A 121,896-nucleotide genomic window follows, 5' to 3' on the forward strand; every position below is an offset into this window, starting at 1 on the left:
AAGGGGCTCAGGCTTGCAACTGGAAAAATGTATTGACACTGAAGTATTATAAAGTTTTACAGCTCTCAAAGATTAAAAGAAGAATAACAAACTGACCTCTTAAATGAGAACATTTAAAGAGTCTATGATAATGTTCGTATGGTATTGGTATCCAGTGAATGTTAATCTAATTTTATATTGTTGCTCATCTAGAATGGAATTTTTATAGTCAAACCTAATAATTAGAGGTGATAGGAAGTCACACACAGTAAAGCTTGGGAAAACTTTTCATCTCATGAAACTTCCTGGTTTAAAAAAAAAAAAAGTATTGATCTATGTGGCCAAAAGCAGTACTTAGATTCATTGAGCTCTAGGAAAAAACAAAACTAAAGTATTTCTACTAAATTCAAGTATCTTTAGGTTTTTGTGAAATTTTGTTTTCGAGAGAGTATGTGTGTACTTGTGTGTGCTTATTTGTAAAGAACAGTGTATCTTGTGAGTTTGTTCATCAAATTTTAAAATAAACAAATTTTTTCCCATTTGCATATATAGGACCTTAGGAATCCATGAAGCATCACTGCTTCCTCCCTTGCATACTCATATCCACGTTATCCATCACAGAGAGGCAAGACTGCCAATAAACCCTCCATGGAAGCAGGCCAGATCACACCATAACAGCTCAATGACACCCTCTAGTGGCTATTCTCCATGCTATAACTTAGAGGAGCTGGGAAAAAGTATTTATTTTTAGTTTTTATTTTACCTTCAATTGTAATATATGGGATTTTGAAATTTTGCACATTTCATGAGAAAAAGAAAACGTTTTTTAAGGGCAAATATATTCTCAGTTGAAGGCTGAACATAAAACAAATTGAGTGTCTAGGATGGACTTCGAATTATATATAATATATAAAAGAGCAAACTGACTTCAGAATGGCTGGGGAATCTCTCCTCAGGCGTAATGACCCAATCAGAGCCTCCAGAGGTAGCTTTGGCAACACAGTCAGACTATGGTAACCAGAAATAGCCTTCCTGTAGAGACAGGGTCAAAGTCACAGCCAGAAAAAGTCTATTGTAAGCACAACTAAGTCAAAAAGGCTCTGTGAGAAAGAGAAAGAAGAGAGGAAAGGAATGTATTTTTGTATACCAATATGTCTTTGCCAGGGCAAAAATCCCAGGTGAACTTTGTTTTGTTAGGGAATAAAAGAATTCACAGACAAGATGAGAAGAGAAGAGGGTCTGTAAATCATTCTGTCTTGGGTAGAGGGTAGAAGGGCATTTGTGAACATAGACTTACACAATTTAGGACATGATGGAAAATAAGTTCATTATTGTGGGAGTCAATTGATGGAAACCAAGGACTTAATTCTCTGTTATTGGGTCCATTGCCAAAGTCAATACTAAGACTAAGTAAAATGATCTGAAGCAATGCAGTCCATGCTGCCAAGGGAGAACATCACTGGGGCTCAATGTAGAGGTTCCCACAGGACCAGCTGCAGACAAATCTCAGCCATGAGTAAAACATTACCAACAATGCCTTCGTGAGTAAAAACTAAATATTGATGTCAAACCCACTGCGTGTTTGTTCATTTTATATGTCTGTGGATTGTTTCTACTTCTCCTTAGTGAATGTAGGTTCAAGCACTCAAAAAAGATCCTTTTATCAAATGTTCAAGTTGATATGTATAGATGTCTGAATCACATAGACTTGGTCTGACTCTTCAGAGTCGAGCTTCTGTTCTCCAAGTAAGAAACCATTTCTGCATCCCTTTTACTGAGTGTTATTTAAGTCTGGATGTGTTTCATAACTCATTTTATATTCTAGATTGGTGGACAGAAGGTCATCTCAATGCAGTATAGCATAAGAGAGGCAACTCGTTAATACTCAAGTCAGATGTGGATTGGAAGGTTGGAGCCTGATCCTGCAAATGACAAGCTGTGTGGCCTCCACCAAGTCATTAAACAGCCCTGATGCTGTTTTTCTTGGCTGAAAAAATAGGGGAAATTGTCCATGATCTTTGTATCCCGTGAGGTTTACTGAAGGAGTAACAAGATCACATATGCAAATGCATCTAGTATATAATACGCAGTTAGTGTTTAGTTTTCTAAATGATTTTTGAGACTTTCTCTTTTTTAATAGTTATTTTGAGTTTTATTTGTACTTTTATCCCCATTTCCTTTTTTAACTGAATTTCCTTGGGTTACATCTAATCTAATAATAGACAAATATGCAAATTGACCACACCTTCGCTACACCTAAGCCACGCCCACCAGCCAAGCCACGCCCACCAACCAATCAGGACGAGTATGCAAATTACCCCAACAAAGATGGCGGCTAATTTGCATATCAAGACAGCATCCAAAGAAGCCGAGAGCTGCAGAAGGGAGTAAAGCTTCGAAGAAGCAAGCAAGCCGGGGCGGGGGGGGGGGGGAGGAGAAGGGCGGGGCGGAGGCGGGGCCGGGGGCGAAGGGAAACGCGGGCGAGCTGAAGGAGAAGGCAGGGCGGGCGACAAGGGCGGAGCGGAGGCGGGGCCGGGGCCGAAGGGAAACGCGGGCGGGTTGGAGGAGAAGGCGGGGCGGGGGACAAGGGCGGGGTGGAGGCGGGGTCAGGGGCGAAGCGAAACGCGGGCGGGCTGGAGGAGAAGGCGGGGCGGGGGACAAGGGCGGGGCGGAGGAGAAGGTGAGGCGGGGGACAAGGGAGGAACGGAGGCGGGGTAGAGTGCAGCAGGAAATCATATTGCAGGATTTTTCCTGCAATGGGAAAGCTAGTAGGTTAATAAAATTATATAGGTTTCAGGTGTACAATTCCATAATACATCATCTATATATTGTATTGTGTGTTCACCTAGTCATTAACCCGGTATATCCTTCTCTGTTTTTTGTTGTGTGTGTTTTTTTTTTTTTAACTGGCCACTAGGTGTGTTCGTTCTGGGCCCTTTGGGGAGATTCCCTCGTACAGGCCAATGTTAGACACTGCCTGTGACTGGCCTTGGGCAACCTGTTTGGAGCTACAAAGCCATCCACAGTCTGTGGCTGCCTCTGCCAGGAAGGACCAAGCTGCACACCAGGCCTACTTTTACCAGCACTGGGCCCAGGGGCAGGTCAGCAAAAGTTCCAAATCACCCCATATTCTGCCTCTGCCTGCCTCCATCAGTCACTGAAAGAGCCTCAGGTGGTACTCGAGTTGCATTAGGTAGGTTCTCAGTGAGTCACCAGGTAGGGAAAGTGGTGTTCACCAGGTCAATACAGGTTCAAACTCAATGCTAGGGTCTGAGGTCAGCTAATGTCCCACGTATACCAAGTCTAGCTGCCATGGGCTGCGTGCTCACACACCTTTGTGGATGGGTGAGGTCTCAGGGAGTTGTCAGGGTGAGGCCAGCAGTTTATCAAGCCCAAACAGACCAAGATTTGGCTCAGGGGAAAGTGGGGGGAGTGGCCCCTGCTTCAGAGCCACACAACTCAGTCTGTCCCAGATTCTGCCCAGACTTCATCAGGGCAGAGCTACTAGGAGTCAGGAGGGTTGGGCCATCAGGAGCCCAGAGGGGGAGCCTAGTGGACCTCCCATGAGGGGAGGCACCAGTCAAATTCAGGGAAAAGTGGAGGGAATGGCCCCTGCCTTAGAGACACAGTTCAGTCACTGACACTCCCTGAGTCTGCCCAGACTTCTACACCCCAGCCCAGGCAGCTGACTAATCAGCAGGGTGCAAGCTCAGCAGGATGTACTGGGAGTCCAGAGGTTCAGGGCTATTGCATTCCTCCAGGCTGATGCCATATGGAGAGGAGTGCTCCACCCAAGAAAGGTGGCATCTGCGGTGTCGGAGAGTGACAGCACTGGGATCCTGGTGCCTGTCCCTTCAGCTCTCTCCCCAGAGTTACAAACTCTAATATTTCTTCATGGGACTATAGACTAGTCCACTCCACCCTCCCTCCACCAGGCTGAGGGGCTGAGAAGATTTTGTGCATTGGCCCTTTAATAGGGTGCCTGTGTCTTTAGCAGAATCTTCATTCTCTCTGTCAGGCAGAGTCCCTGCTGATTTTCACAGCCAGATGTTATGTGGGCACCTCTTCCCAGCCCTGATGTTTTGGGTTCTGGAGCCCAGTATGGAGCTGAGACTCCATGCTTCTCAGGGGAAGCTTAGCATCTGAGATATCACTACAGAATCTCAGCCACCTCCCAAGGGAGTAGGGCCAGCCCTATTTTAGTCTCTGCCCTTCCTATCAGTCTTGATGTGGCTTCTTCTGTAAATCCTTGGTTATAAGAATTCTCTTTAGCTAGTCTTCAGTTGGTTATTCAGGTTGCTTGCTCTATATTTTAGTTATAATTCTAGTTTTGTCCTGGGAGGAGGTGAATGTACCTTCCACCTATTCCACTGCCATCTTGGAGCCCTCTCTGTACTTGTTTTTTGTTCCACAAAAAGCTATTAAAGTGAAGAATATTTTTCCCAGTTAAAAATGGCAAAATATGAGCAAAGTGGGTTAAATGCAGGCACTCAAGCTTTTCAAAATTAATGTATCTCTTTTCTGGTGTGTGCCCACCATCTCTTTTGCAACACATTACTGTTTCCTCAGAAATAGAACCACACATTGGTTCATAACATATGTTACATTCTATTGTATAGATGTTATTTGATGCCCAAAAACCTACAGAAATTGTTTGAGTCCTTTTATCTTGAACCAGGAAATCTTTCTTTGCCTTCCCTAAATAAAAATATAGTGTATATAAAAATATAGTGTATTGGAGAGTGGTAATTATAGTCAATAGCACTCTATTGAATATTTGAAATTTGATAAAAGACAAAAATCTTAAAATTTCTCATCACAGAAAAAAAATGTAATTAAAAACTGTATTCCAGATGGACTCAGAATTATGAAGTTATACATGCCTTTATACTTGGAAATGTTTTGTCTTCAAAAGAAATTAAGGAGTTTATTCATATCACCTTGTTGTTCTTTATTAGGATTCTACCAATATCCATATGATAATATTGGAAACTGGAAAGAGAAAATAGCCATTAGAGGTGAAAGATGCACTTTTTGCTGTTGATATTTTACAAATGTATTTGTTTCCAATGGTTTCAGAAAAAAAGTACCACAAATTGGATAACATAAAATAACAGAAATTTATTGTCTCACAGTTCTGGGCTGGAAGTCTCAAATCAAGATCAATGGAACAGAATAGAAAGACAAGATATAAGCCCACACCTTTATGGTCAATTAATATTTGACAAAGAAGGCAAGAACATACCATGGGGTAGTCTATTCAATAAATGGTGTTTGGAATATTGGACATATACGTGCAAAAATAAATGAAACTAGACCACCTTCTTATACCATAAACAAGAATAAACTTGAATAGATTAAAGACTTAAATGTAAGACTCAAGACCATAAAAATCCTAGAAGAAAACATAGGCAGTAAAATCTTGAACATTTCACATAGCCTTATTTTTATCCTATATATCTCCTCAGGCAAGGGGAACAAACAAAATAAGCAAATGGGACTACATCAAACTAAAAAGGTTTTTTGTGCAGCAAAGAAAAACCATCAACAAACAGAAAAGACAACCCACTGAATGAGAGAACATGTTTGCCAATGATACATCTGATAAAGGTTTAATATCCAAATTTTATCAAGAATTTATACAACTCAACATAAAAAAAGACAAATAAACCAATTAAAAATGGGTAAAGGACCTGAATAGACACTTCTCCAAAGAGGACATACAGATAGCCAATAGACATACGAAAAGATGCTCAATGTCACTAATCATCAGAGAGATGCAAATTTAAGCCACAATAAGATATCACTTCACACCTGTTAGATGGCTATCATCAATAAGTCAACAATCAACAAGTATTGGCAAGGATGTGGGAAAAAGGGAACCCTAGTGAACTTTTGGTGGGAATGCAGATTGGTACAGCCACTATGGAAAGCAGTATGGAGTTACTTCAAAAAGTTAAAAATGGAACTGCCTTATGTCCCAGCAATTCCACTTCTGGGAACATATCCCAAGAAACCCAAAACACTAATTCAAAAGAATATATGCAACTGTTTGTTTATTGCAGCACTATTTACAACAGTCAAGATTTGGAAGCAGCCCAAGTGCCCATCAGTAGATGAGTAGATATAAAAGATGTGGAACATTTTTATACAATGGAATACTACTTGGCCATACAAAAGGAAATCTTACCTTTTTGCAACAGCATGGATGGATCTGGAGAGTATCATGCTAAGTAAAATAAGCCAGTCAGAGAAAGACCAGTACTATACAGTTTCACTTATATGTGGAATCTAATGAACAAAATAAACTAACAAAATAGAAACAGACTCATAGATACAAAGAACAGACTGACAGCTCTCAGAGGGGAGGGGGTTGGCGAGCTGGGTAAAAAATATGAAGGGATTAAGCAAAAAGCAAACAAAACAAAACAAGGCAAACTTATAAACACAGACAATAGTATGGTGATTACCAGAGGGAAAGGAGGGTGGGGGAGTTATGAGAGAGTAAAGGGGGGATAAATGGTCATGGAAGGAGATTTGAATATAATACAATATGCAGATGATGTATTTATAGAATTGCATACCTAAAACCTATATAATTTTATTAGCCAATGTCACCCAATAAATTCAATTTTAAAAAGAAAGAAATATTCTGTAATTATATATGTTGATGGATGTTAACTAAACTTATTGTGATTACTTTGCAATATATTCAAATATTGATTCATTATGTTGAACACTTGAAACTAATACAATACTATATGCCAATTATTCTTCTTTTTTTTTTAAAAAAAAAGATGACTTTTCCTTCCCTTGTTCAGTAGTTGGATATGCCATCAACTAGGAAAAAACTGAATGTGTAACAGCCAGCCTAGATTTTGAAATCTTGGATTGTTCTTCTCTAAGAAATCTCACCACTTGTATAGATGAGGTTCAAGAGAAATCTGATCAGTCTTAACAATGCTGAGGTTTGAATTTGGAGGCTCTGAACTGAACAGAAGGAAAATCCATCTACCTTCCAGTTATCTCACTATATTAAGCTTTGTGAAGGACAAATACTTTTAGAGAGAAAGACCACTGCTTCTGCCTTGTGAAAAATAGTAATCACTGAACTAAGAACAATACAATAATTCAATTGTATTTCCAGGAACCTCTGAGGTAATTCGTATTTTATTTGCAATGATCTTTTAGGCTGGAAGAATGTCTTCTTCCTACCCCCTCCCCCCCAAAAAAAACGAACAAGGTGTCAACATGTGTGGGTGCCACTGTTGGCTCTCAGGGTGTTATCTGTTCCATGCTTCTCTCCTAGATTCTGGTAGTTGCTAGTAATCCTTAGTGTTTCTTGGCTTGTGGACATATCATGCTAATCTCTTCCTCTATCCTCACATGGCATTCTCCCATGTGTGTCTCTTTGAGTCTGTGTCCAAATTTCCCTTTTCTTATAGGGACAACAGTCATTGATTGGGACCCACCATAATCCAGTGTGGCCTCATCTTAATTTATTCCATGTGCAATAACCCTGTTTCCGAATAAAGTGACATTCACAGGCCCTGGGATTTATGACATTAACATATTTTGGGGTGTTCAGTTCCACCCACAACAAGATGTGACTCAAATATACTAAATAGACCCCAAATTAAAACTCTTCCAGAATTTTTTTCAGAAAATAATTTTCCATAAAATTTCAGAAGTTAATAGTAAATTGAAACAGCAGCTCATCTAAAAAGAGAAAATTCTTTTTAAAAAACGCAGTGTAGTGAACTAACACATTGTAATGCTTTAAAATGTTTAATATACCTAGCAATATTTGTAGCTAATAAAATAGTGTCAGTCACACTTTATGAGAACCTAAGGAAGAATAAAAAACCCCTTTTCTTTAGCCTGTTGACTTTAAATGCTTGGGTTTTACATAGTGTCTCCTGCTTTCAAGTCACAATTCTCTATACCAGAGTTTTTTTAAATAAAAATTATAATTATTAATCACACTTCTAATTTTAGGCATTTGTTTCAATGTCCTCATCAGCAAAACTTTTTACAAAAGCTATACTAAGTAAGAAGATGGATAAATTTTATATTCTCCCTTCTTTCATTTTCCCTGGGGTAGGTAGCTAACAAGAATCTGGGAGAATGTCAAAGAACTGAGAAACTCAAGCTCTATCAGGCGTCCTCAAACTACGGCCCGCGGGCCACATGCGGGTGTTTTTGCCATTTTTTTTTTTTTTGTTTGTTTACTTCAAAATAAGATATGTGCAGTGTGCATAGGAATTTGTTCATAGTTGTTTTTTTAAACTATAGTCCGGCCCTCCAACGGTCTGAGGGACAGTGAACTGGCCCCCTGTTTAAAAAGTTTGAGGACCCCTGCGTCTACATAATCAAGCATAGGGAAAACTCAAGCATATTTGAGTAATGGGGAAAGGATGGGCTTCCACAGAGAGCCGAGTGCAAATCTCTGCTCATCCTTGTATTAGCTATGTAGCCTCAGGCAAGTTATTTAATCAACTTTCATTTCTACATCATGGTATTGCTGTGGAGAGATTAAAGAAAGAGCAAGCAAATACAAAGCAATGGACACAAATTGGGTGCCTAGTTGGTACCTTCTACTGATTTTCAAGTGCTAATTATTTCAAGCTTGTTTGCACTTGCTTCAGTTAATGAGAATCTTAGTGTCTATCAGTGCAAGCCTTAAAAATATTGCCTATAAAGCAAAAGAATACACAGTGCAATTGAGCTAGCAAAATAACACCTTCTTTTTTTACCTAATCAGCATAGTTTTAAAATGCGTTTTATTGCAAAAAAATACAGTAATAAATTAACTTTGTGCAAAAATAGGGAGCAAGTGATAATACATGGCATAACCTGGGTAGTGAGAATCACAGAATTAATCTATAAACTCCATATAGCAAAATGAACAAGATTTTCAGAAAAGAGTGTGCTAACATCTATAATAATAAAAGCATAAAATGCTAATTAGACCAGACATCCTTCCTTCCAGACAAAGTTGCAGCAGGTGGGGGTGAGGCAGAGGTGACAGAGGCCCCCAGCTGTGGCAGCAGTGGGCGGGGCCAAGGCCCTTGCACGAATTTCGTGCATCGGGCCTCTAGTACATATATATTATCTCAGGCAGGTCTTTTCCTCACTTGAATTAGAACCAAGGTGTGTAGATACTTCAGCTGAGTTCTTGCTACTTCACTTTTCCCTCCTTTATAGCTCCTTCCCCTAAACAATCCAGAGGAATGCCATGCAGGTAACTCCCCCTTCCTCAACTACCATTTGGACCTGATCACTGCAATAATTTCATCTATCAAATTACAAGTAAGGCTCACAGAGTTTATTCCACCAACCAAACTGCCCCAATTCTAACCCAACTCAGGACCTAGCCTAAATAGCCAATCTTCTTAGAAGTTGCGCTTTCTTTTTTCATCTTTGGGATAGTTATATGCCATGCTCTGTAACTATCAGCATAGTTTAGGAACTGGATGTTATTGTTTTAAAAAATAAAAATTTATAATAACACAGTGCAAAACTAGCGTGCCAAACTGATAATGCATAGGCAGCAAAAGAAACCTGCCCCCAATAAAAAAAAAAAAAAAAAACAGAAAATAACATCTCTTCCTCCTTTCAAGCTCTGCTCACAACACCCTTCCACAGAGATTTTTTAGACACTCTCCTGCTGGCTTCATTCCCAGACATGCTCCCCTTTCTACAGTAGCCTCCCACCACCACTGCGATACTGAGGACTTACACTGGCTCCATGTGTGGCTGGCAGATTGTGGGCTTACAAGTGTTCATCACTTGCAGGTGCTTTTCTGTATTATCCCCCATAAAATAGGAAAAACTAAAAATATAAATTATATATAACTTTATATATTATATATAATTTTATATATAATATAACTATATATATATATATATGTACACATATACATATACTAGAAGCCCAGTGCATGGATTTGTGCACTGGTGGGGTCCCTTGGCCTGGCCTGCACCCTTTCACAATCTGGAACCCCTTGGGGGATATTGGACTGCCGGTTTCAGCCCAATCCCTGCAGGCCAAGCTGAGGGACCCCACTGGTGCACGAATCTGTGCGTGCAACGGGCCACTAGTATGCATATAAGATCTTTGGTTAATCTCTTCCCACCCACCCCCTCCCCTCTTCCCTCTGAGATTCATCAGTCTGTTCCATGTTTCCATGCCTGTGCATTGAGCGTCTGCCCCGTGGTGGTCAGTGCGCATTATAGCTACTGGTTGAATGGTTGAACAGTTGAACGGTCGCTAAGGCTTTTATATATATAGATAAATAACTAGAGGCCCAATGCATGGATTTGTGCACTGGTGGTGTCCCTTGGCCTGGCCTGCGGTGATCAATGGACCTTTGCACTGCTGCAGCCCAGCCTTACCTGCCAGCTTGTCGGGGGGTAGAGGTGCACAGGGGGAGTATCCACCAGAGAGGTTTGCACCACCACAGGAGTGCTTGCCAGCAGTGAGCCAGGCATCTGGTGCCCGTCAGTCAGCTGAGCAGCACTCCTGCTGTGGGAATGCACTGACCATCAGGGGGCAGCTCCTGCGTTGAGTGTCTGCCCCCTCGTGGTCAGTGCACGCCATAGCTACCAGCCGGTCATCCGGTCTCTTAGGGTTTTATATATATTAATATGGAGGTAGATATAGATACAAATATAGAGATAGAGATAGATAGATATAGAGATAGAGATAGAGATAGAGATAGAGATAGAGAGAGAGATAGAGATAGAGAGCAGTCGCCAAACTTTCAGACCTCATGGACCACCAGTTGTCCGCGGACCACCAGTTGGCAACCGCTCCTCCAAAGGTTTCCTTAAACCATCAGTCACCAACCTTTCAGACATCACAGACCACCAGTGGTCTATGGACCACCGGTTGGTGACTGCTGGATATAGATAGCTATAGATATAGATATGGGTATGGGTATGGATATGGATATGGATATGGATATGGATATGGATATGGGTAGATATAAGAGATAGAGACTATAGAGAAAGAGAAGGAGATAGAGATAGAGAGAGAGAGAGAGATACAGATAGATGATATAGATATAGAGAAAGAGAAAGAGATAGAGATAGAGAGAGAGAGAGAGATAATATAGATGATATCTCTTGCCTCTTGTCATTTTCCTAATCCTATATCCTATATAATAAAAGGGTAATATGCAAATTGGCCCTAATGGCAGAACAACCACTGGACCAGTCACTATGAGGCGCACTGACCACCTCTTTGTCCCTTCCCCCCCGCTGTCAGGAACCTATCACCCAATGGCAAACAGGGAACCGTGGGGTAGGGGTGGGGGTGGCGGTAGGGGGCGAGGCCAGCTGCAGGCAGCTGGGGAAGATGGCCCTGATTGCAGACCAGGCCTAGGGACTGTACCTGTGCACAAATTTTGTGCACAGGGCCTCTAGTACATAATAATAGATTCCTAGGGAAGCTATGGATCAAGTATGCATTTCCTATATTGGTTGTTGATGTGCCCAAATAAATATTGGATGCCTTCCCTAAAAGAGGTTATAATCTAACGTGGTCAAAAGTATTTTACATAATAGGTAGATGTAGCAAAGTCATTATATTTCAATTATAAGTAGCATGTTTCCTTGATCTGAACTAAAACTCTAGAAAGCAACCTCTGTACGTGAAAGAACAAAGGAACATAATATTTCCCTGTTTTGTCATTTCAGAAGCTGTGCACCATCTTTCTTTCTGAATTACCACCCCATCCTGTTTGAGAAGAGTTGGCTGCTTTGTGCTTAGCTCCATTCATTTCCCTGACATCCTTTGATTCTGGCCTGGCTCCCCAGCCACCATCCTTCCTTGTCGCGGAGGTCCTGCCAGTGCAGCTCATTCAGTAGCCATCACCACAGTGAACTATATCCCAGCAGCTCCAGATGGAAGACGGGGGTAAACAGCTCCCCTAAGATGCTCTCCAATGCGGTGCCATCAATCAACCTGCAGCTGGGACCAAACCACACAGTGACTGAGCCAGCGACTTCCTGCCAAAAGCCTAGCACGTTTCTCAGTGCCCAGCCTCCTTCAAGAGGGAGATGTCACAATTATATTCTTAGCAGTCCTCGATACCTAATATTTATAACCTACTTTCTATAACTCTGACCATTAATATTCTTCACCTAGGTTTTTTTAAATTATAATAGTTACCTCTACTACTAACTCTATTCACTTTATTTCCCTCTGGAAAGGCAGAGTCTCTTGTTTGCTTGCTTCTTCAATAAATCACAATGTAGAAAATCAAAAAGGTTATTTTACGTTAAGCAATGGTAAGCAGTTCTTTTTTTCCTGCAAGCAGCAGATGAGGGGTGGTCCTTCCTGAAGCCAAGACCAAGATTGAGCGTGAACAGCTGGAACTCTGCGGCCCGGGAGCCTTGGCACTCACTCTGCAGGCTAAGCATCCTGTGACGGCTGCCGGGAAGCTTCCCGCCCACCACACTGTGAGCGGAGGGTGGTGCTGTACGACATCACCATGGACTCCATGAGCAGAAAACGACCATCAGTGAGAAATAATAAACTCTGTCTACAATCATGTATATTCCATTACAGAAATGTTCAACTGAAAGTTATGGCACTTGCATCTGTTAGTGACATTATTTAGGTGAAGCTAATAAAAGTCATTTTCTTGTTGTTGGCATCACATATTTTGAAGAAGAATATCTCCTGCCCAAGTTGTAGATAGGTTCCTTGCACATTCTCTGCAACTATCATCTCCAAGATGCTGTGGGTCTCCCAAGTCTCAACAGCCTAACTTGAAGAGGGTTGGAAAGTTCTCCAGAGCTCTGCAAATTATCCTTTGCTGGTGCAATAAACTGATTTCCTTTTCTTCAGGTAAATAAAAACCATCAGTCCACCTACAGACCATGAGTGCTATTTTTAGAAACATTTTTCCATTTGTATATGCACACACACACACAAACACACATGCATCCTGCTTCCACCTGATTTCTACTTTGGAAGTGTAAGGAAATCCTAGGGAAATTAGATACAGGTAGAGTGAGAATATCATTAATTCCACATGATTGTGTGTGCATGCTGATGTACATGAGAGATTCCAGGTAGGAGTAACAACATACAAAGCAGTCATCTGGCATTGAGTTGTGTGATGATAAAGACAAAGGGATCACTTTATGGAAACTTGGGAATTTCTTATATCAGCATCTTCACTTTACAGGTGAGGACACTGACACCCACAGTCATGAACTCACTTGCCTCATGAATTCACACTGAGCAGGCCCAGGAGCTGGGACTGTTTATGTTATGTCACAGTAAATAGCTAAAAGGAAAATACTATGAAAATCACTTAGAAAAATCAGTCTTCAGGACAGTACATAGTACAGTTAGTTATTCATTCCTTCCATGGGTACTTATTGAGCAACTACTATGTTCAAGTAATTATGAGGTTTATGAAAACATGATTGAGTCTCTTGCATCAAAGGAGAGATAAGCCCAGAAATGACCATAATATAAACAGACTATAAGCAAACACAAGATATATGTAAGTTAGATCTGCACTATTTACCACCACTACATCAAAGTAATAACACATTTGGTAAAGAAGAAAATAGAATGTAAGAAATAAAGCTGGGAAATCTCTGACACTGTCATATACAAACCATTTAGATTCAGATCAATTAAATAAACTATAAGATAATCAAGTATATACAGTGGTTCCATTATAGTTAGTGCCACCTATAAAAAATAATCAATATGTAAAGGAAAATTTCAAATATCCATTTTCAACATGGAAAATATGCTCCTGTTGGTAAATGCTAGATTTTTGTTTTATAAACCCCAAGGCTTTAAATTATGCACAGAAGTGAATCTGCCCCAGAAAGTTATACCTAAAGAAAAGTGTAGCCCTGGCCGGTTTTGCTTAGTGGTTAGAGCATCAGCCCAAGGACCAGAGGGTCAAGGATTCAATTCCTGGTCAAGGGCATGTACCTCGGTTGCAGGTTTGATCCCCAGCCCCAGTCAGGGCACAAATGGGAGGCAACCAATCGAAGTATCTCTCTCACATCGATGTTTTTTCTCTCTCTCTCTCTCTCTCCCCCTCTTCCCTACCTTCCACTCTGTCTAAAAATCATGGGGGGGGGGGGGCAGGGAATAAAGTAAAATAAAAAGTATATGCTTTTTTATTTAAAAAAATATTTACTGAAAGATCTATAAGTTTAAGGTTCTTCAAAAAACAATGATATGCTTTTTACTGCCTCAGAATGAGAAAGTTTAGAAAGTTTAGAAAAAGATGACAAGGCCTCGGTGTAGGACAGCCTTTGGTTTTCTCTTACATTATCCTTTTCACACTTTCTGACACAAGATTGCACCAAACTGCACCTTCCCTGCTTGAGTGCCCTTGCTTGGGAGGTGTGTTAGCACTCTCAGAGTCACGGGGTTGAGTTGCTTCTAAACAAGGCACTGCCATGTAGACTTCTGCTGACTCAGAGCACGAAGGCCTGGAAGGTTGGTGCGGAGGCCAAAACGTGTGAGAGCTTGAGAGTCATTTACAGTCTGCGAGGATCTGGTAAAGAGCTTCTATTTATGAAACATTTACACACTGCATCTCCTTTTATCCTCACACAGATCCTGTGATGTCAGACAAGTATTAGAATTTTTGCCTTGTAGATGAAGAATGAAATCCTTGACTATCATTTCAAAAATGGTCAGGGGCAAATTTGAAATGCAATTTGAGGCCTCTGGGCTTCCAACCCTTCCTTCTTTCCACCCCATCACATTTAAACAAAGGCAAATTTTGTTCATGATGATATTTAAAAAATTAAATATTTGAGTCTTTAACGTGCAGATTTTACATCATTATAGTAAACTGACAGAGAAGAAGTATGCACTCTCTTGTCAGCCAGAACATTTTTATCAAGGTGAAGAAACAAGATATTTATGAGTGGGATCCTTAATAAACAAGTTAATATAAAATAAGTTGCTAATTATAAATAAGGTCAATAAATCTGATAGGCAAAAACAAGTGTGAAAGTTGAACCATGAAATGAACTTGAAACCTAGCCTCGGTGTGGGGGGGACTGATGGTTCCCACTAGCACTGGAAAATGGAACTTGTTTGACTTCTTCATGTATGGAGGAAAATGCAGGATGAGAAGTGGACAAAGCTCTAGAGACTGCTATGCTGCCGGAAGCCCTATTGCTGTGTGGGTTTTCACTGCTGAAACGCTACAGACTCCAGCAGAAGTAGAGCGGAAATGCATCGTGAATTAGTAAAGTGGTACCGCCATTCCTGAAGTAGCTGGGATGGTCTGACCATAAAACATTAACATGACTTTTCTGCGTTTTGCCAGATCATTCCGAAGAGAAAGGGTAAAAATACACAAGCCCTTTGGTGGGAATGGAGATAAAAAAAAAAAAACAAAGAAAAAACTGTTCAGATAAAAAATAAAAAAATAAAATAAAAAAAAACACAAGCACTATGGCTGGTCTGCACACCAGCTCTCACTGAAAAACAGAAGAAAACATGAAAAGGTAAAGCCCCGGAGCTGAAATGAATTCAACTTGACTGTTCGCTAGAATAGGAACAAGCAGGATTAGAAGCATCTGGTGCTTTTTTTTCCCTTTACTTTCTCAAGAAAGATGCCCTGTCACCTAACCTATGCTCAGTATGTAATGTATGCCTCTAGTCAACAGTTGAGGTGCATGTCCTTTGCACACAGTGTTTTAACATGTTTGCCCATCATGAGTAGAGGGGAATAAAGGACAAAAAGTATTTGTTTCCTTTTCCTAATAAGGATTCTTTCTAGTACTGGCTTATGGGCAGGGGCAGCCTTGCTGGCATGGGAGCCATCATGAAGGATACTGGCAAAGGACCACCTGCCAGAGAACCTATCTTCCACCAAATGATCACGCCTAGAAACCAGAATCACGTCTTGGACGTAGGCACTGAGGTTCTAAAAAGTCCCCCTCTTTAATGATAGCATATGGGTTGTGGTAAACATACCACAATGCTCTGAGTGCGAATTCAGGGGTCCCTGGGCCATTTTCATATAACTGTATACAAACCCGACCATGTTATACTTTCTTAAAGAAAGGTTTTACTAATGCTAAAACAACTTCCTCTAGAATAATGCCTATAACATGCAAAATGGGGGCATTTGTTGAAAAAGAAAAACAAAACTTCAAGACATGCTGAAATAATTTTGCGGACAAATATTTTGTCACAACAGCATAAAAATGAGCAACAAGGCACAATGCGATTCTTCAAAATTTTCATGTACAAATACGAAAGGTAAGCCAAAGGAGGAAGCAAATTACAAATAAGTGGATTAGTAACAGATATGATACTAAATGCTAACATTCTAAAGAGAACATTTTAATTTTCTTTTTTGAAGTTTTTTACAAACTCATTTAGTTAAAAAAAAAAACAAATAAAATTGATCAACTCAATTAGATTCATGGCTCCTGCATTTTAGTACACTTTTCTGAGAGTGACATCAAGATAGATTCATGGGAGATATGATTGTTACTTAGAAATCAACTTCAAAAACGTCACTGATATTGACTTCAAATATCTTTGCCTTCCTTAAATTACTTATTAAGAATCCAAAATTATTTAACTTATTTAGACTTGATGTGGACTTATTTTTCATGTTTTCTCTAGAAATGTTCACAAATTACAGATACAAATAGACCATGGTTTTCATTCAGGATTGTTTTCTATGTCATTTCTAGCTACAAGGAGGACATTCTGGAGGACTGAATGAAATTTTCTTGTCACATCCCACTTCATTTAGGAGGTGGGTTGTTTGACCTCTCGGCTTCTCCTGACCTTATCATTTCTTCTAGAGGAGCAGGAGGAGCCAACTCTGAGAGAAACGGTGCTTCCAGCTGCACAGCAGCCACCAGAGGGATATTCCCAAGAAGCAAAAGAAATCGGTCAAGGACCAGCCCCTTCTGATGCTCATCTACTCCCACCTCCACTAGATTCTTTCATTCCTCTTCTCCTCCTGTTTTAAATCGCTGTACAGCAAGCATGTCAAACTCAAAGGCTAACAGGGACCAAATAAACAAGGTATGCGGCCTGCGGGCCACGAGTTTGACATGCTTGCTGTACAGGAAGCAGTCATAAATAGGGAGGAAAGTGGCCTTATATGGGTTCCTAATAAGGAAGCTAGATTTGCCCCCTCGGAGAAACAAGATAACACAATGATTAAAGCCATAGACTAAGAATCTGGGGCCAGCTGAGAGTCCCCTCTACACCTGCCAACGAGCAAGTCACTCAACCTCCCTGAGGAAAGATTTTAGCTCTAAAGTAGGACAACTTATTTCAATGAGCAAGTAACTTGTGTTAAAAATTCTTTTAGCAAAATAGAAAGTCATAGCATTTTGACAAATAGCAATAATGAAATGATAAGTCAAATAGCGGCTTTTGAATATGTTATGTCTCAGCATTTGTATAAGGTCTTTGAGGTTAGTAATACAACAGAAGATAAAACAGAATATTACCATAATTATAATCTTAGAAAAACTAAAGTAAGTGCTCTTGAAAAGTAATCTGTTTCTCTTAAGTTTCCTGTGTAGAAGGAAGATAGATAACAGAAGATTGTAGCTTGTGAAGCAAAACCAACTTTGTGTGTTTTATATTTGTTTTTCCTTCTTTGTATGAGAAGTCCAAGAAATGATGGCTACAGTGTTACTGCAGACTTTATAAGCATGATCCCGTAGGTAAAATGTGGAGTAAATAACATAACATAATAGGAAAACAGCCAAAATTGGTTAAATTCTATTTTTGGCGGCTCATTAGTACCCTGTGTGCAGAGTGTTAGAGCTTCTCTTGTAATGTAAAAAAAGCATTCCCCTTGAGTGTTTGACTCTCCTGACACACCTTAGAATGCCAGGGATCAGAATAAACACTTTTGCCAAAGAATGAAACATACATAAGCAAGACTGTGCTTATGGTATTTACAATTCTTCACATCAGAGGAGTGAGTGCCCGGGTGAGCCCAGCTGAGCAGTGTGAGAGACAGCATCCCGCTGTGAGCTGACAGTAGTTTGGAACCTTCTTTTTTAGGGCTGGTGTGCCCCAGTTGGTATCAGAAGGGATCCTCATTGTGTGGCTTGTTCCTGCCTCCAGGACAGCCACTTCCACACCCCCCACTGCGGGGCTCTCCGTCCTGCAAGGAGCCATCTGGAGAGGAAAGGCCGGCCCCAACTCCCTCCGGAAGTTGTTAGCTCTGTCCCACAGTTGGCATCCAGGGGTTTGGAGGAGTTGACCTCTTCACAGTCTTTCTTTTCATGTCAAGAAGTTGATTGTACCCTTTTCACTACCCGTTCAGCTTCTACCGGGTCTCCAAATTATAGAACAACTCTCTGCAGCAGACCTGGGATTCCCATGGGAAATGCAGCCTGCTACCCTAAGGTTCCTTCTTAACAAGCACAAGGACCTTGGGGCTTAATTTAAAGGGGGAAAACCTACCTTGTTTCCTCTGTGTAGCTTTTAAAAATAATTTTAAAACTAAAATAGGTAGAAAGAGAATGAATACTAGAACAAGCCAAATAAATCTCTCGGTACAGTAGTCCATGATCATGAGCTAGTGAGTTAGAAAGGCTTGTGTGTTGCGTTATTAACTAGCTATGTGTTCTTGGGGAAGTTATTTACTGAATCTCACTGCTCCTCAGCTTTGCGTCTATAAAAGGTGTGTGTGTGTGTGTGTGTGTGTGTGTGTGTGTGTGTGTCTATTAAAGATTCATAGAAGCTAGTTAACAGATAAAAATATCATTTATTAGTATAAATATAAAAGACTATTGGTAATCCTCTGCCTCATTTGTTCACAAAAAGAACTTAATTAATGTCCCTACTAGGTAGCAAGCACCTGTATGAAGTCCTGGAGAGAAAAGGCAAGCAAAAAAACCTTCCTTCCTTTCAGGGATTCTTTCTATAGGGGTGATATGAGGCTAGAACAGTCCTAAGTCAGGTTTTAACATGTTACTGAACTCAAGATTGTAAAGATCACACATGACTGTGAGCTTAACCCCTTACAATTACACTATGTTTAGATTCCTTCTCTTTACTTTCTTACCTTACAATTACACTATGTTTAGATTCCTTCTCTTTACTTTCTTACCTTACAATTACACTATGTTTAGATTCCTTCTCTTTACTTTCTTACCTTACAATTACACTATGCTTAGATTCTTTCTCTTTACTTTCTTACCTTACAATTACACTATGCTTAGATTCCTTCTCTTTACTTTCTTACTGAAGCAAATAAAAGTTCCCCCTCCCGTAAGAAGACAGCTCTATATAACTGTCCTTTGAGAAAGTCCAAGCTCCACCATAATGATAGTTGCTTACTGATTGCAAGGCCCTTTTTAAATGTATGTGATCACACCCTTGGCATATGGCCTTTTGCAAGTTTCTGCACTTCAAGTCCACCTTCCCTACACTTAGTATCCTGAGTTCTCTCCTTTTCCTGAGTGATGGCACCTCCCTGCACTGCTGACCAGCAGGCAATGGGAAGTGATCTTAAGCCATGCTTGTATAAAAGAAAACCTACAGTTTTGATGAGCCAGGGAACTCGGATGCAATGGTCTCCACCCTCCGTTTTCCCTGGAATGTGGTTCTTTTAAAAGACTAAGTTCTACAGTAGTCCCCCTCCTCCCCACTTCTCCACAGGGGATTTGTTCCAAGACTCCTGGCAGCTGTCTGAAACCTCAGAGAGTAACAAACACATTACACACTATGCTTTTTCCTATACCATACATACCTATGATAAAGTTTAATTTATAACTTAGGCACAGTAAGAGATTAACAACAATGACTAATAATAAAATGAAACAATTACAATAATATACTGATCGTATGATACTGTACTCACCCTTAGTCCTGTGATGCTGTGAGATGAAACACCTATGTGAAGAGGTCAATGACATAGTAGTATTAGGCTACTATGGACTTTATGACACATAAAAAGCACTTCACTGCTTCTCTTTGGCAAATTTGAACTGCCAGCATCACTACTCTTGCACTTTGGGGCCATTATCAACTAAAATAAGGGTGACTTGCACACAAGCACTAAGAGACCATGACAGTACAGTAGATCTGATAACCAAGCTGGAAATGAATGGCCAGGGACTTTTACAGTGTGGATACACTGACTCAAGTCCTAGGTTGGGCCAGGGAAATCCAGAGGCCACGAGATTTTATCACACTACTCAGAATGGCACATAATTTAGAACCTATGAATTGTTTATTTCTGGCAGTTTCTATTTAATATTTTCAGTCTTTGGTTGATTGTGGGTAACAGAAACAATGGAAAATGAAATTGCAAATGGGCAAGGGAGGGAGTATGGTATTTTAAATTAAATGTGTTTTCCTTATGTATCTAGACTCTAAGTATGCCTTCCCTTTTATTACGCACAGCACTGTGCGGTCGTCATGCAGCCAGCCTGGGCTGAAATGTGAAAGCTTCCCTTACAGCCCATCCCCTCTTCAGATCAGGCAGCCTGCTGGAAACATCTGAGACTGAGCTCAGGGTTGCAGTGCTGCTCTGACCTCGATGCTGCCACCTAGAGGATACGCTTGATGTTCCTCACAACTACTTCTCTTGCCTGAGTCTCTGCTCAGCTCTTGCCCTCCCTCACTCTGGATTAGTTCTTCTTTCCCTCCTTCCTTTCCCTTCTTTATTTTCAAATTGAGCTCAGATATGCCATTCTCCGGGAAAAAGCTATGACCACTCGAACCTACACATACACCTTCATCCCAGGTTTGTTCAGCACTCTCCAGACTTCCTATTTTGGTCTCTAGTCTTGTGACCATTTCATTATATTATGATTATCTCTATACCTGACACCCTGATTCAAAACTGTGAACCTATTGAAAATTTAAGCCTTGTCTAATTCCACTTGATAATCCCAGTACCTGCTACAAAATAATATTTTGAAAATACTTGTTGAAAGAACTAACTTTTTTCCCCTTCTTGCATCTGTCATTCATTCATTCATTCTACTTTGATCACAGAGAACTGAAACAGGACTAATTCCTTGTGACTTACAAGTCATTAGTACATTTGATGATATATAAGTTCATGTCATATCATTCGTATATTCATTAATTTGTTCATTTGAAAAGCAAATATTCAATCAATAGTATTCCATGTGACAATTATTGAAGATACTATGGAAATAACACATAAATGAAATGCAAACTCTATTGTTAAGAAGAACATAATTATGATAGTGTCCCTGTATCTTATCTTCTCTGCTTAAATTTCAACCACCCATCTCACCAGTCTTGTTTCTAAAAAATACATTTTTAATTTAGTAATACATGCACATGGTCAAATAAATTTTAAGAAACTTTATTCCTATCCTGTCCTGATCTATTCCATCTCCACTCTGCCTGATATAAATACTCACATCTTTTCATTCTTTTTTATTATTTTGGAATTTGGCTGTGCAAATAAAAATAAATATGATTACATATTTATTATTTCCTTGTTTCTTCCATTTCATAAATAAAAGGTAGCATGCTATATATAGTATGTGTACCTTCATTTTTTTGCTTAACAATACAGGGGTGTCCCAAAAAATGCATATGTAGTTTAACAGCTGATAGTTTAATGTTCAAAATAAAATGTATTTTAATAAACACTGCATTTATAACTATTCAAAGTGTGTTTATACATTTTGGGGACATCCTATGTCTCCTGAAAATCTTTCCCAATTAGTACACAGGGTATTCCATTTTGAGAATGTATCATAGTTTAATTAATGCTCCAATTATGGACTAGTCTCTCTGCCCCAATTTTAGAGATTTTATATGTCCTGGCATCATTAATACATAAGATTTTTACCAAGTGAGAGATACTAATCTTTTCCACATGAAATGGTATTAAGTCATTTTTCTTCCATCTGTACTTTAAATGATTTATCTTAGTATAAAAGAAAAATTTTGTATTCATCACCACTGAACTTCATTCTGTTTGTTTCAATTCATCATTCCCACATTCCAATATGACTTCTAGAATCTTCATTCTATTATCAATCATATTAGCTACTCCTCCCAGATTGGTAGTATGCACGAATTTGATGAGTGTTTTCTATTTTTATCCAAATAATTGATCTCACTTTATTGCAATAAATCTTTCCCAAAGGATAAGATTCCCTTCCTCATTCCTACAACTTTTCCTTCTTCCTGGTTTCCTGGTTCCATGTTACTCAGTCCTGCTTTCTCCACATCTTCTCTGTTCCCTCTCCATTCAGGTTACTCATATCCTAACTTCAGAATTATCTCCTTCCCCCTCATATCCACCTTAAAGACAATACCCTGGATCTTGCTAACATCCTAATTTATTTTCTTCCTTTCACAGGTAAACTTCTGCAATTCACAATTTGCATTCTCTATTGATGTTGCATTATCAGCAATTTGTCCACATGGGACTCAAAAGCTTTCCTGACAACATCTTGCTGTTGCTGAATAGCAGCTGCCTGCTCTTGACAGAGCTTCATTCTTACTCTCACCACAGTTCCTGTTGTCTTACTCCCAACCTATGCCATTCAATGAATTTGTGACCCTTCTTTGAAGTTAACAAGGCATTTCTAAACAAAGACACCAAAACCACTCCACGTGAGCCCTTCAGAATAGTCATTGTTTCATGATATGCATTTGTTCCAATGACATGGCCATTGCCTAAATATTTTAGTAATCTATTCTGTTTAATTTTAGTCATAGCAAATCTTTCTTTCTTGAATGGAATATTTAAATTCATATTTTAAACCAAAGTTATTTGAAAAGGTGGATATTTTAATTTGCTAATCATGCTTCCAGTAATAGAAAAAAAGAAAAGAGAAAGTAACTAATTTACATTGTAAAAAATTATCTTGCAAAATTGTTTTAGAGAGCAATTCTAATAAAAATATTATTTGAGTAGCATAGTTTTCTTTTTTAAAGAAACTAGCTTAAAGATCAACAACCCTTTTAATGTATATTGTTTGGTTTGTTTAAAAATAAAGTCTCTTTATTTACTTAACTAGAATCATAAAACTACCACCGCCAGCTTCCCAATGACACCTATTAAGGGAGCTGAGGAGAAAAAGGCCTCTGGTCTAAAAATGTACCAGTCCCAATAGGCCTTGGCATGGTTTTATGAAGCTAAGGGAGCAATCCCTGGGAAATGTATGGCCTGGTAACTGAGTGGTTCATATTGCCAGAGGCCCTAGAATGATCACTAAAGGGGAGGCAGGATAAAAAAAGGGCACTGACACTGCTCTACATTTTAATATGAAAAATAATATTTTTATTGTGAAATACAATGAACTTTAAAAAGTATGAAGCAGCTAGGAAAACGTTTTATCTGTTCTCTTATGGATATTTAATGTAAAGTATGAAATGATAAAACTGACCTTTAGGCATGTCATGAAGGATCTCTCTCTCTCTCTCTCTCTCTCTCTCTCTCTCTCTCTCTCTCTCTCTCTCTCTGTCTCTCTATCTCTTTCTATATATATAGAAAGAAGAGAGAGAGAGGAGAAAAGAATTGGATGTTCACACAATAATGAAGACAATGAAGACCCAAGAGAGCCCATGGTATAGTTTCAGTACCAGTTTAAAGGCCTGGAAAGCAGAATAGCCCGGTGCAGGTTTCAGTCTGAGAGCCAACAGGCTTGAGACCCAAGAAAAGCCTATTTTTTAGTTCAAATCCAAAGGCTTGAAAAAATAAATGTCTCAGCTCAACAAGTCAGGCAAAAAGAATTCCTCTTACTCAGTATTTTTGTTCCATTCAGGTCATCAACTGATTGAATGGGGCCCACCCACATTAAGGAGGGCAATCTTCCTTACTCAGTCTACTGCTTCTAATGTTTGTCTCCTTCAAAAATACTCTCACAAACACACAATGCTTAACCACTCGTCTGGGCACCCCACAACCCAGTGAAGTTGACACATAAAATTAACAACCACAATACTTAAAGTTTATTTATTTTATTTTTTGAATATGGATTTCTGACTTTTCTTGGCATCACTTACATTGTATGGCAACACTGGAAGCTCCTTCCCATGGAGTAACAAAAAGATGGAGATAAGTTGAGGTTGTCACAGTCCCCAGCATTCACTTGATTTCCCTGACTTGCCTCAGCACACATTTGCATTTGAGACCCATTAGTTTAAGCTGTATTGCCTATGAAAGCTCATGTTGGTCTTTGGGAATGGTGTGTGTGTGTGTGTGTGTGTGTGTGTGTGTGTGTGTGTGTGTGTGTGTGTATTCCAATAGTGATTATTTTAGACAATGAGAAAAACTAAGAGGCATATACATACGTTAAATTAATGGAAAGACCTCAAAGGAGAACTAAAACCAACGTGCACATGGCCACCCCAATTAGTTCTAAAGGATTTGAAATACCAAGATCTTTCTCCCGTCCTCTGACTATCCTGAGGTGCAGAGAGTAACAAAAGCCACCCCAGACTGTCTTCCTGGAACTCCTGAGGTATTACTCTAGACTAAGTAATGCAGCCACAGAACATGTTATGTTGGGAAAAAGGAAATAGATCTTGAGAAAGGATAATAAATCCTATTTTGCATTGATTGAAATAGAAGTGATTCTGAAAGCAAATAAATACCCTAAGAGATTGGTTAATATGCACATTTTTAAAACATTGATTTCTCAATCCTTAATTTCAGATAAATATTGGCTGTTTCTTAATGCTAAGAGGCATAAGTAAAGATTAAGCACTGAACCAGAGAGCAGCTTTGGGCTAACGGGAAAGAAATTCAAACTCCATTTCAAAGTGTTGAATCCAAGTACTGAATCAAATCATCAATGGTTTCTACCTATCTGGGCACCTGGGTTTCTCTAACACCTCCTCCCATTATTCACCAGTAACCTTCCAGATGAACTTTGATATGCTTCATTTTGACTCTGGTAGATTCTAAGTTGCTTTAGGGGGGAAAGCATATCATATTATTCTATTCCACATAGCTCTTAAGACAGGATTTTCACATAATAATGGCTCAATTAACATATATTACATGAATGGATTTAATTCTATTAGATATATATTCTTCACAGTTAAACACAGCATTCAAGTTAGCAAAAGGGCTGCTGACTAGAGAAAATAAAATCATGATAGATAATCACACACACACACACATACACACACATACACATACAACACCCTTTCTTGTTGTAATCAACATTGTGGGTACAGGAAGAGCGAGTCAATTCTCATATTTATAAATGTGTTCTCAGTCACATGTGCATAATCAGTTTGTAAAATATAATAATTAAATTTTCTAAATATTAACAGATTTCTAAATTAACAATGTTTCCCCCCACAACTAATAAGTTCACCTAAGTTATAGTTGATACACATGAAATTTCTGAATGCTCCATGTGCATAAAATAATAGAGAAATCAGAAAATCAAGTACTGAAGACCCAAGTTGAAAAAAAAAACAAAAACAAAAACAGGAGGTTAAGGATAAAGAGAACAGAGCCAGGTTGCAAAGCACTCTAATTGTGTCCTCTGGGTCAGAATCGTGAGGGCTTTAATGGTTTTATAAAAGGGAAGTAACACAATGACTTGGTTTTCTAAAAATAAATAACCCGGCAGCTTCTTTAGACTTTTACCTTCTGAGGCAGGGAGGACAGTAACCCAGTGATCCAGGTCAGAGAAAGTGGGCTTGCACTAGGATTTCAATAAACAGACAGTGACACATATGAGATGTGTTGAAGGGACAATTGGCAAGAATCCATGCCTAATAAAGGGGAGATTTTAAAAACCAAGTGCAATATCAAAGTTCCTATGCTGTGTGACTGAGACAGTGAAAATCCCATTGGTGTAATAAAGCTGATAGAATTAGACATAATACAATTAGTCCTGGGATGCCAAGTCTGCGATGACGATAGGACACTGGTTCTCTGTGCCAGTCTCCTCCCCTATAAAGTGGAGAAAATAGCGTCTTTTTTTAAAGATTTTAATGGAGAGTAAATGAGATCTTGTAAAACATTTACAACAGTGTCTGGTACGTGGCAAGCATGATCTAACTCTTTGTTCAATAAATAAATATTTATCTATGAAAAGTTTCAGATGTAAGAAGAGAATTTAAATATGAGGTCTTTTCAGATATAGATTGAAGTATCACCAACCTCTTTCCTGCCTCAGGCCCTTTGTATTTACTGATTTTTTTTCTCTACTGTCCTTCAAATGTCTAGCTTATTTATAATCATTGATGTCTTACCTCTTCTGTTACCCCCACAGGAACATATATCCATGTCTAAATTAGCTCACCCTCCAATCCTCACATCTGCCTGACCTTTCTAACCCCTACTGCTACCATAAATCTCACCACAAATGGTAATTGTTGTTCTTCCTTTTAGTTTACTAGTTTATTGACCATACGCACACACTAGGACTAAAACATTATCTGTTTTGTTCACCAATGGATCTCTAACACTTAACATGGCTCCTGGTACTCAGTGAGAAGTTGCCTCTGTCTGGATCCAGAGTGTAGGCAGGATTAAGGGACTCAAAAGGAATAGAGAGTCACACAAACCAGCAACAGAAGGAAGCTGCAGATACAAAGAAGCAGGAGGAAGAAGTGATGTTACCAGAACCTAGTGAAAGCTATGGTGGTAGAGAAGGAGTAGGCCAACAGGAGCTGAAGCCAGAATCTTGGTTCAGCCGTGAGAGGGAAGAGAAATCATTACCCCAACTCACTTTCCTCCCACCCTCCCATTGTTTAACCGGAGGCCAAAGCAACGAGCCAGGGTGATGCAGCCTCCCACGGCACAAAGCTGGGCAGAGAGAACCTGATGGCAAGCAGAGACTAACCAGTGAAGTATCTGGTAGACACTCCTGGTTATTGAATCAGATATGGATGATATTTCAAGCCAAAATCCTGCACCAGAACTTTAGCAGAAGTGTATTCCGAGATGAACAGAAAATCCAAACCGAAAATCCAGGAGCAAATCTTAAGAAATAACCATTTTTATGGAATAAAAAAAGAAAAAGAGGTTTAATAGAAGGAACATGACATTTGCTGAGTGCCACCCCATTTTTATTACCATTTTTACCTGCCGATTCCATAATTTTACTAGTGAATATTTTCAATAGCCAACTTTCCTAGCCCACATTTCACTTGAAAAAAATATATCATCCATTTTGAGGATTAAGCTGTTCATTTGACTTTATTAGGAGGTAGAGATCTGCCTTTGAGTCCACTGGTAAAATAAAAAAGATAAATATAATAAAAAGGGGGAAGAGCATTTGATTGCAATTACTTATGGGTAAGCAAATTAGTCTCACTAGTTTTAAAGGCAAACTTGGGAAAGGGTGAATTAAACAAATATCTAAATATCCTGCTTTATCAGAGAAGTCAGAAAAGTAGAGGAATGAAAAACATAACAGACAAAAGAAGGATGTCAATTTTAAGCCTGAAGACTTTAAAGAGACATATCTCTACTTGGAGATGGAGTGGGCTGTACACTGAGTTATTCTAGGAGAGTCACACATACCTATGCAGCACAACTGCTATCTAGAGTACAAGCCCATATGGGGGATGTCCTCAAAGTGTTGGAGATTCACAATCCAAGATAGGCTCTAAATTGTTTGGCAGCAAAAAGTTTCATAAGGCCCTTCTCAGCTTAGGTCTACTGATTAGTTGTTTAAAAGATCACAGAGGTTTGTTGTGGTGGTGGTGGTTAGAAACCACGCAAACATTGCAATTGAAAAAAACTCAGCTAGATCCATCCTCTCAGTAGAACTGAGTGAAATGCTTGTCCAGACATCAACGGGATTGGTATTTTCAGTTTCTCTTTTATAAGACCTATAAATTGCCAACAGTGCCCTATAGTAGTTCCCTTAATATAAACTATGATAACCTAAGCTTTGAAGCATTACATTTTTTTGCAAAAAATAATAAACATGAGCACTTAGATCATTTCATAAATGTATCTAGAATTTTTTTAGGATGAAAAAAAAATCTGGTAATCTTTATTTAACCAGATAGGGATGTTGAGACTAACTTGAAACAATCAAGCCCTTGGAATTTGGTTTGATAAAAAAAAAACTCAACCACGCAGCAGTGTGAGTAGACATTTAGAGTCTTTTGGAACTTAGAAGATTACATAATTACAAACATTTTAGCTCCATTTCACCTTTACATGCCCATGGTATTGCCCTTTTGGTTGTAGAAAGTGCAGGATTCAGGCAGGAATACTGGGTCAGAGTAAGATTAAGGGATGAATCACCCTTAGAATATGGTGCAGGAACTTGGTCTGTTTTGTTTGCCCCATTATCCTCAAAGCTTAGAAAATACCTGTCATATAATAAGCACTCAATACATAGATCTTGATTGAAAAATAAATGAGTTATCACTTAACTTTCTCTAAAACATCCATCTCTGAAATGGGGAAGAATTAATAGTGAATCATCCTCAGACCTTGAGTGAAAACTTAGCCTGAGGGTAACTGAATTAGATTATAATAATAAATATGTTTGACCTGAATATTTCTTTTATGGTTCAGGAAGGTCTGCTCATAGAAGCAGCTCATAGTGTGGAAACTTCTCAGTTTAACATTCGACAGACCATTTCCTATCCTGACATCAATAGCAAGTTTCGTGTGTACTTAATTTTATTCTTAGCATGAATGAAATTTGAGACAACAAAAATTCTTCTTTTGTCTAGCTTATGTGAGATGATCCATCTTCACACTAAATTCTGTCTCTATTGATTCCAACCACAGGTAACTTCTTTGATTTCACATTAAGAGCAGGGAATGGAAATAAAGATTCCTCAAAATATTCAGTCCTGAAGGAAAATGAATTTAATCCATATGTTTTTATTTACCCCCAGAAGCAGGTATGCTAAAGGATGAGTCAGTAACTCTATCCTGTCCTTCCCTGTAGAAAGCTTTCAAGGGAAGATTCAATACCATCTGATTTTTTTTTTGCAGAAATGGAGTTGTGAGTAGATGACTAATGGAGATTGTCTTTTGATTTGGCTTTCAGGCTACATTCTTCACATTTACTCTGATACGGACATGATGTCTTAACTGGAGACAGAAAGTTACACCAGCTGATCTGGGTATAGGCAAATTACAGTGTCTTCGGTATTCCCTTCGGGAAATGTTTAACTCACCATTTGCTGAGAAGCCAAAAGCTGTAATTTTAGTTGTGGAGATTTGTCTCACTCTTTCATTTATTCAAGCAGGTAATATGTATTGATTGCCTACTATGTGCCCACACTATGCTAAAAGTTGGTCATCCACAATGTGAGGTTAGCTCAATCTAGGACAAGGAAACCATCGCAAACTGCAAGGGTGCTCTGTTCATGAGCATGAACTAGATTCAACTTAACATCGTTCAGAACTTTCTGTGTGTCAACCACTTCCATATTTGCTCTTCCATGTGATACTCCTATTTTAGAAAATTTTAAAAATCTGATAGAGTGATTAGTCAGCTCAAGATAATGGAGTTAGGAAACTCCTCCAGTTACTGAGTCCTCTCTACCAAGCCCCTTCTGCTGCATTTACTACCCTAGAACTGGCTCTCCTAAATCAGCACTTTCTCTTCCACATTATGTGCCAGATTTGAAGGGGAAAAATGAGGTAAGTAAACATATTTTATGAGGGCCAAGAAATTCTAAGATTCTCTAAAGAAATAGATTAAATTTTAAAAGAGCAACCAAATTCAGAAAGCATAATAATTTGAGAAATATAGCTAATAAAGGTAGATAAAAATATATTAAACATAAAACTAATTTTTAAATTTTTATGAGATAAAGGGATCTCTATGAACTACACCAAATCTTTGATAGTCTAAAAAGGTTAAAAGCTAAAATTGTGAAACTAAGTTCTTTCATGTCTTAAGAGAGGGGTCATGGGTTGAAAACCCTAATTAGAATTTCTTGCTCATATATCTCTTGAGCCTGAAATTCAGACTAGAAGCCAATACATTGTATGCAATATTTTTCAGGCTAGAATAGAGGGTCCTTGGTTTAGCATGCAGTTTTCCTTCAAAACCTGGTGTTGACATCCTCTTCCTACTGTCTGGTTTCAGTGTGTGTCCTGAGCCATAAGAGCCTATGTATGTCAGGGTAAAAATACTTGCTACATATGCTAAAGTCATTAGTTACTTTTCAATATTCCCCATAGATGTCTGACTCTCTTAGAGGACAAAGACTGGATCCTCATAGTTAATATGTATTGCATGTATATAGCCATATGCCAGGTACTGTTTAAATTTTTTAAATTGTTTTTCTCACTTGATTCTAAAAACAAGTCTGTAGTCTCTTATTTTTCACATAAGTAAACAGGTAACAAGTAAGAAATTAAGTAATATGCTCAATGCTGACAACCAGTAACTCAAATCTAGAATTCAGATCCAGTGAGTCTAGATCCAAAGCCTTATCGTGTAACCACACAGGGCCTTCTCCATTATTCATATTCTTATTCCCAAGCTCTAACCTGGTCTCTACAAGGAACAGATGCTAAATAAGTGTTGGACTGATAATTGAATGAAAGCTCAAAGCAGTTCCTTCTTTACCACTCCCCTACCACCTTATATCTCAACCTTCATAGCAGGAGATTGATTGCCAACTTAAAATTAAATTAGATTGCTTTCCTTAACTACACCCTGACTAACTTGTGAAGGGAGACAGCTCAGAAATATATGATGTGGCAAGGGGATAGCAGTCCAGAACTAAGTTCTCCACACATACCCCATTGAGTGCTATTTGAGAGTCGGCTGTCTTTGCTAACACGTACTTAGATCCAAATATCTCAAGATCTTCATGAAATATTCATGGCTTTATGTTTATGAAACCCTCATTGCAATTCATAAATACTAACAATAATATTTTACCAAGAGCAAAATAAAGGCTTATAGAATTAAGTGATTTAACTTGGCAAAGATCTATCAGTAAATCTCTAGCTAAGACTGAAATAGAGGCTATAAATCTGACCATGTAATCTCAAGAGGAAAGAACTCATTTTCTCAGACCAGCTCACCATCTTGCTGCTTACCTACATTTTTCTTCTTTCTAGTTCTCTTTTTATATTTTTCCTTTGCTCTCATTCCCACCCTCTGCCACACATAGGGACCATGAAGTAGGAAAAATAGGACAATGCCTGTAGGATGCATAAAAAAGAAAAATCCTAAATCCCTCAGAGAACATCCACCCTTTTCCTGAAACTACTTAGTACTTGTAATCATGTTTCTTAAAGCTTACTCTGTAGGTAAATCAAGTGCTCTCTTAAATGGGCCCAAAGGCAAAAATTTTCTTAGCACAGCAGTCTGTCAGAACTATCTCAGGATTCTAACATTCTATATTTTTCCATTCATCTTACTCCCAAAACAGTAAGACCAACAAGATGTAAAGTCAACATTCCATTGATATTTTTCCAATATTAACCAAGTAATGCTTTCCTTTATTAAAACCTTCTCACTATGTAAGAGACAGTCAGAATATAACCAAGTGATGTCAAAAATGAAAAAGAAAATATAGTTGTATCATTAAATAAATCTTTCTAAGTCTTCTCCACACTATTAGAAACCTAATTATCATAATAGAATAAACCTGAAAGATATAATTCTTCTTTAGTCAACAAATTAACTTTAAATCATAATATTGAACAGATAATAATGTACAGATCAACTGGTTTTCAGATCCACCAAAAAGTATCATGTGATTTTGATAGCCTTAAAATGTTAACAGAAAATCAATATTTGACATATTAATATATGTAAAGTTTATGCTGAAAATGCATTAAAAACTTAGTAAGAGAAAATAAAATTATTCTAAGGTTCCAAATTAAGTAGAATTAATGCCAAAAACAACATAACAGTTTCAATGAACTAAAAATTCTAAAGCACAGTGGGAAAAAAATTGCACAACTTTTCACTGGCATAATAATAACTTAACTATCCTATGATTGAAAAAATGTACTATTATTAGTTGTCAGTTTTGTGAGTTAGTATTGAAAATGTTTTACTTTTTCTATTAATAACAATCTAAATGCCTATAATTTTAATAAATTAATTATACAGACATCTATTTATACTTCTTTGTTAAAAGAGTGAATAATCAAAGAAAGCAAGCAAAGATATATAAAAAGTTTTTCAGTGCTTTTGAAATATAATTGGGTATATGGGAAGATATTCAGTGTGCATTATAAAAATACATATATATCCATATATCAAAAAAAGGACATTCATGAGAGCTATGTGCCCTTAGCTCTACTTTGGTAAGGAGCACTCAAAATTACATAGATAATTAGGATTCAGTGAGAGGTGAACTATTCAATTTTGTATTTCTCTAAAATTGGAGTATTGTATTGTAATCTATAATCAATGTCTTCATTGCAGGCATTCCTATTTGCACAGCATTGCACATCTTGCATGCTTTAAAATATTTTTAATGTGCAGCCACAAAATCAAGTCTTGAATTTTGTCTTTGTCATCCTCTAAATTAAGTGCCATAAGTTTCTCTAAAATACAAGGAAAAGACAGTAAACTTGAGGCAATCTTATTTATGCCAAGCCTTTTCTTGAAGTTTTGCAAATAGTTCTGCAAGGATTTAAAGAGTCTAACAAGCAGTTTTATTTGAAAAGAAAATCTCTCAAGAAACTAGAAACACCAATCAGAAAGGATATATGCACCCCTATGTTCATAGCAGCACAATTTACCATAGTTAAGATTTGGAAACAGCCTAAGGGCCCATCAGCAGATGAGTGGATTAAAAAACTCTGCATAATGGAATACTATGCTGTGGTAAAAAAGAAGGAATTCTTACCATTCACAATAGCCTGGATGGAACTGGAGAGCATTATGCTAAGTGAAATAAGCCAGTCAGAAAAAGATAAATATCAAATGATCTCACTCATTTGTGGAATATAAAGAACAACATAAACTGATGAACAAAAACAGACACAGAGAAGCATCGATCAGATGCTCAAACCTCAGAGGGAAGGTAGGGGAGGGTGGGGGTAAAGGGGAGAGATCAACCAAAGGACTTGTATGCATGCATTTAAGCCTAACCAATGGACACAGACACCAGGGGGGTGAGGGCATGAGCAGGGTGGGTAATGGGAGGATAAGGACACATATGTAATACCTTAATAAAGAAAATCTCTCAAATGACTAAATATCTCTTGCTTTTTATTATTTTTGCTTCTGAATTTTGTTCCAAAAGAAGGGGAGGAATTCCTGAGAGACTGACTATATCCGTGGTCGGCAAACTGCGGCTCGCGAGCCACATTCGGCTCTTTGGCCCCTTGAGTGTGGCTCTTCCACAAAATACCACATCCTCGGTGAGTCTATTTTGAAGAAGTGGCGTTAGAAGAAGTTTAAGTTTAAAAAATTTGGTTTTCAAAAGAAATTTCAATTTTTGTACTATTTATATTTGGCTCTGTTGACTAATGAGTTTGCCAACCACTGGACTATATGATCTCCAAGGTTCCTACCAGCTCTATGAAAATAGATTGATGAAGATAATGCCCAAGAAAGATTTTATTGCAAAATCACTTCAGTCTGACTCAGATCTTACAACTTAAGGTTTGAACTAAGGATATTTTAAAGTCAAATAAGAATGTTTCTGCATTATGCATAAATTGATTAACCAGATTCCTTTATCTCCTAAAAACATTTCTCCTAAGACTTTGAAGTTATATTTTCTTAAAATAGAATTGCCTTTTTTGTTTCATTTTCCTTCCCCCTTTTTATTTTTTCTTATAATTATATTCTTCATGGTGGTTCAAATGTATTCCTCCTGAAATATTAAAACTTCAGCTTATCACCTCCTTGGCACTATTTTAGCATGCTCTTAAATGAGTTTCATCATTCATCTGCAATGAGCCATATTGTTTCATTTTAAACAATTAGACCTGACATCCATATTCAAGGAAAATGAATTGATATTTTACTCAGAATTACTTGAATTTTTCCTTTTTATCCCTGTTTCTATAATTCAGATAAGACTTCATTTTTTAAGAAAATATGTTTTTATTGATTTTTAGCAACAGAAGGAAAAGAGAGAAACATTGATTGCTGCCTCCTGCATGCCCCTGGAGATCAATGCCTGGGATGCTGCTCAATCAACTGAGCCACACCTGCCAGGCAACACATTTCTAAAGAAAAGCTACCAATCTACACACAGAATAGTAGCAAACAAGATCAACCTTGGGAAAACAGGTAAGACAGTAAACCATAAACAAAGTAAATGGTCCTGCAATAAGAGATGTATTCGTCCAAAATAAGTTTTTGCTACATTCCTGGCTTTAATCCCAAAACAGTGATATTTCGTTTAACAACTAAATATCCATATTATAAAATCCATACACACTCAATAAGCAAAACAGCAGTTATTCTTTCAGTATGTGAGTCGCAAAATATTCCTACACTATGTTCTCTGCTCCTGCTGAAGTAACTTCCAACAACCATACTAACAGCTTTCAAACAACATGTAGTCTCTCTGATTTTTAGGAACACACACACTCCGCTCAGAATCTCACAGTCACTATTAGTTGCTGCCTGTCTCCTCTTATATTCACAACCACATGTGGGAAAAGCCACCAGGGCCATAGATGCTGCACCCACTCACCTTCGGCTTGTGCCTCAGTCCACCTCAGTTTTCCTTTTGATCCCATTTCTCCAGTGGAAGTGCACGTCCAAAGGACTGCCATGTTGCCAAAAGCTAGTGGAAAGTTTTAGCTCTCCTGATTTCCCACCCACTTCTCTGGCTTCATTTTCTGCGCCTAACTTTTAATGCCTCTTCTCTTCAGAGGCTAATGTTTCTCATTCTCCACTCTCTCCCTCAGTGGTCTCCTTTCCTTACGTGGTTTTCTTACGCAACTCCTCCTTACCTTACGGTTGGCTTCGTACTTCATTTCTGAGCTCCAGGTACGAATATACAACTCCTTAATTAACATCTCCAGTTGGATGTTTCATAATAACTAACCAGCTAACTAGCTCCTAGGATCGCCATCCCCCTTACCTGCTTTTTTGTCCTTCCATATTTTGTTGCTCCTAGAGGACATGTGAAGTCATCCTTGATACCTAACTATTCCATACCCACAGAGCCAAAGAGTTATCAGGTGCTGCTCATTCCACCTCCACAAGTCTCCCACGTGTTTATTGTTTTCTCTGTCTTCTGCCCTCCACTCACCTGACCATCATCTCTCCCCCTGGCAATCGGTCCTTCTAAATTGTCTCCTCATATCCATTCTCCATACATTGGTGAAAATAATACTTCAAAATTTCAAATTAGGTCATGCTACCAATTTAAAAGCCTTCTATGTCTGCCCATTAGGATTTAGAATATTACTAACCCGGACTACACAATCCCCATGATTGAGACAGGGCTTGCCCGGCCAGCCCTAACTTGTACTTTCCTCCTCGCTCCATACCCTCCAGAAACACTCATTTCCTTTCCATTCTCCAGTGGTGCCATGCTCTTGTCAATGCAGAGTCTTGTCTTTGCTGTGCCTATCTTCTCCCAGGAGCTAGTGGACACTCTCTTCCTTCAGACCACAGTTAAACGTCTCTTCCCGCATTTCTCTCAACTCCCTGGGCCTGGTTATGGGTACTCGTTATAGCACTCCCATAGCATCCCATAGTTCTCCTTTATACTAGTAACAACACAAACACAGTTAAGTAATTATTTGGGTAATGTTTGTGTAATTTCCATGTGTGACTGGATATTTTAAGATATTCGTTGATTTCCCCCCACCCCAGATATTTTGTTATGCTTTGGTTCCCCCACATCAGGTTACCAGACCATGAGGCATCTATTACCTAAAGGGGTGATGATTACAGTAAAAAACAGACAAACAACAGTCAAATTCTTGTCTCTTGAGTTTTAAAATCGAAAGCTTTAATATGCAGTCATCAGCCGTGCATTTCATCCCACCCAACATACCACCCTGGAAGACTAACCATTCCAAGACGGGTGAAGAACAGAGCCAATGGGATGCATTAGAGGTTGGTAGAGCCCTATTCTGAGATGTGAGGAGACAAACGGGAGGACTTATAGATGGTTTGGGGAATCCGAGAGTAGTCTGAGATAACTAGCATAATGAACAAATTCCATGTGAGTAAAGATAGAACTCTCAGGGTAAAATGTATTTTCGTGAAAAGTCCTTTTCTGAGTATTTAAAAGAACCCAGAAATAGAAAACATTTTGAAAATTAAATAGTTGCATTTGAGCCATGGTAAGTAATAGCATTATAACAAGTGTCACAATTAAAAGAGGGTTTTTTATCCTTTTTTGCTACATATAATTAATCATATGTAATATATTTTCACATGTAATTATACAATTATTGCATACTGTAATACAATAAATAATACTAAAGGGTGCAATATAGAAATACATATTTTAGAGACAAAAATCTCACTGTGTAACTTCAAAGTATACTAATCTAGCTAATTGGCTTTGTTTCTCACTTTCTGAGTTTATAATTAAATGTATATTTAAAAAAGATTTTAAAATAGATTTTTTTAAAGCTATAATATATTTTACTCTGAAAAACATGTGGACCATAAACTTTAAACATAATTTGGTTAATAAGCTACTTTATGTTTCACAAATAGTACAATCAAAGCCCCCATTTTTAAATTTCAGGAAGTTATTACTAGAAAATGTTTAACATCTTCCAAACTGATCAATTTTAGTTGCTTTTAACCATTTTTCCCTATTATTTTGTGGTTATTATGTTATATGAAAGCCCTGCACAACAATATACATATGAGATACCTCAGGCATGTTTGATGTTTGCTACCCTTTTCTGAAAGTGGATTATTTTTCATGAGGATGAAAAATACATTACATGAAGTCTGTTTCTTTAGATGACCAATGGATAAACCCAGGCAAGAAGAGTAAATGGAAATAATTGGATGTCTCGTTCCTTATGACTTAATTTTGGAAGTCCTATGTAAATAGTACCATCTGAGTACAGATTGAAGCTAAGCTGGTTAACGATTCTGAAGTTTAGAGTTTGCATACCTTTTTTATTCTCCAGTTTATTTCTTAATATTTCTTAATGTATTCAATAATTTAAAAGATTTGCTATCACTCCCTTAATATAAAAAAGGAAAAGTCTAAAGGAGTATAACGGCGCAATATAGGCAGTGAAAGAATAACTATGAAAATTAAAATAATGTTGGGGTCATGGATTTAAAAGATGTGTAAATATTCTCTGCCAAACTTCCCAGCTTTCTTTATTTTCCTACAACACTGAATTTTTTAATCATGTTGAAGATTTTATTTATTTTTTATTTTAATCATGTTGAAGATTTTAGACCAAAACTTCTCTGTAATGATGCTGGGAAATATAAGAACTAAGCATTTCCAGATGAGCCCACAGGCAATTCTAATACCCATGTATACAAACCTCATCTACTCTTTTTAAGAGTAGCTTTCCTCAATGGATGAATACAATGACACAATTTAAGTAAGTGTCCAAATTACCACCACTCTGGTTCACATAATATATCTTTTCAAAAAATCCTGAAAAGTTACTACCAGTCTGTCAGGTCTAGAAACCATATGTTCAACTAGACCATAGAAAAACATTACTACAGGTAGAGCATATGCTTGGCAAAGCCATGGATCACCATCTGGGCCCTGCTTCTTCCAGGAAGCTCCAGCTGGGTGATAGAATGGCATCTTTCCAATGGCAATGGTTCCCTTTGGGCCATCAGAGAATCAAAAGAGTATGGGTCCCTTATGGCTCAGTCAGACCATGCGATCACCATGCAGACACATGTTGTAGGTAGACATTGTGAATGGGCCAAGCCCGATATTTCCTCCTTGGTGTGTTCTTTGGTGTCCTTCAAGTATCCCCATTCTTCAACCCAGTTTGGAGATTGCTGGTCACTTTGACTTTACCTTTGTTTTTTAATGACACAATATTAAGGTTCCACAACTATTAGGAGTCCACTCTGTGCCTCTTTTGACCTTAGGTAAGGTAAATCTATTTCCTTCCTTACCTTCTTAAAAGAGGCTTAATGGAATTTGGAATTTTTCCTATTGCAAAAATTCTTAGGTTTTTGTCAAAAGATATTTGAAATACCTTATTGAAATTATGTACTCACATCCCTCACCACCAGCTCCAAGTAACTGAATCACATAAATAAAACATCACATAGAAAGTGCTTTGCTACAATTTATGGGTGATAAATTTAACAAGAGCTGGCTTCATTGTAGGAAAATTCAACTTATCTTTTCCTGATCCTTTTATTCTATACAGAAAAAGAAATTTATGTCTGTTTTTTTAAAAAAAATCTTTTAAAAGAATCTATTACTGCTTCTCATAATGGAATCCACTATTTTTCTCCACAATCAATCAGGTAAAAACAAGAATAATAGATTGCTTGGACAGAGGCGTGAACATAAACATCTCCAAGAATCAAACATAGAAAGTTAAATGGTTTTCAGGTGGTATTAAAACAAGAAAGGATCATCTTTATACGTTTAAAAAATCAAATCTTACTAAAAAAAAAGTATTCTTATTATTAGCTGCTACAAAAAGATAAGTTATATAGTATTTGATTTTTCACAATTAGTCAGGATGACTTTGAATAATTGAACTTGTCCTATACATAGTCAACTGATTAAAAATATCAGTGGTTATCTTATTTTACAAATATTTTCTGTTCATAAGAGCATAAAGGGGATCTATAACTGTTAGCTCCACATGACCCACTTTAGTTTCTGAAAAATCTGAGTGAATGTACACACACCTACTTACTATATATATATAGAACAGCTACATAAAATTCTCAGGGAATTTTCTCTTTAATTAATGATATCCAGCATCTAATACTTTCTAATTTTATTCAGATAAGCTAACCTCCCAAGTTGTCTCCAGGAAAATGACCACATTTCCAACTTCAGTTAAAAAACGTGTTCAAAGACAACTGGCACTTAACATTTACATTAAGACTATCATTGGTCCAGGGCTGGGCATAGGACCCCAATTTGTCTGGACAGAAAAAGAATGATTCTTATGCAAGATGAAAATGCAGAGACCGAAGTACCCCATTTTCTCTTACTCAATGAGAAGAGAACAGGGAGCTTCAGCGGCTACTGGCAGCCACCAGTGACCGTGAGAATTCGGACAGTGCTGGAGGCAGAGGGAAGAGTGAGAAAGGACTTGGATTTTAGCTAAGATCATTGAACTGCAGCTAATGGCATTCTGCCTAGAGTTGTCCCTACCTCCTCTGTTCCAGTTAGAAAATTTACAAGTTTACTGATGGTTTAATCCACTTTGAATTCGGGTTTCTGTAACTGTTTGATATGTTCTTCTTCCCCTTTAAAAAAAAAGTGACAGAATATACTTCTGTTTTCTCCTGGCTTGTTTTGTTCATATATATTTCCATCAGAAAAATCTTTGAATATGCATTTGATTTTGCAACTACCTTTGAGAACTGTCCCAAACCACCTAATGAGGCACAAAATTTGATACACCCATTGCTTAAGAAGATAGTAATATTCTTACCAAAGTTAATGCACATATAAGATGACTAAAAAACCCCTGTCTTACCAGACAAAAAATGTAGTTCCATAACCAAGGTCTGACATTATTCCTAGCATCAAGATCTGAAACAGAGCTTGACCTGTTTTGTAGTCAATTTTAAACTCTGGTCTATAGGCCAAAGGTAAGTTTTTTGTTTTTTTTTTAATTCTTCAGAAATTGTAGGCCATGGCAATCCTACCACTCTCCTCTTGTTTTCCTAAACTATTTTGATACCTACTTCTCAGATATTCAGGCTATTAGATGTTTCTTGCATATTTCCACAGATAATAACTCATCAGCTTTGCAATCTGATTCTTAACATTAAGAGATTAAAACTAATGTAGATGATTCTCAGATGACACATATTGAGGTATAGAAAATTCCATCATTTCCTTCTACAAAATGAGATAAATTTTAATTCTTTTTCTCAACAGCTGCTTCATTTTTTATGCACAGGAAAAAATATGGGCAATTACTCCAAGTACAATCAAGTCATTTAACATGGCTTTACCATCATTGTAGTTGCAGGATATTTAAAAAGAGAAAAAAATATCTCAAAGCACGGGTCCTGCTGTGCAGCAAAGCAATCAAATTCCTTCATAATAACAGTCTGATGGGATTCAGCAATCTGACAAGTAATGAATAACCACTTTTAATCAGTAAACAGGAAAATGCTACTACAGTCACTGAGTAAAAATTGACTATCATTTGTTGATCCTGTTGATCGACTTTTCAAACAACAGAAATGTAAGTATCTTTTAAAAAGAAGAATAACTTTGTTTAGTGTGTTTGATTTTTTCCAGGCAGTGAGAAAATGATATGCCATCTTAGACTGTCCTGTAGTGTTGTCCAGTCAATAAAATGTGAAAGTAATTTTTTTTATAATACATGGCCGAATTGACCTTTCACTTGAGTATGTGAGGATAAACTCATTTTGCAGCTGGTTAATAAGGTTGTATTTCTGGACTGATTATTGAACTTCATTTCTACTTCATTATTTGATTTTCTTCTTTACTGTTCATCTTACAATGCCATTTGCATCTGCATATGAATAGTCTGTTTCAAAATAGTCCTCAAGTTTCCAATACAGTTCCTCAAATTTTGGCCGTTCCTTAGGCTCTGCATTCCAGCACTCCAACATGATGTTGTAGAATGGCAGTGGACAGTTAGGTGGTTGAGGGAGTCGATAGTCTTGAAGCAACATCTGGATTACCTGAGCACCTGCCATTCCTAAAAAATATATAATAAAATCAACAACAACAAGTTAAAGATAAGATTATTAAATTCATGGACACTTGTACTGTCTAGGTTACAAAGCAAATTGATTTCCTTGGCTGCGAAGATATGAGGTCTACCATCCCCTTCCCAGACTGCAGAGGTTAAACTAATTCCTGTGGCAAGTAATGTCTATAAGACTGCAATTCAAGAGCAAAGGAGAAGGAGGCAATAAACCACCTCATAAATGCAAATCATCATCATCACATTTTACCTCTTATGCTCCCAAAGACAGGTGGTATGGTCATCCTCACCACTCTGCCCTCTAAGTCTGGGTGAAGCTGTTAAAGTCGCAACTAAGTAAGTGACCTGCAGCAGAAAGGCTTACTTCAGAATGAATTACTCACCACTATAAGGTACTTGGCCATAAGTAATGATTTCAAAAAGAAGGATTCCAAATGACCACACATCAGACTTAATGCTGAACTTATTAGCACGAATGGCTTCAGGTGCAGTCCACTTCACTGGCAGCTTTATATCGTGTTTAGCTTCATAAATGTCTTCATTACCTACCTGTTAACACATTAAGAAATCAAGCTAAGTTAAAGTGATGTATATATATTTTTTGCCACCCTCATTCATCTATGACCTGATTCACATTAAAATTTAGAGGTTAAAGATTCAAAATGAGCATAGTAGCAAATTCCAAAGCTGAGATCCAAGTCTAAAAAAAAATCTGTGAGAAGTTATTAATAAAATATTACTTGAAAGCCTACTGTGTGCTAAAAATAGCACTGAAAGCATTCTACTGCATATGGGAGAATTTGTGTGTGATAATACTGGCTTTACATCTTGTCTTTAGCAAATCCTTTTTTTTAAATTAAAGCAAAGGCTGTCTGTTTATTATTTACTGCTGGCATTAAAGAGCAATTGACTTTTATAATTACCATGTAACCACATTCTAACATTGAAAAGTAGAATCCAAATGAATTAAATTAATATATCAACTCACTGGGGTTCTAATTAATTTACAAAGAGAAATGATGAATTCATGAAGATCAAAAGAGAATCATTTATTATGTTTCATGCCCTACACCCATAATTTTAGGGTACAATGTAGAAATCAAAAGTTAAATTTAGAGAAAAACACCTAACCTGGCTGGCATAGTTCAATGGTTGAGCATCGATCTATGAACCAGTAGGTCATGGTTCGATTCCCAGTCGAGGCACATGCCCGGATTGCGGGCTCAATCCCCAGTGGGGGGCATGCAAGAGGCAGCTGATCTCTCTCATCGTTGATGTTTCTACCTCTCTCTCCCTCGCCCTTCCTGTCTGAAATCAATAAAAAACATTATTAAAAAAAGAAGGCGAAAAACACCTAATAGTATATAGTCTATTATCAGTGGTCAGCAAACTCATTAGTCAACAGAGAGGCAAACCATGGCTCGCAAGCCGCATGTGGCTCGCGAGCCGCAGTTTGCCGACCACTGGATCAATCTTTTGGACCAGGAATTAAAAAGCCCATGATTGCTGGCAGCATGAATATTACTCTGGCTTCAAGTGAGAAAAAGTGGGTCAGGTAACTGTACCAAGTGTGCTGCTCTTAATAAGGGAAATAGAGGCAGACAAACAAAGGCTACTGGTACTGAAAAATAGATCATTAATTCAACTACAAACTTAATTATATCCTCTCCCATCTGGTTAATCATTATTTCCTCTATTTCTTTCTCCTTGGTGAAGAATTGGAAACAGGAAGTAGTTTGTCTGTAAGGCCCTACGCTATTAAAGTGTTCTATGGACCACAGAAAAACTTGGAGAAACATTGTCTTAAAGAATAACATCCCTGGCTGGTTGCTCAGTGGTTAGAGCATTGGCCCACAGACCAAAGGGACAAATGGTCGAGTTCCAGTCCTCAGTTGCAGGTTCAATCCCTGACCCAGATTCAGCATAAGCAGGAACCAACCAATCAATGTCTCTCTCTCTCTCTCTCTCTCTCTCTCTCTCTCTCTCTCTCTTCTCTCCCCCCACCCCCCACCACCACCTCCCTTCCACTCTCTCTAAAAATCAATGGAAAAAATATCCTCACTCCTCAGGTGAGGATTTTTTTTAAAAAAGAATAACAGTATATCTATTAGTCTACTGGTCTGTTAGGATTTTGACCCATTACAAAAAAAAAACTAATTAAAACAAAAGCAAATTCACCTTAAAAACTCTTGCAAGTCCAAAATCTGCCACTTTGTAGATATTATGTTCACCCACAAGGACATTTCTGGCAGCCAGGTCTCTATGGATGTAGTTCTGAGACTCCAGATAGGCCATTCCAGAGGCAACTTGTGCTGCCATGTCGACCTGTTGAGTCAGATTGATTTTTGATCCACCATCATCTAGGCAATAAGAGAAAAGGTTTACTTTGGGAAACATTTAAATTATTGAAGTGAATTCTGAGAATCTTGATGAAATGAGCTCTCCATGGGATTAAGTACCATAGCACTGATCTGTTGAGCAAAAATATATATAACCACATAAAAGTTTTTATTTCCTGTAATGGGTTAATAAGGCAATAATTTCAGAATCCAAACACAATCCAAGGCTGCAGTCTGCTCTTCCCTGAATGAGTGTTAGACAGAGAAAGAAACAATAGTGTCACATGATCCAAGCAGCTATAAATATCCGAAAGAGTCCAAGTTTTGCCATTTTCCATACCTCACATCACTGTCTCATCTCTTCATGGAAATTGTTACTTGGTCACCTCAGGATGTCTTTCAAACATTGCATAGTTTGTTTTAGTCTTTGAACCTGTAAAACGATGCTAATTTGAATGGCTAGGCTGATGAAAAGCTCTCATTCTTCTGTCACACTGTACTCAAGAACTAGCTCACTAACAGAAATGAACGGTCTACCAGTAGTTATAAAATGTGTACATTACACCTGCACTCCATTCCGTTTGATACATTTTTTAATTTCTCTTTTTTAGCATGTCATTGGGCATCCCTTTAATAGACCTAGTTTCTCCTACTGCTCAAGGTCAATACCACTAAATAGTAGTAGGGTCCATTTGATCACTAATAGAGAAGTTAGTGTTATTTTGTGATGACCTTGTGAAAAGGAACCAGCCATCCCTGAATAGTATTTAGCTGCCACACTCTTAGTAGATGTGTCCAGCTTTCTGAATAATTTACAAACTGTCATGTAAATCGAAACCATCATTATCCCTGACTGAATAAGCCAAATATTGTGAAAAATGTGTGGGATTCATGGTCCAGTGTCTTAGGCACAACTTCTGACTTAAGAGGCAATTATAGTGCAGGGGTTAAAAAGACTGGTGTGAAGCCAGAGTCAGAATTTGGAGTAAGCTGCTTCACACTCCTATGCCTCATCGAGTTAGTACATGTAAAGCACTTAAAACCATGCCTGGCACCTAGAAAGAACTCAGTAAACCCCACCTATTCTCATCATCATTGCTTCTGCCTAATCAGAATGAAAGAGTTTAGCATTTGTTAAGCTAGAGATGGATTATCCAGATTGAAACGCCTAAAAGAAAACAAGCATATCAGTTTAGAGTTCTGGGGAGAGCAGGAGATAACAATTTAACAGTCACAGTTTATGAGTGGGAGTTAAACATTAAAAGTGGACCAAATTGCTAGAAAGCAACATGAGAAACAGCAAAATTTAGGGTGTGAAAAAGAGTCATCACCATTGTCAAATTCTACAAATAAGTCCAGCAAGATAGGAACTAAACATCCTTTGCTAATACAGTAACTAGGGGAGTCATTGGTGCCTTTTTGGCAGGAAAAGCTGTTTCACTGGAGATGGAGTATAAGGGGTTGAGGGCTGGATGGGAGCTGAGGACATGGTGACCTCCCTCCTGAGCACCCTAAAGTCAGGGACTCCAGAGAAACTTGCATTCACACAAACAGCAACAAGCTATATAGTTGTATTCAGTTAAAGGATATCCCAGTGAAAACATTCCGGTCTCCTTCAGTATACTTAAATGAACTGTCAATGAAATGATGAGCAACGTGCTAAGATTTGATTTATTTTTTTTAAAGAAAATATCCTAACATATGTCAGATCTATAAGTATTTATTGGAAAGAAAACAAGCCAAACTAAACTAGGAAATAATGCAGATATTTATCCTCTTCAAAATTTCAGGAAGAAATACCTGCATCAATTATCCTCAATGCTGAAGTCTTTTGACAAGCCTCTCCCATTTTGGAGAAATTTATTGCAAAAAATATTCAGCCAAGCTTAGGGATTATAAAGATGGTTCTACAGAAAAATGCGTATGTTATTTCAACCATCAAATACAACATCTAATCCTATTACAGTGGACATAAAAAGGTTTTCACTGACAGGCACAATAGAAAAGAAAATTGAGTAATAACAAATTTCCTACCCTGAAAAAGTGTAGTGGCCTAGGAACTGCCTAACTCAACCTCAGAACACACTTCAAATAAAATGGCCAGATGTCAAAACTGATATAAATGTTCACAGACATGTGACAATTTACATTTGTAGCAGGAAAATATTTTCAATTATGTTCCTTCGCTCAAGAGTATCCCATCTTAATATTTATCATTATAGGCTATTTAAGAGAAGAAAATTCATTATAAGATCACTTGTTGAATTTAAGTCCTCTTGATTGGGAAGGGATTGTCTATAATAAGCATATCTTCACTACTCCTCCTTGCTGTTAACTACCCTGGTGAATTGAAGCCTTGGTAAACTTGACCTCATGTCCCAACCCAGATGATTACAGGGTTCATGCTTAGCCCCAAGTAAAACACATTAACAAGCCATAGAAATTCTCAATGCCAAGGGAGTCTGCAGGGTAATAAGTGGGTATTTTCAAGCTGATACTAAGAGCCTCAAAACAAGCTTGACCCCACGTCAATCTTATTAGGTTCAGAATAGCCCCAACATAATCTATCCGTTAATTTATCCATTCAGGCAGTCTGTACATAATTAGTGCACACCATTTATATGCAGACACTGTTCTAGCACTAAAACAAAGAAAAGTCTCTGCTCCCATGAAGTTGTACTTTAGAAGATACTAAAAATAAGCTACATAAATGCTATGCAGTATAGTTAACAGCTAAAAGAAAGAAAAAAAGCGGGAAAGCGGAATAAAAGGAGTCAATAGAGGGAGATTAAATTTTAGAATTTACAGGGTGATTAGTGAAGGACTCACCATAATGTGGATATCTGAAGATCTTTCAGGAAGATTTTCAGGAAGTAAGGAAGTGAACTATGTGGATAGGTAATGGGAAACAATTTCAGATCTAAAAGTACAGCAAATGAGAAGCGCCTGAAAGAAAGCACATCTGGAAGATTGGAAGATTAGCAGAGAAGGGCAGTGGAGCTGACACAGAGTGAACAAAGGGCAAGTTGTGGGAGATGTGGGCAGAGAGGTTATGGAGAACCAGGTTACTCAGTACTTTATGGGTTAGAGAGTAGAACCAATAGGAGTCACTGAAAATTTTGAGCTGAGGAGGAGTATGTTCTGATTTACATTTTAAAAGGATTTCTCCAGCTATTATATTGAGAAGAGAATGAAGGGTTCAAGAACCAAAAGAGGGAGTCCAGTGAGGAAGCTACTGCAAAACCCAGGAGAGAGCTGATGCCGACTTGGACCAGAGTTGGAGTATTGAGTAGTAGTAATATTCTGGATAGATTTAGAAAGCAAGACAATAGAATTTGCTGGTTGGTTAGACATGGGATGTGAGAACAAGAAATGAGTCCAAGATATTAGGCCCAATTGTTGACATTGTCAAATAAAGAAAAAACCACAAGAGTAGCAGATTACTGGGAATAATACAAGAAGATCAGTTTGGGACATGTTTAAAAATGTTTAATAGACATAGGTAGTAGGGCTGTTCACATGCATTTATTTTTGTATCCAGTCAAACACTTTAGAGAATCAGACTCCCCTACTCTATTTGACTTGATTAGGCCAAATGAAGAGGACACGAAAAGTCACCTCTGTCACTCAGGGTCAGAAACTTTAAGAGGCAGAATGAGATTAGTCCTATCCCCTGCCCTGGCAAAGTGATCAAAAGAGCTGAGGCACCAGTCAATCTATTTTGTACATGGATCATAGGCAGAATAAACACTTGTTAAGTCGCTGGGACTTGAAGGGTGCTCCTTACTTCATCATACCTACATTATTCAGACTGACACCGCATTTAAGTAGAGAAGTTAAGAAGGCAGTTGGATATATGATTCTGAAGTAATGGAGAGAGATATATTGGGGAATTGCTTATACATAAATGTTAACAAATAATGTAACTGGCTGAGAGTAGCAAGGGATTATGGCAAAAGAGTTGTGAAACGTTCTAAGATTTTGAGAGGTCTAAGACATGAGAGAGATCATATAAATTGAGAAGAACTAGCAAGAAGCATAGGAGGAAAAGCCATCGAGTGAAGTGTCCTGAAGGAAGTGCTTCCAGAAGGAGACAGTATCCATCAAATAAAGTACTGATAATTAGTCTGAGGATTAGAAATTGACTGTTAGATTTAGCACTGTGAATGTTATAAGTGACCTTGACAAAGCATTTTTGTTAACGATGAATCAAAATGGCTCCTGTACGTTTGTCTGGGAATAAGGACAAAGGTTCATTGGTTAAAATTAGTCTTTCCATAGTGCACAACATATTCTGATGCTGTTAAACTTTATATATTTATGCAAGGGAGCTAGCATGTTTTTGCTTGTAAATGGCATTTAACAGGCCTTATGTTCTTGGTCCTTCTAATCTAGTTTTGCAATTTAATATTACCAGCTTCACAAGAATACTTGTATCTTTCTGATATCATCATTATATTATTCTCATCTCCCTTTACTTTTTATACATTATATCAATCCCACTATGATATTTCAAGAAGCATAGAAAAATCTCTACTTTAAGTATGAATTACAGTCGACCCTTGAACAACATGGATTTGAACTGCACAGGTCCCTGGGTTTTTGTTGGTGTGTGTTTTCCCAGTAAATAGCTGTACTGTTTTTGATCTGTATTAAATTCAGAATAGCCCCAACATAATCTAGCTGTATAGATGCAGAGGATCGACTGGATGCATTGATCTATGCCATTTTATGTGGGGGACTTGAGCATCCATGAATTCTGATGTCTGCATGGGGTCCTAAAACCAAGCTCCTATGGCTACTGAGGGACAATTGTAATAATTAACTTTGAGGGGGTCAGAAGTTATACACAGATTTTTAATTGTGTGGGGGTCAGCATCATAACCACATGTTGTTCAAGAGTCAACTGTATTCTCTCAGTTCTTGATCTCAACTACTTTGAACATCTCATTTTAAGGCTTACTATATTGATGCTTATGAAATTTTTCATTAATAAACATCCAAGTTTTACAATGCCCCTAAGTCTTCTCTGACTATAGGAAGCAGATGTAAAAATAAAGCAATAGCATATTTCTGCTTTTTAGTACAAAAATTATAATATTGCCTAACAGTGAAAGTATTTTAAACACCAACAACTACAACTTAGTCAAACACTGGCAAAGAAAAAAATGAGGCTACTTCCTCTCTTTCTCCGAAAATATTTTATATCCCCTAATTCTGAGCCATAGAAAATCTTGGTCCGTGACTGATAATGTTCAATTAGTTATTATAGGAAACAAAGCATCATGCAAAACATCTATTCTTCAATTTTCCACATTACATTTAAGTACTTCGATGTGTCTATTGTGAACACTTTGTTCTCCCACTACATAAATATTTTCCTTCCTTTGAGTACACAGTATGTATCCTATTAAAGAATAGTTGAGCAATTCAATGTGAAGACATTCATTCTCACCAATATACACATAGTAAATATCCTTTGGGTTATAGAAAGCTTGCTAAATTGACATTTATAGGACTTGCTAAACTAAATCATGCTCTTTTTTTCCTTTTATTAAGTCTTTAGCTTACTTTGGAGATATTCTAGCAGACTTCCATGTCTCATCAACTCTGTAATAATATAAATTGGATCTTCTAAAGTGCAAACAGCATAAAGCTGGATAAGCTTTGGATGTCTTAGGTTCTTCATTATCTGAGCCTCCCTCAGGAAGTCATTTGGATCCATTGAACCTGAAACAAGAAGAGGGGGAAATCACTTTAAGTTATTGAAGCTTCCCTATCCTCACAGCAGCCTGGTAGGAATCACCAAGATTACTTTCTGCCTCTCAGTAAAGTAGGAGCATTGGTGTCACAAATCTTCAGATTTATCAAAGAAGAGAATCAGTTCAACCAGAGCAACCTAATACTGGATGTATTGGTGCATCAGGGTGTGCAGTTTATGTGTTATGACCTGTAGCTGAAGAAAGGTTGATTCAGGTCCATGTGAAAAATAAAGAAAAAAGGAGAGACTGACAGTCTAATTGATAAAACAAGGCAGGCATCTTCAGAACACAAAGAGAAGACATTCTGTGAACATGAATACTGGAGAACACTGAATATTTTTGGCCCAGGATCCAGGGAAGACAGATAGCTTTCCTGTCCTTGGTACCCATTATAGGAACAGGTGGATAGCAATTCTAAAACAATGGCATTTGGCTATATTTATGTCTTTATTTCTGTAGGAACACATGGTATAGAGCCAGTGGTCGGCAAACTCATTAGTCAGCAGAGCCAAATATCAACAGTACAATGATTGAAATTTCTTTTGAGAGCCAAATTTTTTAAACTTAAACTTCTTCTAATGCCACTACTCACCCAGGCCATGGTATTTTGTGGAAGAGCCACACTCAAGGGGCCAAAGATCCGCATGTGGCTCACGAGCCGCAGTTTGCCGACCACGGGTATAGACCAAGTAGAAAATGTTCAAAGGCCACTCCCAAAACTTAGCATTTTTTCCATCAGTTATTTATGTCTAGGTTGAAACTGATATTCAACATTTTCTACTATATTGATATTTCCACAGTTAGAGTCTTAATAGCTTGATCATATGACAAGGGATACAGTATTGGGGCCTATTCTGAAGACTCATCTATAATTAAATTGCATTTAAATGGCTCACCTCTGACTCTCCATGCAAAGTACCAAGTAGTTACCATCAAATAAAATCTGAGAGGAGGAGGATACCTGGAGTTTACATTTCATCAGTAATTTTTAAATATTTAACTTCTTGTGGGATGTGATGTTTCAGAGGGATTACTGTAAGTGAATAAATACTATAATTTCACACCTCAGTATTCACTATGGATAGTGCAAATATTTCCACTGATGCTCAAAGAGACGGTTCCACTCATCATCGTCTCATGCTGAAGATTTCACAACTGATATTTGAACTGAGGCATGCAGATAAGCTCTGACATTCTAAGGTAATAAATACTCTGACCTGTTTACTAATGTGAAGTTAAGAAGAGTTACATGAGACCTGCAGATCATTTCACATAAAGCATTTAGGTCGTCTATCCTTTGATATGCCCTTTGAGAGTCCCGAAGTTCAGAATCCAGGCTCAACTAAACTCAGTTCTGAACAAATCCTGGCTCACTGTGTGATCTCTCGTAAGTTACCAAACATCTCTGAACTTCAGTTTCTCCATCTGTAAAATGTGACTAATAATCTCACTGACATCATAAAATGATTATCAGGATAATAACAAATGCCTGACACATATGTATTCAATGACTCTTGACCATTATTTGTATGATTAGAAATAGCATACACTGGGGTAAACTAACCAAATCAACTGTATGTATTTGTTCACAGGCTGAGGAGGGGAAAGGGTAAGGACTTAAAGAAGAAAGATAGGGGAAATGGCCTATTCTCTTTTCCATCACATTTTGCTGAGTTTCCTCAATTTCATCCACACCATTTGCTTGCCCTCTATAATCAAATGCTATTAAAATCTTGAATCATAGTGGCAAAATGAAGCCGAATAGGAAAGAGGCACTCAAACCATAATAAAGGACTTTGTTCTTGGTTGTTACCACTAGATTGGCCTATGATCAGATATGGATATAGTGGGATACTCCCCACCCCCCCAAAATTAATCTGATTTATGGAGTTTCCAGTGGTAGCAGAAATTATGATCACCATTCAGACAACTTAGATATACAATATATTTCTATGCTGATGCTTTGGGTGGGCATCAGATTCAGGGAATACAGGACACCCAAATCAGTGCCAAATCAGACTGTCCACAATAGCTGAAAGCACTGTATGTCAGGAGCCTCTGCAGGTGAGGGCTGGCTGCACTGGTTATAGCTGACCAGCTGCACAGCAAAAAAGACCCGATCTCAACTCCGCTTGTAATGCAACATTAAATATTAATTTCTGCCTGTCAAAGCTACTGTGGGAGTTGATTTCAGGCTCGTCTTTATTGCATGGTAGTCTGCTAAGCAATAAATAGCTGCTGGGATTGATTAATGGCCCCAGTGAAGTGAAGACATTTAACCAATCACCAAAGCTGTTTGCTGCTATTACACTGTAAATCAATAATAATTATTCCTGTTGGAGAGAAAACTATTGCGGCACATTTTTTGATATAAGAAACCTGATTTTTTTTGTTCTTTTTTGACCTCCAGAAGGTCTTCCTTGGAGAGCAATGTTAGGATGGATAGCTAGCTGCTTCTTTTTGGAAAAGCATTAGAGTGGACATTAAAGTTTACTGTCAATTGCCAACAAAATTAGGATTCAAAATCATCAACACACAGTGACTGTGAAAAATCTCAGGTGCTGGAACAGGTCGCCCTTCCTCACCTGGAGTACTCACATGGCATTTGGCCACTTAAAAGTGCTTCTGCATTGTTCTCTGTTGGCAGGGGTAAATGGCAAGGCTGGGCCCCTGCACTGGCGAATTTGTACATCAGTGGACATCTGTCTGCAGCTGAGTGAAGCTAACATTTATTAAGAACTCACTGCACACATTTGATGTAAATTTACTCAGTTTGTCCTTATAATATCCTATGAAGTAAGAACTGACATAATTTCCACTTCAGATGAGGAGGTTCAAAAGTTTAATAAATTATCCAAAGTCATAGAGGGCAGAGCCCTGTTAAGACTCAGGTGTGTCCTACACCAAACTTTATGCTCTTAACTGTTACACCAGAGGGTCTCACACTTACTCAGTTCATGGCACACTCACTGTCTCAGTAACTTTTTCACAATGCTCCTAAGCCAAAATGAACACCTAACAGTCCTATTAATTACTTGGTTAAATGCAAACAACTTAAGATGGACTTGTATCCTAACAAAAATAATTTTTAAAATTTTATTCTTAACTATAGTTAATTTCTAAAGGAATGCATGCATCTACTGGGAAGTGCACAATTTCTCAGGTCTTGGAAGCAGATAGAACACTGCTACCTACATTTCCTATTCCACATTGATTTTTGTGTGGATCTTGCATTTGATCACAGCAAACACCAAAAACCTGGTTTGATGTCAGCAAAAGGAATATAACATGATCTAATGCTGAAGCTGCAAATTATCTTATGGTGTAGCAGTCTGTGCAGTATTTGAGATGTTCACCTCAAAACTTTTAAATCCAGTCCTTGGTCAGTTTGGAACAATAGTGTTTACAAGACTGCTAGCCAGCAGCACCCAGGTGCTCAAGTGCTGCCACCTGGTGGCTTGCTAGACGTCTGAGAATTCTGGACTAGGTAAATAATGGCGGTCCCCCAGAGAATTCAATTCTAGCTTTTGGTCACTATTCTTTCCCGTTATTAGAAGTAGGTATGCAGCTACTACAGCAACATTTCACTTTCATAGAATGTCACTTCCTTGGGGTGTGATGCAATAGGAGTAGATGTGAATTCAAATTCTAGCTCTGCCTTTTACTGATTTTGTTATTATTATAGTTTTATTATTCTTATAGTTTGTTGGTCAAACCAGACATTATGTAAAGCATTTCCACTAATGACCTAATTTAATCTTCAGAGCAACCCTGCTAGGTTGGCCTTAACTCTATTAACTCTATTTTGCAAATGATAAAACTAAGGCATGGAGTAGTTTTAAAATTTCCTCAATAATTGTATGACAAGTAAGTCTTAAGAAAGTTATTTAGTCTCTCTCAGTTCTCCTACCTCATCTTTAAAGTAGATAAAATAATGTCTGGCTGAATAAATACTGATTTTAGTATACTTTCAATTTTCACTGCAGGGAAAAAGAAGATAGAAGAAAAAATAGTTCCTACATGTTCAAATACAAGGTCTTTAGATGGGCCATTTTGTCTTTTGACCATACACAATTAGTGTATAAGAAAATAATCATTCCCTGAAATAACTCCAAATTTCCACTGATTGAAGTATATTCAGTAAAGGAGTGTTTTTAACTACACCTAGGAGTATATTCAGTAAAGGAGTGTTTTTAACTACACCTAGGAGAAAATGGGAGGAGGAACACAGGAGGGTTGGAGCCTAGCCCTAGAGAAAAGATGCCTATTGAAATCTTACACGGGGGACATATTAAGACTTAGCTGATCCAGGGAGCATCCTCTTGCTCTTACAGTCTAGGCCTTGGCCCCGGGTTACGGTCACCGGGGCCAGAGAGTGATTACAACACTTGCTTGATGTCCTGTGACCTCTTGGACATGGACAGCGGCAAGTTGAACTTACAAAAATCAACATATGCCATTGAATCTCTGACGCTCTCATTTTCGTACCTGGTTTTAACGTTTTTACTGCTACTGGAGTAGTATTGTTCCAGAGGCCTTCCCACACTTCGCCAAACTGACCGGATCCTAATCGCTTCAGAAGCTGTACAGAGTTGCGGTCTATCTCCCACTGGTCCACAGTTTTATATGATAAATCAAAAGGAGTTGGCACTTGTATCTGTGTCATGGAATAATAAGAATACTTGTAAGAAAAAAGATTTAACGATGTTTTGAATGAAAATCATAGTCCATGTACTTTTTTAAAAAGACCACTTCAAAAAACAAAATATGATAAATTGTATATTAATTGCTTTAAAATAAAAAGCAGTTGTGGCAGAATCTATATAATTACTTCTTTAAGCTGATATCCCCCCATATCCTGTTAACTCAGGCACCTGCTGTCCATCTGTCCCTCCCACCCCCAATCCCTCACATGGGTCTGGCATGATTTCTCTCTGCCTGTTTGCCTAACTAAATCCTCCCAATCCAATTTTAAGACCAAACTGAAGCTTCCACCTCATTCACAATTACTTCCCAAACTCTTTGGCCTATAGCATTTACTATATGTATCACATATGTTTGCATAATTAAAACTTTCATATTTTTTGAAATTCATTTATTTGTTCATTCATCCATTTACTTATCCATTTAATAAGTAAATATTTTCAACGAGGTTCCATTCTGTAACCAAAAAGGCCAGGCCACTGCACTCCTAGAGTCCATAGTCTAGTTTACCATCTACCATCTTCATAAACCCTTTTCCCCTCTAGATTTAACAATATTAGTTAAATGGAGTATTTTGTAAGCTATATCTTTGTATATAAGCTATATTTTGAGTATTTGAGTATTGGATATTCTATATCTTTGTATGTTTTGTATATAAGCTATATCTTTGGAAGCTTTTCTTAGCATGAGCTTACATACTATTTTGAGGTCATTCCTATACTATCTAAGATATACATACTTGCACCAAAATTGCATATTAACTTGACAGAATTTAACTCAATATATCCTATACATACTATATCAAATTCTTCAGCTTCTACTGTCCATAAAATCCTGACCAGGTGTCACCATGCTTTCATCAATCATCCAGGTATAAACCACGGTGCTGGGTATCCCACTGATAGTACATGAGACCTGGACTCTGAGGAGAAGCTGAGGGCTTGCCCCACCGCGGCACATGACCACTGCGTAACTTTGAATGCATTTAGGTAAAACAAGCAAACAACTAAATAATGATGGATGTAGACACAGTCTATAAATGTTATCTCCTCCCACCAAAGAGCTGAGGTCAAACAATCAGACTGCTAGAACAATTAGTTAAATGATATCTATATGCAGACAACTCATCCAGATAATGAATCTGGTAATTTCATATTAATATTCTTGAATGCAGATCTAAGTAGGAATTGTATTCTGACACTTTTTTTCTCTCCAGCCATAGCATTAAGTGCTTCAATGGCAGGATACCATATTAATTTCTTAGTGCAAAGGATGAATATTTTCTGTCTTCAGTGATTGCTTTAGGTCAAGGGTTAGCAAACTTTTTCTGAAAATAATAAGATAGTTAAAAATTTAGGCTTTGTGGGTCATGTAGTCTCTATTGCAATTACTAAACTCTGTTATTACAGTAAAAAAGGAAAGAGAATTTGTAAATAAGTGAGCATGTCTATGTTCCCATAAAACTCACTAACAAAGTAAGTGTGAGATGGTATTGGCACATGGCCATAGTTTACCTATCCATGCCTTAGGTAGCCAAATGACCTTTTTTTTTTTTTTCTGAACTGATGAATCACATGAAAAATATTCAGTATCTTAAGGGGAAAAGTTAACTTCAAAAATAAGTGAACACAGCGTGAAAGCATTTCACCTTTAAGCATGGTTTCCCCAGCTTGACACACAGGCCATCGCTTGTCCTGGTGTAGTGGCTCACGAATTCATTCAGCGTTGTAAAGGTTCTTCTCCGAGTAAGGAAAAAGCCCCCTTCATCCAGTCTTCTGATTTTGTAGTGTTTCACGACCCTTTCAACTAAAACTGGAACCCAAAATAAGTCCCGTTAATAACTTCTTGCCAAAGCCAAGCAGATTTACTTATTTTGTGGTGATATTTTCAATGTATGAAATAAAATTTTCACAAATTCTACTTATTTGTCAACTTTGTTTCAGAAAAGATTTCAGAATATTTACAACTGACATACAGCAGAATTTTTTAAAAAAGAGTTGTGAAATAATAATTTAAAGGAAATACAAGATAAAAATAACAGAGTGAGGCTAGCCCTAGAAAACTATGCACCACGGCATAATATATTTGACTAAAACAAGCCATACAATTGACTCTATCATCCTAGCAATGCGAAGAGGAAACATTATCAGTTTCAGAAATTGCAGCATTTATAAGATAAAATCATAAAAGGTGTTTAAATATAGTTCAACTCTTCTTGATACAAAGACCAGGAAGAATTTTCTCCTGTGAAATCCTGTAACATGGACACTGAAATAGACTTAATTAGTGTCCTCAGTATTATCAGACAATTATATACAAAATTTTGCAGGGCGATTCATTCTCTGTCTCCCAATACAGGCCGATATGTCCTAGCACATTTCAATAAAAGCAATTCCATGGGGCCTAACGTGACACAGCCTATGTATACAATGTTCCAGCCATTTTGTTTATCCCAGGGATAAGTCCTATAGCATTGAGGAATAGACCACTTGCCCTTTTTCAAGTCACCTGACTTGCAGTGGCTATTCTGTTACTTTTGCTTTCCACTAACCATTGTCCTCTCTTCTAGTAATGGCACCCCAATATTCCTTGAAGAATCAATGCTCCTCTAAGAGCATGTGGTCCAAAGGGACCTGGTGCCAACCCTGAGCCAAGGAAGGTAGTCAGAGCCAAGAAGACTGAATTCCAGGACTTGTATTAGAGAGCTCTAGTAATACAGGAAGAAATTTGTTATCATTGTTGTCTTGTTTCTGTTTCTGTTTAACTGCTGGGAGTTTGGAACTACCAGAAAAATTCTTCCCCCACCCCCCACCCCCCAACTCCTCCCCACTCCGCCAGGGAAAGAGGTGAGTTGCCTAAGAAGATAAGCTGTTCAAGTGGAAAAACAGAGTCTTGATAGGAAATGTAAAGATTAACCTCTGGAGCCAGCCAAGCCTGGCTTGTCAGCTATAATAGTCAATTAATTACATAATTTTTGTTTTAAATTAGTTTGAGCCCTGACCAGTTTGGCTCAGTGGATAGAGCATCGGCCTGCAGACTGAAGGGTCTCAGGTTCGATTCCCGTCAAGGGCATGTAGCTTGGTTGCTGGCACATCCCCAGTGGTGGGTGTGCAGGAGGCAGCTGATCGATGTTTCTCTCTCATAGATGTTTCTAACTCTCTATTCCTCTCCCTTCCTCTCTGTAAAAAATCAATAAAATATATTTTTTTAAAATTAGTTTGAATCTGGTTTTCCGCACTTGCATTAAAAATATTTACTGAAGCTCTTCATAGCTACCCATTCACTTAGCAAAGTTATTGATAAGTATTGAGCAGCATTTACCAGGAATAGAGATATTCTGCAATCCTTTCTAAATATAGAAACTTATGCTTTATTAATCAGTTAAGTTGGAGCAATGCATGAATGGAAAGAAGACTGAGAAGACATCTCAATCCAAGCACAGAGGTTTACTGAGGGCATGTCAAAGGCTAGGACAATATTTTCCTGGAAAAGCAATTGTTGTACACCAGAAGAGCTATGGATTTAAAAAAAAAAAAAAAGACAATGTCAAGTGTTGACAAGGACATGAATAACTAGAATTATGTCTCTCCACACAGTGGATAAAACTGTAATTTTTACAACCACTTTGGAAAACTATTTGTCATGATCTACTAAAGTTGAACATAACAAGACCTATAATGTAGTAATTCCACTCTTAAGTATATAGTAAATAAAAATACACAATATATTCATCAAAATGCATATATAAGAATGTGTTTAGTGGCATTTTTGTCAGAACCTAAAGCTGGAAACAATCTAAATGTCCATCAAATAGATAATGGACTAATATAAATTGCTTATATTTTTCCAGTGGAATACTATAAAGATATGTAAATAAACAGATAACAATAACATAGCAACATGAATGAATCTCACAAACACAAAATTATGGTTCCATTACTTAAAGATGTAAAAAGAAGCAAAACTGTTGATATTAAGAGTCAGACTTGGGTTTTGGTGACATTCTATTTCTTGACTGGGTGCTTGATACATTAGTATATTCATTTTGTGAATGTAAACAGACTAAACTTTTTTTAAAAAATATAGAGGGCAAGAGTATAGTTAGCTCCTCCAAAAGCAATATAAACTTCTTAATTACAATATTTAGGTATCTAGAACACTTGCTTGTACTCTCTGTGTCAAGTTACCATTCCCACTGATTATAACTTTGGGCAATGTTAATTGGCCTGTAAAATCATCATCAAATAAAAAGGTTTTATTAAGATACAGAGTTAAGTACGTAGCAGATTCCTATGTATGGATTAAAAGGTTAACAATATATCAAAGAGAGCTGTAAACAATTAGCCCAAATTTATTTCTCCACAAAGTAATAAAAATATTAGCAGTAGAAAGGTAGCTAAATATAAAATATATCTGCAGTTTATATAAGTTATTGCCCTCAATATTCTATCTTTGCTATCCATCAAAAAGAAAAGTGCACAGATTATAGCTGAGATGTCTAGTTAGCCAGTAGGTCTATAATTAGAAATGATGAAAAGCAATGAAAAAAAATCCCCATATTTAAACAAGATGAACAATATCTGGCTCCAAACTGACTACATAGAAGTTAAGCATAAACTTAGGAATTCCTTTTGAGTGCACCACTGAAGACCTGATGATTTCTAAGCTAGAGACTGAAGTCAATAGATGACTGGCGAGTCAAAATACTCCTTGTGATTTTCTTAAAAAGGGATGCAAATCATAATGATTGATATTGATTATAAAGAAAGCCTAATAAATGTTTGCCAACTATTTGCAGATAAAGATTTAAACCCTCAATTGTAAAATCCAATTCTGGGTAATGCATCCAGAGTTGTCAAGAACAATAAAATTGTGTTTAACCGAAAAGATGGGGAGATGGGAGACTCATATTACAATTTAACTTTATATGACCAAAACATGTCAATCTCGCTGGGCCTCAGCTTCTTCATCAAGAGCAAGCTTTAAGAAATCTTCACATTTCCAAATGTTTCCACATTTCTTAGTGTTCCAACATTTCTTTTAATTTATCTTTATTGTTGAAAGCATTACAGATGCGCCCTTTGTTTGTGTTTTTTATTTTTTCCCATGGACCCCCTCCATACCGTACTAAGAGCTGTTGCTTCTTCTGTCTAAATTCCTATTTCTTTTTTTTCTTTTTTGTTCCCCTTTCACAATACTTAGTTCTCACCTTGGAGCCTTGAACACCACTTGAAAGCTTTTCCTATGCATCTTCCCATAAGATTTCAATTTAAATCCCCAGAACCAGCCTTCCCCACCCACCTTATGGAATATACCCCTTCCCAGCTCCTGTTTAATTATATATATGTATATATATATATATATATATATATATATATATATAATAACATGTTATGGTATTCATCTCAGTAGAGGTGGTTCCATGAAGGGCAGAGACTCTGCTGTCTTAATCCAGAGCTTGGCACAGAGTAACAACTAACATAAACATCTGCCAGATGAATGAATAATATCACTGACTCTTGGATTTGAAGTGAAATATAAGCTTTTGAAATGTCAGCTGCAAAATTAAATTGGTAATTATACAAATACTTTCAGGACAAGATTTCCTTGGAATTTTATTTTTAATGGAAGGAAAACAAACTTAGCTCCAGGATATAAAGACTATTAGAGTACAGTCATTCATGGTTATAGCCAATTTCTTAATTTTTTGCAACATAACACAAAAATAACTGCTTCATCTATTACTGACATCAAGGGTATTTCTATGTGGTTCATTCAAGTTTTCAGTCTAAATAAAATTGAAAGATTTATGTAATTTAAAAATTAAACCACAGAAGCTATATCAAGGAAATCAATACATTGTAGTCGGGATGAAGGCACTTTTAATATTGTATTCCTGAGTAATCAAATCCAAATTATATGATTGTTTTTTAAAAGTGGTTTTAATTTGTTAGTAGTGAATCCACACATTTGTATTGACATTCCAAATAAAGATTAAATTCAGTGGGTCTCAGAACTAGGGAGAAATAAATTTTCTATTCCTTTTTTGGTTCACTGTAATCTTTATCATTGAACCAACCCACTCCACATTCTATAGACCAGAAGTAAATAATAATACTTGTGTCATTCTTATTGTGAATTACTATGGGTTCAAATTAGTTAAGCATTTTAGTAGCTCAACTGCAAAAAATATAAGGCTAACTATAAAATATAATGGAATCATCCATCAAAAACTCAGTAGAATCATGATTGAATGAACTGAGCTAAAAGGTCAAGCATCCTGAGTTTGCTTCTTGTCTCTCGTTTATGCTGTTTGACCTAGGGGGAAAGTGTTTCACCTGTCAACTGATTAATCTACCTGAACATGTCCAAGAAGAGTAGAATAAAGATTTGTTGAATGTTTAAAGAAATCAACTATTTCTGCTCATTAACTTCTATAAGGACCCTGACCCAAGCAAGTTATCTGATTATTTGGGCACCTTCACATCCAAAGTAACTGCTTCTAGGGGAATTCATGTGATATCAATAGAGTGTTGAGATTTCAGTCCTATTTGCACGTGCAAATGCTTTTTCAAGTAGTCCAAGGTTGACATAGAAGCCCAGCTTTCTCCTAGTGGCACGATCTTACGTTACATTTTCTCTCATGGTAGAAATGGGTTTGTCTACCACTGCACAAAGGAGTGCTGTGAGATTTCATCAAATAGAAATTTCAAAGTCCTGTCCCCATTCTACCACACCACTAACATATTATTCAGAACATATTAAATCATTATGAAATCCAAGATATTCCAAAGTTAGATTTTTTTTTTAAGACAGAACTTCCAGAAATTAAATTTTGACTACAATATGTGTAGAGGCTGTGTCTGAAACACTCAAAGACAACCTAGTACACTCAATGAAAAATATCAATATAACAAGGAGTTTGGCATTTTATAGATAAACAAATGGTTGATTGAGCTAGTTTTAATTTTCTGACTAGTCCTCTGGCATCATTTGGGCATAGCTGTATTCCTACTACCTGATAATAACCTGGTCCTATACTGAGTAAAACAATATGACTTAGATGATTGAGCAAAGTATTGAAAATCAAGAATTTACTGCCCTAATCTTGTCTGCCAGCGATTTGTTCTTTGACCTTAGGCAAGAAATTTCATTTCAGTTTCCTTATCTAAAGAATGAGACCAATGATCTTATCTACATATCCCCACAGGGATAGTTTGAATGTCATCATTCACAAAGGATGATAGATATATCTAAATGTCCAATGTGTGAGTGCTACATTAGAATATCAGCATTATCAAAGAACACTGTCAGCAAAAGAGAGCCACTGCCAAAGGAAAATTCTCCACTCTGATGAACAATAATGGCTATATAACATAGTAGCCACCAAACATGTGAAGTGAAGAAATTACTATTAATTCTGTGTAAGAGAACTTCTGCACTTAACTCCTGTTAATTTGATTTCTCTCTGGAAGGTTTATTTGTACTTTCTTTTTTTTATTGATTTCAGAGAGGAAGGGAGAGGAAAAGAGAGATAGAACATCAATAATGAGAGAGAATCATTGATTGGCTGCTGGGGAAATTAGCCTGCAACCCAGGAATGTGCCCTGACAGGGAATCACACTATGACCTCCTGGTTCACAGATCAACGCTCAACCATTGAGCCACACTGGTTTGTTTGTACTTTTTAAAACTATTACAAAAATAATCATGATAACTCCTACCATATCACTGCTTCAGAAACCATGTTAGGGTGGGTCTATGCCAATAAGTAAATAACATTTAATTGAGTTTTTATATTGCATCTCCCCTTAAAACAGAATTCAAGGCACACACGTGTCACTGCATTTCATTCTATAGCAAATAGAGCAGGATGCTAGTCTGAGCAGTTTTGAAAGAAGAAAGTACATCTGTCTTAAAATATTGAAGTATATCAGGTTGAAGAGTTGTTCTCTCCTTTTCTGGGAAAAAAAGAAGTTCACTAAAACCAAAGGGAAAAAACAGAACTAACTTTTTTTATGCATACAACTCAGTTAGTGGGTCCCCTAGGGCTCCTGCCTAGATATATTAAGTGTGCTGTGGGCATCAGTCAGTAAGCTTGACTGTTAAACTAGTAGGTTGAATTATATGAAGACTATTAAGAGAATGTCCATGTTAGGTGAGTCAAAAAACTTATTAAAAAAGCTCTTTGAGGAAACATCTGATAGCGCTCATGACCTGAGGTCTTCCAGGATTATTACTGATCTAGGAGACCTTCACAGTCAAAGATGACATAACCAAACTCTTCTACACAAAAATAGACTATATCTTCTAGATATTATACAGCATAGACATCATGAGTTTTAACCATATATCTATGCAAATAGTAATGATATTTTTGAGAAAAATGCTGCTGGTCTTACCCTCAAGACCCCTATGGTCTAAAAAAATCATTATTAAAATAGAAAAAAAAAACATATGAAAGCTTGTTCTTAAATATTCAGAATCAAATTTCAACTGTATTGTTTATACATGACATCTTAAGAAGGTGGATATCTCTTTAGCAATACATAATTGTACATCAGTATTTTGTCAGACAATTTAATGGAAAAGTGTCTCCCGCAGAATCACAGGAAAACTGCCTTTGCAGCATCTGCTGTTGCAGAGAAAGTCCCTGAGAAACCATTTGATTCTTTATTCCTCTCAGGATTCTAACTTCTCACTCAATATCAGATCTGCAGTAAACCACCAGGGATTTACACACCTGGATCGTGTTATATATTAGCGGAGTTTCCTGCAGAAAATCTCTCACTGGGTCAAGATTTAATGCAACATGAGAGCCAGTGCTTCTACTTTTCAAAACTTACCCTAAGGGAATATTCCAAATATATAAATAAATATGCATTTATTTAGCTATTTCCCTGCTTTGTTCCAACGAGATCCAGAGACTTGCATAAATTATCAATTTTTTTAAAAAAATTTAAATAAGTGGATGAAGGAACTAGGACAAAAGGGAAGGAGAGCAGGATGACTCCAGGAATACAACTGGTGTGCTTCAGGTGAGGTATTCTTTAAATTCCAATCATGTTTGCTAGATGTGGGCCAGAGATTTGGCTCTCTGCGTTTCTGGAGCTCATAGCCATGAGGGAAACACATTCAGTTCCCTGATTCCCTGAAGAAAAATATTAACAAACTGTTACTCAAAAAAAAAAAAAAAAAAAGGCAGCATCTTCCTGGTATTGAAATGAGAAAAAAATTTATCATGTAGGTCCTCATAAAGAAAACAGAAAATGCACTGAGAAATGCCATCATTGACATTCTTAGTAGTAACTATACCAACACACTGCAAAGGGCTGGTCCTTATAATGTCCATTAATGTGGCTCATTTCCGAAAAAAAAAAATTCAATGAAAGCATATGTATGGGAAACTAAACAGAGTTAATCATCCAAAATAGGAAAAGCTATATGCATAAAGATATTCACTGCAGTGTTTTTATAGCTTTAAATGACTGTTAAATTATATTAAATCTGAAAATTGGGAGTTAGAAATCTATGTATATAAAAAGCCAGCGACCTTAACACCATAACGACTGGTGGCTACGATGCCCACTGCGGCCAGTGAACCTGCCCAATCAAGGGGTGGGGCCAGCAGCCAACCTCCCGCAGCCCCTCCTCCCCTCCGCCCCTGGCCCCACCCCAGGTTGGCCCCCCCACTTTGATCAGAGGCAGGGCCAGCTGGCCCACCACCCACAGCCCCTCCCCATGGTCTGCCGCTGATCAGCCCCCACCACCCTGATTGGCCTGCAGCCCCTCCCCCCAGCCAGCTCTACCCCCAATTACTCCCCCGCACACACCAATTGGGGATGGGGCTGGCCAGCCAACTTCCCATTGCCCCTCCCCCTGCCATTGACCCCCAATTGGCCCACCACCCACAGCCCCTTTCCATGGCCAACCCCACCCCCAATCACCCCCCCCCCAATTGGGGGCGAGGCCCGCTGGCCAACCACCTGCGGCCCCTCTCCACAGCTGACCCAGCCCACCTCTAGCCATCTCCTCCTACCAACAGGACTGGCCCCGATCTGCCCTGACCACCCCCCCCCCCCCCCCATGCACGAATTCGTGCACTGGGTCTATAGTACCAGGTGTAGCGGTTAATAATGTGGATTTTGTAATCAAAGAAAACACAATAATCTCAAGAGAAACATCAAAAATGCTTTATTCAAAGTAATGTCCATCACTAGCTACACATTTCCCCATCTTTCAGGTAATTTGTGGATACTGTCCCAATAGAACTTTTCTTGTTTTGAGGCCCACCATTCAGAGACCCAATTTTCCACTTCTTCTGTATGTTTTGAAGTGCTGCTCAGAAAGTGCGTGTGCCATCAATCAGAACAAGAGGTAACCTAAACGAGCAAGGTCAGGTGAATACAGCGGGTGGGTTAATACTTCCCAGGCAAGATCTTTTAACGTGTCTTTAACTGGTTTTGAAGTGTGTGATGGTGCATCATCATGAAGCAAAATTACTTTGCCATGTCTTCTGGCCCATTCTGGTCATTTTATGATCAAAGCATGGCTCAAATTGATTATTTGTTGTCGGTAGAAATCAGTACTAATGGTTTCACCTGGTTTTAGAAGCTAAATACACCACATAATACACCACACCTTCCTGATCCCACCAAATGTAGAGCATTGTCTTCTTTCGGAAGCAATTTGGTCTTGCAGTTGATGTTGATGGTTGACCTGGGTCAACCCAAGATTTTGTGCATTGGGGATTCTCAAAATAAATCCACTTTTCATCGCCAGTCACAATTCAATGCAAAAAGACTTTTGTGCCATTGAAGCAACATTTTACTGATGACTTTTCAATTTTCCATTTGTCTTTCATTCAATTGATGTGGCACCCATTTTTCTTCCTTTAAAATTTTTCTATTGCTTGTAAATGATCAGAAATTGTTTGCTGAGCAATGTTTAATCTTTCTACAAGTTGTTTTTGAGTTTGGCATGCATCTTCATCCAATAATGCTTGTAACTGTTGGTCTTCAAACTTTTTCGGTTGACGTGGATGTTCTTTGTCTTTCACATCGAAATCATCACTTTTAAAGTGATTAAACCAGCGTTCACAAGTATCTTGAGATGGAGCATGTTCACCATAAGCTTTCTGAAGTATATGATACCTTTCAGTAGCACTTTTCTTCAACATAAAGTAATGAATTAAAACTTTCCACAAATGCTTTTTTTGGCACAAAATTCAACATTTTTAAGCGTAAAAATACGTATGATGATGCCCTAGCTAGTTTGGCTCAGTGGATAGAGCATCTGACTGGGGACTGAAGGGTCCCAGGTTTGATTCCAGTCAGGGCACATGCCCGGGTTGTGGGCTCGATCCCCAGTTGGGGGTGTGCAGGAGGCAGCAGATCAATGATTCTCTCTCATCATTGATGTTTCTATCTCTCTCTCCCTCTCCCTTCCTCTCTGAAATTAATTTTAAAAAATACCTATGATGTTAACACCTTCAGAAATTTTGACATATGAAGTTTTGAAGCTTGTTTTCAATACAACAAAATAGCATACATATCAAATCACATATATATCAACATATGTATAACTCCATCTATTGAAAAAATCTGCATTATTAACTAGTACACCTAGTATAATCATAAAATTATGGAATAACAAGAAAAAAACATATAATGTGTTAAGTGAAATAAGTGAGATACATAATCTATACTAATAAAAGGGTAATATGTTAATTAGACCGGGAGTCCTTCCAGGAGACCTTCCGGACAAAGCCATGGTGGCGGGGCCAAGGCAGAGGCAGTTAGGGCTGATCAGGCCAGGAGGGGAGAGCAGTTGGGGGCGATCAGGCCGGCTGGCAGGGGAGGGGCAGTTGAGGGTGAGCAAGCTGGCAGGGGGGCAGTTAGGGATGAGAAGGCTGGCAGGGGGGCAGTTGGGGGGCAAGCAGGCAGACAGGCAGGTGAGTGGTTAGGAGCCAGTAGTCCAGATTTCGAGGGGGATGTCCGACTGCCAGTTTAGGCCCAATCCCACAGGGAGTCAGACATCCCCCAAGGGGTCCCAGATTGGAGAGGGTGCAGGCCAGGCTGAGGGACACCCCCCTCCCCATGCACAAATTTCATGCACTAGTTAAGAGAATAATAGAATTGCAAACAGGAGGATACATCTGGCAGCTCACATGTCTTCCGCACACACACACTGAGATTGCTTGTAAAACTCATAATTGCAAAAGGGCAAAGATGATTAAATTTGCCAACATGAAAGTAGCTGTGTTAGATTGGCGGATTTGTGAGTATTTTACTCTGTGTTTTCCAAAACAACTGTGATAAAAGTATAGTGACTTTAAAATAAGAACACATGCATAATGCTTCTAGCTTTGTTTAGAGAGGAAACATAAGAATTAACCTAAGACAATGTCCACACTATTATGATACTTGACAGTCCTTATGGAAAGCCCCCATGAACTCATTTCTCTTTGAAATCACGATGCATCTCTTCTTACATTAGCCCATAAGACAGAGTGTTTCCCTTTTCGCCTTGTCTGGCAGAGAACCCCAGCTAACCTGACTTCTAAACTGTGATAATTACCTTCTATTACAGGCTCAGCAAGATCAATTTCTCTGTTCTTTTCCATCGGTTTTGTCTCTGTTTTTTTTGTTTTTTTTTTTATGTTTAGCTTTATTTTATACTCTTTCGGCAATGTAAGCCAACCTAAACCTAAAATCTTTTGTAGAATAAATGAACACATGCACAAATGAAATAAGTAATCAAGTGAAATGACACATTCACTAAACATGAAAAGAATTTCTAATGAAATGAACCCAACAGCAGCATAGCCTCTGGGGTTTCTGTTTGCGGGAGGTTTGACACTCCTCTCAAGAGCTTCAAATTTTAAAAAAGTCCTCAGAAAGAGCAATCGTAGACTAAACAGTCTTTGCAGATTCTACTATTTTGTCAAGAATATGCTATGTGAACGACCAGGAAGTTTAAAGATAATTTAATCTAAATCCTTTTACTGATGAGAAAAACAAAGCATAGGGGTCTGAACTAACCTGCTGGTTGCTTGCAGGCCTGGAATCCCCATCCAGCCATCTAGGGTGTCATATGAATGACAGTAGGAACAGTAGAAACATTTAACCGCTTATTCCCTCTTTTCTGTTTTTTAAAGAAATTTACTAATTTCTTGGTAGATGTCTGAATGCCATCTTCCTCTCCCTCTAAAATTTCTTCCCCTAACTCTCAGAAAGGCTCCCCTGAATTCCTCTGCATCTCCCCACCCAGTTTTAGTAATTAGTAGACTTGTTAAACAGAGTGAACATGGACGTCATTGAGAAATGTCATGTATTATAATTAAAATACCTTGAAATCAATCTTTATCTTCCTATGAAAATACAAAGGACTTTTGGTGTATTAGATAGTTTATATTCCTAGCAGAATATAGTCTACTTCCATGTTTTTCATCGTCTCTTACATATGCAAGACAACTATTGGTAATTTGCTCATTATTCATTTGTATTTCCAAAAGCAGATAGCTCTTATACTTTGAAATTTCTTCATACTGAAGGAGAACCCATGATATGAGACATGTTCCTGCTTTTTATTTCAGACAAATATTAGATGAAGGTTATACAGGGCAACCTCTGTCTGTTTAGAATAAGTTTCGTTATCACTCAGTGAAAACATAGTCCAGGTCATGTTCAAGTAAACACTTTACATAAAGACAAACCATCTCTTAGGCCCAGCCTATGCTTCAAAGGCTGGCCAACCATCTTCCTAATGACTCTTATTAGTTCAGGGGTGAATCGGGTGAACAACTGTGAATACTCAGCATGATCCATCACTTACTCCCAGAAAAACAGTTCAAAGCACATGTTCCAGTGCAAGATGGGCCAACACCTCTAACTGTCTGTGCAAAAGGTAAGCATTCTTTATGAAATAATATAAAAGCAATTGGATTTTTATTGAGCCCTTGCCTTAAGCAAGCCCTGTGCTAAGTGCTTTTTTATGTGATATTTTCTTTAATCCTCATAATAACCCTATGGGATATGGATATTATTTTCATCATCTTACAGAGGAGAAACTAAAATGTGTAGCGAGATTAAGTCATTTGTCCCTGGATACAAAGCAGGTGAATATTAGTGCTATGATTCAAAACCGGGCAATGAGACTCGGAATCCCACACTCTCAATCCTTCCACCCAGTGGCTCCCTCTATTGCCAAACAGCAAGTAGTTTTAGGCAGCTCTCACAAGGCACTCTGATCACAGCTCTGGAAGCAAGTCAACTTATTGCTACTGTTTCGTAATAAAGTGATGATTAATAGCAGACAAAGCTGTTCCTGCAACTGACACCTTTTAAAGGGAAACAGAGGTTGAACACTTCCTCCTGGAAACATTTGACTCCATCTAATACCATTATTCTACTTTTCTCCTTACTACTTCTCAGGCTTCTCTGCCTCCATCTGCTCCTTCTGTAATGGTTCTGACCTGGGAAATCATAATCTCTCACAACTGGCTGTATTGCACACATGCAGTTTCTGATGACTGTTATGAATGGGAGATGACTCCCAGCCTCTGTCTGCAATGCAGCCCTCACTCTTGCCTTCTACTAGTACATCCCTGCAGGCACCTATCTCAAAGGGACCACGTCAAAGTTCTGTGTGTTTTTTAATCCTCACCTAAGGATATTTTTTTTCATTGATTTTTAGAGAAAATGGAAGAGAGAGGGAAAGATAGAGAGAAATATCGATGTGAGAGAAACACATAGATTGGTTGCTTCCTGCATGAGCCCCAAGGGCCCAGGCCAGGGAGAAGCCTGAAATCGAGGTATGTGCCCTTGACTGGAATCAAACCCAGGGCCCTTTGGTCTGCAGGCCTGTGCTCTATCCACTGAGCCAAATCAACTAGGGCCCAATTCAACATTTTAATTCACATTATCTTATTCCCTGAGTTTCCTCCCAGCTTAAATACTATGTCTCAGTGAGTGACACTGCCATCCTGAAATCCAGACAGTAAAGTGAGACAATTGAGGGCACCCCTCTATTCCTCTCTCTTCTTTATATCTCATCTCTGACTAAGCACTGTATCCTACCATATGTACTACTCCCTGCCCCCACCTTGTGGAAGGCCCCCTCCATTTCTCTCTCCTGGACTTCTGCACTAAGCTCATATGCTGCTTTCCCGTTTCTAGCACCACATGCATCTTCCACGGTCATCAGAATAGGCTTTTAAGATGTACATCTGAACTTGTTCTTTGTTTTAAAGCTGTTCCATTGCCTAGAGTGCAGTGTAGTTTCTTGACTGTACCATGCTCTTTCCTGTTTCTGTGATTGTCACAAACTGTTAATTCCAACTGGAAATGTATTCCGTTCACATATTAATTGCAAGTTCAATTTTCAAGGCCCAGCTCAAGCATCTCCTCCTCTATGCCTCCTGGTTTGAGCAAGCAGAGCAGCTCCCTTGGTCCTTCAATCCCATTCTACAACTTCTGCTCCTGAATTCATGCCACAGTATTGCTCCTATATATTTACACTGTACCTACTGGATTTTGAGCCATTTGATTGCATTTATTTATATGAGACATTAAGTCAATAAACCATTTTCTCATGGCCTTGGCCATGGCTGCCAATAGGCAGAACATCCTTCCCCATCCCACTGACTTGGGATGTGGATATGTGACTTGCTTTGAAGTGGGGGCAAACATAACATATGACACAACGTATTCTATAACTTCCCCGGCCTCCAGGCTTCTGCCTCTACCATGAGAGTGCCATACCCAAGACAGAAGCTGCTCCTGTGGCCTGAGTCCTGGAATGAAAGATTCATGGAGATGAACTGAGGCCTGATACCCCAGACAGCACCCAGCCAACCAGCACCAACAGCTCTCATGCAACAAGAGTAAACCACTGAGATTTAGGGGCAAAAACTGACTTACAGAGGACATTTTAAAGAAAGCAGCATGACTCCTAAATAATATTTAAAAGATGTCAAAAGATTCCATTTTGAAACTATATTTACTCATACTAGTTGTGTTACCTTGGATGAGTAACTTACCCTCTCTGGCCTCCAATTATAAAATTAGTGTTTTTGACTAGATGATATGAAAGTCCCTTCTGGTTCAAATTCTCTAATTCTACTACTCTAGTAAGGAGCTTTATAGAAATATAGTCAAATGTGGTAGAGAAAAGTTATGATTTCTACTTTCTAAAAGGGAAAACTAAGACATGAACTTAAACATTTAATGAAACCTATTAGTGCTTTTCTACATTTGTTGAAACCTGAAATTTCTGGAGACTCATGATTGTGACAAAGACACATCCCTGGAAACAAGGTGGGTTATACATAGAGCAATGTGCTTGACACTTGGAATTCTGTTCTGTTCACTGAGCATTCCTCCCACTCCAATAGCAGTTCCATTAGCATGCCTAACTCTCATTTTTGCAACCTAAATACTCAAAAAAAAATGCTGAAGCTACACCACAAATTTCAAAGAGAAAAGGTCAAAGCCAGTGTCTTCTTCCACCCATTGCACAAAGCAATGACCATAGTTTCAGTCTCTTCGTTATTCCATGACACCAAGCTAGGGTCATGGAACCAGTTTCCTACAGTTCATTATTGCTCAGTTTGAATGTTAATCACAACAGCAAATATTTATATTGCTTGCTTTGTTCCTGGCAATGTTCTAAGTGCTTTTCTACTTTTCCTATCTAAACCAAACAATACCATTAAGAAGTAGATACTATTTTCATCTCCATTTTGCAGAAGAGAAAACTGAGACACAGAGTGGCTGAATGATTTTTCCCAAAGCCACAACACTAGTAAGAGGAAGAACCCAAACCCAAGCAAGCAGGCTGCAGTTTATTATCAACTGTAAACTGCAATGTCATTAATGGGAAACTCCAATTGAAGCTCGGGTTGGCTCATCTTTCCAACCTAGATAATCTATATATATAAAAGCCTATGTGACTGTTGCAACCAAAACAACCGAACGGACAACCAAACAGGCTGTGTGGGGTGACCAGGCCAGCAAAGAGGGGCAGTGAGGGGCAACCAGGCCGGGGGGGGGGCAGTTGGGGGCAACCAGGCTGGCGGGGGGGGGCAGTTGGGGGTGACCAGACCATCTTGGGGGGGGGGGAAGTTAAGGTGATCAGGCAGGCAGGCAGGTGAGCAGTTAGGAGCCGGTGGTCCCGGATTGTGAGGGGGTCCCAGATTGGAGAGGGTACAGGTTAGGCTGAGGGGACCCCTCCCCCGTGCATGAATTTCATGCACCAGGCCTCTAGTAGGAAAATAAATTTAGTCCTTGCCACTCACAGGCTTTTAAGACAACAAACAACAAAATACTTTCTTGGATTGCAGTTCTTGTGCCAAAGTGTCTAGTAACAATGCAAAACACATTTCTAAAGTTCATTAGAAGTAACTTCATGATTGATATGATGCTAATAGTTATAAAGTAGCTAATATGCATATATCATTTTAAATACATAGTTTAAAATTAGAGCCACTAACTTATTAAATTGAACTGTATTCATTTCATTCACTTTTTACATAATGAACACATTTTGTGTAACTATCACCACATAGAAACTCTATACCTAAATCATTAAGAAAATTTAAACCTTGGTCAAGCTTTTGACATTAATCAAGTAAAATTACTGCCAGTCAGGTATGTTTTCATTTGTAGGACAAGTTGCTAGAGATATTTTAAAATTATAAATTTGTTTTCAACTAAAAGCAGATATTCTTCTCCTTTCTATATATTCATGGGACATGAAAACTGAAAACAAAGATTTACTGTGCTTATTCGATAATGGCATGTTATTTCCTGATGTGTCACAAGAGAAAACACATGTTTGATTGAAAGCCCTCCAGTGGCCAGAAGTTATAAAGGGTGGGGAGCAGAAAGTTGAAGCCAACAGGTGTTTTGGTTATAGAATAAATGCACACATATAGTATTCAGGTTATAGACAATGTCCCTGTTTGTACAAACACTATATGAAATATGCTGGTTAGGATTAATTTTACAGTACTTTCTCAGTAACCTATTTTTCCACTTAGAGTAACAAAAAGAACTTGCTTAGATAATTTATTTAAGAATGAGGCAGCCTTGAGAAGAAAACCCTTAGTTAGTTGTTATTTCCCTGAAGTATACACTGGACGAAACTGTGCAAGGCCAGTGCAAAGGAGGAGGAACTGGAAGGCCTGTAAGTCACCAATTTTCATTCCTGGGGCCAACATGTTTTAATTTCCTGTTCAGTCTAAAATGCAGCCCCAAAACTTCCCAAATGTTCTTCTTTCTTCACTTTGCCTCCCCCTATCTTCCACTGCTCAACTCTTCTTTTAATCATTTCCTTTTTTTCCTAGTTGGAAATTATTAAATTTATATGTTATCAGGGTCCAAAGTCCAGAGAAAACTGAGTTCAAATCTCAGTTTTGTCACTATCTTGCTATTCAAAAATAAACCCCATATTGAATCTATCATGATCACATTTATAGTATTTACAATCTTGTACCTTGTAAGCTATTCAAGCACATTAGTGGTAATGGAGGAACATCTTACAGATCTCCATTTTACTTGTTAAAGGGTTCAAGAGCTCATCACAGAAAATAATTCCTCATCTTTCATCTAAGGAGCATCATCTACTCTTTTGAAGTAAAAAGAGGTTCTTAAGAAAGGCATTATCTGAACAGAAAAGTACATTTCATGCACACTATATTTCATTTACTTTTTTACTCACTATTAGGTGTAGAGTTGACTTGTCGCATTTGCCTGTAATGCCTTCCCTTATTAATCTCTTACAGAAAATAATTGTTATCTTTTCTGGGTTCTTAAAATACTTTGCAAGATAGATCCAGAGACAAATGGCAGGGGAGGGGGGCGGGTTAGAGATCAACCAAAGGACTTGTATGCATGCATATTAACATGACCAATGGACACAGACACTGGGGTGGTGGGGGCTTGCCCTTGGGGGTGGGAGTGGTGGGGGGATGGGGGGAAGGAGACATATGTAATATTTTAAACAATAAAAAAAAGAAAAGTGAAAAAAATAACTTTGCATATAAGTGCTCTGTCTGCATGATAAATGCTTGTTATAGCATGAACTAGTTAGTTGTTTACACAATTTTACCACATAGCAAACACAAATGAAAGTTCTATGATGAATGGGCAAATGAATGAATCAATGAACAAATGAATGGTTAAAAAATTGTTCAAAATATTCCTCCCAATATTTCTGAAAATTTCTTTTCTATATAGACAGTGAAACAAGGAAAAAATCAATAGCAAACTATTAAAACAATTTAACCTTCCGTAAACAAACATTGATCCCAAATTTTTTTCTACATGTAAGACACTGCTAAATCCTGAGTACCTTGCTCAAAGAAAATAAAAACAACAGTTACAAGAAGGAGAATTCAAGGCATGATCATGTAATAGCTGGTGTTCATCTTTCAGGAAGCATAGTTTGACTTAAGGGAGAATGAATATTAGGCTGGAAAACTAGTTTCAGCAAAACTATGAAGAGCTGGAATGTTGAAATAGGTAAGGATTTATGTGGTTTGCAAAGGAAAGTTATTAAAGGCTTTTGACTTCTCTAGATAAAAGAGACTAATGAGATGCAATAACCAAAAGCAATGCATAATCCTTTATTGCATAAAAAAAACAAATAAATAAAGAGGTAGCAAGGCCATTTGGAGAGATTTGAGTATGTACCGTACAGCAGACAATATTATTGTATCAGTGTGGAAGATCTGGGTGTGATAATAATAGTATTGTGGTAATGTAGAGATAGTGTCCCTATCCTGGGACCTACATACTAATACAAAGTTTTTAAAGGTGAAGTGATATCATATCTGCAACTAACATACATGTATATCTATAGAGAGAGACATATACTGGCATATATATGATGGAGAGAGAAAGTAAATGGCACAGAGTGTTAACAGTTGGTGAATTAGGTGAAGGTATATAGTTAACGTTTTAACTTTTATCAATAAATTTAGGGGAGAAAAGAAAAAAATTCTAAATGTTTATATTGAGTTTTGATATTTAATGGTGTGGATAAAAATTCTGAGACCAACTCAATTCTTATGCTTGTGTTATTATTTTTTCCTGGATGCTCACAGAATTTTTCACTTATTCTTGATATTCAAATATTTTTAAAAGATGGCTTAGGTAAGCATTTTTTCACTTATTTTGCTTGGAACAACTTTGAGTCCTTTTAATTATAAGCACGGGTTTTTTTTGTTTGTTTTTTTTTCTCAGGAAAGTTTCCTTCTATTACATATTTAACTGTTGGTTGCATGTAATTATTCTAATAAATTTCAAAGAAATGCCTCCTGTTTGTGCATTATCGAGCCTCATAAATTTTCACCTATTTTTCTTTCCAGAAAGCCTCTCAAGTTTGCTCTTTACATCTCTGAAGTAACAATTTTCTTGTTTGATATCTCCCATATGTTGCCTTTTCAGGTTGTTTTTATGCCTAATTTCACAGAATTAGTGTTTTCTTATATTTAAATTAAATGCTTTCAAATTTTTCTTCTGTTTCTTTTAGTGAATATGACTCAAAAGTATAAATCTTCTCTGAAGATTATTGTTTATCATCCCTTATACTTTTATTTTTCCAAAACCATGTTTTATTAGTGGGGAGGGGTCATTCTGTGATCAAGTAGTTTAGGAAACTCTGGGTTGAAAAATTAAATTTTTTAATTTAAAACTTCTGAGACTTTAATGTGCTTTGTCAAGTCAAGGTAGAGAGGATGTAATATGAGGTGTTCTTCAAATGCATTTAACTCCTGAAACCTCTGTTCTATGAAACACTTTGTCTTATCAAAGAATTTATGTTATAGAACATAAGTGGGGAAATGTTATTGAGTATCCAGAATTTCATAATTTATCTTTCTTTCTTTTTTCATTATACTCATCATTAAATGAAAAGAAACTTGGTATTTAGGGGAAAAAACTATGCACCGTCCTCCTGTCCATCCATTTAGTTGGGTGTACGTTTCCCCCTCTTAGCACATGCACAGCAGGGCTGTGAGTGCACGCACCCTCTAACCATACTGCCAATGTCCAGCAAATGTTCAGCCCCCATGGCTTTGCTAGAGGATGGGCGAATCTTCTCATCTGCTAGCATGTCTGCTCACAGTAAGAAACAATTCTTACTACTGTGAACTGAATGTTTGTTTCCCCCCACAAATTCATTTGTTGAAGCTCTGATCCCCAATGTGATGATAATAGTAAGTGGGCTTTGGGGAGGTAATTAGGTTTAGGGGGTCATAATGAGATTAGTGCTCTTATAAGAAGAGACCAGACGGAAAGTGTGTGCTCTATCTATCTATCTATCTATCTATCTATCTATCTATCTATCATCTATCTATCTATCTATCTCTATCTCTATTTCCATCTCTTTCTCTGTCTATCTCAGATCAAGAAGACAGTCATCTACAAACCAGGAAGAGAGTCCTAACCTCTCCTGGTACCTTGTTCTTGGACTTCCCAGCCTTCAGAATGGCAAGAAATAAATGTTTGCCGTTTTAAGCTACCCAGTCTCTCACATCATGTTAGAGCATTGTAAACTGACAAAGACAGTAACTCTGAGTTGTTTCTTTAACTAGAAGAGTGTGTGAAAACACATCACTAGAGAGCAGAGTTCTTGTTTCCTTCTTTCTACAAGGTTAACTTCACCCAGTTTGCAATACACTATCATCACAGGTCACCTTCCACCCCGAACACATTTACTGTGCCGCAAGCTGCTGTTCCACTTGGATGTAGAAAAGGAGGAGGCTGCAGATGGATGCCTAGGGAAGGCTCAAATCACTGAGTCGGTTCCGCACAGGAGGGCAGTGGCTGCCTGGGTGCCTGGGAGCTGCATGCCCTGCCTCTTTAAGACAGAGGGACACTCTGGTCACGGGTCCAAGCATCCTCCCACCTTCATGAATATCCCTGATCTGATGCAAAAGTCAAAGCCTGCTCAGCCACTTGTTCAGTTGACCTACATTTGCCCTGAAGTTAGAAGAGTATTTACCCAGAGTCTAAGAAATTATTGATTGATAGACTCAGTTTAAAGGGCTCCTTTGCTTCTGTATCTCTTATGTATATTCTAGAATAGAAAGTAGGGGGATGCTAACTCACATGATTATTATCTTCATGCAGAAGTATAACATGGGGCAAAAAGCAAGTAAAGTATTAATTTAAATTGGCAACTAATAAAGTAGAAAAAATAACAATAGAATATGTCATGAATTACAAAAAGGTAGCAATTTCACCGACCTCCATATGATTTATCAGCATCCCACTTATTTATTTTATATCTGGAATTGCTTATCATACAATTACATTCAAAGGGCAGTAATATGTATCTTTTCTTTGCTGTGCTTCCTTCCAAGTAGCTCAAAAGACTCATGCAGAAAAAAAAAAGAAGTTTTTAAATAAGCAAAACCATGTAAGCAAAGCCAAAAGAGAAGTCAATTTATAGTGTTCACAGACAAGTAGAAGAAGAAAAAAATCAGAATACAACCAACTTAAAAATACTCTGGCCTCTAGAAATGCTAGTCATGGATTTCCTTTTTTTTTTAACCAAAATCTTTTATAGGGGAGTAGTTGTTCTTTTTTAAAAATATATTTTTATTTATTTTAGAGAGGAAGGGAGAGGGAGAGAGAGATAGAAGCATCAATGATGACAGAGTATCATTGATCAGCCTGCCTCCTGCATGACCCTCATTGGGGATCGAGCCCACAACGTGGGCATCTGCCCTGACTAGGAATCAAACTGTGACTTCCTACTTCATAGGTTGATGCTCAACCACTGGATTTTCAATAAGATAGATGATTTCTTCATGATCCAGTGCCCTAGAGTGAAAGATTCTTTGTCTCTGCATCTATGTTTATGCAGAAACACACACAAATATATGTACTATATAATAAAATGTTAATTTAACTTTATAGAGTATTTAAATTATAAATTATATCAGTAGCAACGTTAAGAAAAGATGGGATATACCATAACTCATGAAAAAAGCCACTTGCTATTATAGGCAATGATATTTGCAATTAAGCTGAACACAACTAAATTATGACTTTAATTAAAAGGCATTTTGTAAGATGGCACCAACATGTTTAAAATTTAATACATTTTATATGAGATACTAGAGTTATTAACATAAAAAGTTCTTTGCAGCATGTGCACTTTTTAAAAGGCAAAACATTTTTAACCAAAAATGAAAATGCTCCCAGAATCCATAGAAGTTTCACTGCATTATAAATTCAAGGAGCAATTTTTTCCAGCCATTTAATATTTGCCCCTACTTAGTATACACAATTGTATTTATATTCACAGTTAATAGTAATAGAGTTACTGGAACACTCTCATGGCCACTATGTCCACATTAAGTTTAATGGAAGAATGAATGAATTGCTCAGGGCACTGAGAATGAAACAAACAGCTTTTTGCCATTGGGCCACTATCACATTAGCATAAGTCAACAGATCTCCAAAAGTTAGGGGGCATAATGGCATGGCACTGGTTGGTGGAAAGTGAGTTTGGGTCTGAACCCTGTGCCAGGCAGACACAGAGAGCCACACTGCAACTGGTATCCTTTACCAATGTTGCCTCCTCTACAATAGTTTTATTACATGAACACAACTAAACTTTCAAGGTGAGAAATCGTCTTTCTAAAACAAGTCTGAAACACAGCAAATAGGAGAATTACATGGTCCAGACTTCAGAGGTTAAGAACGTGATGATGGCCTTATCTTTGCTCCTGATGGAATACAAGGTAGAGAGGTGAGTGTTAGAGCATCTACTATCTTCATAAACTATATTGGGAACTATGGCGATAGAGGAGAAGCATGGAACAGAAGCAATAAAAATATCTTTCTTCTGCTCAAGGACTGCATGATCTAGTTTGGAAGTACATTTTTTACCTAAGGTGAGAGTTACTTATAAATATAAAGGAATCTTTGAATAGGTAAGCTCAACATGAAGGATACACATAAGGTCAACACACAAAGGTATACATCTTCCCCAATGAAGCTACTGCTTTTCTCATTACTTTTTTAATTGCTTTCAGAATTAATTTATAAGACATGCAGAAATACTTACAAAGCTATAAAGTATATGGTATCACTAGGTTAATCAGTCAGATTACTTAGAAAGTTGCTTCAGATAATTTGGGCCATTTTCAAGCATCGAAGATGTCCTTAATGATCATGTAATTGCCCCAGCTAAGGGCCTTTAAAATACAGTGATATCTCTTCTATAAAGACACTTCTACCATTTGTGCAATACTTGGAGCACTGGAACCCTATTACTGTGAGGAATAAAACATTTATTTGGTTCTGAAAATTCCAGCATACTTATTTAAAAATTAAGTTATGTCTCTACAGAGGTATATTTTATATTCTCAGTAAGGCACTTCATAGCAATCACAACGTATTATAAAAGTCCTGCATATTTCATGGGACCTTCATGTTTCCTGTAATGGAAATTTATCAAAGTACTCTGCTCAACATTAGAAGAAACAAGTCAAAAACATGATACTGGTTACTTGTATGTCCACCTGCCATTGCCTCAAACACCTCTGAGCATATTTCCTTTGCTCTTCTCTCCTGTACAGCATCTCCTCTGGCAAATCTCTCCCAGCCAGAGCCACCAATCTGCCCCACTCACTCAATTCAGAGGTCTGAGGGTTAGCCTATGCTGCCTTCTCCTTTATCTTGCCCCATATATGATCAGCCACCAATTCCTGTTGGTTCATATCTTCTAAGTATTCCTCACCTCCATTCTCTACTCTCTATTTGCCCCCCTCTTCCCTGGTTCAGGCCATCATCTACGGAGATGAGCAGGACTGTCTAGCAAAGAACACTGGGAGCTTTTTAAGGGCCCACTGGACTATGCCCAGCAAGAGGGGCTGTACCTGAATTCAGCTTCCCACAGGTCCCATGGTTTCCTCTTCCATGAAGGAAGAGCCACAATTTTCCACAATGCCCAAAGCCTGTCAGTGCTGGATTTCCAAACAACTGTGCAAATATTTGATATCCAAGTTCACACTGCTTTGCACCAAAGCACAGAGTTAAAAAAAATTTTTTTCATTGATTTCAGAGAGGAAGAGAGACATAGAAACATCAATTATGAGAGAGAATCATTGATTGGCTGCCTCCCGCTCACCCCCTACTGGGAATTGAGTCTGGCATGTGCCCTGACCAGGAAGCAAACCATGAACTCCTGGTTCATAGGTTGATACTCAACCACGGAGCCACACCAGCCGGGCCCAAAGCATGGACTTTTATTCCTAGTCCTACGGCCACTTCCACACTTGCCCCATAAGATAAAAGGGAGCAACAGAGGGGCCTTTGGTTTCTGGAGACACCCTGTGCTGGAGCAGAGCCCTGGTGCAGCCTGCGGAGCTTGGGTCCCATCGCCCCTCTCTGCAGAGGCTGACAAACTCTGCTGTCTTGAGCCTGTCATTTCACACAGCAGCAAGTGATGCCACTGTGTTTGTCTCTCTCACCTCTCCTCAGTCTATTATCCATAAATCTCTCATCATGCTGTCAGAGGTCACACCAGGTCATTTTGTGCCTAAGACATCCCTCTACAGAATAAGGGCCAAATTCCTCAGCATGATATGCAAGACCCTGAAAAACACACACACACACACACACACACACACACACACACACACACGCACACGCACACACACACACGCACCCACAGCTGCTCTATCTTCCAACCTTCTTTCCAACAAACACCAGACATCCCCAACTCTGCACACTTGCCTGACCAGGACTAATCATTCCCACACTGCTACCTTGAAGCACAAATCAGTACAGAATCCAAATGCTTTCTCCTCTGTGAAACCTTCCTGACTTCCCCTGGGGGACTTGGCCCCTGCCCCCGCTTGTCTCACAGAAAGACACCTGTGTTATAACCCTCCTGCAGCCTGAGTTCAGGGCCTGGGCCTTGCTGTCTTTGCTGCCTTTCACCTATCAAGGAGGGACACATAGTAGGCCCTTTGAAAGTTTGTTGAAGAAATAAACAAATATAGAAATAAGTGATCTCCACTCCTAGATGCATCGCCCTGAGTATTGCTGATGAGCTTTTTTGCCTCATGTCCTCAGTATAGTTTTTTTTCAACTATATTCAATCTGTTATCATTTACTTTTGGGGAGGTTTCATTGAAGATGAATCTGCAGAGTTGTCTAAAGTAACCTTACAATGTGCAATGTAGAATTTCTTCTAAAAAACTCAGCTGCAGCTCAATTTTAGTCCTCGAATGTATTTTCCTTAAAGTATACCTTAAACAATAATACAAATGCTTATAGGATGCCAAGCACCAAATTATTATTAATGATAACAGCAATAATAATAATTTCCTTTAAGTTAATTGATTGAAGTCAAGAAATAGCCAAACCATTTCACATGCAGTCATAGTTTTATATTTTTTCATCAGAAAAATAATCCACTACCAATGACAAATAACAGTAGAGCCACTAAAACTACCTGTCATGCATCTAATGAAGACAGATTCTCCAGCTGCCACATGTAATATGTAATATCCAAAAGCATGGTTGTAATTCACAGCTAATTAGTGTCTTGCCATTATGAGAGGTGTCAGAGCCCTAACTCTCTTCTGAGATCTACGCAGACCTCACAAGAGCCAGCCGTCAGCCATGCAAGGACCACACAATCCAATTAGCATCCACCCCAACTTTGGGCTGCTGGTTCGGGAATGCCCCCTCCCAACCTCAGTAAATCATAAGCCTTTTCCTGACAGCTGCAAGCCATGGCTGCCCAAGGAATAAAGACAATGCTTCTAAGGAAAACTGACATGGGAAAGAAAGAGACAGAAAAAAGAGATAGTTGCCTTTCTTTAGCAACACAGCAGTCAGCAACACCGAAGGCCATCAATTCTGACTGATTAAGGAGACAACTGCACTAAGAAATAAATCCTTGAGTGGTCTCTCTGAAGATCCTTAGTGGTAGTCAACAGTCAGCAGTTGGGTTGTTTCTTCGTTTGTTTTATACTAATGTAGATATACTGAAGACCTTTTTCTTTCCATTTTTCTCCTGCATAGCCCTCTTCTGGCTAAAAAGAGAATTTCCCTTTGAGTAGAACATAATGGTCTGCATTTACAGTGTCCCCCAGTGAATACACAGCAATCAGATAATTTGTTTGAAAGACTCTAAATTGTTTGACTTCATTGAAAAAGAATCTATAATGATATGCTGGTCTCCAAGTAGGCCCCACAAAGCTTAGTAAATCCATAAGCAAGTGCTGGAGTATTCTCAGCACATAACAGCCAATAGCCTTGTAATTTTGTTCTAAGCCTATGAGGCTGTTTTGTCCCTTAATACTCTACTTAAAGAGTCAACTGTAGCCTGGACATTATTCAAAGACATGATTCAGCTAATCCTACTTTTAGTTTGTTTTCCTCATGGAAATACTACTCTTCTGTATTTTAATGCTAATCCAATATGTTTAATTTAACTTTTGCCTAGATAATGACTACTTCATTTGATGTGTATATATTGGCAAAGGCAAATAACAAGCATGGATGCATTTAACATCTACAAGAAATTCTCTTACAGCTTTTCTTATCATTAGACATTGAGATTTCAAAACTGTTTTTCTTTTTCTGAATATAGTATTCCCGTGGAAATCTTTAAATCTTCAAATTTTTATCTACAAGGATGTCCATTGTGTCATATTTTATAATAGCAAAAGAGGTGAAATAATGAAACTGTATAAAATATGAAATATGTTAAATAAATGGTGGCACACCCATACAATGGAAAGTTATGTGGCTTCTAAATATATTGATGTAGAAAAATAATAAAGAACATGAAAAAATGTTCACAGGATACTGAGAGATAGGAAAAATGAATCCTAGATCCATATTATACACACAAATACATATAGATGCACATGTGTGTATATACATATGCACATATATACACACATATATGCACATACATGTATATATTTACTTTTTTATTTACAAGATTATAAATTTGTTTTATCTGGGTGTGTTTTTCTGGGTGTGTGTGTGTGTTTGTTTAAATTAATATGCTTAAAGGTTAATTAAGCATAGAAAAAAAGCTTGACAGGAAGGTATTTCAGTATTAAAATGCATATTCAAAAGGTTATATTGTAAATTAATCTTCTTTGAGCTTTTCTGTCTCTATAAAAATGTTTATATTACTTTCATAGTCAGAGAAAAAGCTATTATACATAATAAAACATTCACTATGTCACCTGGGTGTATACAGGTGTGGACTGGTGTGGAGGCCCAGCATGGTCGGGCATCAGCTCTGAGTGGCTAATGCCCATCACCTATAGTCACTGCAAATTGCATCACCCTGGGTATAAACAAAATTAGAAAGGTCGGTATCACATCACACTTGGGAACATTTCAAGAATGGTCATCAGAGCAGCATCCTCTAACTGGTAGTGGGGATGCTGAATCCATATGATTCTGTAATACCCTACTGACTCGGTGTCAGAATCGACAGAAACCAAAGGACAAAACCTGAAAGCCTGCCTCAGTACCGCTGCCTGTAATTCACTTCAGCTCTAATCCATCTGCCCTGATGCTGGGACCATCAGGTATGAGGAAGACAATGGATACCGAACACACACAGTCTGGCCTTGGTTCAGGTCAAGTCAGAGTTCCCAGCACATGAAGCTCAGGGCCTGTTTCCACATCAGGCCGTGCAGGCTGTCCCGACGCCCAGCTCAGTGAGCCAGGCAGACACAGCAAGGCCCATGGACGTTCTGTTTAATAAACATTTGTTTCAGGGCAATACGGAGAGAGGAAAGCAAAATCTCTTCTCCCAAAGGCTTATGTCTACTTTGTGAAATAAAAAACATACTTTAAAGGGGATAATAACACAAATGACTGGCAATACAGAGGTCGGAGAAGGGCAAGGAGAAAGTCTCACAGGAGAGACGGACTGGAGCGGTCTTCAAGAAGGACACTCTGCAGCCTTGGAACATACACCAAGAAGCACATGTTCTTGAAAGCAGAGACATGCACGCACCTGTCACTCTTAAAGATCATTCCTAGGTCCTCTGTGCTTCTTTCCTAGGGCAGTGTAAGTTAAACATGTACTTGATTCTGAGCTGAAAAACTACCTTTGACAAAATGTTACATGCCATGGAGTTAATTAAATGCATTTGCATTCAGCACTTCAATTCATTTTCCATTTATCAGGCAAAGACAAATGAAATGCAAAAAAAAAAATGTATTATGCCAAGATCAATTTTGACAACAGTGTAGTGTTTGCTTCTTGCTTATTACTTCGCTAGAAGGATAGGATCTTTGATAATACAAGTGAGAAAACACAGCCAGATCCATGTTTTTTATTTCATATCTAGAGTGCATGTCTTTGAAACTGCTTACAGAAGACTTCTAACTGTAGATAGAAATTTCATGCTAATTTTTATATTACTTTGCAGTGGCTCAGGAGATATAATTTTGGTACTATTAGGAAGATAAGGAAATAGGCAAATTTGAAATTAACATGTCCATATTTACACAGTAGGTCCATGACTACAGACTCTCAAACCCTTACTTAAATCACACAAAACAATGCTCATACCTGAAAGGGCGAAACCTCCTTTCTCGCTTTCACTTTCTCTGATTAGAAAGGCTCCTGTCTGATTTCCTGAATATAATAGTTGATTTTCTGCATCTGCTCTCTTGATTGCTCCAAAGAACCACCTAAAAAGAGAAAGATGTAAACATCAATTAACCAATCAGCATTCATTTTTCAAGGAGCAGGAAACATTACAAGAAAGTATTCTGATATCAAAAATGTTTAATATTCTTTTTTAATTGATTTGAGAGAGAGAGGAAGGGAAAGAGAGAGAGAAGCATCGATTTATTGTTCCACTTCTTTATGCATTCATTGGTTGATTCTGTCTGTGCCCTGATAGGGGATTGAACCTGCAACCTTGGCACATCCAACTGAGCTACCCAGCCAAGGCTGATATTCTTTAGGGCAGTGGTTCTCAACCTTCCTAATGCCGCTACCCTTTAATACAGTGCCTCATGTTGTGGTGGCCCCCAACCATAAAATTATTTTCGTTGCTACTTCATAACTGTAATTTTGCTACTGTTAATGAATCATAATGTAAATATCTGTGTTTTCCGATGGTCTTAGGCTCTATAGCAGCGGTTCTCAACCTGTGGGTCGAGACCTGTAGAGCCTAAGACCATCGGAAAACACAGATATTTACATTACAAAGATATTTACAGTAGCAAATTTACAGTTATGAAGTAGCAACGAAAATAATTTTATGGTTGGGGGCCACCACAACATGAGGAACTGTATTAAAGGGTCTCGGCATTAGGAAGATTGAGAACCACTGCTTTAGGGAAACTACGGTAGGTATCAATGCTTTTGATACTTAAGGTGATTTTTCAGGATGTCTATAACCTTCACAGAGGAGTCCTTAAAAAATTACAAAGCAGGAATTTGGCGGCTGCTGGCTCCCACATCCTTCTCACATTCTGTCTGATAGGTACTACATCCTTCTGTCAAATCCACAGCCTCTGGATGAGTCCACCACATGAACCTTCCGCATTTCATGCTCCAAAATGTCTCACCATCACTATCCAACTGTCCTCTGCCTCACCTAACACCTTCTAAATATTAGGAGGCAAGCATTCCAATCAAACGATTCATATATTTCATTTCAAGGTATGAACAATTAAAAATGTAGTTCTCTGGACATTCATTCACTTATTTCCCCACCCCCACCATCATGTGGGACAATTCTGCATGTTTAGGAGGAACTTATTAACATAAAGGAAATGTTCATCCAAGGGGAGATTATGTATAAAAGCTACTTCTGTCAGGGAAGTATCTTATTAGGGCCACCTCCACTTCTTATCTTTACCCTCTTATCCTTTCAAACAAGCATCCCGGGAATATAAGAGCCAGATACTGAACATACAGGTTTGAGAATGGAATTAGCCAACAGATGATTAACAAGTGATTATGAACTTTAATGTCAGAGCCAGTCTGAAATATATATCAAGTCAGTTGGCACCAACGTGGTAATAAGGGGAAGCTGAGAAAGTCACTTTCACTAATGACTCCTCACTACAGGGTCATAAAGCTGCTCTTTATCAGTAAAGATTTTAGGTAAAACATTGATTTTGTTTTTTCAGGGATCCCTGTCTTTAAAAATGTAAACTCTTCAAGAAAGGAAATGCTGGCTTGAGGGAAGAAATGTAGGATGTTCCCCCAAAAATGTTTATATACACTTTGAATAATTATAAAGGCAGTGTTTATTAAAATACATTTAATTTTAAAAACTGAGCTATTAGCTATTAAAGTATGTATACATTTTTGAGGGACACCCTATACAATCTGGGTGAGGAACTGCAGGCTGAGATAGTATATACAAGCCATCAAAAATTGGTCCCAATTGGTTTGGCAGGCCATGGGTATTGGGAAATATGTGTGACATAGTTGGAAGGAGGAGGGAGAAGACATTGAAAACAAAAAGAAACATTAAATATAAATATCACCTTCTAACAAATGCAAGTTGTTTATTTACCACTTCCGCAATCATCTGATTGCCAGCTACATATTAACTGTATCAGTGAGGACATGTAGATTATTTTGGAGTGATAAATAACTCCAAAAATTTCAGTGGGTTAAGACAATTAAGATTTGTTTTGCACTCAGCTACATGTCCATTGAAGGTCATCTGGCATGCTGCCCTATATCCATCCCAAGGTCTACCGGAGAATGTCCACCTCCACACATCCATGATTGCCAAGTCAGGACTGGAAAATGTGGCAAATCACAGGCTGCTTCCTGGAGCTTCTATTTGAAGCTTCTATGCAGGAATGAACTCCCTGACAAGTAAATCCTATGATCGTGCAAAGGAATAGAAAGTGCAATCCCACTATTTTCTGTAAGTCAGAGAATGCGAAACTTTTGGTAGGCTACACTAATGACTACCACCTGTCTGATGGCTATCATCAATAAATCAACAATCAACAAGTGCTGGCGAGGATGTGGAGAAAAGGGAACACTAGTTCACTGCTGTTGGGAATGCAGATTGGTGCAGCCACTATGGAAAACAGTATGGAGTTTCCTCAAAAAAATTAAAAATGGAACTGCCATTTCACCCAGCGATGTCGCTTCTGGGAATATATCCTAAAAACCCCGAAACAGCCCGAACCGGTTTGGCTCAGTGAATAGAGTGTCGGACTGCGGACTGAAGGGTCCCAGGTTCAATTCTGGTCAAGGGCATGTATCTTGGTTGTGGGCATATCCCCAGTGGAGGGTGTGCAGGAAGCAGCTGATCGATGTTTCTCTCTCATCGATGTTTCTAATTCTCTTTCCCTCTCCCTTCCTCTCTGTAAAAAAAAATCAATAAAATATATAAAAATAAATAAATAAATACCCCAAAACAACAATCAGAAAGAATATATGCACTCATATGTTCATAGCAGCATTATTTACAATAGCTAGGATTTGGAAACAGCCAAAGTACCCAGCAGTAGATGAGTGGATAAAAAAGCTATGGGACATTTACACAATGGAATACTATGCAGCTGTAAAAAAAGGGGGATCTCCTACCCTTTGGGACATCATGGATGGACCTGGAGACTATTATGCTAAGAGAAAGGAAGGTATCACATGATCTCACTAATTTGTGGGATCTAATGAACAAAACAAATTGACCAACAAAATAAGACCTGAAGCACGGACGCATGGAACAGACTGATGTATCTCGATGTGGGAATGGGAGGATGAGGAGAGAAAAACCAAAGAACTTATATACTTACTAGAGGCCTGGTGCATAAAATTTGTCCATGGTGGGGGAGGGATCCCCTCAGCCCAGCCTGCACCCTCTCCAATCCAGGACCCTTCTGGGGATGTCTGACTGCTGGTTTAGGCTGGGATTGGGCCTAAACCAGCAGTCAGACATCCCTCTCACAATCCAGGACTGCTGGCTCCTAACTGCTCACCTGCCTGCTTGTCTGATAGCCCCTAACAGCCTCTGCCTGCCTGCCTTATTGCCCTTAAACTGCCCCCCCTCCACCAGCCTGATCACCCCTAACTGCCTTTGCCTGTCAGCCTGGTCACCCCTAACTGCCCCACCACCACCAACTTGGTCACTCCTCACTGCCCCCCCCCCTGCCAGCCTGGTCACCCCATGCAGCCTGCTGTTTGGTTGTTTGGTCGCCTCTCACTGCCCCCGTGCCGGCCTGGTTGCCCCATGCAGCCTGCTGTTCAGTCGTTGCATGAGGGTGTCCTGGCCAATTTGCATATTACCCTTTTATTGGACACAGACAATGGGATGGTAAAGTCATGGGGTGGTATGGATTGAGTGGAGGGGTGTAAAGGGCGGGGGTTGGGAAATGGGAGACATCTGTAATACTGTCAACAATTTTTTAAAAGTACAGTTTCTATCTGTGCTGGTAATTAGGACTATTAGGTATACTAAGTATTTAAACAATGAAATACAGTTTTGCATTGTTCAGATTAGACAAAATTTAAAACTCACATTCAAAAAATTAAAAACTCTCAATCAGTTACTGGGAAAATGTGAAAGAAGAACCTTAATACCATACCAGTGGCAATATACTTATGCAATACTAATTCAGAGAGCTAGTTGTCAATACCTCAAAAAAGTGAATATTCATACACCACTCAATTTCACTTCTAGTCTGTAGGCTAAAGGAGATACTAGTATGTTACAAGAGTATCCACTGAAGAATTATAGCAGTAAAAAATTGAAAATGACCTAAATATCCATCATGGAAAAATAGATAAATTTATAGATACAATGGAATACTATACATCAGTTAAAAATAAATTGTTGAAAGGCAAAGGGAAGTTGAATGATACATCATAATGCCATTTATGTCAAGTTTATGAAACAAAAACACTATATATTTTTATGGATGCATACAGGCTTAGTAAAAGATAAGTGAATAGTTAAAATAATTAGGCATTTTTTTAGACTCTATTTCCAGAAATGGCAAGATTTCTTTACACAAATATTTCAAGCAAAGAAGCAACAGGGATCAAATATACTAATCAATTCTATGCATTTTCCTGATTCAGTATGCATTGAGATATTTGATCAAAATATAAATATGTAAAACTTTACAAGAATTACTATTTATCTAGCAAATTAAATTCTTAGAAGTATTATTATATCTCACATAGAGCATTATTCTCAAGAATAAATACTCCATTATATAAGTTTTATGTACATACATTACATTTGTATTTTGGATAATCAAGTCAACAAATGATGTATTTTCTCTGCCCTATTTATGTGGAAGCAAGCAGTTTTTGTAAATCAAATGACTAAGATATAATAATTTTACTATATTTCTCAAGAGGTACTGCATAACTTTTAAAAAATCCTTTCTGACTCATCAGTTCTGTATTCTTGTATAAGAGATTAGTACAATGACATTACAAGGCAAATCACACCAGTACTGAATCCATAATAACAATGAAATGGATGGGATGTATTTGGATACATCAGCTCACTCAACACCTGGAATTTTACTTGGCTGGGCTCCCATCAGAAAGCGAGCATGAATAAAAATTTGTTTTCTGTCAGGATGTAGTGACGTATACTGCCATTGCTATATTCAAAGATGACATGACTGCCATTGATTGCAACCACTAGAGCATGTGCTGCTCTAGGGACTTACGGGCAAAGAATAGTTCTTTCCACCCTCTGCACATGTGAGAATTGTTCTTTAATCTGTTGTTTGAGTCACTGTCATTCTCCTCTGTTCTGCCTTTTGGAGCCTATTCTGGAAGGACATGCACATTGCAGGCCTGGCTGCCCACCACAGCCACTTCCAATGCTCTTGTTAAGCTGTAGTTCTTGTGAGCAGTCAACAGTGGGTGCCGAGAAGGAATCGTGATGTTGCAGGAGGTAGAAAGTGTAACTCCTAGACCAGGAGCATTTGTCTCACACGTAGACTTGTTAGAAAAGAAAATGTGTAGGCTTCACTCCATCCCTACTGAATCAGAAAGTCTGAGGATGCGGCCCTGCTATCTTGGTTTTCATGAATCCCCAAGTGAATCTGTTGCATTCTAAAGTTTCAGAACTACTGATGTACAGAAATAATCAGGATGTTAGAAATTTTCACAAGACAACTGAGAATAAGTTACAGTTTGGCATTACATGTGGAAAATTATCCAGTAAAATGGCACCATAAACACACACACACACACACACACACACACACACACACACACACGCATTATTGATATTTAATGAAAATAATCTTTATTGTTATCCCGTACCTGCCATGAGAGAGATCTTAGTTAAGAACCAAATAAGGGAGGAGACCTGTAATAACCTCTACCCTCAGAGAAATAAATGCTTAAATTAGGTTAAAGAGAGCAAGGAGTATGTGACTAAACTCTAAGATTTGATTTATTTTGCAAACACTCATCCAGTATCCATTGTGTATAAATTCTTCAGCACTGACAGAGAAAGATCTATAAGACATATCATTCATTGAAAAAGGATAAATTTCAGAGTAACAGGATTACTATAGTTTTATTTACATTTTAAGAACAAACTAAAAATTATATGTGCTTATTTCTCTGAAGCTTAGTGAGAGATGATGAAATGATGAAAAAGGATTGTGCTTTTTACTTGGCCATTCTCTATAATTTAGACATTTACAATAAGGTGTAGCTTTATATCATGTTACAATTTATTTAAATATTTTAAAAAATGAAGTCAGTCAGGAATATGCTACAAAAATCTACAATTTAAAGATATGTACTATAAACTTTGGAAGTTAGAACTGATAGATACAAGAAAGCTCTCAAAGGAATATGGAGCAAGTGATTATGAATGAGCAGTGAAACTGATGGGAGATCAACCATGACACAAGGGTATCAAATCTGAATGACTGAAGGACAGTATCCCTGGCAACATATTAGAAGGCAGAGTATAATAATGGTTGAGAGCTACCTTTGGCATCTTCTTGGAAAAGTTATTTAACTTCCCTAAGCCAGTATTTCCTCATATGTTAGTAGGAATAATAATAGCAACCCTGTAGTCTTGTTTTGAGGTCAAGAAAAATTAAATATGTAATGTGCTTGATGGCTGTCCACATCCATGCTCAATAGCACCTATTTGAAGAGAACTAATCTAAGGGAGAAATTATATATTTGGTTTTCAACATGTTGGATTTGAGGTCATGGGGGAATATGAGGAATATGCCCAGGATCACCTCTCTGAGTTTGTACTGCAAGTCTCCTTGCAAGTGACAGGTCTGCCAGTCTTGACGAGGACATGCTACCACCAGGTGGCAGCAGGCCATTTCACGAACCCAAAAAGCTAAGTGAAGCTAGATAGCATGTTAACTTTTATTTTACAAAAAAGACAAAGTGAGTCTTTAACAAAAAACACCCAGAATTTATGCTGTGTTGCTTAGTATCAACATTTAAAGTATTTAGATATGGATCAAAATTTAGGGAAATCAACATAATTTCAGGCCCTCCACCATCTGGACACGAACCATTTCTTCAACATTGTCTTCCCCACATCATCTCTCTGCTCCAGCAAAATTTCATATTCTTAACGCTATTTGTAGTGGCACTACTTACACTTGACCAACCAGCATGCCTACAATACTCGGTGACTACCCCTCTTTTGGGGCATGTAGCATATAAAAGCTAGTGCTGCATTTAAAAAATAATAATTTTCAATTATTCCCTGTGCACACTCGAAGCAGACCTTCCCAGCACAAAGACTGAGTCTGCTATAGGTCCCATATACCTTTTGGAGCAATTCAATAAATACTTATTGATGAAACAGTTAATACATTGTACCTGGACATGAGCATTTTGTATAGTCTTTTTGTTTCTACGGAATGCTAAAGGTTGCTAGTGCCTGTGTTCATGCGTAACCTTTTATTAGTGCCTGCCACACAGCTTGGAGTGCAAAATGTTGAGGGGGGAAATTTACATGCTCCTGTCCAGTTGCAGCACAGACTCCAATGTTAATCGGCCTCAGACCACAGATTCCAATCTGACCACTCTCTTCTCCCAAAGAGAACACTTGGCTATGAATGTAAAGATCATAAATGAAACTGACGTTTCTATCCTCCAAAATACAAGCATATCAGGACTTCACACATGTAAAGAATGTGTAATAAAGTACCTGAGCTACGACTTACAGTCACATAGAAATCAGGAAGTTCCTTGCTGGCATCATTTCATAAAGCTTTTTTTGTTGCTGTTACTCACCTCTATAGGCATCATAGAAGGGGAATTTTGAAGGAATTTCCTTAGAGAGGAAGTAAGGTAAACGAGCTGGTACTTGACCCGGTGTGGACAGTACGGTACTCTACGTTTGTGAAAGAATCTGATTATAACCTAGAAAAATGCCTAACTTCACAACACACCGCAGAGGTGCATGCTGGTTCTTTTTAAACAAGCTTTTGAGCAGTAGTATTTATTTTTAACTAGAGGCTTGGTGCATGAAATTCATGCATGAGTAGGGTCCCTAGGACTGGCCAGCGATCAGGGCCAATCTGTGGAGCAACCGGCAGAGCGATTGAGGGGCCCCACTGGCACCCACCTTGGCCAGCCTGGTGCCGCCCGCTCACCAGTCCCTCCTCCCCACTGCCACCAGTTGCCTGCCTCTGAGGGATGATTGGCGGGGCAATCGGGGGAGCCACCACTGGCACCCACCTTAGATGGCCTGGGGCCTGCAGGCTGGGGGCAGCTCCTGCATTGAGCATCTGCCCCCTTTTGTTCACAACATAGTGACCAATCGTTCCACTACAACCAGTTGTTCTGCTGTTCAGTCAATTTGCATATTAGGCTTTTATTATATAAGATAGTTATATGGGGCACTTTTTTCAGATGTGACAGACAACTTAGTTTCTTGACCCCCAAAGTGTTATTTCCTTTCATAAATCATTTTCTTTCTAGCACCAGGAAGAAAAAACAAAAACAATTTTTAAATGTACTTAAAGAATATTATCTCATTTTGCTGTATTTAGGCATAGACTATTTTTTTTTTTATTGGCTGCCTCCTACACACCCCCTTCTGAGGATTGAGCTCACAACCCAGGCATGTGCCCTTCACTGGAATCAAACCCGGGACCCTTCAGTCCACAGGTTGATGCTCTATCCACTGAACCAAACCAGCTAGGGTTAGAGTGTTCTTTTAAAAATGTCCAACATAACTTGTTCTTTGGTAGTTACCTTCATGGAATAAACAAGACCAAATGCTGAATTCAATCAGGTGGTAGTCTGTGCCTGCATCCTGCTCCAGATAAGTTAATAATAGCACAGTTTGGGCTAGGCAGCCCATTCTGGATTTCCCAGATCCAAGTTTCTCTAACAAATTGGAAAAAAAAAGGGGGGGGGAGTTTCTTTCTCTCTCTTTTTTTCCTTTTTTGCCTATAGCAGAGATGATATTCAAAATATTTTATGACTGACATAGCACATGTACCCTCCTTCAGAATAGATACCAGCAAAAGCAGGAACTTATGTCCATGTTTCACCATAGTACCAATCATTTTAACACTAAATGATGCCCTGTGTCATCACTTACCTTCATTAAATCCTGTGTCCCAAAATAAATAATAGTAAACATCTTTAACGTATCTTAACCTTCATATTACTCTACCCAGTAATATTGATATAGTTGTGCATGTACTTTCTATGCTGAAATATATCAGTAACATTTATTTCATACTAACTATATGGATAAAAGATTTTTAAAGAGCAAAAGAAGAGTGTATTTCTTTTCCTTTAAGAATCTTAGACAATCAAGGTAGGAATAAAAGTGATAAAACAACAAAAAGAACATTTACTTGTCAAGGGTGTGCAGTCAGAGAAATGGACAACCAACAGTGTATCAGTGAATGAAGCCTTCTTAAAGAAAATACACTGAATAAGGATTTCAAAGAAGTGAAGGTCAAAGGTGAAGAACCACAAAGTCTCTGTAAGCAGATTGGTATGGTGGGCAACGGTGGGGGAAGAAAAGAGGCCATTAAAGGAAAAAGCAAGAAAATATAGTTCTTTGAGGTTTATAGGTAATTCCATGTGGAAACTACTAACTCCATAGGAGAAGTAGATCTTTGGCAAAATTTAAAAAGTGCATTAAGAGGATATTAAGATATTCCATTTAAGATTTAACAAAGTAGCGGATTTTAAGTTCTGGGCTTATCAGCAAAAAAAAAATGACAGAAAACTTTGACTTATTCTTTAAAAATTGTTTAACGAACAAATTTAAGAGGTGCAGTGTGGAGAGTGAAAGTGAGGAAGAATTATTCTATGGAGTAAGACATTTTTAGAGCTAGAAAGAAATTTCTATGAAGGTCCATGAGTAAATCTCTAAAACTTATTGTAAATGTGTTTTAATGAGAACATGCACTTTTCTGGGGGGAAATCTGGTGTTTCATTAAAATCCCAATGATGCCCATGATAGAAAATACTAATCTCCTTCCATTAGGCTGAGTGTTTTCTTCCAGGTTCACACAGCAGCTGGTGACGAAGCTATAACCACAGCCTACCATCATAAAAATAATTCACTCATCCATTCTTCATTGAACAATTACTTATTGAGCACCTACTATGGGCCAGGCACCATTCTCATTTGCAGAACTGCAGCAGTAAATGGAATAGACAACATGTCCTGCTTTTGTGGAGCTCACAGATAATGGGGAAGACAGACAATAAACAAAATAAATGAGTTATTATACACTGTGTTCAAAGGTGATAAGTTCAAAGGGGAAAAAAAGAAGCAGAGTAAGGAAGGGGCAGAGTGCATTTTAAAAATCATTCTTAGTGAGCAGAGATATGTGCCAGGTGGAATTCCAGAGGGTTTTCCTAAAGTCAAAGTAATCAGGAGAATAAATGGAGCCGTGGAAAAAGATTGGATAGAAGCTTTGAGAGGCGTGCACAAGTGAAAATCATAATCCACGCTAGGACTGAAGCCAATATCCAGATTTCTCCACTGCAGCTTGGCCAAGACCTATTAGCATTTTTTTCTAATTAAGAAATAAACAGGGTCCATCAACTTCACTCATTTTTATCACTGATGTTTATGGAAATGCAAAACACCACAAGCTACAAGTATCCTCCTAAGACGGGGCTATGGCTCTTCAGCCAAAGAAAAGGGAGCAATCTGTTTAACAGGAAGAATGGTGTTTGATGAAAAATAACTATACATAGAATAGAAATAATATTCGTGATTATAGTAGAATAATTTAGGTAGGTTTTCTTCATGGGTATCTCTTAAATCCATGTAAAATTTAAAATGTTAAATGAAATTGCTATTCACACTTGGCAAACATAATGAAGAACAAATCTCTCTTGTCTAATCTTAATCCATATGGCACAGACACACACACACACACACACACACACACACACAAACATATATATATGTGAATATGTGGATGCATTGGTGTGTTTGTGTATGCGTGAGTGTGTGTGTGTGTGTGTGTGTGTGTGTGTGTGTGTGTGTCTGCCTGTCTGTCTGAAGCTACCATCACAGATGTGCACTATTGCACTGCCTTTTAAGGCGTCTGAATGAAGCAGATGTCCCCAGGCAGATAAGGGGTGAGACACAGAGCCTATTAAAAGCCATAATGGACACACCCATTCCTTTTCATTTCTATTTTTAAAAAATAGTTTGACCCTCTAAACATGGCTATCATTAATATTTACCAATAAAAATGCCAGCATTAATAACTGGAGGTTGTTTATAACCCACGGAAGTGCCACCCACTGGACTTTGAAATGGTAGAAGCTGAACGCATCTACAAAGCAGGTTCTTCTGGTAAAAAGGAAAGCCAGAAGCAGGGCCAGAAAATACACCTTTTGTTTTCAGTGTCAACAAGCTATTTGTCAGGAAACAAAAGAAAGGCTCCGCCAGCCCTGGTGGATTTTTCTGAAACCTGAAAGTTAGTTTTCTGCTTGATTTTGCTTAGAATTGGAGGGCAAGGCGGTTGTGCAAGTATATCACAGCCTCACGCCTAGGAACTGTTATGGGGAAAGCCTGTCTGAGAAAAAGGAAAGTGCCCCCGCCCCCATTCCAACACACACACACACACACACACACACACACACACACACACACACACACACACACACACACCAGGGCTACTGAACTTCCTGTAGGGCCTCAGTTCTCCACTCCAGTTTGCTGGGCATCCCCCCAGGAAGAGTGTGTGCCAGGCAAATGCTCCGGGGTAGCAGGTGGAGCCCAGGAAGGGGCAGGCCCCCAGTGCAGCAGTGAATTCTGAGGCAGGGAACCTGGCACTGCGTTTGGAAAAGCACAGCCCTGTTTTCCGAGGGAGGGACTTCCTCTCACCTTGGCTATCACCCACCCCAAACCTTTGTTCTTTCTGGTCCTCTCTGCCCCACACTGGACGCTACTCTCTCATTCATCAACCCAGACAAAACATTATAAATTACGTCCAAATTTTGTGTAAAGTTTGTGAAGAGCAAGGAAGAATTTAAGCACAACCTAGACTAGAAAACAAGTCCAAACACATATCAGAAATCTTTTTACAGAAATTTAATACTCTGTCCCCAAAGAGGGAATTTCCCATCCTTTCCCCCAGTTTCAGGGCTCCCTGCCAGGTTGCTGAGGCTCACTCCTCTTTTCTTCCTCATGCCTCCAACCAGGCTCTTACACCAACCCCCCCACCCCCATGCTTTTATACACAATGCAATTTGCTCCTCCACCCCACTCTCGCTCCGAACTAGATCCTGGGCCTCGTTCTGTACATCCTGACAGAAGTGAAATTGTTCTGCTCAGTAAAGGCCATGTCTTGATTCGCAGCAGCACAAACAGCCAGAGCTTTGAAAATAGCATTTTCTCTAGTGTATCAAATCTTCAGGTGGATCGCCTCTCCCACCCTTGTCCAAGCAGAAGGCAGCACTGGAATTAAGCACTACGGTTGCTATCAGGAGCAAGTTCACACCGAGAATAAGAGTGAAGGGACAGAATTTCTCCCAGTTATATTTATACTTCAAAGCATGCCATTTTATTAAAATTACATATTTCTCAAATATTTGCTCTTTCATAAGAGGATAAGCTCTAACGATACAACATAAATATCATTTGTAAATGGCATGCCAACTAGTTGTATTACAAGTATATGTTTTAAGAAAATAAGGCTGCCTGGATGGCCACCTTTCTAATTAGCAAATTGCAAATAAGTAAGGTTTCATTTCATACATTTCAAAGATGTTTCCAGGTACTAATACACCAAGTTAAGTTCTTTACCTGGGATTAATTGAAGAAAGAACTCAGTGAGATACACAGATTCTGGTAAATTCTGACCTGTCAGTTGTGACCCAGAAAGAATCTTTTGAATCACGACCAGGAAGAAAGTTAATTTATATTTAAAATCAATGTAATTGACCATATTAATAGACTAAAATGAAAAACTATATAATTAGCTCAATAAATGCAGAAAATGCTTTTGAAAAATTCAACATCTAATCATGATTAAATGTAAAAACACTTCATGAATTTGAAAAAGAAGAAAATGTCCTCAATCTGTCAAAGGGCAACAACAACAACAACAAAAACCCTTCGCCTAACATCATACTCAATGGTGGAATAAGAACGAAACGGAGATACAAGCAGTAATACACATCGAAGGAGACAAAGTTTGCAGTTAGACAACTTTACTACTGACTAGAACAGAAAGCCAATCATTCTCAAAAGAATGTGATAAAATCTAGGGTAGCTACAACAATATCCTGTATTCAACCAAAAATTAGCAATATGGCAAAAAAAAAAAACAAAAAAAAAAACAAGAAAGTGAGATTCCTACTCAGGAATAAAATTGCAGTCAATAGAAATTAATTCCAGGTAGGCCTAGAGGTTGGGTTTGAAAATGGGCAAAAGACTGGAACAGACACTTCACAAAAGAAGACATAAGACTGGCCAACATGCACAGGAAAAGCTGCCCAACACCATTAGTCATTGAGGAAAGGCAAATTAAAACCACAGTGAGATATTTCCTATCCAGTAGAATGGCTAAATTCTCAAACACTAATTATATCAAACACTAGCGTTCCCATTGGAGGAAAAATCCTGCAATAGGATTTCCTGCTGCACTCTACCCCGCCTCCCCTCCGCCCTTGTCGCCCACCCCGCCTTCTCCTCCAGCCCGCCTGCTTTTCCCTTCGCCCCAGCCCTGACTTCGCTCCTCCCTTCTCCTCCCCCCCCCCCCGCCCCCGGCTTGCTTGCTTCTTCGAAGCTTTACTCCCTTCTGCAGCTCTTGGCTTCTTTCGACACTGTCTTGATATGCAAATTAGCCGCCATCTTTGTTGGGGTAATTTGCATACTCGTCCTGATTGGCTGGTGGGTGTGGCTTGGCTGGTGGGCGTGGCTTAGGTGTAGCGAAGGTGCAGTCAATTTGCATATTTGTCTATTATTAGATTAGATTAGCAAGGTATAAAGCAGCTCTCACATGCTGTAAGAGTATAAAAAAAGTACATACCCTTTGGAGAACTACTTGGCAATATTTACATACATTTACCCTCTGACACAGCAATTCCACTCTTGGGTATTTACTTAAGAAAAGTGAAAGCATATGTCCTCAAATAGACTTGCACAATAATGTCGATAGCAGTTTCACTCATAATGGGCAATACTGGGAAACAAGCCAAATGTCCATCCACAGAATGAGAAGCTCAAATGTATAGCCATACAATGAACTAGTATTCAACACTAAAAATCAAACTCATGATATATGTAACAACATGGTTGCATTCAAAAATGATGATGATGAGCAAGACACAAAAAAGTAAATGTTGTAATACTGTATTTATATAAAGTGCCAGAATAAACAAAACTAAGCTCTGGTGATAGAAATCACAACAGTGTTTGTCCAGGGTAGGGGAAGGGGGAGTCTGAAAGGGATTATAAGAGAACTTTCTGAGATGGTGCAAATGTTCTATATCTTAATTGTTGTGTTGTGTATATAGGTACATACATTTATCCCACTTCATCCAAATATAAGCTTAAGATCTGTGCATTAAACTACTAGAGGCCTGGTACATGAATTCATGCACCAGTGGGGTCCCTCGGCCTGGCCTGCAGGATCAGGCCAAAACCGGCTCTCCGACATCCCCCAATGGGTTCCAGATTGCGAGAGGGCACAGGCCAGACCGAGGGACCCCAGCAGTGAATGATTGGGGCCAGGGAGGGACTTGGGAGGTTGGCCAGCTGGGGAGGGACCGTAGGAGGGCTCCAGGGAATGTCTGGCCCACCTTGCTCAGTCCCGATCTGCTGGACCCCAGCAGGAAGCTCACCTTACTGTTGTAGCATCTTCCCTCTGGTGGTCAGTGCACATCATAGCAAGCAGTTGAGTGGCCTTAGCATATCATTAGTATATTACGCTTTGATTGAACAGCCAACCATATGACCAGACACTTAGCATATTGGGCTTTTATTGTATAGGATACTTCATAAAATTAATTTTTTAGAAACTATACTAGGTTGTTTTTATAATCCAAACATTTCCTTAGTTAGACTTGAAAATACCCAGATTGGCATTTGTAAAAAAGATTCAATTGGAAAGTTAAACCTCAGAAATCTCCCTTCCATGGGCACCTGAGAATGTTCCTCCCTGCCTCTTCCTTGTATTAGACAGCTCTGTGTGAATATAACTGCCCCACTCCTGCTACCTTAGGGTCCTATTCTCAGCTGAGAGGTGGGAATGGGAATGTGAGTCACTTGAGGATATTAATATCTGCTCCCCTGGTGAGATAGCTATCCTTTTGGAAAAGATCTTCTGAAGAGGGGGCTTTAACTCAAAGGGCAGCAAAAATGTCAGACTCCATGAGTAGAAGAAATTGGGATTAGTGAGCCACCAAAACATCTGTTAAATAATACTACAGAGACTCCCTCTGTTTCTTTGTTTATAATGGTACAGATATATTCACAATTTTCAAAGGACTAGTTGAGGATCAAAGCCTGGAGTCAAAAAAGTAAATATCTAATCTACAATATATTATGCAAAATTATGCTTCTGGTCACTTCTTTTTTAGAGAGGAAATATTAAGACTGGGAAGTAAATTAAAAATGTATTGTTTGCTTTCACTTTTATTAGAAAATGACTAAACTTTATATATATATATTTAACTATATTTAACTATAAAAAATTATTTAACTATAAAAAATTATTTTACATTTTAGTTCTGAAAGGGAACTCCTACTGGTACTGGTGAAGTCATCCTGAACTTATGCCTGGACCATAAAGTATGGAAGCCCTTTCTAGAAATAATAAAGCTTGAAGCCACATCCTTATAATTTTGATCTTTAACAGACCAGACTTATTAGAAGACCCAAACATCCAAGGTATGTGATTGTGTCTTTGTTATAGTCTGTTTTTTAACAATGTCCTTACTCTTACTAAGCTTATGTGTGTCATAATTTTTTGTTGTTATGAGTCATCTACTGTCAGCTCCATAATCCAGGATGGCAAACACTCTCAGAAGAACAGTTCTCTGTTTGTGTTTGATTCCAAAGTCTGACAATTTAGCGACTGTAAATGAGTACTTCAGATGTTGCTTGAATTTTGACCTGTTTCCTCCTTGACATTTCTATGTCTTTATACCTTTGGTGCCCCAAGAAATAAACAGTTAGGTTTGTTTTAAAACAAATATTAAATTCTATGACCTGTTGAGACAGTTAGTCTGCTTTATCTTCATTCTTCATTATATAACATCCATCTGCTCATATACTATTAATTACTATGAGTACTATTTATCACTTTGAAAACTGTGTCTCCTTGTCTCTTTTCTGTTGAGAGTCTTTATTTGGGACTGTTTTGTTTTTATCTATTAGTATCTTAAAGAAGAAAAGGTTCAGGTCTCAAGGGAGAAGACACCCAATATCTACAGGAAAGGAAACTAAAAATCATTATAATATTCATAAAAAGTGTCCAAAGCAGGACTGTGCAATACCATGTCATGAGAAGATGGTTGGCTAAGGCACAAAGCCATTCTAGCCACACGTTGCTTAAGTAAAAATTAATGGTACAGATACTATGAATGAACAGAATCCCCAAACATTATCATCCAAGGGAATGATGTTGGCTGAGTTCTTGGATTCATTGGAAGTAAGTAAGCAATAGTATAGCATGGTCAGGCATAACACACCAAGAGAAATAGCATTTTGTGCGACACCTGAGGGATAATTCTCTCTCCCTCCCCCACTCTCCCACTTTGAGACTTAAGAGAAATTCTTTGAGAGGAGTTGAACTGTGAAGTGCCAAGCTCATTAGCATCTTGCTCTCTGTCTGTACTATGATAAGGCGGGGAAAACCAACTCTATACCATACAAATATAAATTATACCTTCTTATCAGAATGGTCTGATTGCTTCTCGGACTTTGGGCTAAGATAAAGTGTAGTAAGAAGGGTCTGTGACATAAATAAAAACTGATCATGGTACGCCACCAAGAAATTCAATAAATTTAAGAATAAGAATTTACACGGTGCTTTTTTGAAATGGTCAGAAAACAAGATCTGGAATTATTAAAGTTAACTTAAAATTACAAAATAATTAGAAAATTAAAACTTTTCCCAAGAAAAATAAGGTTAAAGAGTACATTAAGACTGTAATAGAGTATTTTGATTTCTAGGAGAATAATGTCAAATGGAAGAATCTGCAGAAAGAAAAGGGGTGAATAAAATATCTAAATTTGCATTCCAACCCTGAGACTTGTTACTTCTCAGTTTTCTTACCTACATTTGAGAAGAGAATTGGGGGAAGGGAAGGAGTAAGCCCCATAGACATCTAGTGAAAGAATATTCCAGAGGAAAGAAAAAGTACAAAATCGTGAAGAAGGATTGTGCCTACTCTGCCCCGGAACATGAAGGAGACCAGTGCAGCTGGAACCAAATGAATGAAACATAGAATGGTAGGTTCCACATCTTAACTTTCAGCTCCATGAGGGCAGGAACTGTCTCTTTCATCTCTACTTAACATTGTAGGAATCAGTACATAAATGTTCATTGCCTAAACAAATAATCAATAAATATCAATAAACATATTGATAAGTGAATTACTGAATATTATGAGTTGAATTATGTCCCCCTAAAATTCATATGTTGAATTCCTAACTGCCTGCATCTCAAGAAGTTCATTTCAGATATAATTAGTTAAGAGATCATACTGGAGTAGGATAGACCACTAATAAAAAAAACGACTAATGTCCTTATAAAAGTCAGAAATTTGTAGACTCAGACACACACATAGGAAGAATGTCATGTGAACACGATGGCAGAGATCCAGGCAATATATCTACAAGCCAAACCAAAGATTGCCAGAAAACCACCAGAATCTAGGAGACATAAAGGATTGATTATCCCCAATTAGCCAAGATCCTGATTTCAGACTTCTAGCCTCGAGAACTGTACATTTCTGTTCTTTAAGCCACCCTGTTTGTGGTACTTTGTTACAGCAGCCCTAACAACCTTATACACTGAATTAATGTTTTCTTTTGACAGAGCCCATACACGTGTTAAGGGGGAAAAAATAAGATCTAATTTTTGAAAGGTCAAAAGACTAAAAATTCATTAGAGGAAAATATAATTAGTAAAAGTATATATGCAAAAAGTTCAAATTTGTTAGTATAGAAAGTTTTAAAAAAATTGTCATCTCCTGTTAGAAAAATGATGATATTTAGCAATGACAGTGGTTTTGAGAGAATATGATTCTATATGGTATCAGTGGAGTTCTTTTGAAAGAAATTTGGCAAAAAGCATTAAGAGCCTTAAAACTGTTCATTACCTTTGGCTCCGTAATTCAGATTCTGGGAATCTATCCTAAAGAAATCATACAAAATATGTAAAAATCTTTATGTGGAAATATATTCATTGCTATGCTATTCAAAACGCTATAAAAATAAAAGGGGGGAGTAACCTAAATGCTAACTATTAAGGGAAGAGTTAAATAAGTTATAATGCATTTATTGATAAGACTGTTATAGAAACTAGAAAAATTAATGTGAAGACTATATAGTACCATAAAATGCATAGAAGTAAAAAGAGAATATATACACTGATTACTTTCATATAGAATAATATGCATATTAAAACTAAAAGACATTTGTATATTTGTATATCTGTTGTGTATGAGTATCACTTGGGAAATATTTTAAATGATATTCAAAATGTCAACACAAGACAACATATGATTAAGTATCAAAAATACTTAAGAGAATTTCACAGATGTGAAAAATCACATCTGCCATAGTAGTTGAGGGGATATGTAGCAAGTGGACTTAAATTGGAACCTTAGTTTAAGATCAAAGAAACAAAAAAAGCACATTTAGAATAATACTTTTAATTTCTGTTCCAATCTCCACATCAGCCAAATTTGGAGAAGGAAGGAATCTACTCAGTTGATCTATGAACATCTAAGCCAATCAGAATTAGGGTCCATAGAGATCCATAAAATCATGTGACCTCCATTTTCATAGGTTTCTTTCTATTTGATCTGGGAAGATGAAACTGCCACAAAAGTACATCATGATTATCTTTAATCAATTATGTACAAATTCTGACACAACGGATTAGGAATAAAATTCATTCTAAGAAATGTCATGATCATTCACATGAAAAAAAAAAAGTCTCAAAATCTCAGATATAAATTCCTGAAATATGTTCACTGCGACTTCTGATATACTATTTAGTAAAAGATGTCAGTATAACAAAGTAGTAAACTGAACTCTCTAAAATCTACCAATCTTTCCATTCTTTCCAGATTTGCAGATAATGAGTTATTACTCCATTCTAAGAGAGCTTCACTATAATTCTAAAATTATAACTAAATTGGCATATGAGATAAAATAATGAAGAAACTCCCAAAATACATTTTCTTCCTTATGGAGTGAGAATAAAATGAATCTTGGGAGAGAGAGAATTTTTTTAAATCCCTTAATGAATTCTATGGTCTATGTCTTATTCCTCAGATTTACCCACAGTGTTGAGCACATGGAAGAAAATAAATTTCTTTCTGATAAAATCAACACAGTAAAATGCATAAAGTTATAGACTTTTAATAATAGTTAATATTATGTAAACATTATATTTCAAAAAATGTCATAGTCAATACCTAAAGGCAAGCTACAAAGTGAAAAACAGTATTTACAACATATATGAGAGAAAAAGACTTGCTTTCCTTATAATGTTCTCTTATATATGCATAAGAAAAGATCCAAGAAAAAAAGGAACAAAACTTGAATGTCAGTTTACAAAAGAAAATATGTAAATGAGCAATTAGTAAACTAAATATGTTCAATTCTACTAATGTTTACAAATGCAAGCTAGTATGATGATATGATTTTTCACCTAATAGAAATGCAAAGGTGGAAAGGAAAAATAATGTTAAGTCCTGGTGCAGGATTGTGGGGAAGGAGTGAAGGTTCACATAGAATATACAGCATAAAGACTTCATTTTTCTTTAATAAAAACCTATACAAACACACATGTATATATAAGTAATTCTCACATGATACACATAATTCCTACATAATATATAGGCAATTCATGTAGAGAGAGAGAGAGAGAAAGATGAGAGAGGGGGAGAGCGAGAGGATATATGGAATAAGAGAAGAATTTTTTTTAAAAGATATACATAAAAATGTGGACAGTTACTACCTCTAGATGTTCAGATGAAAGGAAATTTTTTTTCACATTTTTCAGTGTTGTCTGAAACATTTTGTCATGTACATTTATTAGTTCTCATAATCAGAAAAAAGTAAACCATGTCCATTTTGGAAAAAAATCAAATAACTAAAATAGACAAAATCAAAAACAGTAGGCAGCTTTGCTTCTCCGAACCACACCTTCAATCCACTTCACACCCAGAGGTGGTACCTCTCTCAACACTGCTGACATAGACCACGGAACCTATTGCCAATGCCACAATATTCAAGAAAGGAGTAATATCTACAGAACAAGTATAGCAGAACACTCAAGACACATGTAATAGGCATTATAAACTTGCTTAATAATGCAGCATTCAGAAAGAAATCTTTAATAAGCATGAGATGTAATAATGAATGTGCCTATTCTACTCCACATTGTTATTCCACTTTGTGTTTAAAGCACTTTACATTTCTAATTAATGTTGGTTAATATTAAAAGTCCTCTTATTACAAGTAAAATGTCAGGTAGCATTACAGCAAACACATATTCATTTATATTTCATGTCTGTGTTTAATGTCTTAAGGGAGGGAGAAATATATTTGAGATACAGAGAATAATTTTATATGATGACAACATAGAATTGACTCAAATTATTTTTGTGTTTAGATTTATTTTTAGATGTACATATATTGCATTGAACTCATTAAGAAAAATTCTTGTTTAAAAATATAAATAAGAGAAAAATAGATGCAAAGTCAAGGGTTTTGAAGTGCCTAGGACTGAAGTATAGATACCTGTTTATTAATAACACATCCTTTCCTTGGCTTTAGTAGAAGTGCAAAAGACTATTTTGCTCGGCTCCCAGATTTTCCCTTCTTGCACTCAGCATTCTTGAGCATGGAAGACTGTGTTCTCAAAACTGTACAATGGAACATAGGTTGCCACTTAAGAATGAGAATCAGCTTGAAATGGCAAACACAGATGAAACTTCAGCACAAGTTAATTTAAAACTTCAATTCCAAAGTCTAAGTGAAAGTAATAGTCTTTTCCACACTACCAATAAACCTGAAAGTGGCTATGTTCTCCAACATTCTTAGGATAAAAACTAATGTACATATGTATACATGAGCCAAGAAAAACATTTCCTCCTTAATATCAAAATAAACAATTTAAGGGCATTTGGCCACACCTTATAGATCAATGGTTCAGGGCAGAGCAAGGTATATGTCAAAGTTCTTCAGCTTTTTAGTTCTATTAGAGCAAGTTATTTCCTCCCTATTTCTTACACGTTTATTGACAAATAATAATTCAAATTCCAGGTTCTACACAAAATTTTACAAAATCATCTTTAGCTACACCTACACTCCTCCCCACAAAAGAAAAGTTTTGTGGCATAAGTAGAAGAAACCAAAGAGAGAAAAATGAAAAATAAAGTCAGAGAGGTAATGGTGGAGAGCGGGGATCCTGGTGAGGAGACTTGGGAGTTAACTCTGAGTGAAAGAGGAAGCTGATGGAGAATTTTGAGCAGAGAAGTAATTTTAATGTTTTGATATTTCAAAAGTTACTCTGCCTGCTGGGTTGAGCATAGACTATATTTATGGCAACAGTCAGTCAAATCAGAGAGACTGGTTAGGAAACTATCACACAAAGCCAGATTGAAAGATCAAGATGGGTAAGACCAGATGGTGGAAGGGGCTGGTGAGAGATGGTTGAACTGTGCACATATGTTGAAGATGGAGGCAAAATGATCGACTAAAAGTAAGGTAGAAAGAAAAATAAGAAGCAGGGTGATTCAAGATATTTGGAGTGAGCAGCTGAAGGCATTCACACAGAACTTGGGGGAAGACTTTGCAGGATTTTTAGAGAGATGGGGAGAAAGAAAAATAGGGATGTGAGAGAGAAGCATCGATTGCTGCTTCCTGCACATTCCTTCCGAGGTTCTAGCCTGCAACTCATTCATGTACCAGGAAGGAACCAAACTGGCCACCTTTCAGTGCAGGAGAAGCCATCCAACCAACTGAGCCACACCAGCCAGGAGTAGAAATTCAATTTTAAAAGTATTGGAAATATCTGGAATTTGGAAACTTCCATTTGGATATAGTAATATGAAATAGGTAAGTAAATATATATGAATATACATATCTCAAGTCGATGAGATGACCAAGAAAGTGAGAGCAGATAGAAAAGAGGAGCCAGGTTGAGAACCAGACACTCTGGTATTTACTGATCAAGGAGAAGAGAAGGAAAGAGCAAAAATATATCCCAGTCAGTGTTGTAGGAGGAAAACAGGTGAGTGGCTGTCCTGAAGATCGATTCAAGGAAGTATACTAAGGATGGTGGAATTATCTAATGTGCTAAGTAGTGTTGATAAGATCACTAAAATGAGGACTGAGAACTGACCAATGGATTTTGTAATGTGGAGTTTCCTTGGTGACCTTTGATAAAAGCTGCTTCCTGGAGTGGTAACAGTAAACAGTCTAATCGCAGTGGGTTCAGGAGAAAATCAGTCAGCAAAATCCAGATTGTGGAAAACTCTGCAGGCAAAGGAAGTGAATATAAAAGAGAGATCCATGTTAAAAAAGACCAAGAGATAAATCAACCAATTGTAATGTATGGATTTCGTTTGCATTCACAAACAAACCACAAAGTAAATCCACACACCAAAAAAAAGTTGGATTCCAACCAACAAAGCATTAAAAAAGGTTTATAAGACTATGGGCCCTAGCTGGCTAGGCTCAGTGGATAGAATGTAGGCCTTCGGACTGAAGGGTCTCAGGTTTGGTTCCGGTAGGGGGCATGCAGGAGGCAGCCAATCAACGATTCTCTCTCATCATTGATGTTTCTATCTCTCTCTCTCCATTCCTCTCTGAAATCAATAAAAATATTTTTAAAAAAAACTTAAAAAGACTATGGAAAGTTTCACACTGACTGGATATTTGATATCATCAGGGTTATTTTATTTTTTAGGAGTGATCATTATAATTGTTTGTTAAGATACTTCATGTCTTTTAAAGACACCTATAGAAGAATGTACAGATCGAATTATATGATCTGTAGGATTTACTTCAAAATAACCCAGTGGTGGAGTGAGGGTAGAGATAGGAAGAAGGAGAATGAGGATGTAATGAGATTACTGAGTACTAGTAATTAATTGTTAAAGCTGAATGACAGTACATGAGGGTAGTGTTTTCTATATTTTTGTAAAGGTTAGAGATTTTCCATAGTGAAAAAATAATAATAAAAAGAGAAAGAGGAGAAAAAGACAGAACCCTGAGTATAGGCAACGTTTTCAAAGGTTTGCTATACAGGAAAAGAGATTAATATGTTGGGGGAAGAGTAGAGTTGTTTTTAAGACTGTCCATTTTAGCCCAGCCTGTGTGGCTCAGTGGTTGAGCATCCACCTATAAATCAGGAGGTCATGGTTCAATTCCTGTTCAGGGCACATACCCAGGTTGTGTGCTCGATCCCCTATGGGGGTGTGCAGGGGTCATCATTGGTGTTTCTATCTCTCTCTCCCTCTCCCTTCCTCTCTGTAATCAATACAAATATTTTTTTTTTACCAAAAATATGTCTATTTTATTTGTTTTCTGATGTATGGCTGAAAATAGTTCTGAAAAATAATTTAATTATTTGTAAGTAGAGTTTAAGTCATAATGGTGAACTTAAAAGAGGTCAAGAATTTTTGTAAGAAATCATTTTCCATATACTCAATTTCAGCTGAACATTTTAAACATGCTAATTCTTTTCCAACATGACCACAGCCATTACTCACTCCTACCCATCCATCAAAAACATATTTTCAGAAACTTTCTACTTAATGACATTGATTGAAAAGTATCTTTCAAAGTTACTAGTATAATCTGCTAATATATGCCTGAGTCAAAAAAAGGATGAAGCAAAGAAAACTGTCATATAATCCATGTAGTACTTAAAATCAAACTTTCCAACTCATTGATCTCTTAATAGAGTTATAATGAAATACTGTCCTAATTCTCCACTGTACTATTTTTCCTCAATATCGGTGGCTAAGCTAACAGGTACAGAGTTTTTGTGTTGCGACAACTACTCAGGAATAAAGAGTGAGCAGGTGAATGTCTGTTTCTATGGTTTCTGTTTACAGTACAGACTGACAGTTGTTCCTTTCCTTTATAGGAGAAAGGGAAGTATTGCCTTCTCCTCCCTTATTCCTGTCATTTTTCTTCCTCCATCTTGTCCTCATTCTATCTATTCCTCTCCCTTCATCTGGCTCTCTTTCTCAATGACTATTACCTCTAAGTTCCATTAAACAGGATTTCATTTCGGTTTTTCCATTCTAAGGAAAGTATCTGGACAGAAAAGGAACAGGCCGTCCATCTGTCTGCTCTTTTTTAGTTAAGTTTGTCTCACCAAATACCTTGCTTCTGAAAACAGATCAGCAATCTAAGGAGAGATGACAAGGTTTCCTTCTTTGCTTGGACAAAGCCTCTTTCCACTGGGATAATTTGCTCCTCTCTTTCAGCAGGCGGAGATCCAGGAGATAAAGTAAAGCCCAGGAATGCAGTGAACTTTGCCAGTTACTTTGGACTGCCCTCAGCAAATATACTGACTTACTTCTGCTGGCTCAAACTGAAGCATTCATTACTTATATTCCTATTTCTTTACAATGGCACGAAATTATAACAACCAAACGTTGCTAAACATGTCAAGTGGATAAAAGCATAGGTTAAAAAAACAAGCTAGGATTATTTTCCCCATAATACTCCCTGTCCAAAACTAAATCACTAAGTGTGTTCAATGACCTCTCATCATTTGCAACAATGCAATTAAAAGGTTATAAATCTTGTTTGAAGTATGTTATCTTCCCAGAAGTGCTGAACAAAGATTCCTGGGAGATGTTCTTCCTTTGCATTTGAAGACTGGCTCCTATTAAGTGACTTTCAAAGTCACATAAACTGAAAATATTCCTTAGAAAAAGAAGAAAAATAGTATCTTTCCCATGAAATAAATGACATAGATTTACAGGATAAATATCAGGCTATTTAACTGCCAATGTAAATGTACAGAAAAGGTGAGCACAATAAGTGAGCTCTGTCCTAGGAAACGTCAACAATGTAACTGTACAGAAGCTTATGTAAACCTGCCTTGATATATGTGTTAGGTCTGATCAAATAATCAAATCGATACCCTCTCCCCTTGGAAACTGACCTTTAGATCATTTTGCAACCGACTAGTAACTTTCTCCTCGGACTTGCCCAGGATTCGGAATGGCCCAGAGAGTGCCCGCCAAAAGAGCCCTTCTGGAGTCCTTTAAAATCTCTGACTCCCCGGCCCTGGGGGCTGGCGCCATTTGGGGGCTCAGCCCATCTGGTTTCCAGGTGACCTAATAAATTCATAATTCTTTACTGCTTTTGGCCCCGTGCGTACCTCCTTTGGCGACCCTAACACTATGTTCAGTTATTTATGCTTTTAATTCCTCAAAAAGCAATTTCATATTCTACCTGTGAACATGCTAAAATTGTTTTTATTATTATTAACATAGTATTTCTTTGACTATTAAATCAGGGAATAACAAATCCTCAGGTTTGCCTTAATGGAGAATGTTAGACACACCCCGATATGTCATTACCTTTTTTGTGACACTTGCTAAATCACTGGGAACCAAGCAAGGCTATTAACTTCCTCTAATCCCCTACAGTCCACCTTTGCCTATACAGCCAATTTCCAGTAGCAAATGTAAAATATTTCTTGTATCAATATTATGTTGCTTTAAGCCAATTTGCCCACAATGTAGGAAGTCAATTCATTTTTAGGTCCCTGAAGTCACTTAACCTGGTTTCACTCCATACAATAGATATGTATATTTGGAGGGTTGTTTTCCTTTTACATTGTGAGTGACAGTAAATGTAATATATCATTTGGATGGTAGAAAGAAGGTAAAGTAAGGGAAGAAAATGATTAAATTACCACTTTATTCTCTTCACTATGGACCCAACAGTAAAGCTTGAATTGAACAGTTGCATCTGGTCCTAGCCTCCATGGTATAAATCCTTATGTAACACAAATGCAAAAGCTCCAGGGATATTTTTTTTTAAGTTGCAATCATCGGGGCCTAGAATCATGTACTTCCCTACATGTCCACATTTTTCTGATCAATGTCCATTCTTAGCATAGTATCCTTATCTAGTCTTCCCTCAACTAGAAACCAAGGCATGCTATTATCTGTCAACTAATCAATTCCTTTTCTTAATTTCTCTATTTTCTCACACACTCTCACTTTGTTTTCCTTAAACATTCACTTTTTTTATTTTCTTATGGGATCTTCTGTTGGTTCATTTTAACCAATGTGTCTCCTCCATCCTTTTGTGTCTATTTTTTTCTCAGTCTCGTTGTATGTTTCTCCTCTAATGCTCATGAGTCTCACACAGGGTTGCGCCCCTACTAAGGGCATTTTCCTGCTTCACTCTGCAGATTAAAAGATAACTAGAATGAACCTTATGCAGATACACAAACACACACTGACTACAATCCCAGAAATAAGGAAAAAGGGGAGGAGGTTGTGTCGAATTCTTCAGCAGACAAAAATGTATGCCTGGTTGAAATGGAAAAGAAATAAAATGAACAAGGTAAGAGACAAGGGAGAGTGTTCCAACCAGTGTTAGAGACAGGAAAGCAAAGTGGGAGCAGGGTAAGGGAGTAGTAGCTAGGTAGGTGTTTGGCCAATAATCATTAATTGTATTCAGCCTTTCATGTTTGTCTTACAATTAAGTCTCCCAACCAAGCTCAGAAAGATAATTTTCAAAAGTGATTTTTAATTAGTACCTAGATTAAATATAAATATTTTTCTTTATAATTTAAGTTTCTAAAGCATAAAATATATATGAGCTGATATATTATTATGTATATATTAAAGTAGGTTATAATAACAGACCTCCATAAAACAATATATGTTTGCTAGGCTGGTGTGGCTTAATGGTTGAGCATCGACCCATGCACCAAGAGGTCTCCAGTTCAATTCCCTGTCAGGGCGCATGCCCAGGTTGTGGGCTCAATCCCCGGTGGGCGGGCGTATAGGAGGTGGCTGATCAATGTTTCTCTCTTATCAGTATTTTTATATCTCTCTCCCTTCTTTAAGTCAGTAAAATCATTTTTTATATTAATATATGTTCTATAGAACAAGAATAAAAAAGGAGAATTAAAAAAAAATAAAAAAGGAAGAAAATAAGCCAAATAAGGTCATTCACGGTTATTGTGGAGTCAGAGCTTCCTGGGAACTAAGAATGAAAAAACAAACAAACAAAAAAAGGGTTACGTAATAAATTCTTGTTAACTACTATAAGGAAGTAAATTCATTTTTCAAGGGAAACAAACAAACTTTGCCTATGCTAATTTTATAACACAGGTTCTTACATGTTTTTTATATGATTCTTTTAAAATATTATAATCCCTTATCCCCAAGAAATGCACAAATATACATCACACAAATAGTATATACAATTTCAGAGGGTTCATGAACTGTCTCAGGCCTATCTCTGGAACCACTAGGAGTCCATGGTCTACAGGTTGATTCTTGTCATTGGAATGTAGGGGAAGGGTAGTGTAAAAGTCGTAGTGGGCAATGACAACAGATATTGCAAAAGCTGTATCTTTTTATGTCTTTCTTACTTATGTTAAGAGGATAATATTAAAGGATAATTCAGTAAACATACTTATGTGAGGAAGGTAGAGTCATGAACTACATATGTTCAATCACAATATCTATATTTGACTTTTTGGCTGACAGATTTGCTATCCTTTATTTTTCATGACATAAGTGACTTCTAATCATATCTTTAAATAGTCTACAGAAGTATAAAATCTATAACACTCAAATGAGTAAATCAAATAGTTCTGTTAATAATTCCCATACTATATTTTACATTTTACTAACATGCATGCCCAAACAATGTATTATTTGGCTTTTCTTATTTGTAGACATTATAAAATAGAGTCAATATGCAATCTCTTACATTTTTCTTTTCACTCAATATTATGATTTCAAATTTATCAATGCTGTTGCATGCAACTTAATCGTTTTCACTATTGTATAATATTTCATAAATAAATAAAACACAATTTATTCCCTCTCTTATTTGGATTGATTCCAGTCTTTTGCTATTAGAAATTGAGTTTCTACCAACATTTTCTAGGTAAAAGGTTTTAAACTTGTAATGGGGCAAGTGAGAAACTTATAAGCCCATTATTAATAACACTTTAAGTCATGGGCTAGCTGGTTATATGGATACTAGAGATCCAGTGCATGAAATTCATGCACAGGTAGGGTCCCTAGGTCTGGCCGGCAATCAGGGCCGATCAGGGCCTTCTGGCTGCTGGTCGGGGCCTTCCTTCCCTAGCTGCTGGCTGCCAGCCAGGGCCTTCCTCCATTCCGCGCCACCCCCTGGTGGTCAGCACAAGTCATAGCAAGCAATTGAACTCCAGGTCTCCGAGTCGAACTCTCAAGAGGACACTTTGCATATTAGCCTTTTATATATAGAGATTCCTTAATCATCATGCTTTAAAACTTATCAAACACATTTATTTTAAAAATAAAGGTAAAATAAGCCATTGACAAATTAGAATATTTTGCAATATTAAAATTTTTGGAAAATAGGTAATTATGCTTTAAAAGATATCAGGAGGTTCATTAAACACAAAAATTACCATAAGTGTAAAGTCATCTGTTGGGATTTTTATTTACTAATGATCATGTGACTATTTTGCTTTCTACCATTTACTAGAACCTATTAAATAAATAGCATGACTTTCTATTTTTATATGCTTCCTTAATTTAGGCTTTAGATAAGAGATAGCAGAGTTCCAGCTGATTCAGCATCAAAACCCGCATCTGCCTATTTTCTTATCAACAATTGCATACACAGATACAAAATATTGAGTCCATTTTGTATTATTTTTATCTGAAACAGCAGCGCTGTATTCACTGTATTGTAATAGCCTGAAACTAAACAAAGAAATATCCTATAACCATAGTATACAACAGAAGGCAATTTGGGCTTACCTACCCCACTCTCAATCTATCTCCCAGGGAAATGCAAAGAGGACTATGTATTGCTTTTTATATGTAAAAAAAATAATGGAATAAGTGGACCTGCATGCATTATTTTTGTTTTGAAAATAGTACAACTACTATACCATGGAAAAGAAGTATTAAAAATGTAAATGCCATGTATGTAATTAAGTATTGAGTATTTTTAGCACCTTTTAAAGTGATTCCATATTTCTAAGTAAGTTGTGATTATGAAGGCTCCTCTCCTTCACAGATAAACTTCTTTAAAAGGTACATATATTTGCTGCTTCAACTTTAAGACCTGGAACTTAACTCGACCTTTCTACATCAATGACATCAAAACTTGGGAGAATAGCACCCAAGCAAAAAACATTAATTTTTCCAACAATTTTGGGAAGGTCAAACTGTGCTAAAGATGAACCTTCAACCTATTCTCACTCTGCCCCAACCTCCAAATACCAAATATCCAAACCCACCAGAGCAGTGGTTGGCAAACTGCGGCTCACAAGCCACATGCGGCTCGCGAGCCGAAGTTTGCCGCTCTGTTAACGAATGAGTTTGCCGACCGCTGCCCTAGAGAGGATAAAACCTTCTGTAAACCCAACCAAACAAACCTAGTTCTTTGGACCGACCTCACACTCTTCTCAGGGACGAACCCAAGTTCCATGTGTAGAGCCCTATCATACAACACTCTTTCTACGGCTCAACCCAGACTCAAACTCCCAGTGCAGCCCCAGAACAGAACATAAAGCTCCCCATTGCAACTCTATCTCTTTACTGCGTGCCATCCTCCATAATTACTTTATGACACTGCTTTTTAGTGTCACCTGTAATCTGCCAGTAAATCTAATAGTCTTTCCCTCTTCCTCATCCTCTGACCTTTCTCTGGCATTTGACCTAAAATCTCTTTCTCAACATTCTATCTTCTTATTTTGAAAAAGTTGTTCTTTGTTTTTTTCTACTTTTATGAATTTTTCTTCATTGTTTTTTCAGTGTCTCTTTGTCTTCCCTGCATTAATTGGGTTTTGCTTCGTAACAACTACTTTGTTAATTCATGAATCTAAAGGTGAGCAAATTAGGATGGGCTCTGCTAATCTTAGCTGGGCTCGACCATGATTCTGGTCAGCTGATGAGTCAGCTGGGACAAACCGGCCTCTCCTTACATGGCCTCTTATCCTCTAGGAGATCTGCTTGGTTTTTTCATGGTAGTTGCATAACTTTAAAAGCAATGAGTAAGGTAGCCCCAACACGCAAGCGATTTTCATTCTCTGTTTTTGTCACATTTAATATTGTTCTATTAGCCAAAGTAAATCACTTGGCCAAACTGAGAGTTTGTATGAGAGGAGAGTACCAAAGAGTATGGATGCAAGGAGGTATGAATGAACAGCACCCTTACTACAATCTACACAAACCACTTACCTAAACTATGGGCATTTCTACAGAGTTGATCTTTGGTCCCTTCTCCTGTTTCTTATTTCTCACTTTATGATTCTTATACTCCTCTGACATCTACAATACTCTGTGGTACTTATATACCTGTAACATCTATAAACACCTCTGTGTAAATACCTTCCAAAATCAACCTTTATAAAATAGACTTGTATGTTTGTCCCACTTTTTATATTTCTAAGTTTCTCATGGACATTTTCTTTGAGATGAAGTACTAGTACTTCAAACTCAACATGCTGAAAAATGAATGTATTGTCTTTCTATTCAACCATAAGCCCCAATGAAAGTTATTTATGAAATGTATATTCCTTTTAATATTTCACCATGTCTCAAGTCACATATTTTTTTTAATCCTCTCTCTTTTTCTTTTCCTACATCTATTTACCAGATAAAAATACTCTTGGACTTATTTACATTTGAGTTTCAATTTTTCACCCTTAAAATAGTAATAAGAAAACTTGCCCTGCAGGGCTATTATAAAAATTAATTTAGCTCATGTATATATTTCTGTATGCTTAGCAAATCAAAGGTACTTAAAGAAGTTAATTACTATCCTTTTCCTAAGTCTTCCTGATTTTCATTCATGAGATTGTTCCAATCCCTACTCTTCTTTATTCTTGCTTTTTTTTTTTTTTTTTTTTTTTAAACAGGCCAAAATTAAACCCTTATAACCTCATGCCGAGCACCTTTGGAACTACTTCCACTTCTGTACTCCTGCCTGGCTTCTCACTTCCCCAGTTCATTCCCATATCATCACAGTCTTTCAAAGATCTGCCTTCCATGTACTAGTATTTCCTATCAGACAAAATCCAAACTCTTTAACCTGGTACACATGGTCTTTGCTAAATACTCATCCCCACCTCTTTTTCCAGATTTATTTTTCATTGCTCCCTCCATGAATAGTTCAACTAACCATGAAATTTACCAACCCTTGAATATACTTTTACTTCCCATCCTCCATATTCAACAACTTGTACTGAATTGTCCAATTACTGTTAAAAGCACCCACCGAGTAAAGCTGAATAAAACAATGTTTCCACTACAGAGAATTTACAATTTCAGGAGGAAACTGGTGGTCTTACCTCCTGAGATTGTAAATTCTCTGGAGCAGAAACACTGTCTTAAATAGTTTTCCAGACATGATACAGGAAACTTCACAGTCTCGTGTGAAAGATAGAAATTTTACAACTAGCCATTATATGATAAAAGTACAAGCTCGAGAGGCAGGCTGGAAACAAGCAACTCTCAGTCCCATCATTTATTAGCTGTGTAGCCTTGAGCCGATTACTTAAACTACCCTAGCTGGAGTCTCCTCATCTATAAACGGAGGTAATAAAGGCATCTTCTTCATAAGGCTGTAATATAGAAGGTAATACAAGTGAAGTTATTTGTGTGGTGACTAGTCCAATGGTAAGCCCTTAATGAACATCAGTTATTATTAACTAACGGCTCTACTCACAAGAAACACAAAATCTTGAGAATGAATTATGAAGATTAGAAAAAGCTTCTTAAAAGAGGGTCATGTGAGCTGAACCCTAAAAAAAAAAAAAGGTGTGATTTCCCTAAACCAGAGCTGATCTCTCCTATCTTTGCTCACATTTATTCATGTATTTGTGTGTTTTTTCATTCCATTAACCAATTTTTTAACTACATGCATCATGACAGACACTTTGTGCTACTCTTATGGCATTCATCAGCATCTGTCTTTTGCTAGCTAAAAAAGAGAAAAGCAGCCCCTAACATTCGGGATTTGGCCTGGCACTTATGACTAGGCCTTGCTGTTCCCTGTTGAACATAAACAATCTCACAAAACAGCAACATCAGACAGGACCCTTTGTGAGCATGACAGATCAAAACACAAGATCAGACCATTCTTAATCAAGTCCGAACACCCACAAAAACATGGACATTGTCCAACCACAAAAGTGCCTAAACATTCACTTATCTTGGTTAATACAACTGCTGTTTCTTTACCAATTATAGCTTTAATCTCAAACTATGATATCCAATCTTATATTAATTGCCACTTCCTGACAGCAACCAGTCTACAGCAAAGCCTTGCTTCTTTAAACCCTCCCCAAAATCATACCCCCAAATGCTGTAATGCATCCTTTCTAACACACGCTTACTGAGATGCTTCACTGTTGTCCATAGTGCATGTTCCCTGCAATGAATAATAAACCACTACAGTGGGTTCTTGGTGGTCTGTGGCTGAAGGACAGTGACATACATTTTTGGTATCAGTCTTACCTCCAGAGGTTGTAAAATTCTCTAGAGAAGACACACTGTCTTTTTCATTTTGGTATCTCCCACTATACAAAAATCAGTACCTTTAATAAAGTAAACATATGCAAAAAGGGTATTGAATGAATACAGGAATCTCATAGACTCTATCTTCTTCAATGACTGGAAATGCAAAAAGATTTTGGAGACAGTGGCCAGGGTTTTACTTCACAGAAATGACACCAGCATCCTCCAAAGATGACTTCCTGGCAGTGACTTTGCAAGCAGCACAATTCTCAGGCTTATAGGATTATGCTCCTCCTGTAATGGGAATCTTGATATGTCTTAAGTGTTAACATTCAAAAATGGCAAAAAGTAACAAAAGAATCAGAATATCATTAGAGTAACTTTAAGTCTATCAACAATATTGGCCTTTCATCGGAGCCATATGGGATTCTTCTGAATTATCCAGCACACGGTGACAATGTGATTGTCAATGTTTGAGATAATGGAAATATTTATTTTGATATAAGGTTCTAAATGCCTTTCAAATTAGATATCTAATATAAAGTTCAAAAGTTCTTACTAATAACATTTCTTAAATTGCAAACATTTTTAATAATAGTACTTTTAAAAAAATGTTTTTATTGATTTCAGAAAAAGGAAGGGAGACGGAGAGATTAGAAACATCAATGATGAAATAGAATCATTGATTGGATGCCTCCTGCATGCCTCCTCCTGGGGATCGAGCCCCCAGTCCGGACATGTGACCTGACCGGGAATAGAACCATGATCTTCTGGTTCATGGCTCCAAGCTCAACCACTGAGCAACACTGGTGGGGCAATAATAGTACTTCTTGAATTGCATTCTCCTTTTACCCTTAAAAAGGAACAGTATTGATTTTTAAAATCTCTAACTGAAAAACCTAGTCTGAATTTAAATGCAGTATAAAATATGCCACATGAATAAAAATAAGAAATAAAAATATTAAAGATTCTAAAACTAAGTTAATTCCATTTTTTAAATATGAGAAAATCTAACTGAAAAACTTTGTAGAAAAAATGGCATCATGACAAAGAGATCTTACACAAGAGATAGTTTATTATGGCGTTTGAAATGAGCCAAATAAGCAAGAAGGTGGGAAATATAGAGCACGTGTTCTACATTTGCATCTATGCGTTTTAGCAAAATTCTTCGGTTACATTAATCTTCAGAGAAATACCCACATAAACTAATACTAAAGTTGCAGGCTTCAGGAAAATAGCTGTAAGCAGGTCTTCAAGCTGCTATTAATCTGCCTAACTACCTTCCCCAGAAAAGCTGGTCCAATCCTTCCAGTGCTAAGAATGCCCATTAAAAATGGGAGTCAGAGCATGCTACAAAAATTCAGCAGCTAATTAGTAAGAAAACGAGTAAAAAGAACATAAAATTATTTTGTTTGGTAATGTTTTAGACTGTACGATTGAAAATCTATTCATTCAGTATTCAGCAAAATAGTCAAACTTTCAACATATGCACTCTGAAAATCATCTCATATGTGTAATAATTTGAAATTATGCATGTTGGGTACAAAAACTGAATTTACAGGTCTGACCCATAACATTAATTTTGTAAATTGGGTTTGCGTTTTCTGTCCGTTTAAAATCTCACACCAGTATTTCCTTTCCTCTAAATATAACCACAGTATAGTTTAATATGCGTAATATGTTTAGATACCACTTCAATGAGATTCACAATCAATTCCTGGCTCCATGTTCATTCTAGATTACAAACAATATTCGAATGTGTCTGTGACCCCTAAGTATTTTCTCCAGGGGTGGATTAGAGCCACTAATTTCTGGGAGCCTAGAAATGATCCTATTATGGCTATGAGTCTAACCAAAAGTTAAGGCATGAACAATTCACTGAGAAAAGAATGCAAAAAGCGTATGCCTTTAATGAGGAAACTCAGTCGATTTTCCTGGTAGGCAAAAAAGCAACTCAGGGAGGAACAGTTGAAGAAAAGAGATGGCTCTGTCAGCTGTTCTTTAAAATACCTGAGATTTGTAGATAAGCAATCACTCATTTAGTTATTCACTTACCCAACCAACATTGATGAGTGCTGATTATGCGTAGGCACCACACTAAACTCGGGGGTCCAAGGCAATGAATGGCTGCCCTTCCCACCTACCACATCTGAGCTTAGAGTCATGCAGAAAATAAATAAGCAATAATGACAAAGGAGGTTAGAGGTTCTAAGCTGGAGCACCTAAGGTAGTCTAGAATGTCAGGAAAGGCTGCAGGGAGTGAGGAACAAACAAGGTGAGACCTAAAGGATACAGGAGAGCTGGCCAGAAAAAGAAGAGGAGGGAGAGGTTTGCAGGCCTGAGAATAGCCAGCCCATGTGAAGCCCAAGATCACAGGCGAGGGAAAGGGTGGGAGAAACACTGAAAGATGCTCAGCATGTGAGCTGAGGCTAGAGTGGGGGCATATGGTCCATGTAGACAAATGCAGGAGGAGCTGCCCAACTAAATCATAAATAACATGACTGGATTTTTCTGAGTTAACCGGACAGTCTTAATAGAGGCAAAGTCTTGTGGTTTTGTTTTTTGTTTGTTTTTTTTTCCTTAGGAGCATCAAGACCTAGTGAACAGGTCATAATAGTTGCTTAACAAAAATTAGTCCTGCTTTATCATATAGAACATTATGTCTACTTTGACAACATCAGTTTGATGAGATGCCTGACTTTTATTCATCAAAAAGTAATACGAGGATATACGTATCTATAGAGACAAAGCAAACATTTAAAAAAATGCATTTAAACAAAAACAGTATTCATAAGAAACGCAAATGAAGGAAATGTTTGAAAAACTCAGTGAAGAAAGACATTAAAGGAAGTCGTTTTTGTATCATTTCCAGGTATGAAGTCGCCGTGTGGGCCACTTGGGCACCCTCACTCAGAAGACTGTTAAGATAAAATCACTTCCGCTTGAAATGAAGTGGTATTCTAGAGGCTACCGCTACCTGCACTAAAAGTCATGAAGCAGTTTAGCCATTTGGTGGCAAGAACCCTCATTAGTGACATGGGCGCACAGGCGAAGGCCACAGTGTGCACGTGGAAGGAAACAAGTGGCCCATTCTGGCCGGGAGGCACAGCAGCAGCATCTTGTGGGCGTCACGTTTTTATTCCGGGGGATGGGAAGATTCGAAGGGAAGCCCGCCGTGAAGACCTAGGACAGTAATGACACGTGGGAACACTGCTGAGAACTAATTCCAAGAGGAAGGATCAGGAGTTATGTGCAGAGGGAAAAAGTGTTCTTGGCTACAGATAGTCCCTGAGAATCAAAATATAGCCACGTTTTTAGTTGGTTTTTTGCCCAGTTTATTAAGGAGAATCTAAATAAGAAAAGACACTATGCTTGAACTTTGGAACATTGTCATTTTTCAATTGCTTGTCTTCCACAGGCTTTCTTCAAGTATGTCAAGTATGAATGTAGCTGAACCCCTACACATAAAACATCAGGTAATCCAGAGGTCTAGGTGACTCCAGAGACCTTACAGATGAGGAAACAGAGGCCCTAAGCAGTTAAATGAATTGAACAGATTTAAATGTAGTAGATTATGGGTTCAAGGCACTAGTATTAATATTATAGTGTTTATTCTAATGGCCTATCTTACAATAAGGATAAAATATATATAATACCACAGAAATCATAGTAGTGAAATACAAATGCACTTAAGTAAGCACTCAATAAATAATATCCCCTATAGATTATCATAGAAAGTAAATATAAATGCACATAAGTAAGCACTCAATAAATAATATCCCCTGTAGATTATCATAGAAAGTAAATATTCACGCAGGTGATTTTCTCATTTGAGAACTGATCAATTCTACTCTTCAAAAGTGTCTATTTTTAAAATTGACTTCAGAGAGGAAGGAACAGAGAGAAACATAGATCGGTTGCCTCCTGCATGTGCTCAACTAAGAACTGAACTGCAACCTGGTATGTGCCCTGACCTGGAATCCAGCCTGCCACCTCTTGGTGCACGGGATGATGCTCCAACCAACTGAGCCACACCAGCCAGGGCAAAAGTCACTATTTCAAGTCAACTCTATTTAGGCCTAAAATAAAAGCCCTTCTCAACATTTATAGGCTCTTAGTGTTGCAAAGAATTTCAAAAATTGCCAAACACACTTTCGTATTTGAATTTGAGTTTGGAAAGCAGCAACAACACTCATGGATCTTCCCTACCATTTTCTTCCCCGGGCCAGTGAGGGACACCGCAGCTCACATAAGAAGAAAGACATGAGAAAATGAGTGACTCCCCAATGGCTTCTCTCCTAAGGACCCATTCTATAAAATGAGTCCTGACAGACATTCCAGTCTTGGGTTTTCCTGGAACCAGGAAGAAATGAGGTTAGGCCCAATGACAGACCCCACTTGCTTCTTAACCCACCATACCCCAAGTTTCCATTGTCAAGACCATGTTCTATCTACTTTATCTTCAACCACCACTACCATAACTTTCCCCTTCCCCCATTCGCATGCCACTACTGTGGCTAGCACTTGCATGAATGAATATAGACAGACTGATGGATGGATTAGTGAAATCATTCATGAAATTTTCCTCTTTGGGTCCACTCTAATTCAAAACATTTATTCAAATATCAGAATAAAATCTTAACCTCCTCCTCTGGGGAAATCTTGTCATTATTTTCTGGTTAAACCTTACTGAATATGTGTAGCTGGCAGGTTTTTAATCATAATAAATACCAAAAGCTATCATAATTTGCGTAGCGTAACTTCGTATCCAGGACTAGAAGAAAAATGTCTGGTCATGAAAATGTGGTGAAAAACTAGCATCTTCTAAATGATACTTTATGTTAGTTAGACCTGCCTGTGTCTATCAGAATGAAAAGAATTACAATTAAACTTGGGACTAGAGTTAATGCTTTAAATGTTGAGAGAGAGAGAGGTGGGGGGAGGACTTGGAAAATGTGGCTTAAGGAAGGAAGATCTACAATATACCTGCAAAAGACGTGCAGTTCTGTTGTTAAAGTGGGGCATGCCTTATTTTACAGCCAAGGAAAAAGTAGGGCATTAAAGGCATTTTTTTGATGTTGACGAAGATGCAGAGCCTGTGGGTGTACACCCTGAACTAGAAGTCATTTCAACAACAATACCCTGCCCAGTTCGCTCTCATTTAGAAGAGGGAGGTGTGTTTCCATGAGAAGGTTCCCGGGACGTCCTCATAGTTTCTAGGCAGCTCTTTGGAAAAGAGAGAGTTGCAGATAGATAGGCATATGCACTCCCCACCCTCAGAGAATGGAGAATGAGAGTGTGTGTTTGCACTACTCACGGCTCTGCCTGCAGGCTCCTGTCCTCGGCCACATAGTTAGAAGGAATATAGCCCTCCAGCTGCTGACCCGAGCCGGCACCCCTTTTCTCCAAGTGCCTGGCGAGCCACCAGCCCTCGTAGGAAGTGTCCAGGACCTGGAGCTTGTCGCCCGCACGGAAGCTCAGGTCCTCTGCAGTCCGCGCCTGGTAATCAAACAGGGCCACAAAGTAGGAGCCCTGCGGCCGGGGAGCTTCAGGGGGACAGGGAGCTTCAGGGGGACAGGGGCTCTCTGTGTTCTCAGGCGCCACCTGTTTGCCTGTCTCCCGGGCGAAGCAGGGGAGACAGGGCTTCAAGTACCCCCAGAGCCTCAGGCAGACGTTGCCCATGCTGCCCTCCCGTCGGGGAGAGGCGGGGAGAGGGGCTGCTGTCCCTCTCCCCTTTGTCTCCGCAGAGTGGCTTTCTCTTCCTGCCGGCAGCCCTGCAATCAGCACCCGCTCCCCAGGCTGCGGGGCACACCTGGCCTCCTGGGGAGACTCGCCCGCCTGCTGGTGGCTGCTGTCCCGCAGCAGCGCCGAGTGGCAGCTGGGCAGCTGCTCAGTGGCAAGATGCCCCTTCTTGTTGTCCGCTTAGGAATCCCACAACAAAAATCAAAGTCAGAGGCCTCTCTGTAGACAAGCATCTGAGAAGAG

The 121,896-nt window shown here is 38.0% G+C and overlaps 1 protein-coding gene across 1 annotated transcript; it reads right to left on the reverse strand.

The window, feature by feature from the left end:
* Nucleotides 1–40,494: 40,494 nt before the first annotated feature.
* FRK (fyn related Src family tyrosine kinase) lies at nucleotides 40,495–121,593 on the reverse strand. The gene is made up of 8 exons (XM_008160520.3): nucleotides 121,229–121,593; nucleotides 83,107–83,228; nucleotides 55,169–55,332; nucleotides 53,305–53,473; nucleotides 48,626–48,784; nucleotides 42,894–43,075; nucleotides 41,099–41,264; nucleotides 40,495–40,706 (listed from the first exon to the last, which is right to left on the reverse strand). The coding sequence occupies exons 1-8, from the start codon at nucleotides 121,591–121,593 to the stop codon at nucleotides 40,495–40,497; spliced, it is 1,539 nt and encodes a 512-aa protein (XP_008158742.2).
* Nucleotides 121,594–121,896: the final 303 nt, after the last annotated feature.

This window comes from Eptesicus fuscus, chromosome 10, assembly GCF_027574615.1.
Source record: "Eptesicus fuscus isolate TK198812 chromosome 10, DD_ASM_mEF_20220401, whole genome shotgun sequence".
Classification (NCBI taxonomy): Eukaryota; Metazoa; Chordata; class Mammalia; order Chiroptera; family Vespertilionidae; genus Eptesicus; species Eptesicus fuscus.

Bases quoted from the DNA above. Each gene is read 5' to 3' on its own strand.
- FRK (XM_008160520.3), bottom strand. From the start codon at position 121,593: ATGGGCAACGTCTGCCTGAGGCTCTGGGGGTACTTGAAGCCCTGTCTC. The intron at 43,076-48,625 runs GTAAGCTAAAGA...CTTATTGCCTAG, and splicing joins TCTGCTAGAATATCTCCAAA to ATGATGGTGGATCAAAAATC. The intron at 40,707-41,098 runs GTGAGTAATTCA...TATATTTTTTAG, and splicing joins TGGCCAAGTACCTTATAGTG to GAATGGCAGGTGCTCAGGTA.